The sequence below is a fragment of the Delphinus delphis genome, chromosome 21 (genome assembly GCF_949987515.2).
Source record: "Delphinus delphis chromosome 21, mDelDel1.2, whole genome shotgun sequence".
Taxonomy (NCBI): domain Eukaryota; kingdom Metazoa; phylum Chordata; class Mammalia; order Artiodactyla; family Delphinidae; genus Delphinus; species Delphinus delphis.
Window position 1 is genome coordinate 30702554 of NC_082703.1, and position 144179 is coordinate 30846732.

The 144179-nt window shown below is 39.9% G+C and overlaps 1 protein-coding gene across 1 annotated transcript; it reads left to right on the forward strand.

Annotated features, from left to right (window-relative positions):
- Window positions 1–53036: 53036 nt before the first annotated feature.
- NEIL3 (nei like DNA glycosylase 3) lies at window positions 53037–92194 on the forward strand. Its single transcript, XM_060001130.1, has 10 exons — window positions 53037–53192; window positions 62125–62252; window positions 69525–69659; window positions 69971–70184; window positions 71961–72035; window positions 73601–73767; window positions 83143–83312; window positions 84751–85168; window positions 90448–90622; window positions 92012–92194. The coding sequence occupies exons 1-10, from the start codon at window positions 53037–53039 to the stop codon at window positions 92192–92194; spliced, it is 1821 nt and encodes a 606-aa protein (XP_059857113.1).
- Window positions 92195–144179: the final 51985 nt, after the last annotated feature.

Consider the following 144179-nt stretch of genomic DNA (forward strand, 5'->3'; position numbering starts at 1 on the left):
CATGAAGGTCATAGGTCTTCATTTTATTTCACTGGACACTCCAGTGCCTAGCACAGTTTCTGTTTAGTAGTAAATAGATGCTTAATAAAATCTCATTAAGCGAATAAGCCTTCTCACGAAGAATTCTATATCAGTTGATGACGACAGGCATAATCAGTCATAATAATGGTTATTATCATTAAAGTAGAAAGTGGGGAAATGTTGAGGACGAGGTATTTAGTTCATGATAATACTTCTTCCTTTCATCTTTGATAAGTGACAGCAAAGAGGTCATTTAGCCCATAGGAATAATGACGTAGAAATGCTATACACTCCATTCTATCCTACAAGTTAAGCCAAAGATACATGAACTTTCCTGTAGAATGAATCTTGTAGTAAAAGTATCATCTCATAGTCTTTAAAATACATTCTCAACAAACATGATGTCTAAAGACACAGCCTGGTTTAGTGGAAAGCATACCTGACAGGGAACCGCAGACCTCACTTGTAGCTCTGGTTCTGGTTAATTTGCTGTGTTTTCTAAGAGAAGTTAGTTAACTTCCTTAACATTCAGTGTCATTACAAGTGAAGGGATTGGATTTGATTATTTCTAAGGTCTCTTTGAGGTCTAAATTTCTATTCTAGTCTAATGAGATTTAAATTTTTAAAGGTTTTACTTCTTACTCCCTTTATTTTTAAATGTAAAAATCACCATGCAGCACTTTTCGTTGCCTAAAAAAAGTTTCTTTGTCAGCATTTCAGGATGCTTAGACATAAACCTTTATATGCTCTAACACCAAAAAATGCTAATTTTTCAGTCATCTTAATGTTTTTAGACTCCATAGAGTCTGTCATATTATTAATTTTTTTAGTGGGACTAGTAATAAATAATATAAACTAAGTCTTTAAAGTTGGTATGTATTTTGCCTTTTTTCACTTAAATTGGACATTACAATATTTTATGACAGAGTATCATAACAAATGAAAATATGAATGCAGATATGTAATAGCTACTAGCACCTTGTATTTATAAGATCACTTTAAACTTATGTTGAGAATGATGTCTATTTACTTTACTATTTGGATATTTTCAAATCAGGATTAAAATACTACCACCATTAATATATGGTACAATTAAGCACTTCTTATCAGATTTATAGAATAACATACCATAAAAATTTCTCAATACAAAAAAAGAATATTTCTAATCCTTAATCAATATACAGTTATTATGGGCAATATTTAGTGTAGTCATAGTATACAAGAACGTTGAAATTAACTTTTCAAAAGCCAGGACAGAGTATGAAATGTCACAGAAAACTAGTTAAAGTTAATAATCCTGATTTAACTCACTTAGTCTATTTTTCCCCTTCTGTCAAATAAAGGGCTTAGATTAGATGATTTGAGATAGAATATTTTGTGACTCTGTGAGGAAAGGAGGGTAAGTACTGAATGATAATGGGATTTAAGGTAGACCTGGAAATGTATAGGATTGTCATAGCAGAAGAGAGACAGGACTCCCAGGCAGAGAGTACAGCTTAGATATGTCTTGACTCATCTTTTGTTTAAACGATGGAGATAAAACGATAATTAAAACTCTACCTGCATAGTCAGATATTTCAGCTACTAGTCAAATGTAGCTCTTAAAACATAATTTTAAATTAATTTAAATTAAAAATTCATTTCCTCAGTCACACTAAACACATTTCAGGTTCTCAGCAGCCATATGTGACTACCCCACTGGACAGTTCAGACATTTCTATCATAACAGAAATTTCTACTGGTCAGCAATGCATCTAGATAACAATAACCAAATGGAAACAGGGAAATCCAGTGTCTATTTGACTATAATATGGTCTGTATCTTGCTTAAGAGAAGGTAGAAATAACTTTAGACTTTATTTTAAACTATATAATTAATATGTTTGCTGACAAAAATAAGATCTCCATGCATGCAGAGAAAAAGAAGGGAGTGTAGAAAATTATCAACCCCAAAGAAGTCACAGAAGGAGAAAAATTACAGCGGAAAAGATAGATTTCTTAAGATTGGATTCAGCTATGAGAAACACACACACACACAGACACACACACACAGATATAGATTTAAATATGGAAGACGTTTATTTTGTGCTCACATTAATCACATAAGTGTCCAGAGATAAGAAGTCCAGAGCTGCTCTGGTCACACAGTTCAATGCTGTCCTGAAAGACTATTCAAGTCACCATTCAGCCATTTCTGGGATGTGGTCCTGGTCTACATGGTCTAAGGAAGCATGAAGAAGAAGAAGAAGAAGAAGGAGAAGAAGGAGAAGGAGAAGGAGAAGGAGAGGAAGAAAGAACATCCTCCACTGTCTCCTAATAAAGACTCTGGAAGGCTGTATGCTTTATATCCCATTGGCCAAAATGTAGTTACATACTCACACTTAACTCCAGGGTGGCTGGAACATGTAATATTTATTGCAGTCAGCCATGTGCCCAGCTAAGAGGTCTGTTCATTCAGAAGAAAGGGAGAATGCATATTGTGGAACACTGCCAAAGATAAAAACACAAAATAAAATATTTTTATAGCTGTGACATATCAGTGATTATAATAAATATTAACAGATTAAACTTTTATACAAAAAGATAAAAATTGTGACTACTATCTAATCCATCTATAAACTTCTTGCTAGAAATATATATGAAACAAAAACATACAGAAAGGAAGAAAATAAAAGAATTGGAAAAGTATACTATGCTAATAATAATTAATTTCTAGTAATATTAAAATTAGATGAAATAATATTAAAGGCAAAAGGCATTAATAGGGATAAAAGGAACACAGAATCTCCATGAAATAGAAAAACTATGAGCTTGTATGCACCTAACCACACAGCTTCAAAATACATAAAGCAAAACCAGAAAGAATTATTAGCAGAAACTAATAATTCCACAATCGTAGTGGGGAATTTTAATACAAGTATAACAGAAACCGATTAAACCAAATAATCAAAGATTTAATGTTCAACAGTACATGTTTGTTCTAGTACGTATATAGAAATCCTGCATACAAATAATATAAAATATGTACATTTTGGTTAAACTTCTATCTTCAAATGATTTTAAACTTACAGAAATATTGCAGAAATAGCACAAATAACACAGTTTCATACACCCGCTTCCAACTTGCTTTTATATTAACATCTTACATAAACGTAATTATTAAACTAAGAAATTATCATTAGTACAACACAATTAAAGACTTTATTTGGTCCTCTCCAATCTGTGACAGTTTCTCAGTCTTTCCTTGTCTTTCACCAGCATCACACTTTTGGAGACTATGGGTCAGTTATTTTGTGTCTCTCAATTTGGATTTGTCTGATGTTTTCTCATGATCAGATAGAGTTTATGCATTTGGGGCAAGAATACCACAATTATGCTGTGCGCTTTTCAGTACATCTTGGCAGGGAGCACATAATGCCCATATGTCTTATTATTGGACATGTCACTTGCTTAAGCTGGTGTCTGCCGTGATTTTTCACTCTGAAGTTATAATTTTCCCCCTTTTAATCAAATATCTTAAGGGAGACTTCTTGAGACGAGGCAAATATCCTGTTTCTCTTCTAATTTTTGCCTAGGAATTTGAGCATGCACTGGCAACCCTTGCCTGAAATAATGATTCCCTGGTGTTCTAATGGCAATCCACTGTTTCCCTCTCTCATATATTTATTCATTGGAATTTTTATGTAAGAGAGCCATTCTTTCTTCCCACCTTTTTACTTATTTGTTCATATTAGTATGGACTCATAGATGTTTAAATTCTATAGGTTCCTTATTTATTTTGTTCCTGCAATCGCTGCACCTTTGGGCATCAGGACCTCCTTAAGTTGGCTCCTTTGCCCTTGCGATCTGCCCCATTGCTTTTTGAGAACTTCCTTATTTTTTTAAAATTAATTTATTTATTTATGGCTGTGTTGGGTCTTCGTTTCTGTGCGAGGGCTTTCTCTAGTTGTGGCAAGCGGGGGCCACTCTTCATCGCCGTACGCGGGCCTCTCACTATCGCGGCCTCTCCTGTTGCAGAGCACAGGCTCCAGACGCGCAGGCTCAGTAATTGTGGCTCACGGGCCTAGCTGCTCTGCGGCATGTGGGAGCTTCCTAGACCAGGGCTCAAACCCGTGTCCCCTGCATTGGCAGGCAGATTCTCAACCACTGCGCCACCAGGGAAGCCCGAGAACTTCCTTACTTTTTTTTTTTTTTTTTTTAACATCTTTATTGGGCTTCCTTACTTTTTGACATCAATGCTCCAGGCTCATCTCTTATTTTCCCTACTTCAGCCCTGGAATGTACCACTTCTCCAAGGAACCTTGAAAATGGTTAAAGCTTGTTCTCAAAATCATTTTTTTAAATTTCATAATGCAGGAAATATTATTTCTCCATAATTTCAGCTGTTGAGTTGTTTGTGCAGCCACTACACAGAACAGCTGCACCATTAAATGGGCATTCGTTTTCAATTATAGTTTCTTAAGGAGAAAAATGCCTTAAAGTTAGTTAAACAGCTAAAATTTAGAGTTCTTAGTTTCCTTCATTTAAATTTTTGAGTACTGTACACTGAACAATTGCACAAAGATTAGATTTATTATGTAATCTCCAACATTCTGCCTCGTATTGCTTAAATTGTGTAAACATTTGTTGGTTCAAAAAGTATTGAATATTCTCTCTTAAGTAGCTGACATACTCTTTGTTAATATGCTAATTTCATTCTCAAAGTCTAACTTAATCCTCAAATTTATTGTCCTACATATTTAACCATTTGAAAGTTTGTAGTGGTTTTCTTCATGGTATTAATATTTATAGTCATTATTAGTTACTACAGCATTGTGCTTTTGCAATAATAAATAGACACTTTTGTTTCAAAATAGCCTTTCATCACGAAAACAACATAAAGAGAATTTTCTTTCTGAGTACCATCTAGATTATTTATATATATTTGTAAATGAATATTCAGATACAGAAAACCCAAATAACATGTTTTATTTGTATTGCTGATGTTGTAACCATATTTAAATATGAAAGAAACCTTTGAGGTCACAGAATTATTGATCATACTCAAGTTCAGGGATGCCAGAAATTATATGGAAGTTGGCTTGCAGCTCTTCAGTCTATTAAGAACCAAGGTTGAAGTTCCACTAAATAGCTGGTTTTGGCCAAGTATCAAAGCCAAACAAAATCTCCATGCAACTCTAATAACTAGGAATAAATCTAACATAAATTATAATAACATGTTGAATAATATTAATAAGGACTTGCATAAATGGAAATAAATCATGCTCATGGTTGAAAAGCCATGATATTATAAAAATATAATTCTCTCCAAATGAATTATTAATTTCAACTCAATTCCAAGCAAAATTCCACTGGGTTTTTTTATAGAACTTGACAATCTTATCCCAAATTCACATAGGAGAACAATGAGACAAAAATAAGTTTAAAAAAAAAATAGGGGGTCTCCAAGGGATCTCCAAGGACATCTTGAGGAAGAGGAGAGATTTCCTAATTTGAACAACGATGCCACATGAGTTTGCATGGCTCAGTGGGTCTTGTCCTAACAAATGACAAGCCTTGGTATAAAGGTATAAATTAGACATATGCAATAGAATTCAGAGGACAAAAACAGACCTGTGAATATTTAGAAAATTGATACACAATAGAAAGGGCATTAGAAATAAATGAGAAGTTTGTTTTTCAATAAATGTTACAGTGAGAACAGATTTTATTATACATAATAAAAATAAAATAAGAGATATACTTTACAATCCATTCTAAGTGAATGAAAATCTACTCTGTAAAATTTTTGAAAGAAAACATAGTAGATATCTTTATATCTACAAGGTAGAGAAAGGCTTCTTAAACATAATTCAAAAGCCTCAAAACATAAAAGAGAAAGTTGATCAATTTAAATACATTAAATTTTTAACTCTTCAACTAGAAACCGTAAACAAGTGAAAAGATGGGTTGCCAATTGGGAGATGCTATTTGCAATTCATGTAATTGACTAAGAATTAGGTATAAGAACATACAAAGAGCTCTTACTAGTTAATAAGAAAATAGGCCAACAACAAAAACGTGAGAAAGAAAATGAATAGTTAATCCAATGACAAGCCAATGTCCGATAAAGGTATGGAAATATACTCAAGCTCATTTCTAAGTAGGGAAATGAAAAAAAATAGCAAAATATTATTTCCTATCCATCAGATTGACAACATTGAAAGTGCTTGATGATATTAACCATTGGTAAGGTTGTGGAAAAATAGGGAACTTGTATACACTGCCAAAAGCGTAAAGTGTATACTCATTCCCTGGAGGGCAATACGGCACCATCCTGGTAAAGTTGTAGATACACACATTTGAACATTTAAGTAGGTACTCTTCTAGAGAAATCCTAGTGTGTGTGGCAAGCAGACATATGGTGTGACATGCATGTTTATGACAGTGAAAGATAGGGCACAGGCCTAACTGCTCATTGAATAAATTGTGATGCACTCCATCAAGAGCAGAATGTACAGGACCTAAAAATGAATCATTCAGGGATGTATGTATTAACACGGTGAAAACTCAAAAACAGAATACTGAAAAATAATGGCAAGTTAAATAATGATATTCACAGTCTCAGACTATTTGTATAAAGACTGAAAATATACAAAACATGACATAGTGTGGATGTATAGATCCTTGTGCAGTAATAGTATAAATGCATACACGAAACTGACAAACATTCTAGTGAACAAGATATGAATGGAGGGCAGAGAGACAGTCTGGGAAAGGTAGCCAAGTACTGCAATTCTTTCTGTGATCTTTCATTTCTTTAAAAAATCTGTATTTTTTAAATACAGATTGAATGTATCAAATTGTTAAAGATTTGATAAAGCTTCGTGGTGTTCGCTTGGTGTGATGATTGTAGTGTTTCCATACTTTTCTGTATGCTTAAAAAAATTTGCTGATAAAAATGGAGGTTTTACCATGTACATTGAATAAGGAATGATAATAGAGCCAAAAGTAACATAATTATCATAGTAAACACAGATACAGGACAAAACACATAAGTCAAAAAAATAAAATAAAAGAGTAAAATAAAATAAAATTTAAAAGTTACAGCAAGCACTGCGCAACTTTCCTCCTCTGTATCTGTAAAGTGCCCCCTTTGAGTAATAAGGAAGTTTGCGTGGGAGTGAGCGCAGCTGCCTTATAAATCAATCAGCAGAAGAGCAGTTAAAGACGGTCATTTGCACTGTGTGCTCAGGAGATACATTTCCTGTCAAAAATAAAAGCTTCTTGTCCAAAACAAAATAACATGGCCATAATGTGACTAAGGGCTGAATGAATCAAACAGCAAGGATCAGAAAGAGATTCCTCTGAACTTTATGAATTACCAAAATTATGTATGATGATGTAAAGTTATGTTTAGGTAGGAGACATAGACTTTATCTTTTAAGAGTAAAAATTTAAAGTTAAAATTGAGTTACCCTATGAAGAGCATGATACTTTAAATCATCTTTTGACACTTAAATAACTGATCACCATGATTTTAATTTAACAAAGTCATTTATTTCACGGGGAACTGATGATTTCCCCTAGATTTCCAATTGCACTTTCAACCACGTAAGTTCTGACATTAGCTAGCGCCAACATTCCACCTATTTATAAAATTCCCCGTACCCTGTTGCCATTTAGCACAGTGAATACCCATTTTTAAACAAAATGGTGATACATTATGACAGCCAAAGGGCAGAGCTTTTTACCTGGACAGAGATTCATCATTTTTTAATGTAGCACAGCTTGGTGTTTGCACTGTCATCAAGCACTCTGAAAGGTGCTTGGAGAGACGGATGACCTAAACATTACTGAAACTTAATAATACCGTCAGCAACTGCAGGTTGATATCGCACCCAACGGAAATAGTACCTTCATTCTCGTCCACGCTCATTGTTGGCCAAGTTATATTAATATTTTGACCAGATAAAATGTTAGAGGAAACTGAAATCTTTTTCTATAATAGTAATTATATGATATTTTGATATGGTTTTAGCGAGTGCCATGCAAACGTAATTCCGTTGCACATATACCCGGAAGTGGGGCTGCTGGGTCATATGGTACTCCTATTTTTAATTTTATGAGGAACCGCAATACTGTTTTCCATAGCAGCTGCACTACTTAACCTTCCCACCAAAAGTGTGCAAGCGTTCCAATCTCTCCACGTCCTCAAATTGAAATCGGGATCTCAAAGCGATATCTGCCTCTCCATGTTTTTGTTTTTGTTTTGTTTTTGCGGTACGCAGGCCTCTCACCGTTGTGGCCTCTCCCGTTGCGGAGCACAGGCTCCGGACGCGCAGGCTCAGCGGCCGTGGCTCACGGGCCCAGCCGCTCCGCGGCATGTGGGATCTTCCCGGAGCGGGGCACGAACCCGCGTCCCCTGCATCGGCAGGCGGACTCTCAACCACTGCGCCACCAGGGAAGCCGTGCATCTCCATGTTTATTGCAGCATTATTCACGATAGCCAAGATATGGAAACAACCTAAATATCCATCAACAGATGAATGGATGAAGAAAATACGTATATACATAGAATGGAATATTATTTAGTCTTCAGAAAGCAGGAAAGCCTGCCACGTGCAACGTGTATGAGCCCAGCGCGCATGATGCTAAGTGAAATAAGCCAGTCGCAGAAGGACAAAGACTGCATGACTCCAGTTGTATAAAAGGATCTAAAGTAGTCGAGCTCCAGGGAAGCAGAGAGTAGAAGGGTGGTTACCAGGAGCCGGGGGAGAGGGGAAACGGGGAGTTACTGTTCTACAGGTACAAAGTTTCATTTATACAAAATCAATAAATCCTAGAGATCTGCTGTACAACATAGTGCCTATAGGTGACAACACCATACTGTGCTCTTAAAATTTTCTTAAGAGGGTATGTTTCATGTTAAGTGTTCTTAACAGAATTTCAAAAATTAATCACTTGCAAATCAACTGTAAACATTATGCAACAAAATATAAATGGGTTTATCAAGACAGCCTTTTACTGACTACATGACACATGGGAAGCACCGAATGGAGACTAGAAAGAAAATAACATCATCCTGTTCACAAATGTATTTAATGTCAAAACATATCCCCAAAGAGCCCATCCTACATTTTATGTATGCCACCTGCAATATACATCTATGAGATAAATGTATCAAAGAAGATGATTTTTTTGGCTTCTTTTTTTCCAGAAAATGCTTTACTTCCTATTATTGATTTGAGAGTTTGATGAAAGTATATTTTGCCTGAAAGTGCCTCTACTTGGACCAAAGAAGATTTTTCTATGTATATAATTTACCCAACTTCAATAATTTCACTGAGAAGTATCAGAAATTATGGCATGATCTCTGTGAACAAAGGGTTACAAGGTAAAGATACAGCTTCTGTAATATTCCAAAAGTAGCTAAGTTGTCAATTTTAACACCACAGTTGATTCACACTCATTTCATAGCTTACTATTTATATCCTTTTTAGAGCTCTTTGCATGTATATAAAATTCAAGAATACAATTCAATAAATTACAAATCAGGGAGTGAATTTATAATTTAAATTCTGTTGTGAGCATTATCAACAAAGGCAGGCCATTAAAAAGGCTGTTTCTTCGCCAGTGAATTAATGCTAGAAGGACAAGTAGTGTAAACTATTCTGCCGACAGGCCAATAATGAAAACATAGTTAATGCGGTAAAGCTTGCCAACTACTGATGAGACTCAGGAGAAATTCCTTAACAGATGTTTCCCTGAGCAAATATATACTCTGCCTACTCTGATTATGATGGTCTTGAGAATTCGTGCTTTGATTCAACGTTCAGCTACTCTTCAGCAGGCTCATAAAAATATGATTCTTACAAAGAGGATATTCTACAACATTTTCCTTCCCCAAGAACCAACATATGACATATTTATTGTACTCAGTCCCATATGGTGAAGCACTTTTCATAGCACTATAATTAAGGTGTGTCCGCATTTTATTATGAACAAGAGGAGGCAAAGCCTTTTGGGGTTTTTTTGGGGTTTTTTTTTTTCATTTTATAAGCTTCCTTTCGCTGAGTGCCCACTGACTGCAGTAATCTGCTCTGACCTCCCATCTGCCTCCTGCTAAGAATTTCTGATGTCTTGCTCCTGGCTGAATGATTTGTGTACAAACAGTTGAAAAGAGCTTGTTTTTGAAAACCAGGAGATTATTCCTGACGGACAGTTCCACCTTTCAGCTTCATGTCTAATCATTATAATATTCTGAAGACTTCTTTCTGGAATGAGCGTTAGCAGGAGATAGTTGGTGGTTTGTAAGAGCAGTAAAACAAAGTACACAGAGGGTAGTGACAGTTATTGAGTCACATTATGATGCCTGACGTTGGCACCTCTGTGGTTTTACTAATATCTATTTGTGTGTATTGAAGCCCTAATTATTTTAATTATTTCTTGCTAAAAATCTTCCACTTTCTAGATTTTTAATTGGGTGAGAAATACTAAAATATATACTTAGTAGTTGTGTGACATTGGGCAATTGATTTCATTGGAGCTAAACCTCAAACTCCCTGAGCATTGGGAGGATAGTAAGAGCACCTACTTCCTCAGACAGTGTGAGGATCAGATTGGATCATCCACTCCAGAGGCTGAACACCGGCCCACGACAATGATCCACGTCATCTCCGTCCTTACATAGAGTGGCTCCGTCCTGGTCACGACAATGATCCACGTCATCTCCGTCCTTACCTAGAGTGGCTCCATCCTAGTCACGACAATGATCCACGTCATCTCCGTCCTTACCTAGAGTGGCTCCGTCCTGGTCACGACAATGATACACGTCGTCTCCGTCCTTACCTAGAGTGGCTCCGTCCTAGTCGTTACTACAGGTTCCTCACTCTGCACTTGCCTGAAATAAACCTCAGGTATCTCACTTTCTACCCAAAGCCAATCTTTTTAAACATTCTAAACTTTCTTAAAAATGCAAATGCAAGCAACAAATTAACCAAATCAATGGCTGCCGTAAGATTAATAATTATCCTCTAGGTTCCGTGAAGAAAGTCCATGTCTGTTTTATTACCATAGTCCCTATGTGCAGAGGTATGTGCTTCGTAAAATATTCGTCTTTAGAGCTTTTTAAAGTTGTGATCTTATGTCTAGTTACATAAGTACTTAAGTGAAAATAATTCATTTTTGAGGCTGTGGATTCAGTTCCTGCTGTGGTTGGAAAGTGAAATAGACAGCCTTGCTCTGGCATTATTTTATTATCACATGAATGTAGTATTAGAACCAATATTAACTGACACTTTCAACAAGAGGCTTTAAGCTAAAACCAGAAGACATGCCATGGTGTTATCAAAGTGCACTAAGCAAGCTGCCCTGACACAGTGATTGGCAGGGAACCAAAAACCCACAGGAATCCTGGGCAAAGAAGGGTCCAATACACCTCTTTACACCCCCTTGCCATGGCCTGAAAATGTTAATTGCTATTTCATGTCTCTTGTTGATAAACCACAGTTGTCCCCTGCACCCCTAATTTACATTTGCAGAATTTCCAGTACTTCAGGAGCATCTCTTCTCCAACCCGATTTAAAAGAGTAATTGCGGGCTTCCCTGGTGGCGCAGTGGTTGAGAGTCCGCCTGCCGATGCAGGGGACACGGGTTCATGCCCCGGTCCGGGAAGATCCCACATGCCGCGGAGCGGCTGGGCCCGTGAGCCGTGGCCGCTGAGCCTGCGCGTCTGGAGCCTGTGCTCCGCAACGGGAGAGGCCACAACAGTGAGAGGCCCACGTACCGTAAACAAAACAAAACAACAAAAAAAACAAAAACAAAAAAAAACTAGGGCTTCCCTGGTGGCGCTGTGGTTGAGAGTCTGCCTGCCGGTGCAGGGGACACGGGTTCGTGCCCCAGTCCAGGAAGATCCCGCATGCCACGGAACGGCTAGGCGCGTGAGCCATGGCCGCTGAGCCTGCGCGTCCGGAGCCTGTGCTCCGCAACGGGAGAGGCCACAACAGTGAGAGGCCCGCATACCGCAAAAACAAAAAACAAAAAAACTAGTTACTACATTGTTGGACTTCCCTGGTGGCACAGTGGTTGAGAATCTGCCTGCTAATGCAAGGAACACGGGTCCGAGCCCTGGTTTGGGAAGATCCCACATGCCGCGGAGCAACTAGGTCCATGAGCCACAACTACTGAGCCCGCGCGTCTGGAGCCTGTGCTCCGCAACAAGAGAGGCCGCGATAGTGAGAGTCCCGCGCACCGCGATGAAGAGTGGCCGCCGCTCGCCGCAACTAGAGAAAGCCCTCGCACAGAAACGAAGACCAAACACAGCCAAAAATAAATAAATAAATGTAAAAAAAAGAAAAAAAAAGAATTGCATCTGTGCGTAATTAAAAAGAATAGGGATCTGGCTAATAATATTTCCCACTTATCTTTTGAGTATTCTGTATTTTTAGGTCATCTGAAAATATGAAGGAACAATCTCCTGTACAATGGTGAGAGCCCAATGATAATGCGGCTGTATCAAAAATTTATCAGCAGTAAATTAACCACCAGGACAGCCTCTGACGGTAACAACAGGATCATGAGCGCACATTCTGGGCTGTAATTCATAGGCTTCTTTTCGTTTGCATTCTCAAAGTTGACAGGTGGCAGATTCAATAATATATCCTTTTTTAAAAACTGGCCTTAATGCTTTATAATCACAAGCAAAATATTTCCACATGTCCTGATAGGCAAATCTTGTGAAGCATTTCCCTGTTATCAAGAGGTAATTCACCTGCGCCACCTTCCCTTACCAGCTGTGACGTTCTCAGCGGTTAGAATCATTAACCGGCTGCGTTACGCCGTTTCTCGTGCTGTCTGTCCTGTCACCTTCCAGCTCTCCGCGTTCTTTCCTTGCCTGTAGAGCCTCCTCAGAAATGCCCATCAGCATCACGGGTTCCTTGTTTTCCTCCTGCGGCCTGACGGGCTGCGACTTTGCCGTCGTCCTCCAGGGGGCGCTGCGGGACCGTGAGCCCGCTCTGCTTATTAAGAGCGGAGTTTCTGCCAATCTCCTACCAGCTCAGGTAGAGAACTACTCTTTGTTAGAGCAATAGCTCCTGCTTTTAACCAGTGCTATAGGCCACGGTTTTTGCTTCTGATTCCAAAAGACAACTTGTGTGTATGAATGAGATACAAACATCCAGCACCCTAAAGGTAGCTATGGTGTTTTTCTAAGTGGTGGTTTTGCAAAAAACATGCACTGTCTGTACAAACCTGTTAGTCTTACCAGTTCCTTATGCAGGCCAGAATAGGCATTCTTTTTACTGAATTCTACTAAAATGCTGGCATATTTTTGCCTTTTAACTTATTATATTTAAACTATGAGTTAAATAGTAAACCTGAGTTTGTTTATTATAATATTATATATTATAGAATTATGTATTGATAATAGTTTATTATATCATTATAATTACATTATAATTGTATATTGCTACATCAGTATTCTTTATAGCAAATATTGTCCAAATATTTTAATACACTAATGTTAACATGCACCTAACCTACAACAAGAACTGTTTAGCCACATTGTAACTTTTATCAACAACACCGTGACGCACTTAATATTTGTCACATATCTTCTATTTCACAGTAACATGTACATATCTTCTAAATTTGCTTTTTATACATATCACATTTATTTATGTTAAAACCCATCTTCATTCAGAAACAGTTTTAAAGATGGTTCCTGTGTTTAAAAGCATCTTTTACATGGTGTCTGTGCTACAAGTGAACTAGCTGAAATCATGAAGAAAACATCTGTTAAAAGGGATAAATACTCTGTCAAAAATGTGCTATTAATCATTACGACAGGGCTCCCCTGGTGGCGCAGTGGTTAAGAATCTGCCTGCCAGTGCAGGGGACACGGGTTCGAGCCCCGGTCTGGGAAGATCCCACATGCTGCAGACCAACTAAGCCCGTGCGCCACAACTACTGAGCCTGTGCTCTGGAGCCCGCGAGCCACAACTACTGAGCCCACGAGCCACAACTACTGAGCCCGCGTGCCACAACTACTGAAGCCCGCACACCTAGAGCCCATGCTCCTCAACAAGAGAAGCCACCGCAATGAGATGCCCATGCACCACAACGAAGAGTAGCCCCCACTTGCTGCAACTAGAGAAAGCCCGCACACAACAACGAAGAACCAACACAGCCAAAAATTTTTTTAAATAATTAGTTTAAAAAAATCATCACGACATTTATTGCTATAAAAGTATAAAAAGCAGACTGATATTTGTAAAACATAAATAGGATCATGTCACATCCCTGCTAAAATCTTAGAGTGACTTCCAATTGGAATAAAAATGGTTAAACAGTCGCCAAAGCCCGACATGATCTCCTTCCCCCTCCCTGCCCTGCTCGCAGCTCCTAAGGTCACATCACCCTTCTCTCAGCTACCTCTTCTGTTTCCTTATAGTGGTATTTTTGTATGTGTCATCTTCCATATCTGTAGTTGGGGTCAGAATATTGATTTTTGTGATATAATTTAAAATACTTATTTTCAGTAAATTAAAAAATACCATATGAAATAATGTTTAAAACTTTGCACCATATATCTGTTAACATTATCTCTTCCAAAGATCAATCTACATTGTTCAGAGAGATTTGGAGAATGGAATGAATCTTCTAGACACTCAATCAGAAGTGAAGATGTGTTTTTTTCCCTGTGACACCATTGGTATTTGATTGCTACAAAGCAGTCAGAGGGCTTTGCCTTGGAAAGGTATTCTTAAGGGTCAACTACTCCTACACAAAAGGCCAGATAATAACTGAAACTTGACTCTAATATATACCCACCTTACTTTATTATATAAAGGAGATTCTTTTCACAACAGAGCTTGAAGAATAAATATTCTTAGGCAAGAATTACAAAGGTTAATGTGTTAACTAGTAAATGTTTGCAAGCATAAGTTAAAATTTAAAATGCAACAAAATAATTTGCCACAAAATGAAAACCTTCAAATAAGATATTAGAAAGACACTTTTTAAAGTTTCTTCTCTTAGTCTTTTTTCCCTTTCAATAAATTCTTTTTCAAATAATAAGTCATTGCTTTGAAGAAATAAACAAGTATAAATAAAACAAACACAATAAAAGTTAGTTTATGTCTGTGCACCTCTGCATCAGATAGCTTCACAAGCCAACTGAGCTTTCTCCTGTGGTTTCCGTGTGGTCGATACTTTTCATGCTGTGTATGTGCATTTATCTTTCAGTTGAATCTTCCATAATAAAATGAATCCCCCAGAGCTTCAAAGCCAATTAGCCTACAGTTGTGTTTTTCCTTTTTTGCCCATGAATTTCTACTTCAGTTAAAAATGCAGTTACTGATAAAAGCAACAACATAAAAGACATGTTTACATCCGACCTATATCAACAGATATATCAAGTTAGCCAATCTGTTAGTTAACAGTCAAGAGGATGTCGTATGGTCAGCACACTCAGATTAGCCCAGCTACCTCTGTGAGGAGATAAGACTCTTCCTTACTGAGTGCTGGACTGGATCTTCTATACCATGTTGTTGAAAGATCGGCTGGGTCTTGCTGTGCCTGAAGTGCAAATATATTCATTGTAATTTGTATTAATTAATTAATTGCAAATATATTAATTGCAATTTATATTAATTGCAATATATTAATTGCAATGAATGTAATTATTGCTTGATTAACTTTAACATACCAAGGCTTTGTTAGAAAAGAAAAATGCATTACCATTAAGTATAAAACGAAACATCGAAATCCCTTTAGCCATGAGCTGGGTGCCATTTACTTTTATGATTTAAGAATCAAACAAAAGAGGAAAAGAGGTGTCATGCACTTAAGTCCGGGGGAGTTGGAATCATCTGCTTTATGAACTTCGTGAGTATGGTTTATACGTACACACTATGAGCATTGAATCAAGTATTTGCTGCTCACAAGTCTCATTAAAAATAGGTAAATGGGTTTTGACTGTGAGTCCAAGTGTGGCGGTTCTCGATGGTGGGCCGTGCTAAGTACTGTGGTTGGCTTGTTCAGCCTAGATCTCTACCCTGTCTCTGACTGAGATTTGGGAAAACTGAAAATGACATTTATCCATGGCAACTAGGCTTCCGGATGCAAATTAGTTTCCTCAGACTGAATGCACTCGAGTGAGATTTGTAAAGTGAAAATGAGTTCGAAAGCATCTCTTGTCCCTTTTGACGTTTTCCTAACAAACAAGGTCATGGAAATCTGAAGATTTTCTGCCTTCTTAACTGTCCTTTTTCCTGCTGCTTTTGTTTCGATAGGAGTCGCGTCAGAGGCAGTATGGCGTTAGCTTTGTGAGATCGGATCCCTGGTCCCTGCACCGCGGCCACTCTCAGTTCCAGTGGTTGTCCCAGTGGAATTGGTCCCTTGGGGATCTCTGCCCTTGATTGTGGAAGTCATTTCTGGTGCCTCAACTACAATCTGTCCTTCCAGTCTTCCTTAACGTAAGCCTATCATTCTCTGCATTTCATCTTTTCCTCCTTAAGATGTTTGGAGCGGATCCTGTTTTTACACTGTGCTGGAAGCAGGAGGAGGGACACGCTCTCTGAGTTTTCAATTCTCAGCCCAAGACATGGTTAGAAACTTAAGGAACATTTATCATCATCTCTTGCAGCCTCGAAACTGACATAGCCAGAAATCAGACAGTCAGTTCCTCTAATTTGCTAAATCACAACATAAATTGAATGCAAAGCCTTGCCATGGTTTGTATGTCAAAGCTTGAGCGTTTATTAAGAGAAAGTGGAGTCCTGACTGAGGACATTTTGGTGGATTCAAATGGACTTGACCCCTCTGTATCCCCAGAGACCAGTGAAAATACCTCGGCCAACAGTTCTTCCCTCTCTGATGAAACAAGCCTAGACTCATGTGGAGACCCTGTGATCCCTTCACCTCTCAAATGGATGACAATTCCTTTTCCTCAACTCTGCCTCTACTGCACCCTGTAGCTATGACCGAGAGTGAGGTCCCAGCTTGTCCCAACAAGACAAATACAGTCTGACATAGGAAAAGGTACATCACGTATCAAGATGGATCTATGACTCTGCTAATATATATTGGCAGAAAGCTGAGGACTATGTGTAAGAATGGTTCCAAGAGGGCTAGACAAAGGAAAAAGAAATATAACTATTGATCAGGCCAAATATAGCAATATGGGTGTACCTACCAGGGATTATATGCTCACTGTGCTAACATAAACTTCCCAATATGGTATTAAATGTTGGCTTGGTTGGTCAACTGGGATATGGACTCAGTGGGTGGCCTGCACTAAATGAAGGTGAGATGCCTAAAATTTTTAGGATAGGGGCTTCCCTGGTGGCACAGTGGTTGAGAGTCCGCCTGCCGATGCAGGGGACACGGGTTCGTGCCCCGGTCCGAGAAGATCCCACATGCCGCGGAGCGGCTGGGCCCGTGAGCCATGGCTGCTGAGCCTGTGCGTCCGGAGCCTGTGCTCCGCAGCAGGAGAGGCCACAACAGTGAGAGGCCCCTGTACTGCAGGAAAAAAAAAAAAAAATTTAGGATGATATGGAAGAAGGAATTTTAAAACTTAGAAAGATAAGAATGGAATGGATTTATTTGATGTGCTCCTAAATCATTCAATCTATTATGCAAGAATTTCTCTTGAGGGGACTTCAGCATTAGATATCTAGCATTTAGAATAAATTGGTTATAAACCACTGGGGTAAAAAAAATGGGAAACTATGAGTCCACACTAAAATATATTAAATATATATATATATTCACCTTCATATATATGTTTACTTGTATATTTTGGTATAGACTTATACAGAAAATATATATGGTTATATATATGTATATAAGATATGTACTTATACAGAGAAGAAAGAAAGAGATAGAGAAAGAAAGAAAGGAAAGAGGAGAGGGGCTCTTGCTTTAGAAGAATGCCAAATGTTGATTGGTAAGTGTGAAGGGAATTGTGGAATTACAGTAATATAGTAAATATTGGTACAGGCAAGGATCATCAATTGATGCTAAAATCAGGGGGACAAATTTTGATAAGGAGCAAAATGTTTGTATGATCTTAAATTGTCCCTCTAGATTGTTTAGTCACTACAAGGCAAGGTGAAGAAATCAGACACGTTCACAGGGTGATAAAGATGTAGATTGACATGCCTCTTGATTTGATACCCTGAGAAGGACATCAAATCACGGTGTCTTTTATGTAGTGTTCTGCCTAGGAATACATAATCTAAATTTAATCATGAGGAAACATCAAACAAACTCAAAACGAGGAGCATTCTCTTCTGTTTTTTGAAAGGTAGGGGAGGATTGTATTCTGCACAAACGTTAATAATAGTAATAAATAGTAAAAATAGTGATAAAAGAAAAAGAAAGGCTTTAGAAGTGTTCCAAATTAAATGAGTCTCAAAAAAACATGACAACTGAGTGCAATACCTAACCCTAGACTACATTTTATACTGGAGGCCAAGCAAATTCAACAGAACATTATTGGGTCAATGGACCAAGTTGGAAAATGGATGATAGATAAACAAAAGTATGAAATTTATGTTAAATTTACTGAAGATGATAACTGCACGGTTGTTACATGAGAATATATCTTTTTGCTTAGAAAATAAGTTTTTAGTGGCAAAAGACCCAGAGGTATGCAACTTACTCCCAAATGTTGAGCGGGAGAGTCCATTGATAAAGCAAATGGAGCAAACTATTAAAAATAAGTGAACCAGGGTCAAGGGCATTTGTTGTTCTTCATATAGGCTTATTTTTGCACCTTTGCTGTAAGTTTGAAATTATTTCCAAATAAAAATTTTTAATATATATTTTTACTAAAAGAAAAAACCATACAGCACCTTGGAAGACGTCCGCAGTAGACCTTATGTAAGGTGGAAATGCAGTGGTTGATATAGGCTCACTGATTTCCATGAGAAGGATTGGATCCCAGAGAGGAAAAGACTAAGCGGCAGCAATGAACTGCTAGAAACAACGTGCTCACGATTACAAAGGTAGGCAGCAGGGACAGAAAGATACCAGAATCATTTGCCCCATAAGGGTCTTTAGTAGCTTCTGACTTACCGTGGTATCTCTTGGACTAAAATGGTTGGGCAGATGACTTAGAGTCCAGCTTGGTCTGAGTCAACTTACAAATCTTGGGTGTTGTAAGCAAAAGCCTGTCTTTGACACCTGAAAAGAGTAGAAGGCCACCTCATCTAATTCCTAGGTGTAAATCACTTCTCAAGACAAACAGTGAGATTAAATAAAGAGTACAACAGATTCCCTTAAGGAAGGACCTGTGCATAGGGCCACTTACCAAGGGACTGGCATGGGAAATTCCCAGGCCTTTCAGGTCTCAGCTTGGACTAATTACTGAACTTGGATAAATACATGGGTTTTTAAGGATCCCAGTATGCTGCACCTCTATCTTCCCTGCCTGAGTTCAGAATCATTTGAGATTTAGACAAAGGAAATTTAACTATATTTTTAATACTAATGAATATATTGGAAAATCTTGTCAGATATGGTCAAGTAGCTTAGGTAATACACCAGTCACCCCAGTTCCCCAACCATGGACCTATCCAGACCCTTATGTTGGAACACAATGCAACCTCCACTCTCGCACATATGTTATGACACAAGTTGCCTAATTAACAGCCTCATTGGAGGCTATTACTTCAGTTGTCAAAGCTTGAGACTAAACTGAATGGACTATTTTGTGACCTGCTTGGCCATTTGACCCTTTATCTACAAGCCACTGAGTGGATAAATTGTAAGGACGTGGCATCTTAATCATTTGAATGGTTCATGAGTTAAAAAAAACAAACAAACAAGGTATAGAATTGCTATTAAGGCAACAAATAAGCAACACTTACCTATGGAAGGTTTCAAATTCTCTTTCATTTTCAGACTAGGGAATACATAAGGAGCTACGAAACATGTCAAAGATATAAAGGGATTACTGATAATGCAAATTTTTTTCAACCTAACAGCTGTGCAGAAAAATTTTCTTAATAATGATTGCATTTAATTACATAAAGAGCAGTAAAGTCTCTTTCATTTTATCTCAATAATGAAGCTTTGATTCTGAAGATAATCCTAGCTTTTCTCTGTCAAGGCCAGCATGTGAGCAACAGTGAATTCAATTCCATCTTAACTATCCTGAGAGGATAAAACAAGAATAATTTTTCACATACGTTATAAAGATGAAAACTATTACCATAGGGCATATGTTCTTTAATATGCTTTAAAATATACATATAGATAGACAGATGTCCAGAAAGAAAAAGAATTAGCCCCTGAGTCATTTCTAGAGTTAACTCTAACACCATTCAGCAAAAATTAAATAATATGAGCGTCTTTAAAAAAATATAAAAACAGTAGTTTGTTACGTTTTCTAGTACCCTTGCCTATTTGTGTGAGATTTAGCAGTGGTTCTGATGGCTTGCATCTTCTCTCACGCTTTGTTTCTGGGAAGATCACTAGTTTTATGAAAATAATTAGGGAACCCACCTCTGCCACATAAACTAGAATCTTGAGGTTAATTAAAATGGAATGACATTGAACATATGTGGACCACAAGGAAAACCTGATGGGCAGGTACACAGAATTCTGTCATCTACTGAGAATACAAGTGAAAAAAGATAGCATGGCAAATTAACTGGGGACCTTCATGTTTACACTTTTTATTACAATCTCCCACTGACACTGACAATCTGACACATTACACCGATAGACTTTATAGTTGTATACTACACTGATTTTACATACTGTGTTCACACATTTCCAAAATATTTCTACATATTCCTAATGAGGGATGAACATTTTTCCTATGTGTTTTTAAAAGAGAAATGGATGGAGAAATTTTTAAATAGGCTCCCTGATTTCAGTGAAAATGTCAGATGTTGGTCAGCCTAATAAATTGGCCACCTCTGACAAAAATTCTGTTTCAAAAATTAATCATTTCCAAAAGTCATTCAAAAGATGGTGGCAATACCATCATCAAAAAATCAGTTCAGGGTTTCCCTGGTGGTGCAGTGGTTAAGAATCCGCCTGCCAATGCAGGGGACACGTGTTCGATCCCTGGTCCAGGAAGATCCCACACGCTGCAGAGCCACTAAGCCCATGGGCCACAACTACTGAGCCCATGTACCACAATTACTGAAGCCCATGTGCCTAGAGCCCATGCTCCGCAATGAGAGAAGCCACTGCAATGAGAAGCCCGCGCACTGCAATGAAGAGTAGCCCCTGCTCACAGCAACTAGAGAAAGCCGGCACACAGCAATGAAGACCCTCCTTTATCAAAGATAAGGTGACCATATGTGCATGGGTTTATCTCTGCTCTTTCTATCCTGTTCCATTGACCTATATTTCTGTTTTAGTGCCAGTACCATCCTGTCTTGATTACTGTAGCTTTGTAGTATAGTCTGAAGTCCAGGAACCTTATTCCTCCAGCTCCATTTTTCTTTCTCAAGATTATTTTGGCTATTCAGGGTCTTTTGTGTTTCCATGCAAAATGTGCAATTTTTTGTTCTAGTTCTGTGAAAAATGCCATTGGTAGTTTGATAGGGATTTCATTGAATCTGTAGATTGCTTTGGATAGTAGAGTCATTTCCACAATGTTGATTCTTCCAATCCAAGAACATAATATATCTCTCCATCTGTTTGTATCATCTTTAATTTCTTTCATCACTGTCTTATAGTTTTCTGCAACAGGTCTTTTGTCTCCTTAGGTAGGTTTATTCCTAGGTATTTTATTCTTTTTGTTGCAGTGGTAAATGGGAGTGTTGCCTTAATTTTTCTTTCAGACTTTTCATCATTAGTGTATAGGAATGCAAGAGATTTCTGTGCATTAATTTTGTATCCTGCTACTCTACCAAATTCACTGATTAGCTCTAATAGTTTTCTGGTAGCATCTTTAGGATTTCCTATGTTTAGTATCATGTCATCTGCAAACAGTGACAGCTTTACTTCTTCTTTTCTGATTTGGATTCCTTTTATTTTTCTTTCTTCTCAGATTGCTGTGGCTAAAACTTCCAAAACTATGTTGAATAATAGTGGTGAGGGTGGGCAACCTTGTCTTGTTCCTGATCTTAGAGGAAATGCTTTCAGTTATTCACCATTGAGAACGATGTTGGCTGTGGGTTTGTCATATATGGGCTTTACTATGTTGAGGTAGGTTCACTCTGTGCCCACTTTCTGGAGAGTTTTTATCATAAATCGGTGTTGAATTTTGTCAAAATCTTTTTCTGCATCTATTGAGATGATCATATGGTTTTTATCCTTCATTTTGTTAATATGGTGTATCACATTGATCAATTTGTGTATATTGAAGAATCTTTGCATTCCTGGGATAAACCCCACTTGATCATGTTGTATGATCCTTTTATGTTAATGTGCTGTTGGATTCTGTTTGCTAGTATTTGATGGGGATTTTTGCATCTATGTTCTTCAGTGATCTTGGCCTGTAGTTTTCTTTTTTTGTGACATCTTTGGTTTTGGTATCAGGGTGATGGTGGCCTCGTAGAATGAGTTTGGGAGTGTTCCTCCCTCTGCTATATTTTGGAAGAGTTTGAGAAGGATGGATGTTAGCTCGTCTCTAAATATTTGATAGAATTCACCTGTGAAGCCATCTGGTCCTGGGCTTTTGTTTGTTGGAAGATTTTTAATCACAATTTCAATTTCAGTGCTTGTGATTGGTCTGTTTATGTTTTCTATTTCTTCCTGGTTCAGTCTCAGAAGGTTGTGCATTTCTAAGAAGTTGTCCATTTCTTCCAGGTTGTCCATTTTATTGGCATAGAGTTGCTTGTAGTAATCTCTCACGATCCTTTGTATTTCTGCAGTGTCAATTGTTACTTCTCCTATTTCATTTCTAATTCTGTTGATTTGAGTGTTCTCCCTTTTTTTCTTGATGAGTCTGGCTAATGTTTTACCAATTTGGTTTATCTTCTCAAAGAACCAGCTTTTAGTTTTATTGATCTTTGCTATCATTTCCCTCATTTCTTTCTCATTTATTTCTGATCTGATCTTTCTGATTTCTTTCCTTCTGCTAACTTTGGGGCTTTTTGTTGTTCTTTCTCTAATTGCTTTAGGTGTAAGTTTAGATTGTTTATTTGAGATTTTTGATGTTTCTTGAGGTATTGTTGTATTGCTATAAACTTCCGTCTTAGAACTGTTTTTGCTGCATCCCATAGGTTTTGGGCTACTGTGTTTTCATTGTCATTTGTTTCTAGGTAATTTTTGATTTCCTCTTTGATTTCTTCAGTGATCTCTTGGTTATTAAGTAGTGTATTGTTTAGCCTCCATGTGTTTGTATTTTTTGCAGTTTTTTTCCTGTAATTGATATCTAGTCTCATAGTGTTGTGGTTGGAAGAGATACTTGATACAATTTCAATTTTCTTAAATTTACCAAGGCTTGATTTGTAACACAAAATATGGTCCATCCTGGAGAATGTTCCATGAGCACTTGAGAAGAACGTGTATTCTGTTGTTTTTGGATGGAATGTCCTATAAATATCAATTAAGTCCATCTTGTTTAATGTGTCATTTATAGCTTGTGTCTCCTTATTTTCATTTCTGATGATCTGTCCATTGGTGAAAGTGGGGTGTTAACGTCCCCTACTATGATTGTGTTACTGTCAGTTTCCCCTTTTATGGCTGTTAGCATTTGCCTTATGTATTGAGGTGCTCTATGTTGGGTGCATAAATATTTACAATTGTTATACCTTCTTCTTGGATTGATCCCTTGATCATTATGTAGTGTCCTTCTTTGGCTCTTGTAGCTGTCTTTATTTTAAAGTCTATTTTGTCCGATATGAGAATTGCTACTCCAGCTTTCTTTTGATTTCCATTTGCACAGAATATCTTTTTCTATCCCCTCATTTTAAGTCTGTATGTGTCCCTAGGTCTGAAATGGGTCTCTTGTAGAGAGCATATGTATGGGTCTTGTTTTTGTATCCATTCAGCCAGTCTATGTGTTTTGGTTGGAGCATTTAATCCATGCACTTTTAAGGTAATTATCGATATGTATGTTCCTATTACCATTTTCTTAATTGTTTTGGGTTTGTTATTGTAGGTCTTTCCCTCCTCTTGTGTTTGCTGCCTAGAGAAGTTCCTTTAGCATTTGTTGTAAAGCTGGTTCAGTGGTGCTGAATTCTCTTAGCTTTTGCTTATCTGTAAAGGTTTTAATTTCTCCTTCGAATCTGAATGAGATCCTTGCTGGGTAGAGTAATCTTGGCTGTAGGTTTTTCCCTTTCATCACTTTAAATATGTCCCACCACTTCCTTCTGGCTTGCAGTTTCTGCTGAAAGATCAGCTGTTAACCTTATGGGGATTCCCTTATGTGTTATTTGTTGCTTTTCCCTTGCTACTTTCAATATTTTTTCTTTGTATTTAATTTTTAATAGTTTGATTAATATGTGTCTCAGTGTGTTTCTCTTTGAGGTTATTCTGTATGGTACTCTCTGTGCTTCCTGGACTTGATTATTTCCTTTCCCATGTTAAGGAATTTTTTGGATATAATCTCTTCAAATATTTTCTCAGACCCCTTCTTTTTCTCTTCTGCTTCTGGGACCCCTATAATTCAAATGTTGGTGCATTTAGTGTTATCCCAGAGTTTTATGAGATTCTCTTCAATTCTTTTCATTCTTTTTTCTTTATTCTGCTCCTTGGCATTTTTATCCACCATTTTTTCTTCCAGCTCACTTATCCGTTCTTCTGCCTCAGTTATTCTGTTATTGATTCCTTCTAGAGTATTTTTAATTTCAGTAATTGTGTTGTTCATCACTGTTTGCTTTCTCTTTAGTTCTTCTAGATCCTTGTTACATGTTTCTTGTATTTTCTCCATTCTATTTCTGAGGTATTGGATCATCTTTACTATCATTACTCTGAATTCTTTTTCAGGTAGGTTGACTATTTCGTCTTCATTTATTTGGTCTTGTAAGTTTTTACCTTGCTCCTTCGTCTGTAACAAATTTTTTTGTCATTTCAATTTTTTTTTTTTTTGGTGATGGGTTGTGCTGTATTCCTGTCTTACTGGTTGTTTGGCTTGAGGCGCCCAGCACTGGAGTTTGCAGGCAGTTGGATAGAGCTGGGTCTTGGTGCCGAGATGAGGACCTCCTAGACGCCTCACTCTCTGATTGATATTCCCTGGGATCTGAGGTTCTCTGTTAGTCCAGTGGTTTGGACTTGGAGCTCCCACCACAGGAGCTTGGGCCCGACCTCTGGCCTGGGAACCAAGAGCCCGCAAGCTTCGTGGCACTGTAGAAAAAAAAAAAGGAAGAAAGAAAAAAAAGGCGTGCAATATCAATAAAAAACAAAATAAAATTAGAAAGATAAAAATATATTAGGAAAAATAAAACTGTAATTGAAACAACTGCAACAAGGTAAATAAAACCACAAGAGAAAAAAGAAAAAAAAAGGGGCGGGGGGAACAAGCCAAAAGGAGCGATCACTAACAGAGTATAAAGAATAAAATAAAATTAGAAAAATAAACGATTTATTCAGAAAAATAAAAATATAAAAGAATCAACAACAATGAATCAACAAGGTAAAATAGAACCCCAATCTAAAAGAGGAAAAAAGAAAAAAAAAGTCAAAACGTCTTGGCTATGGGGGCGGAGTTTAGGCAGGGGTGGAGTTTAAGCAGGGTTGGGGTTTAGGGTGGGGCGGGACCTGGGGGGGTGACGTTTGAACGAGGGGCGGGGCCTAGGCGGGGCAATGTTCAAGCGTGGGGCGGGGCCACTGCTTAGGACCTGCTCGAAGGGGAGCAGCAGCAAGTGGAAGGAGGGCCTCTGGAGTGTGGAGTTCCGAAGTTTGGAGGTGGGGCCCTGGGTGAGGGTGTGTGGGTGGGGTTTAGGCCCAGCGCATTGTAGGGGGTCTCCGAGGGGGTCTCCGAGTGTAGAGGCGGGACCCTGGGTGGGGTGTAGGGGCGGGGCTTGGGCTCTGCAGGGCAGGAGGGAGGCTCCGAGGGCAGAAGATTAGGCCAGAGAGCCCAACAGGCTTCCACGTGCCTAAGTGGACAGGGAAAGCACTGGCCCCGTTCCCTTCCGTTCCTCTGTGCCCCCACCCCCACCCCCAGGGTCTCCCCTAACTGTGGGTGGGTCCCACTGGGTGTAGGAACTCCTCCCCTTCCCCAGCCAACCCCCAGTGGTGCCGGTCCCAGAGGTCAGGCCTTTACTTCTGCTCCCCCTTCCCTCCCTCCCACTCCTTCAGGACCCACGCAGCTGGAAGGGGCCTGGTGGGCAGAGGATCAGGCCGGGGGTCTCAATAGGCTCCTGGGGGCCCAAGTGGGCAGGGGAAACCTGGCCACGCTCCCTTTTGATCCTCCGCCCTCCCAATGGTCCCCCAATTTCCCCCTTCGAGCGTGGGATCCCTTCCCCTCCCCCAGCCGCCCCTCAGGGCGCCAGTCCCTTCCCGCCTCCACTTCTCCTCCCCCCTCACTCCACCCACGCCCCACGCCCTACCCGGTCGCTGGGGGTTCCTCCCGTCCCCTTAGGTGTCCGCGGTCCGCGAGCGGGGCCTGGTAGGTGCCCTAGTTGTGCGGAGCCGCAAATTCCGCGTCCTCCTGGTCCGCCATCTTGACTCCTAGCATTGCGTTTTTATTCATTCTGGAAACAAGCTTTGAGGGAGGAACTTGGGGTTCTTAATGAAATTCAGAAGCCTGAACTTTAGAGCATGGATTTGTAACGTCTCTATTGAGAGGTCAAAGGTGTTTTCCTCAATTCCTAGTCTGGTATGTTCTGAACAATCTCTAGTTGGGTGTAATCCATGCATTCCATGTTCCTGCAGAACATGAACACACATACACCACACACACACTTACTTCTTAATCAGATAGGAAAATTAAATTGATTTCATGGTCGAATTCACTCTGCTCTCCAAGTGGCTGCTTCTTATACAAGTTTAAGCCCAAATGGTTATGTCCAAGATAATGCAGTACCAGGTTATATTAATCCCTGTCTATAATCCCTCTTATACTATCATTTCACTCACGATTCTAAGTCATCTGAGAGAGCTCCTCATTCCAAGCAAACTTTTAATAATTCACTCTAGCTCATTAATAGAACAGATTTACAACCTGAACGAATCGGATATTTTGGCAGCAAGTATGAGAACACGCAATTAATGGCCTAAACTGAAAAGCTGTGCTGTTTTACCAAATAACAAGGAAACTGGAGGTGGGTGGTGCTGAGGTCAAGGAGCCCAACAGTGACACAGTGTGAGGCCAGCATCACTGTGAATCATTTGATCTTTCATTCATGGTTAAAAGATGACAGCTAAGGATCCGAAACACATCGGCGCATAACTGTGTCCCAAGAAAGACAGAACAAAGTGGGAGCAAACGTGTATTTCTTTCTCTCTGTTTGCTTCCAAAACAAGAGTAAGATCCTTCCCAGATGTCTCCCTGAACATTTCCCCTTCTGTTTCATCTTCCAGGACTGAGTCACACGTCTACCCCAGACAAATCCCTGGGAGAGACGACTGGGATTGGCCAGACTGGCTTTGACCTACTGCATTTCATCCCGAGAGGTGAGTACACAACAGGAGTTCTGTTAATAAGAGAGGAGGATGACTTTGAATAGGCAATACTAGGGTCTCCCACCCCGGATAACCTTACTCCGCAAATAGGTCTGAGTTCTGGCTAAAGTATGTCTAAAAAATAGGTGTATATTTAAGAATAAAGATTTTAAACGCGGCAAATGTTCTTCTGTGAAGGGCCAGGTGGTAAATATTTTAGACTTTGTGTGCCATGTAGCCGGTGTCACATATTCTTCCTTGCTATTTTGAAAACCCTTTAAAAATATAAAAACCTTCTTAGCTTGCAGGACATGTCAAAACAGGCCATGGGCCAGATTGGACCCTAGTGTGCTGACCCCTGGGGCAACACATGGTGTGTATAGTTTAATGATCTTCCAGTCAACAAAGCTTTATTGAATGTGTAACATAATCAGTCATCCGACTAAGTGTTGAGGATACAGCCGTGATGATATAGAAAACTCATAATCTGGTAGGATGCTCACAGTGAACAAACCCCAAATTTAAGCCCATCCTTCATTTTCCCAAAATGATTATCCTGAAAAGATTTTTTTTGCAACTTTAGAGTATAATTTTACAGATAAAAGTAGTCACAACGTTACTTATAAACTTTTAATTAAACTGGGAAAATCATATCGTTTCTAAGGGATTACACATATTTGAACCACGTTATGTCTTACCTACAAGGAATATAGGAGAGGTGTAGAGCTGATGCAGGGTCACAGAACAGGACACCCCAAAGTCCCCACTTTGGTGTATTGATTACTGGGAGCTGTAGGCACTTGGAAAACAGCAACGCAGGGAGACGCTTTCCCTGAACCCCCTTATCTGCCTGTAGACAGATCCCCCAAAAGGAACCAATTATCATAAACCCCTGCCTGGGAGTTTCATCAACCAGGGAAGATGGACTCTTGTCACAGGAGAGGAAACTAGAAGTGGTCACCACGCCTAGACACACTTTGTCGCAAACTAGCACACTTCCCATCTGCTCTTCTAAGGGCCCATTCATCTTCCTGAAAATGATTTCCTGTCCCCTCAGAGGGCACAGTTCCCCTCCCTTTTCCCTGTTAAGATGGTATTTAAGCCTGAGTTCTAAGCCACTCGGGGAGTCACTCATTTTTCCCTGGGCATCTCCCATGTATACACTGAGGTCTGCATGTTAATCAAATTCCTTTGTGTTTTATTCTGGTTAATCTGTCTTTTATTACAGGGGTTTCAGCTAAGAACTCAGAAGGGTAAAGGAAAATTATTTTCCTTCCCTACATAGCCAAAACTGTATATAAATGTCCTAAAATATTGATGCCATTGCTGGTCCTGGTGCCAAATGCTTATTAATTTCTTGTCTAAAAATAAGTAAATACACATACATATACTAAGGCCTAATAGCACAAATTTAGAAAGCAGAGAGTCAGTAATTTTAATCATAGTGTTGTCAAAAGAAAAAAATTCGTATGCCGAACATAATAAAACCCAAGAATGGCCACTGTAAGGAAATTTAATCCAATTCTTAATGTGAGAGATTAACACCTTATTACTGAGGTCTCAGTATTTTTAAGGGGATTTCTTAAAAACACTGTGGAAAACAGACATTCTCAAGGAAAAAAGAAAACATTTAATCTGAATCAATTTGACTGGGTCAGAGTTGGAAGAGTATTTTAGCCTGATCTGAAAAGTCTTTACCAGCAGCCCTGGGAGTACCTGTTTGTATTTAAGCCGGTGTGTCCTCAATCCCTTGAGGCCCTCAGGGTATACTTGGGTTGCTTGTTCTTTTCCTTTGTCATGTTGACTAAGGAAGCACACCAAGCAGCCCTTTTAAGCAAAACAAAACCAAACAGCAAAAAATAATCACCCAGGCATTTCCGAAAAAGAGTAAAACTGTTCTTTGGAAAAGTGAAATTGCATTCGGGAACCACACGTTCTGTCTTTAACCGTAGTCAACAGAATTGTTGCTGTCTTAGAAATGGTTTATTTGCGATCAGTGAGCTTGCTTTCGACAGAGGCCTCTGGAGAAAGTTTCCATCACCAATATTTTCTTTCCTTGGACCTGGGAAATTAGAGCCTGCAGATGCCATACTTGCCTAAGTGACACAAAAATGTTCCTAACCTCAGGGAACTTCTGGACAGCTTTGGGAAGCAGCATCCCACAGAGCTCCTGGGGAGTGCCCCGGAATGTTTATGGGGACCCTAATGCTCCGCAGACGCCCATTAAAAGTTTGTGGCAAAGTTTCGCAACCGGCCTTCCTGGTGCTCTCGTGCTGAGGAAGTTTAAGGCTGTTTTATGATTCCAAACACCATAAAAGTGCTAGAGACGAAAGTTTGAAGTGTTCATAACACAATCTACTGAAAAATAACGTGACTTGGTAGGTCTGGTTTAAAAACTTGTACAGCTTTAATGATTTGCCAAGAAAAGCAGCCTGGAGTCACTGAAAAGATAATGGCTCCCAAGTCAGAAGGTCAGGTTTAAGGCTCAGTGCTATCACGTATCATCTCTGTGACCGTGATCTAGTCCTCAGTTACCCTGCCTTTTCCATTCTTCCCTCATCTGTCTAATGGGAATGTCATGAGTGTCAAACATGACGATGCTTTCATTCGTTCTCTCGTTCGGAGAATGTTTATTTGAGTCGGGGATTATGTGTCAGGCTCTAAGCTAGTGGCTGGGAACACACAGGACGACAGCTGCAGTCCTGCCTTATGGCGGGAGAAGATCTTGGAACATGGTAAAGCGATCTGCACAAGTTGGTGACTCTCCTAAGAAGAACGTTGCAATGTGTTGGAGGAGGATAGCAATGACCAATCCCTTTCCTGGTAATCAATAACAAAAAGCATTACTCAACACTGGGCTGATTAAAAGAAAAACACGTATACACACCAGATTAGAGTTTTCTTTCATTGTAAGAGGTCCCTCAGATAAAGCACATTTCTGGGAAGTGAGAGAGCAATTACCTTGGTTCCTCCTGCCAGTCAGATGGGTCCTTTCAGTTTTGGCTGCTGACTACATCAGTGTAAAGCCCCAGGTAAGACACTGGTCTTATGGGCAGTGATTTTTGAATGTGGTTTAAAGAGCCCAATGCTGAATTTCAAGGATGCATCGAGTTAGGATGCTGATGGGATATATTAAAAAAAAAAAACAACTCAAGGAAACAGTTTAACAAAACTTAGTATTCCTAAACCAAATATGTTTTTTTACATATTTCTATCAAACAATAAAAGGACACTGTTTATCTCCTAAAGCCATGTAGAGCTGAGATATTTTTAAGTCCTGATTTAAATCTTTTTTATTGAAGTATAGTTGATTTATAATGTTGTGTTAATTTCTGCTGTACAGCAAAGTGAGTCAGTTATACACATATATACATTCTTTTTTATATTCTTTTCCATTATGGTTTATCCCAGGATATTGAATATATGTAGTTCCCTGTGCTCTACAGTAGGACTTTGTTGTTTATCCATTCTATATGTGATAATTTGCATCTACTAACCCCAAACTCCCACTCCATCCTGCCCCCACCCACCCTTGGCAACCACAAGTCTGTTCTCTATGTCAGTCTGTTTCTGTTTCATAGGTAGGTTCGTCTGTGCTATATTTTAGATTCCACATGTAAGTGATATCATATGGGATTTTGTCTTTCTCTTTCTGACTGACTTCACTTAGCATGATAATTTCTAGTTGCATCCATGTTGCTGCAAATGGCATTATTTCATTCCTTTTTATGGCTGAGTAGTATTCCATTGTATACAAGTACCACATCTTCTTCATCCATTCATCTGTTGATGGGCACTTAGGTTGTTTCCATGTCTTGGCTATTGTGAATAGTGCTGCTGTGACCATAGGGGTGCATGTGTCTTTTTGAATTATAGTTTTGTCCAGCTATGTGCCCAGGAGTAGGATTGCTGGATCTTATGGTAGCTCTATTTTTAGTTTTCTGAGGAACCTCCGTACTGTTCTCCATATTGGCTGCACCAACTTACATTCCCACCAGCAGTGCAGGAGGGTTCCGTTTTCTCCACACCCTCTCCAGCATTTGTTGTTTGTAGACTTTTTGATGACGGCCATTCTGACCCGTGTGGGGTGATACCTCGTAGCTTTGATTTGCATTTCTCTACCTAATTTAAATCTTATAGGTTATTTTTCAAAATATAAATAATACAGAATCTATTATCAAAAGTAAACCTTATGCTTTGAAAAGTATCATAAATTTCGGAATTGAGTTTGATCTTAAAGATAACTTTCAAATGAGGAAATAAAAGAAAGAACAGAGAAGTGAGCTTTTTTGCTTAAGTCCCCATAGCTTTTTAATGGCAAACGTGGGACCTGAACATGAATGCATGTTAATCTATGTGTTCTTTCTGTAAAAGGTTACTTTTAGTTTATAAATAAATAATATAATATAAAAAAGAATATGAAAATAGTGAATGCATGAAATAAATTCCTGAAGAACACTCACTGTCTTTAGTCCTCGAGGAATAATAATAAAATACTATTTCAGTTGTGTAATGATCTTCATTCATCCATTACTTAATTCAGTACTTTCTTCTGAATGACTACTCAGTAGTCATCTCTGTTCACACAAAAATAAATAAGACCTGCTGTTTCAGGATCACCCACTGTGGAAGGAGGGTAGGCACATAGTCAGGTCACGTAAAAGGTCATATATAAGGACTTTAACACCTTTAAAGGCAGCTTCAAGGTCTGAGGAAGGGCAAAACCCATGAAGCGTGCTGTCTGCCGGCAGGTACTCTGGAGGAGGAAGAAGTGGGATTAGCTGGGGTGCGACTGCCGGGAACTGGTGAGGGTGGATGAGCTGAGCGAGGATGCTGGGAGAAGCTGAACTGGGTAAACTCCAGGATGGCAGCCTTGACTCCCTGGCCTATACAGTGGTATCAGTGCCTAGCTCGTAAGGTGGTTATAAAGAACAAAACAGAGAGTGTCACGATGGCAGTATTAATAGAGTACTTACCGTAATTCTAACAGTGAAGTCCCTCAACAAGAACGCAGATAGCAGGTGACTGGTGATGGGCAGGTGTCCTCCACAGCAGGCTCCCCAAGTTCGTTGCATTAGCTTCACTTCCAGAAGAGCAACTCCCGTCCTTGTCCCCGCGCCCCTGCCGCCCCTCCCAGTCTTATTTCACGTGGTTGAATTATTTGATCCATTTATAGCATTATGGTGGTTTTCCTATTTTACTACTAAAGACTATTTACTAATTGTATACAGTGTTTCAGGCACTCCCTTCATTTAATCCTTACAAATCTAGGAAGGGGGCAAACTCTTATCCTGTCTTAGAGGGTTTAGAGAGGTTAAATAATTTGCCCAAAGGCACAAGGCTCAGTATGTATTGGGAGTCCAACTTCAGAGGCCCTACAGTCTAAGTCAGAGGTTGGCAAACAAAGGCCCACAGGCCAGATCCTGCCCGCTGCCTGTATTTGTTCAGCCCACAAGCTGAGAATGGCTTTTCTACTTTTAAGTGGTTGGAAGTACCACCCTCAACTACTATTATGAAACACTGGGTGGTTGGAAATTAGCTTTTAGTGCCGACTGGATAACATTTCTTAATGAATTTGACGTAAAAGTACAAGGTAAAAGAGTGCTTATATGCAAAACTTATTCTGCAGTAAAGTCATTTCTACGATGACTAATGCTGTTTGAAACATGATAAAGCTTCCTTATATACGTCATGTTCTATTAAAAGTTAAAACAAAAAAACAAGATCTCTATTTCCACACAAATTTGCAGAAGTAGATATAGCTTCCAAGTTCAAATTATGTAGTTCTAGCAGCATTTTTCAGACCTTAATCCAAATACAAGGAAAAAAGTCCATATTTAAAAATCCAATTAATGGTGCAATGAAGGAGCTTTCATGTAGTCTTCCTTTGGAAATTACTAATATGTAATATAATGGCACGCTAAAATCAAACATCAAGAGAAATATATAATAGCATTCTATATGCCTTCCAATCGATAAATATGCTCAACTAAAATCATATGTTCCGGGACTTCCCTGGTGGTGCAGTGGTTAAGAATCCTCCTGCCAGTGCAGGGGACACGGGTTCGAGCCCTGGTCGGGGAAGATCCCATATGCCGCATAGTAACTAAGCCTGTGCGCCACAACTACTGAGCCTGCGCTCTAGAGCCCGCAAGCCACAACTACTGAGCCCACGTGCCGCAACTACTGAAGCCCGCATGCCTAGAGCCCGTGCTCTGCAACAAGAGGCCACCGCAGTGAGAAGCCCGCGCACCGCAACGAAGACCAGCCCCTGCTCACCGTAACTTGAGAAAGCCCGTGTGCAGCAACGAAGACCCAGTGCAGCCAAAAATTTTTAAAAATTAAAAAATCATACATTCCTCTACTGACATGTGTTTGGTGATACCTGTAAGTGTGAAAAGATACTTTTGAAGATGAAATACTTAAGATCTCATTTTGGATCAGCATTAACAGATAAATCTGCAGTTGATTCTGACTGTAGTGAAAACTAAGTTTGAACCTCAATTAAGCAAAATGCCATGCCCTCAGAAGAGAATTCCGTTCTTCTCATTAGTAGGCCTGTATTTTTAAAAGCGAGCTTAAGTGTCATCATTATATTTTGAAGGTCATCCATAAAATCTTTGTGCAAATTTGTCTTCTCTTCTGCCATATAAATTCCTGCACAGTGTCTTCAGTGTTGCCTCATAGCGGGCAAAGCCTAAAGTATTTACCCTCTGACCCTTTGTAGCAAAATCTTACTGACCCCTATTCTAATTCCAGCAAACGCTGTCTTCACATCATTCCCCTTTCAGAGCTGTCGGCTAGCTACCTGTCCCTAGACGGGAATTCCCACTCCTAGCTCACTTGCTTCCGGAAGCTTCAGATCAGAATTGCAGGGGGTACAGAGCTGTTTATGAACTTTCTGTCTCTTCTTAAAAACGCTTCACCCTGCTGACCAACCCCCTCCAGCCCCGCCCCCGACTCGGCCTTACAGATGCCAGCAGGTTGACACGGCCACTCACTGCTGGGTGTCCCCCCGGCCAAGGCCTTTCCTTGGACTCCAGAGTTTCCATTCTCCTTTCCTGGCTCTGTCACAAATCTTGTTTTTGAGTGCTTAGCGGTCCTCCAGTCTTCACCAGTCTGTGGAGGCCGAGTTTGGGGTCCCCGGGGAGTGAGGGTCTTGGCCCCCCTAACTATTCTGCTCTCCAAAGGAAGCCCTCCGGCTGGGTGAGTGAACAAATATCGGACTATATTTTATTCAAAGCCTAAGAAACAACTATTCATGAGCAAGGGAGCCGTGAACAACCAGCTCCCAAGGTCTGAGGCGGGGAGGCCTTGGATGGAGGCGTTGTGTAAGGCAAAGAGTATGAAAAGGGTCCACAAAGCACGCTGCAACACCTGTGGGTGAGGTGAGCCGCTGGGACGCAGCGATGGGCCCCCAGGAGAGTGGAGGGCCCTGAGGGTGTCTCTCAGAGCAACTCCTGCCATGTGTCCGCTCAGGCTAGCTTCAGAGAGTCCTTACCCCTCTGGTCACCTGGTGTCATGACTGGGGGCGCAGCAGGAAGAAAACTGTGGGAGAGGGGAGGGCCAGTAATATGCTGATGAAAGAAACTTACCCTGAGTGCCAAAATAAACTAATCTTCCTAGACTTATTTTTTAAGGGAAATATTTATGCACAGATGGATGTCCAATTGGTAGCCCTTCACAAGGCCACTATTTGACATGTAAAATCCTCGTCTATAGAGAGACTTTTTTTTTACAAGTTACTAAAAGGGGGCTTAAAGAATCAAAATGTAAGAGGAGTAGGAAATTTAATTGTCACTGAGTGCTTATGTAGTACAATGAAAAGAAGTGACTAGAGCTTCTTATTAATGGAGAAATAGTACAAAAATAGATAAGCTTAAATGACGCAAGAAAATGACAGAAAATAAAAAACTCAACTTTTCTATTGTCAAGGCGAGGATTTCCAAACTTTTAAAACTAATATAGATTGATTGTCTCCACTTAACTCCACTTGACTGTCTCCACTCCTGAACTATTTTCTCTGCAGCCTTCCGTTAGTGTATGCGTCGCATACATGCCAGCTGATAAATAACAGCATGGGATATAGTGCAGTTTCCGACTACATGCGCTCTGCATTTCCCACGATCAGAATCAGCTGTAAATGGAGCAGGTCTGCCTTACCCCAGAATATCTTAAGTGCTCAGACTTACACACTTAAAGCCAACCTAAGCCCCTCCTGTGTCCTCTCTTGACTCCACCGTTTTGCTCACCAGGCTGGGTCCCTAGTGCTACTGTCTTCTGAGCCCAGCTAAGGCTGCCACACCTGGACCCTTGTCTGCCCCAGCGTTTTGATGTGGGCAGGTCGAATGTCAGGCTGCCTTGTTCAGTATCTACTCGGCCATTTACTGTGGGTAATTCTAATGCTTGCTGGTTTTCTTTCAAATGGGTTAAAAACTGTATCATGATTCTGTGAGGTAAAATATGCCAAGAACCTGATGTTTAATTTTCATGTATTTTGTAGACAGCTGTTGCCGTTTCACTATTCCTTTACATTTGGTCCCAGGGTTCTTTGTGTTCTTTTCTTGGTTCTTATGCAAGCCTTCTTTCCTCAATTGGTCTATTTATTTCAAAACTATATTTAGATCTGCTATTATATTTTGTTTTAGTCTCTATCAGAATATATTATATAGCTAATCATTTTTTTTTCTAACCATGTAATCGTAGGGAAGTACACGGGCCAGAATATTACATTATTAAATAATCGTGCTTGTCAGAGGCAATGCCTGAATATCAAGACAGTATGAGGCTAATGAAAAATGCTTTGAAAAGCTACAAACATGGTGTATCTCATGTTATCAGATGGTAGATAGGGGTTAAAGGCCAGAGAGTGTGGCATAAGAAACAGGAGAGATTAATGCTACAACTTTGGGCTTTAGTCTCTAATATAAACACTTTTCATTACTGAGAACGATTACAGGAAAGAGCAGCCTCTTTACAGCAAAATCTGTAGAGAAGGAAACGTGCAAAAAAAGATCTTCAAGATTCCTTTTTAAAGTTATAATACAGTTTAAAATCATTACAGATGGAATTATTAGAAATAAGGAAAATCATGACACCTATGAAATAGAAGGCACAGTCAGGTTCAATAGCAATCATAATCGCAGACCTGCAGGTTCTTACTGAATCGTTAAGTGGGCGGAGCCTCAAGCTCTAACAAGTAGAGACTCTGAGAAAATACGAATGCTGCAGAAAAGCCATCTGCAATTGTAAAATACAGAGGGTAGAGGGAGGATTCTAAAACACACTCAGGAAACAAATGTGCAGTTAGTACCACTCAGAAATGATGCAGAAGGGGATTGAGGCAGACGTGAATGAGGATGAAAATTACGAAAGCACTGGAACAAAAGCAAGAAAGCACGAATCAACTATAGCATCGCTAGGAACTGCTACTCAATGAAAGAAGGGTTAAGAGCAAGGATAAACTATTAGGAAAACTCTATTAGGAAAACTATCACTACGATGGAGGACTCATAAAGTCAGTAAGCAGAATAAAAATGTAAATATGTACGGAGGAAATAAAGCAAAATAAACAAGGATAGAGTGTAATTTTAGTTCTGCTATGTTAAATGTACATAGTACATAATACACCTTGAAGAAAATAATATGCCTCATTCCTGAATTCCGTTAGACTTCTTAAGTCCCTTCACTTACTTTGTGAAAGCACCTGTTCTTCCTCATATGGGGTAACCACTGATGTCAATAAGAGGTGAGGGTCCTTCAGTTTAGGTTAAACCCAATTCACTAATGAGGGTTGGGTTTTGTGACCTCTTGGTGAAATATTATGACACTTCTTAAAGGACAGTGTACTGTAGCTGAAAGATAATTAAATTAGGACCCAGGTTCAAGTTCAGCTTTGATCTTTTACCAGCTAATGTGACTTTGGACAACTCATCTAAACTCTTCTAACAGCTGCTTCGTCTACAAAATGTGTGTACTGATTACACCTTCAGAGAGATAATTCGAGAATGAAATATAAAGCATTTATCTTTATTTGAAAAAAATTTTTATTGGTGTATAGTTGATTTACAATGTTGTGTTAGTTTCAGGTGTACAGCAAAGTGATTCAGTTATACGTATACATATATCCACTCTTTTTTAGATTCTTTTCCCATATAGGCCATTACACAGTATTGAGTAGAGTTCCCTGTGCTCTACAGCAGGTCCTTATTAGTTATCTGTTTTATACCTAGTAGTGTGTAAGACTGTCCCCAGGACTGATAAATATTAGCTCTTTTTCCTCCAAATCCCTAAGGTTCTGGCCAACCCTGAAGTCAGCGATGCCATTGCTGAGCTCCGTAAATCAAGAAAATAGTACCTGCTAATAGGCTTGTTGAGAAAATCCATTAATGATGAAGAAACTTAGCTAAAAAGTGGTAGTGTCACTGTCTCATCGCATTCCTTCCGGGAATGTCCACAGTATGAAAAGCTTTAACTTTCGGTAGCTGACAGCAGCGGACAGTATTCCTTGCAGTCTGAGCTGAGCTCAGTGTGAGCACAACATCTGAGGATTCGGAAGCAGACACAGGACAGTAAACACTTTGCACCGTGCAGTGCCCTGCCCCCCGTGGGCACTCAAAAATATAACCCACGGCGATTATGACAATGGTGAGCAATCAGTGTCTAGAGCCATTAGTAAACAGCCGCCGGGCACTCAGGCAGGGAAGGCTGCTGCCTCTGTGGCCTCCACCAAGTCTGGCTCCACACGCCCGCCGGTTACAGGGCAGTGATTTAAGAAGTGTGGGGCTTCGCAAAGACAGGAAATGGCCTGTTTTGTGACCCAAATAAAATGCTGACAGTTCGTCAGGAAACCATTTTTTGCCCCAAACCCTTATCTACATTTTTTCCCCCTTAAAGGTTCTATCTTTGGGCTACTAAATTCTCCCGGGGTGGGGTGGTGTGTGTGTGTGTGAATGTTATTTGTATCAGAAAGCTATCACTTAAGGATATAGCCTCAACGTTGCTTTAACTCTGAGGTAACACCACGAAAATCTCTATTTTTCAAATAAGGTATGGATCAGGAGACAGAAGGAGAAAGGCTAAACAAAGGAATAAATAAATGGAATGAAAAGAATGGAGAAATGCCTCTTCGTTTTTTTCTAACTTTTCTACAGTAGGCATATGGCAGAAACTGCTTGTCGCTTACTATGATCTAGTCTCCCCTTCCTCTTTGCTAACAGAACTCCAGTTTTGTTGGAGATGATCATCAAGATTTCCAGCTTACTATGTAAATATCTTCACTTCCCCCAAGTAACTTTGCAGATAGGGAAAGCTATGTTATCTAGTTATAGCCAGTAAGGTATAGGCAGACATGTTTGGGGAAAGGATCCCTTCTCAAGACAAGAGAAAGCCTTATGGGAAAGGCTTCTGGATCTTTCCCTTTCTTCCTGCCTGAGATCAGAATGTGATGGCTGGAGGGGCAGCAGCCATTATGCAAACATGAGTGCGAAGGCCACATTGCTGAGGAAGGCAGAATAGGAAACAGGAGTTTGAAGCCTTGATGATCTTGCAGGGCTTCAGCTACAGCAACCTTGGACTCCCTATCTACACAGTGTCTTGTATGTGAGAAAAAGAAGCCCTTTCTGTGTTTAAGCCACTGTTTTTCAGATTTTTTTCTAGCTCAAAGCCAAACATGATGTTCTGTAGAACATGTGTTATTGGTGGAATTGTTTTTAAATACATAACTTTTATATGGACTGGGAAACCAAAAAATTGGTGTGGGTCTTTTTCCCATGGTCTAGAATCAAACAGGCAGTGTCTCTGAGGTATGTGTGTGTTTATCAATGTGTACACATGCACACACATTTGTATATTTTATATATACACACACACATATATACCCACATACATATGTAAATATAGTTATGTACCCATATATCTGGATGTTTGCTAGGTACTTGCATACACCTAGAAACACCTAGAAACACCTAGGTATATCGACTTGATTTGTTCTCACCATCAAGAGATATTTTTTAATTGGATAAGAAAAGAATACAATACTATGAGAAGTACAAATCTGAAATCTTAGATATAAGTGTCAGGAAGTTATAGGTCCCCAGGTAATGTATGAGTCATAGGGTTAGGGGGGTTGATACTTTCAGGCCAAAAGTTGACCAAAGGAGTTAGTTCCTCATGTCTTTAACTTCATGCTCTTAATTCCATTATATAAAATAAGTTAAGCCTCTGTTTTCCAAACCTCTTTAGTTCATGGACATGGACACTTAAAATCATAGAGTTGGAAGGGACTTGAGAGATCACCTGGTCCAAATCCTCTGATTTTATGGATAATGAAGCTGAGATCCCAAAACACAGGTGATTTGTCTTGTGCTGGGAATGTATCAGTAGCTGAGCTAACACCCAAACCCTTTTTCCTGACTTTCATTCAGGCTCCACGTCAGCAGACACACAGTCAGTGTGTTTTCCAGACTCAGGACCCCTCTCCTGTAATGCAGGTCCCTGCGTGTGTCAGCATCTATTTGGGTCCTTTGTGTCACTTCCATGGGACTTGAGAACAAGGGCAGCAGCTACAAGCACGATGGCACTCATGTGGCTTTGGTGCCTGTGAGTAACAAAGTCCTTTGTCTCCCACCCAAGAGTCTCAAGTCTTCTGAATCTATGAAACAGGAATAGGCTAATTTATTAACCTGTAGGTCAGATAAGATCAGTTGCCAGGCTGGATAGAAGCCTCATAGAAAAAGTTGGGGATTAACTCCTTTTCTATTTTATGTGAAATTATCTGCAGGATTTGCATTATTTCCTTTTTTTAAGTTTGATAGAATTCACCAGTAAAGCCATTTGAGACTCACGTTCTACGTGTGGTTAAGATTCTTTTTTTTTTTTTTAAATTTTTACTGGAGTATAGCTGCTTTACAATGTTGTGTTAGTTTCTACTGTACAGCAAAGTGAATCAGCTATATGTATACATATATCCCCTCTTTTTTGGATTTCCTTCCCATTTAGGTCACCACAGAGCACTGAGTAGAGTTCCCTTTGATTCAACTCCATTATTATGGGGCTACTCAGATTTTCTATTTTGTTAGCTTTGGTAACTTGCTTTTAAAGGAATTTGTCCACCTCATCTAAATTGTCATATGTGTTGGTATATGGTTGTTCAAAATATTCCCTTATTATTCCTTTAATATCTATAATATATGGAAAAAACCAAACTCTCATTTATTTCTGAAAGAAATAGTTTTGGTTTTCTTTTTAACTTTCTTGTCTTTATCAAAAGAAATATTTTATTAACGTTTTCAGAGGACTTACTTTTGGTTTTGTGAATTTCCTCCATTGTTTGCTTTATATTACTTGATCTCCACTCTTATGTTTATTATTTTTGTCCTTTTATATATTTGGGTTCAAATTGCTTGTCTTTTTCTAGATTCTTAAGGTGGAAATTTAGAGTGATCTTAAGTCTTTTTTCTTTCCTAATTTAAGAATTTCCCTTTAAGCACTGCTTTAGCAACATCCCACAGCATCCTGTAACATTTCATAGGCTATATTTTCATTATAGTTTTTCTCAAATCAAGTTTTCATTTTCTTTGTGATTTTTTCCCCTTGACTTCTTTGATATTTAGAAGGGAGTTCTTTAATTTCCAAACGTCTAGGCTTATCTAGATGTGTTATTGATTTCTAATTTGAGTCTGTTACTGTCAGTTAACATGCTTTAAAAATCAAGCCTTTTAAGTTTATTGAATGTGTTTCTTTCCCAGCACAGAGTTTCTCTTGGAGATTTTACTGTATGCACTTGACAAGGGATGTTAAAAATCTCCATTAGGTTTATCCTATTAATTCTACCAGTGTTTGCTTTGGGCTTTTTGTTATCCACACGGTTTATCCCTGAAGTTTCAGGTCTCAGCGCCGCCCCACATGAAGAATGACGCCAGACTTGCTTTTCTTTCCTTTTTTTTTTTAACATCTTTATTGGGGTATAATTGCTTTACAGTGGTGTGTTAGTTTCTGCTTTATAACAAAGTGAATCAGTTATACATATACATATGTTCCCATATCTCTTCCCTCTTGCGTCTCCCTCCCTCCCACCCTCCGTATCCCACCCCTCCAGGCGGTCCCAAAGCACGGAGCTGATATCCCTGTGCTATGCGGCTGCTTCCCACTAGCTTTCTACCTAACGTTTGTTAGTGTATATATGTCCATGCCTCTCTCTCGCTTTGTCACAGCTCACCTTTCCCCCTCCCCATATCCTCAAGTCCGTTCTCCAGTAGGTCTGTGTCTTTATTGCTGTCTTACCCCTAGGTTCTTCATGACATTTTTTTTCTTAGATTCCACATATATGTGTTAGCATATGGTATTTGTCTTTCTCTTTCTGACTTACTTCACTCTGTATGACTCTTGCTTTTGACTTTGCATCCGGGCTGGCAGCCTGACGCACCTGGGCAGCCTCTCCACGTGGACGGGTCGTGGGCGGTCATCATAGCTGTCGTTTGCGAGCCTGTGGAGCCATGGGCTCTGGAGCAGCAAGCTCTCGGAGTGTCGTTTTTCCCCGAGAACTTCAGCTCTGTGCACCAGGGCTGTGTTGAACAAAATCTACTTACACTCAAGCAAAATAAGGACAGGAGGGCACGGTGTACAAAACAGCAGTGGGAACGTCACGGCAGTGCCGGCTCAGAACGGGCACCTGGTCAATATGCCGCACAGGGGCTCAGCATGCTGTTGCCTACCCGGGAGCCACGCTCCCCTTTGTTTTTACTAAAAGAACCCTTGTTTTCAGCTTTTATTGGCAATGCAGCCAAAAAACAAACAAAGAAACCAAAACAAACCGACCCTACCGTTTCTCAGACTCTATTACAGCAAAGGCTGACGGTATGGCATGGCTTCGTCGGTGAGATTAGCTGGAACCTAACCAGGAATTCCTGTGTAGTTTTGCTTTCCTGACACAGGTGCCAGCCTTCCTCTTCATAGCTTTCTTATTCTTCCTGCTTGGAGTACAGAAGGGGGGTCAGAGGTATCTCGCAACCGTGAAGTAACCGTGCGAGTGAAGGAACGGAAAGACAAAATAAATCCAGGATGTTGATGCTATTACAAGGCTGCTACACCACCTGGCCTGCCTATGTCCAGGCTTACTGTATAAGAACAAGAAACCCCTATTTGGTTAAGCTGCCGTAATTGTGTTTGTGTTACATGCAGCTGAACTTTAAAAAGTTAAAGTATTAAGAGACTGATGACGCTATCAGAAGCCAAATTCAAACTTCTGCCTGAGTTGTACTTTCACAACTTTCTACTCTTCTAGAACAATTTCTTTAAAAAATAAACTTCAAACCTTTCTACGTTATCATGCAAAGAACTCAGTGCAGACTTTCACCCATTTGGCATCATTTTGGTAATCAGAAGTCCTCCAAGCAGTGGTTTTCTCTTTGAAATGTCACTCCTTTTTCTAAAATAAAACACTAAGTCCAGGCTATACAGAGGAAGATTGTTGACTGCCCTTCTGTAAAACAATTCGACTTCCTGCACAGTTTGAAAGACATTACAAGGTGAAGTTTGTACAAAATTATTTTCTTATCTGGTATCTCTGCAAATGTGTTTCTGTAACTGCCTTGGCCTTTTCACTCTGAGGTGACGTCAGGCTTAACCCTTTTCTCTTGGGGAGTTTTGAATTCCCAAAGTGCAGTGCGAATCCCTTCCGCATTAGCACTGAACCTCAGAAGCGAATTCCCACATGCGTGTGCTGGGGAATTAATCAACCCGTTCACAATCAAGCTTTCACATGAATATCTACTGATGTAAACTTCCACATCTGAGACAGAGAGCAGTTCCAGTCAGCATTTAGGATATGGCCCTGGACGCCCTGCTTGAGAGTTAGCAGAGGAAGAGAATGCATTGTTTCTCAGCTCTGCTAACTTAAATCTGAATATTTTGTGAAGGTGAGTGTGCTTATCCCTGAAAGATTATGAAACTTCTACTTGTGTGTGCACAGGGACACACACACACACACACACACACACACACACTCGCATTTTCCAGTTGCTTCACGAATGAAAATAGTGGAACAGAAAAAAAACTAGGAGTCAATATATAGCAAGTAAGCAAAAAGTACAGAATTTGAAATATCTAATAGCTTTGGGTCTGATAAACTTTTCAAGTCTTGAGAGATTAATAATGGAAAATAGAGCCTGTTGTGAATTAATCACTAGTCCAAATGGGGTCCAAGCCAATAATAATTAGATCAGAAATGCCAAAGAATCCTTCTTGAGGTTTAACAGATAAACTTTGAGCCCTGTCTGCATAATAAGAACGATGTCAAAATATTGTTCTTGTTTTTTTAATGGGTTTCAAGACATCTACAAATTACTTAAGACTAAGTTTTTCTGTTGACTTGGGTAGCTGATTAAAATTATATATGCTAAATTATATATGCTATCACTTTGGCAAGAAGCGATCTTATATTTGTCTGCTGAACTGGGCCCTTCTGTTCTGCTAGGAATATAAATCTATTTTACTATATTATGCCCATTGTGTTCTCAATAAGACATCAAATACAATAGATTGGACTCAACCATCTCTTGAGATTTTTGTTTGTTCTGTTACAAAGGTAGAGATGGATACACATATAGCTGATGGGTTATCTCCCAGGTAGATAAATGTGATTGAGAAGGCTAGAGCATGGCCAACTGTCTCAAACAAGCTCACTGTATTTATATCTGACCTTTAGTTAATGATGTAACCTGCTTCTATATGGTCTGTCAAGCTCAGGATTGAGGATTGTTCCTTAAACTGTGCACACCTTTGGTTGCTTCATGCTAGCGAGGTCCATCTGTTGCTGTCATTTCACAGCTATCACAGCTACCTAACTTCACATCAGGCCCCAGTGCAATCCAGCCAAACTTGGAATGTCCACAAAGTATAGATAGCGTGGCTTAATGACAGAATGCAGGCATTTCTGTTTTAAACTCCAGGTCTTTTCTCAGACTCAAGACAATTTCCTGTGCTCTTCTTCTTTGTAGTGGCTCAGTCTCTGCTTGTCTTGTTTGCTGTCACCTCCCTCTCTGTTTTGCTTCCACTTCTCCAAATGCCTTGCCGTTCCTAAAAGAGCACACAGCCTGCTAAGGTCTTAAGAGTTTTCCAGTAACTCATTACATGAAACTGGCAGTCATTTGAAATAACAACAATGAATCTGCAATTAGGAAGATTGCAAACCTCTTGCAGTCTTCATCCTTGGTCTGAAATGACCAAGTCCCTGCCTAAGACCTGAAAGCTGTTAAGATTTCTGCGCTCAGCTTTTACTCCTTTAAGAAGGGCACCTCACTAAACCCTTCCCCACATTCTGACCCAATCAAGGCAAATAATAGTTGCCTTTTTTTTGCCTCAAGTGGCAATCCGCATCTTAAAATTATATTTCAAGTGTACAACATGATGATTTTTTCTTTCTTTTTTTTAGTTGGAGTATAATTGATTTACAGTGTTGTGTTAGTTTCAGGTGTACAGCAAAGTGACTCAGTTATATATATATATATATATATTCTTTTTCAGATTCTTTTCTCTCATAGTTATTACAAAATACTGAGTATAATTTCCTGTGCAATGCCACATTTTTGAAGAAGGATATCCTTGATGTAACTTCTCACTAGAACAAATGTGGTTCCCGCACCAGAAATCTAATGTTTATAGTAATTACCTTCTGCGACCTGATTCCTTTCCGTCTTTCAGTTTGCTCAATAAAACTTAGTTTATGTTGACGTAGTTATTTTAATTCTTTTCATTAGTAATCTGATAGGAAACACCCTGCAAAAATGGTTGGCAACCAAATGACAGTGCCATGAAGGAAATGTACGAAAGCGCTAATGTTCTTAATCTTTTCCAAAATTGCCAAATACTACATATTTCAAAATTCTACTATGAAGCTTTAAAGTTCACTTATCTTATGATGCATTGCACAACATATTTAACTGACTAAATAAGATATCTCTAGAAAATGCCATAGTACAGTTTTGGTATCCTTTTTCTTCTTAGGTAACTAAGTACCTCGGAGTTAGTTGAAATAAGGTCCTTTAGAGGTTAAGTGAAACTTTAAAAGGCAGATAATTTTATCATATAAAAGCTTCTCCAGAAAAAAATAAAAACTGCACAAGTCACTTTATGAGCTTAATATCTTGATATTAAAACTATATAAGGACAATACAAACGAAAAAGGAAAATAGTCTACTTCTAAACACAGATAAGAAAATACTAAATAAAATATTAGCCAAGTAAACATTGTTTGTTAAGAACAATACAGTGAATTTGTAGGAATTATCTCAGGAATGGTACAATGGCTTACCGATCAAAACTTTATCAATGTAATTCATCATGACAGTGGACTAAAAAAAAAACATTTATCACCTCAGTAGATACAGAAAAAGCATTTCATAAATTTTACACTTATTTAATGAGAAAACAAAAGAAACTAAGAAAACTGGGAGCAAATATGACGTCTTTAACTTAATAAAAGTCTTCATTGAAAAGACTCAGCTAGATAGTGTTTATTGAAGAAATTTTGAACTCAACAAAGCAAGGATATATTTTATCACCACTGCTATTCAGTATAGTACTGAAGGCTCTAACCAACACAATGAGACGAGGAAAATAATTAGCAATGATAAGAATTGGAAAGGAAGACATAAAACTGTCATTTGTAAATGATAAGATTATGTAGAAAACCCAACAGAATGAACAAATTAGTGTATCTAATAAAAGTTAAGTGAAATTGCCAGATACAAGATAAACTTTAAAGATTAATAGCGTTTTTCGACACCACTGGTCGCAAAATATTGGTTCCTCTAAAAGTTGATAAATAAACTTTAAAAAATGTATAATTCTTATCTTCAAAAAGCAAACTGACTCATTTTATGAGCCCAGTATGATCCCAGTGTTTATTTATAACCTGCAATTATGTACTTTACAAACAACATAGTGTAGAGATTGACAGCAAGATTGCCTTGGGTTCAAATCTTGATTCAGTCATTTACACCTGTGTGAACTTAGACAAGTTACATAACCACTCTCTGCCTCATTTTTCTTGCCTATAAAATGAGAAGAAAAAAATTACCACTTAGGATATTGTGAGGATTAAGTGAATTAATACTTGGAAAGCATTTGAATAGCACAAAGTTGGTGTCTCATAAAAATTAGCTATTATTATAATAATAATTATTATTATAGAACTAATGTATTAATACATTAGGTACTATTTGCCTAAAAATTAAAATGTTAAAATAAAATAAAAAATAAGTATTTATAGAAGTGCTAATATTTTCTTCTCTTCCTCAATTGGGTGTACTGGAGTCCAGCACCTTACATAGTAAAAAGCAACTAAAAATATAAGAGAAGATAATATGCCACCAAAATATCAACCCAAACTATGAAATCCTAGGAATTAGACCAACGAAGAAAACACAACGTCTTCACAGAGACATTTATAAGATTTCTAAAGTTAATCGAATGAGACCTTAATAAAAGAAGGCATGTTAACATTGTAAAGCTATTAACAGTTTCCCATTTATCTATAAACTAAATGTATATATATAATCAGTATCTCAGAATTTGCAAGAGAACATGAAACTGATTTTAAATATAATGAAGTTTACACATTCATACAAAAGCTAATAGAATTTTGAGAAGGAAGACTAAAAGTGGAAACTCATGAAATATTCAGACACATTATAATATCACAGGACTAAAAATAGTGTTGAATTGGTACCCGAACAGATAGATCAATGAAACAGAATAGGAAGACCAAACAGACTTATGTACAAAGGATAACTGCATGTAACAATGATGGCATCATAGATAAAGGGCCTAAATGTAAACATAAATGTTTTAGTCAAATTTCCCGAGGGTAAGCTGCACAACGAACCATGCCAAGGTCTCAGTGGCTTCCAACAATAGTCATTTTATTTCTCCCTCACAAGTTTATGATCAGATAAAAGAACTTGCATTCAGTCAGCCAAAGGTAGTCCAGTGGCCTGTCCTGACAATGGTGTGGTGAAGTCTATTCCTTTATAGGGACACGTGGTAGGAATGGGTTAATAATAGTGATATGAAGAAGTGAGTGGTAATTAGGAGTAATAATCTATCATAATAAAACTATAAACAAAGTTAATAGAAAAATGTAGGAAGGTATTTTTATGACATTAAAATACCTTGGACTAGAGAGGGGAAGCACAAATCGTAACGTAAAATACTGATAAATTCGAATAAGTCAAAAGTAAAACTCTCAAGTTTTACAGAAAGTTAGCTGATGTATGATGGACTGGGAAAGGAAGTTAGCATTATACAGACATTATTTCCTGGACTATAATAAGAACTCGCACATACCAAAAAAAGAACAAAAAAAAAACTATAGGTTTCAGGAGAGTAGAATTTTTTTTCCTGCCTCAATCACTGTTGTGTCTCCAGTGCTCAGATAAGTGCCTGGCAATGTTGACACCTGCTTACTGTTTATTCTGCATCAAGATTCACTTCCCATCTGTCCTGTTCTCCGAGACAGATACACTAATTTCCTATTGCTGCTCTAAGTAGTTCACGTTTAGCAGCTTACAATAACACAAATTTATTCTCTAACTTTTCTGAAGGGCAAAAGTCCCACAGCAGTCTTACGGGCCTGGAGTCAAGGTGTCAACAGGGCTGCTCCTTTTGGAGGTCGCCTGCGTTCCTTGTTCCCTCCTCCGTCTTCAAAAGCATCATCCATCTCCTTCACTGACTGGGTCTGTCCTCACATTACCTTTTCTGTCTTTGACCCTCGTGCCGCCTGTTATCAGACCCTTGTGATTACACTGGGTGCATTCAGAGAATTCAGGATCATCTCCTCATTTCACAATCCTTAATTCAATCACATCTGTCAAATCCCTTTTGCCCTTTAAGGAAACGTGTTCACAAATTCCACGGATTAGGTCATGAACACGTTAGGGTTGGGGGGAGCCTTATTCAGCCTGCCGCACCGGGCTTTCTCAGCCTTGGTACTGGTAACGCTTTCTCGACTGGGTAATTAACGATCTGCTGTGGTGGCTTGCCCTGCGCGCTGTTAGATATTTAGTAGCATCCCTGCCCTCGACCCATGAGATGCCGGTAGTACCTCTCCCCCTAGTTGTGACCAAATGTCACCGGTTGAGACCCACTGCTTCACACCATACTGGGGATCATTTAATAAAGCAAAGCTAAGCATGTCCATCTCCTGCATAGAATTCTCTATTTGTTCCTCTATTACTTTCAACAGAAGACCCATACTTCTTAGCATACCATTCAGGTTTTCCATCATCTGGCTTTGCTGACTTCTCTCGGCCCCATCTGCCTTCACTCCCTATCCTCTTGTCCTCCAGATACTCTTGTGGTCCCCCCAAATATGAGGTTCTCTCACACCTCCTGGCGTTGTAAAATAGGTTTCCCCCTATCTGCCTAAAAATCCCCTTCTCCTATCCTTTATGCAACAAACTTTTATTTATGTCTCCTCAAAATTTAGCAGAGATGTCGGAAAACCAAGGTCTCCTCCCTGTGTCTGCCGGGAGCACCCTGAGGTTACCTGTCAGCACGCTGGTGTTTATTTCCTCTTCTCGCTGCACTAGTTGGTGAGCTGTTTAGATCTCTGACTTATATCTGTATCCATGGATCCAGCACTCTTCCTGCAACAAATTAGGTGCCCAATAATCGCATTGCTTTTTGAATGAATGAATAAATGGCGGATTTCATGCCTCAACTTGAATACGCTCTCCAGTGCCTGAGACCGATGAAGAATATTGCTCCAAGATATTGACAAAAAATAACCTGCTTTTCTATTTCAAAATAGAAAATGAATTAATTCTCCTGTCCTCTCTCATGGAGAGAACCCCTCACAAAGAGATTATCTGGGCTCTTTTATGAGTGTTTAATAACTATTTAGTTATTATTTTCCCCCAAATTAAGTTCATGCTCAGAAACTACCTTTGCTTACTAAATATGCTTAAATTAAGAAATAAATTAGAAAAATCCCTTCCATGGAGAATCTGGCAAAACCAAAGCACCCAGTCCTAGATTTCACTGTGAAAAGGCTAGGTATGTCAGGGCGGTTTCGTGAGTTACCCAGAAGCCCATGGTTGATTCTGCAATTTAGATTTTGGCTTTGCAAGCAGAAAACTGTCACCTGGCGCTTCCAGCCTTCGCAATGGAACAAAATGCACTGCTTTGCAAAGTCCCAGCATTTGGTATATGCTTCAAACAATGAAAGCGTCAAAAATGGTTTCTGCTGCTGTGCATTTTATTCTTCTTGTAATCTAACGTTAGAAGTTTCTCTTAATGGGTACAAACTGGAGACTCTTTAGTAAATACCACTGAAAACACCTGCACGTAATGTTCACTAATGACTGTTTCCTCTATTCAGAGCTAAAATTAAGAGGGTGTTCAGAGAGGATGGATGTTATCTCTCTACCTGTTAAATATATTCAAGTTATTTATGTAAAACACAGAAATTAACGAAATTTCCCCCGTGCTACATTTTTATCATTCCAACTAAAAATCTGCACACAGACCTTGTAAGGAGAAGGGTAAAAACAAAGTTTCATTATCCAGAATATGTTAAAACTTAATATGCTGAAGGAAGGTTTTGAGATTGCCTTTAGTCCCCATATAAGGCTGACTAAAAGGTGCTTTTCCTCTAAACCACCATTTCATAAGTCGTTCCTAAAAATATTTGATTGAGGGCTAGTGTCATGTAAGTGATGTTGGTGAAAGCATTTGGCTAAGACCTTGGCTTGCCTGGTTGAATCCCACCTCTGTGACCTTGAGCATGTTACCTAACCTCTCCGTGACCCTCTCCGTTCCTTCATTTGTAAAGTGTACCCGGAAGGTTTCTTAGAGGGTATGCATTCAATTAGGACTTAAAAATTGGGAGAATTTCAGTAAACTGGGATGAAGACAAGGATACAAAAACGTGAGAGTAACAGCATGAGCAAAGAAACAAAGTACAGAGCATATTCTGGGCAGAGCAAATCGAATTTATCTTAATTCCTTGAATTTGTAGTGTGTGTTTTCAAAGTGCTTTCATATATGTTATGCTATTTGGGAATTAAAACAAAAAACAAATCATGTGGAGGTTTATAAGAAATGTATATTTTATTTTACATAAGAAAAAAATGTGTTTTAGAGAAAATGAATGACTTTTATAAAGTCATCAAGTAATAAATAATGCTTAAGAAGAAATCGAGTCTATGCCAGGGAAGGTTTGCTTGCGATGGTGAGATGACTGTTTATAAACACTGCAGATGCAGAGTGCATGCGATTTCATCCTTAATTGCATGTAAGGAAGGATAAAAAAGAGAAGTATCCAAAGACTCAGAGTCTCGTCACAGATAAACAAAATCTGGCTTGGCCTTGCAGGGGCACATCAATGACGTCTCTCAGTGTCTTCAGTGTTACTCCCCAGCTCTTACTCAGCTCTCTGGAGAATGGTAAACCTAATTCAAGTTAAAAGATTTTATTTGATCCAAATGTGCCCCAGTACACAACAGCTAAAGAGAATAAGTTCATGATGAATCAATCAGATGAATGAAGATTGTGATGGCATTAAAATATGTTCACAAGGTATTTGGTACTCCTCCCTTCCAGGGATAAAGCTTAATTCCCCTCCTTTACCCGTTGTGGGCTGTACCGAATGACTGGATTCTAATGAACTGAAGGAGTGAAGGTGTGGGCATGCCACTTCAGAGACTAGGTAGTAAAGGCCATTACAGTACAGCTTCCTCCTTGCCTTCCGGCTTGGATCACACACGGTGGGGATATCACCTGCCATGTCAGGAAAACAGCCAAGCAACCCTATGGAGAGACCCATAAAATGAGAAACCAAAGCCTTCTGCCAACAGCTATGCAAGAGAGCCATCTCAGAAGTGGATCTCCCAGCTACAATCAAACCTTTAGATGACTGCAGCCCTGGCCAATGTCTTGGCTGTAATTGCTTGACAAGCACTGAGCCAGCACCACTGAGCCAGACCCCTGCCAACTTTTTGACCTGCAGAAACTTTGAAATAACAAATGGGACAATTTGTTAGGTAGCAAAAAATAATGAATAAAAAGGTAAACGTGAATAAGGTGTATGAGAATTGTTTTCCATCAAAGGGCAGAGATTATGACTGAATCTGGGTTGTAGGGAATAGGATTCTTCCTTGATTATTTAGTAACTTGACCTAAAGAGTAAACAACAATTAAACAAGAAGGGCTTCCCTGGTGGCGCAGTGGTTAAGAATCCGTCTGCCCATGCAGAGGAAACAGGTTCGGGCCCTGGTCCGGGAAGATCCCACATGCCTTGGAGCAACTAAGCCCGTGGGCCACAACTACTGAGGCTGCGCTCTAGAGCCCGCGAGCCACAACTGCTGAATCCCATGTGCCTAGAGTCCTTGCTCTGCAACAAGAAAGCCACCGCAGTGAGAAACCTGAACACCTCACTGCCAACTAGAGAAAGCCCACATGCAGCAATGAAGACCCAACACAGCCAAAAATAAATTTATTAAAGAAAACAAAAATTAAGCAAGGAAGTACAAAATTCTGAACCTGATCCAGCTAACTTTTGACCACTAATCTCTCCCTACAGAAAGACTTATTACTTTTCAAATTTTTGAATTCAAGTCTTTAGTAATATATTCTAATTCAAGTCTCTACTACATATATTTTTCTGGTTTAACGACAGCAGTGGTATGCTTATTAAATCACTTATAAATTGACACTGTGTTCTAATGTGCTGTGTTTTAATTTTCAAAAATGATTCGATTTTTTCATTTTTTTAAAAAAATTGTATGGAGTCCTTATCTTTATGTATTTACATACACACATCCTTGTGTAAATTTGAAAAGCTATGCATTGCCCTCTGATTTATATAGAGCCCTGACTTTTACAAAGCAATTTCAAATAGCGTTCATCCCAAAATAGAATTGTTGCATGAATTTGGGTAGGGTCTCGCTATATTTTAATATACACACTAAAATATATTTGGCATATAAGGCCCCGTTTTCTAAGACATGCTAAACCTATAAGAGAAAAAGCAAAAGCTGCTTGCTCTAAACCCTCCCCTGACTCCCTCTGCGTCCACCCACGTCCAAAGAGGGCAAGCAAAGTCCTGCCAGGCAACCTTGGATTTTAGGACAGAATAAGAGGATAAGGTACAAAATATGGGTGTACAGAGCAGCTCAGAGACAAAGGCAAAACCTCAAAGCAAAGAACAAGTTGGAGCTTCTGAGGTTCCAACTGCCTCCGCTTTTACGACTCAGCCCCGGTGGGTGGCAGATGGGCTACGCCAGCGCTCACGTTTCGTTCTCTGCAATCCCCGTCCGGGCCCGGGGCGCTGAGCCACTGCGCCTGCGCCCGGGAGCCCTGCCCGCGGACGGGGGCGGGGCTTCCGGGGCGGGGCCGGGCGCGCGGGAGATTTGAATCTCCTCGGGGCCGAGGTACGCGCTCGCGCAGACGTGAGGTTGCGCGGCAGTTTTCTCAGCAGGGCCGTGCAGCATAGTGGGGCACAGGGCGGCCCGGGAGATGGTGGAAGGACCGGGCTGTACTCTCAATGGAGAGAAGATTCGGGCGCGAGTGCGCCCGGGCCAGGCAGTGACGGACATGCGGGGCCGAGCGCTGCAGAGCCCGGGGGGGCCCGGCTCGCCGCCCTCGGCCTCTGGGGCTGCGGGCTCCTCACAGGTAAGCCGCTCCTATATCTTGCGAGGGGACCAGCAAGGCGAAGTGGAATAAAAACCCCATCGGGTTTCCAGGGTCCAAAGAGTCATCTCTTTGCTCTGGCTCAGGCTCCCTGGGGCCCCGCGTTCCCGAAAGCTGACCTTGACTTCACCGGAGGGAGAAGGCCGGCTATTGCGCCTGCGCAGTTGAGAGCTGCTGGGCCGCTGGGCTGCTGGGCTAAGGCTGCCGTGGAGAGGCCCGGGCGGGGAGTGATGGAAGGTGTTTTATTCCAGGTCGCTTAACTTCTTTACAGCCCAGCGAAAGGTGGTTCCTTCTGTGTAGAGCTGCATTTTCTGCTGTTAATGTTATCAGATCTCCGCAACCCCTGACGTGTTTTTTCTTCACATTTTTAAGACAATAAACTTTGTAGGATAAAATTCTAGCTTCTCGCTTGCCTAATATTCTGCAATTGAAAATGTATCACAACTAATATATAATTCTGAAATTTCACATAGAAGATTTAGCACCAACCTTCCCACTCAATATTGCCGTCTAATGAAGGGGCAGTGAAACCCATTTTGGTTCCCTTAAGTGGATTTTTTGCTTTTTAAAGGAAATTGTAGCACAGCTTCTTGCCACTCAGGCATGCATTCCAGATGGTGTGGTATTCATTTGGTAAGAATTTAGAACTAAATTAGAATTTAGAATTTAGAACTAAGAATATTCTGATTAAGCCATCGTGCCTTAAAAGCCTTTTAGATGTACGGACGATTGTATTTCATGGATGCAGGCAGTATTGTGCCGTACTTCAATTTCTCCTGCAAAGCTTCATCGTAGCCTTTGGTCCTGGAAGAAAAAGTTGCCTGCTATGAAATTAGCATCTGCTTACAACTCGAAAGAAATGAGGTTCTAAGTCTGAGAAAATAAATTTTCAAACTTGGAAGAGTTAGTTTTGCATCTCCTTCCATTTGCCAGTGTATTTTATTTATTTTTGACTTTATATGTCACTTAGTACTCTGCACCTATTCTTTTATTGTAGCGTTTCTCTCAAAATCATTTCAGGGTACCACAGAGATGGATCTTGAGTGGTCTCTTAAGAATATTAATGTTTAGAAAAATCACTCATTCGACAAAATTTTGAATACTCAAGGAACCAGGGAGGAACAAAAACGAACACCATCTTGTGAAGTCTATTCTTTAGTTGGGTAGATACGCAGACATTCATGAAGTAAGAACAGAAAGAAATATAAATTGATAACTTCTCTAAAGAAGAGATACACGGTTCCATAAGAACTTACAGGAAGTTCAGGGAAAGCTTTGCTGAGAAAGTAACAGTTAAGCTGAGGTATGAAGGGTGAGGAGACCTGAACTGAAGGTTGGCAGGCGGAACGCTTCAGGCAGAAGAATAGCAAAGGAAGAGAGCTGCGCATACGTGAGGGATGAAAGAAACCTGGTGTGGCTGGAAAAGAGAGGATGAGACAGAAGGAAGGTGGTTTGAAATAAGACAGGATTGGGATTGGTGAGTCGGAGTCAGACGCTGGGGATTTTTGTAGACCTGGGTAGGGAGTAATGGGGGTCTTTGAAAGGTGATAAGATCCATTGACACTTTGAAAAGATCACTCTACCTTGCAAAGGTAAGAAGAGTGGAGGAAAGGCAGGGTAGATGCCGGTTCCTCAGTTACACGAGGACTGTAGGAATCCCGGGAGGCCTGCCTGGACCTTGGAGGAGGGTGCTGGGGGCAGAGATGAAGAGAAGGGAACAGAGTCGCTATTTCGGAAGTAAAGGCAGTAGGGCTTGGTAACGATGGCATGACATGTTACAGATATCATCACTGACGTCATTCAACAATAATATATTTTGTATTAGGTCTTAAGCTCGCTCCCGAGGATACAAAGATGAGTTAGATAAACTTCCTTCTGTGAGAATCCCACTTAATGTTTTAACTAGACATCACCTCATTGGTATTTAGGCCCAAACAGCATGAACATTCCCTTTAGTTTGTGATTCTCTTTAGTAGCAAGGCATAAAGTGCTTTTGAAGAACTGTTGCATTTCATTTCGTTACAAGAAATAATAACCCAATGATAAAGGATTAACCTGCTTCTACAGAGGAGGAATGTGAAGCTCAGAGTGAGTTTAAATAATTAAGTTGCCCCAGATCACATGACTAGGAAGGGGTGAACCAGGGTTTGACCTCCCTGCTTTCAGACTCCAAAGCCTACACTCCTAACCATAGATCCCCTCAGTTATAAACGGTTCAGTAGGAAAATGGCTGATTCATTGTCAGGAACACCATATTGCTCAGCATATAGTGGTGATTACTTATTAACCAGCGAAGTGAGACCTTAGGTTTTTGTCTGTGTCTGCCACCATTTTTAGTCTTGTTCAGTTTGGTTGATTCTCGTACCTAATTTGATAATCCTAATGGCTACCATTCCCATGTTCACAGTGCAGCCTGATAATATAATACACATGCTTAGTCAGTGTTTGGGCAATTAGTATCACTTGGCAGCGTTACTAAATGAGCTATATACCCCTTAAGTAAACAGCCTTGAACGTAAAGCTGTTATGCTTAATACCTTGACATAAAGAGGTATTAAAAGTTAGAAAAGGTCTTTATGATTGGGATCTCAGGAACCTGGTTCTGTGGGAACTGGCTTTGAAAATCAATATGGAATGAATAATCCCTTTGTGGTTATTGGGAATATTCTAAATATTTTGCCATGGCTTCACTTTCTGGGCCTTTGATCTAAAAAAATAATAATCTTTATCAACATGAAGGGTTCTTTGCATTTTAGAGGGTTGTTCGATCCATAGTAAATTGCATCAGAACATGGTAGGTTGTCACAGATCTCTGGCGTGATCATTACTGTAACAGGTAATGATCCCGTGTTTTCTAGGCCTTTATGCCAGAGTTAAAGCTATTTAAAGGTGTCTGCTACTGGCTTGAAGTCATTAGTTTTCACAAGGCAGCAGTTGAAAAATAACAGCATACAATCTTCTTTATATTGCAGTAAACAGGAAAAATACAAAGGAGGGTTAAAGAAATATTATCTATTTAAAATAAATGATTTAAACTCCAGATAATCATTGTACCAAAAAAAACACCTCCGTAGCTACTGCCATAATGAACCAGTTACTGTGGCATATAGCCTTCCTCTTTGCTGCAGTTTGACAAGTCCATAGAGAACACGTTTTAAGGCACGTCTCCCGGTGACAAGTGATCCTCATTGAGAAGAAGATAGGCTACAGCCATAGAAGGTCCCGGCATTCGCTAGTCCTGCACACGCTGTATCATTTCTCTGAGTTTTGATCCACTGTCTTGTCAGCATAAAATTATGCAACTCTATAAGCACATTGCATAAAACTCTGTTGGAGCTTTGGAACCTTATGGTACAAAGCAACATTGGAATATAAATGAACATGTCTGGTTAATGAGCTGTGAAGAGTCAATCCTCCGATTTTAATTGTTGGGTGGATACAGTATTGTAGTGAAATAGGTATGTAATCTGCATAAGTTTTCGATCTTCTTTCACAAAACAGGATAGGAAACAGTTTACTTGTATTCATTTCATTTGAAACATGATCCTCTGGCTACCTAGTCACTCCTTCAGGTTCGATACATGTAGCTAGCTCTTCCTACCCTTCTTTTTTTTTTTTTTGTGGTACGCGGGCCTCTCACTGTTGTGGCCTCTCCCGTTGAGGAGCACAGGCTCCGGACGCGCAGGCTCAGCGGCCATGGCTCACGGGCCCAGCGGCTCCGCGGCATGTGGGATCTTCCCGGACCGGGGCACGAACCCGTGGCGGACTCTCAACCACTGCGCCACCAGGGAAGCCCTCTTCCTACCCTTCTTGATCTGCCCTTCACTGTGCCTGGAGCAGAGTAGGCCTCATAAACATTTGAATGGATGGAGAAGCGCAAAGTTCTGAATAGTGCCAAAGTAGTTTTGATGAAGGATTTAAAACTAAAAGCAGTTCAGAATCTTTCTTTATGAGTATGTGTTTTGTTATGTATGTTAAATGGAAATTCCTATTACAAGGAAATCATGAAGCCACATAGTAAACGTTTTCCTCCCTCCTTTCCCTTCTTCATAGTGGGGGGAAAGAATCATAGCTCATTTTTATTGCCAGTATGTAAAGGAAGGAGCTAATCCACAGAGATTCGTTTTCCAGCCAAATGAAGCTTATTTGTTTACATCCAAAAAGGGCTTTTAACATTGCATTAGAGTACTTGCTTACCTTCTTCAGTGGATACTGATAATGGTTTCACCTTAATGACTCAGGATCGTTATTACCAGCACTCAGCATTATATAGAGCCGTGGAACAAGGGTCAACAGAGAACAGATAACATACGGATGAGGAAACTCAGGGAGATGACTTTCCATGGCCACTGGAGCTTTCACCAAACAACGAAGTATTGGGGGTGATGTAGAGAAAAGGACATGATTTTGAATTCCAGCTCCTTTGTTACTTCCTCAGCTGGAGGTGCTTATGACTTACATCTTTGCTTATTTGGTCAGGATTAGATTAGAGGACATATAAAACTCTTAGCTTAGTGCCTAGCGATGTAAAGTAAACGTCCTGGTAATTGTTTGTTCCTTTTTCTCCCACAACAGGGCTTTCTCACCAGACCCATTTATCAGAGGCATGACCTATTGCCTTATGAAGGGGTGTAATCTTGTGGTGCCCTCATACTGTGTATAAAGCATTTAGCCTCTGAGTAAGCGCTTATAGCCTCTCCTCTTACAAAATTGTAGAATATATTTTGATGAAAGGACCTAAAGACCTCTATTTGGGGGCTTAGAGACCATTTTAAAACTAGGTTCTTTGGTGGTCTAAATTGGTAGAGAAGTGACTTCTGATTACTGAAAGTGTCGTTGTATTAGGAAGGTAAAGCATGTGGGAGACAAAAAGGAGGACAGACTATGAATGTAAATATGGTATTATTTTCTTCCTTTCTGGGGAAAATATGTAACCGCACTAGAGCTGAAACATTTATCTATGGAAAAGTCTTATTCTGTTCTGAAAAGTTCATCTTCCTTGTTCACCCATGGATAGGCAGGATAAATGGTAATCAGCACAATAAATCATGTGCTGTCTCCGAAGATATATGTTGTTTTGACGATTTCATATTATTAAGCTACTTGAAAATGGGAACGTGAACCCTTCTCAATCATACTTAAAATTGTGGCAAAGGAGATTTTCCTCTCTATTTCAGGAAAAAAAAAAAAAAGAATGAAATGTTCAAATAATATTGTAATAGGATTATAAGGGCCCAAATGAGAAAGCCACGTATATATTGGGCCATTGTGTATAGTTACAGCAGAAATAATAGGCTTGTGGAAATTAATTTTTGAATTTGTCTGGACAGCTGGAGCTTATACAAAGAGGTGATAACCCCAGATTCCACAGCAGGGCAAGTGAATATCTTGTAAATCTTTGGTTTATTGCAGAAGCCTTTCCCAGTTTGTACACAGGCGCTCTCAAAATAAATGGAACAAACCATCACTGGTACACCAGAATTTCCCCTAAATGGAGTTTTTAAAAAACAGTTAAAAATATATGCAAGTGCTTGAGATGGGCGATTATAAGTTGAATTTTTTATTTTGCCCTGAGTATATTATCTAAAGCTGATTATTTTAGAAATGATAGTGTACTGGGAATCAGGGGATTTGGTCAGGTGCTCACGTGATAGACAACTGGATAAAAAGATCTTTTTGTATCACCTCAAAACCCAAATAAGGTATTGGAATAGATGTTTTCAAAGCAGCCATTTAAATGCTAAGTAAGCATCTTAAATAAAAACCGGGACAGGCTGGGACTGGCCGCTGAAAATACATTAATCTCTTCCTAAACCTTCCCATAAAGTTCTTTTTACTTTATGGGAAACTGGTAAATATAGTATTTTACATCCATCTAGCTTTTGGTAGTCATGAGAATTTGGTCCTCCTATATTTAAGCCTCACTCCATTGAAGATAATTAGAAAATAAGAGACTAGGGTGTTAATAATTTTCAAAGGAGATAAAACAGGTGGTAGAGTAGAAGTTTTTGCCAAGAAACCTTGGGAAAGGTAAAGCAAGATGGGGATGATGGGTGGGGAAGACAGCAACCCTGTGTTTTAAAGCCACACTCAGTTTTAAGAGGGGAAGAAGGAGGGATCTGATTAATCCCGCAGATGTTTCCTGAATTCCAGGCATTGTGTGAGGCTCCCAGGGATATTAAACACCAGAGTTACTTTTCCCCAGGAGCTTATGGACAAATAAGGGAGAAACACAAGTCACAGACGGATCATCATTTAGTTTGTTAAGTCCCATCATAGTGGTTGGTGAAAACACTGTGCTGGGTTTGGCACTTTGAAAACCTCAAGATGATTCCTCTTTCCAGTGGGGAAATTCCAGTACCAGAGAGAGGGACACACAATACATGTGAGCAAGGAAGAGGTTATACTAACATGTCATTTTAAACCCAAGCACCTCATCAAGTATTAAATAACGAATTCTGGGACTTCCCTGGTGGTCCAGTGAATTGGCACTAGAGTTCATCCAAGAAAGAGAAGAGGAATCAGAGGCAGATGTTCTGAGGACATGGTGACATGTGTCCATAGTTCCTGATGCTAGAATCTCCCATGGGTTTTTGGGGGGTTTTGTTTGTTTGTTTGTTTTTTGGTTCTTGCAGAACTGCAAGGCTGTCGCTATTAATTACTCCTGTGCATTCGTTCATTGGTCGCTGTAAGTCTGTGATTGATTCCGCAGTTCTTATTTTGCAAAGGACAGATGTAAAGCCAGTTCTCTGAACTTCAGGCAGTTTGGGAAAGTTTGGCATTGGCTGTAGCCATTACAACTGTGAATGGATTTAGTGGAAGAATAGTGTCTGTTCATGCCTTCATCTGCTTGGGCTGCTATAACAAAATACCACAGACTGGGTGGCTTAGACAACAGAAATTAATTTCCTTACAGTTCTGGAGGCTAGAAGTTTAAGACCAGGGTTCCAGCCAGTTGTTTCTGGTGAAGCTCTCTTCCTGGTTTGCTGATACCACTTTCTTTTCACATGGCCTTTCCTCTGAGTATACAGGAGGAAGACAGTGTGTCCTCTGGTGTCTCTTCTTATAAAGATACTAATCCTATTGGATCAGGGTCCCACCCTTATGACCCGATTAAACCTTAATTACCTCTTAAAGGCCCTATTTTCAAATACCGTCACAATGGGGGTAAGAATTTCAACGTAAAGAGTGTTGGAGGGGACACAATTTAGTCCCTAGCAATTTGCAATTTTTTTTTCTTCTTTTTAACATCTCTTATCCCTTTATCCCTTTGAGCTAAATACTACAGTTGTGTCTTTTTTTTTTTAACAAGGACCAATTTAGTCAAATAAAGAATAGAATGAACATATCATCTTAAATATATAGGATGACATGTCTGTAAACCAAAAGTCTGAGAATCACTGAATGGTAACATCCTAACTTAAGTGGAGGGAAAGTTGTGATTTGCTCACAGACAGTATCTAAAACTGTTTTATCGGTTTATCATACCAGTATATATACTGCCCAGCTTAAGAAAAAGAGCATTATCTATGTCATCATTTTCTATGTCATTATGTCATTGTTACTTGGAAGACTAGTCAATTGATTTCTTTTAAAAAAAAATGATAGGTTGGCAGGGCTTCTCAAGGGATATCTAAACTCAGCCCATTCCTTTCCTTCACCCACAGAAGAACTGAGATTTTATGTTTATAATTTCCTTGATCTTCTTGATAATGTTCAGTTCATATGTTGTAATTCTGACACTATGTTGTTTGGTTTTGCTTGCTGATGGGGGAAGGAGTAGTGGGTTTCTTTTTCCTTTATTCTGAACATTGCAGTTGGGGAGGGAGAGAGGAGCAGACCTCAAATCAGATCCCCCTCCTCGGGGGGACCCCAGGCTTTATCTCTGATACCCCGTATCCCACAAGACCATGAAATTGAAGCGCTCATTCCTTATGTCTGGTAAAATGCCTTTCTGATAGAAGCTGGCTTCTTACCTTTGGGGTTCTCTCTCACTTTTTACTTGTTTTTTTTTTGTTTTTAATTTTTTTTATTTTTTTGCGGTACGCGGGCTTCTCACTGTTGTGGCCTCTCCCGTTGCAGAGCGCAGGCTCAGCGGCCATGGCTCACGGGCCCAGCCGCTCCGCGGCATGTGGGATCCCCCCGGACCGGGGCACGAACCCGTGTCCCCCGCATTGGCAGGCGGACTCTCAACCACTGCGCCACCAGGGAAGCCCTTTACTTGGTTTTTGACCTCTTACTCTTCCTTACTGGCTTACAAGTCAAAATGTCTTGTTTCCATATTTTATCCGCCATTTTTAGCTGTTTGTATCTGAATGCTCTTTCGAGGACGTTGGCTGCACGTTGGAAATGAAAGACTCTGTGCCCTAGTTTTTAGCTTTAAAACATTCACATCATTTTTCTGTGCTTTTCATATGCACAGAGCGATATGGTCCTGGAAGAAGTTCATTTTGATTGTGTGTGAATGACTTTTTTTCCACTTAATTTTTATTTGGCCTCTCTCTTTTATTTATTTATTTTTGCGGTACGCGGGCCTCTCACTGTTGTGGCCTCTCCCATTGCGGAGCACAGGCTCCGGACGCGCAGGCTCAGCGGCCATGGCTCACGGGCCCAGCCGCTCCGCGGCATGTGGGATCTTCTCGGACCGGGGCACGAACCCACGTCCTCTGCATCGGCAGGCGGACTCTCAACCACTGCGCCACCAGGGAAGCTCTGGCCTCTCTCTTTTTAAATGACTGCCTAGTAATTTGACAAAATGTATGTAAACAGCTGATTACGTTACTCGACTTGTTGGAGATTATTCTTCTCATTGGATGTACCTGGGCATGAAGTAATATAAAAACCTTAAGAATTAAATTATGATTTTTGTTTCGAGTTTGTGTGTGTTTACATATGTGTATGTATTTTCTCCTAGGCTGCTGCACTGAATAATAATAAAGATTCCAGCCAGAATTTCTTGAGACTGTTTAATGGGCACATTTACAGCGGCGTGGAAACTTTGGGGAAGGAGCTCTTTATGTACTTTGGGCCAAAAGCTTTACGGTAAGGTAAATCTGTACAGTACGTCTTATCTCTCTATGTTTAGAGATGCGTAGAAGGCTTTTCTTGCAGTTTGCTGCATGTCACACTTAAATACATAGAAAGTACTCCATTTTTAAGAGAGCTCTAATACAAGAGGTTGAGATTCTATCATGGAAAGCAATAAGCAGAAGAAGAATAAATTGTGATGTCATCGTTCCTTGGAGGGTTAGTCAATTTATTTCTTTTAAAAAAAGATGACAGTCTGGCAGGGCTTCCCAAGGGATATTAGAGCGTGACAGCTCTGTTTTGCCCCTCCTCAAACTCCCCGGGGTGCTCTTTTCCCTCTAATTTCCACCAAATATTTATTGCATTTAGCGACATTATTCTCTTTATATTTATGACAGCTCCTCATTTGGTTTGAATGTCTCTCTAGATTTTTACATTTTTCTCTCTTCCTTCTTTCTCTGAAGCCTTGTACGGAAAGGGAAACTTATTTATAGATTTCAAAACTTTCCACAGAAGTAACCAGTTCTCTGCTGTCTCACAGTGCTTATGGAAATTCATTGCTAACACATTGGTTGACTTAATGATAAAAATGTCGAAATGTATGTAATCACCTATCTAATTTTTGCAAAACATACAAAAAAAGGCCTGTGGAATAATATGTCTGTCAAATCTGTCTTCTCGGAGTTTAGCCTAATCTGTTGCAAACTGTAAATTTGAATCTTTATTAATGTTTCCTTAAGATATTACACAGTGTTCACCTGCTTAAAAGTTCTGTTACCAGACCTCATGCTTCTAAGTGAAGGTGAATAATGGTTGCAAAGAGATAATATGACTCTGTGATTGTTATTTATTGCATCTCATCTATTGCATGTTTAGAGTACTTCAGACTTTATGTGATTGCTTTTCCTTTGACGTGGTCTCTTCATTGTCAGCAGCTGCTGTCCCTGGACAGCGTTGTCCCTTCATGGTTTTTCTCAGCCTGGAATTGATAACATCAGCACCCGCCTCCCGGTTCAGGCAGCAGTGATCTACTGCAGGCTACATTATTGTGGTAATAGGTTGATTGATGTGATTGAAAATTCTTTGCTCCAAACAGAGTAGGACACAATGGGATCCATGTAAGATAGTTGAAAACATTGATATGTCCTTGATTCTCTGTTGTGAGGTGCAGATTTATTTCTATAGCACGAGAGGGAGGTTTTTACCAAGTGTTCTCCACCAGACTGATAAGGGGGGAATCATTTCTCAGTGCAGAGCTGTCAGCAAGTGTTCCATGAAGTTCTAAACAAGGGCAGCTGTTTCCTCAAACTAAGTAACTAGTACCATCCCTGGCGAGTATGTGTCTCAGTACATGGATGGAGACCAGTGTGATTCCTATGGCCTTGACTGCTATGTGATGTAACAGTTGAAGGTCATTGGCAGATCAGCTGTTTGAATATGAAGTTAACAACCTAAAATCACCTGTATTCCCTTTCACAATTTAACGTAAGTTAGGAAAATGCTCTCCTAACCTGTGCTTCTTGGGAGGATGGATGACAGTGTCAGAGAAATGGGGTCCTGTGTAAGGCTGCAGGTCTGTGAGCGTGAGATAGAAATGTAGTCTTCATTTCTGACCTCTGTTTCCTCCCCACCAGGCTGGTCTGCTCTTTAGAAAGCTGATAGTAGGAAACATGCTTAATGGTCACAGTTTTCCCTCAATAGGCAGCTTCTCACAACTCAAATTGCCCATGGATTTAGTACATCTTATAGGCCAGGCCATGAATCTTCCTGGGATTCGTTTGTTAATGAAAGTAGAATACAGGCCTAGCCCTCTGGAAGAGGATCTGCCATGTAAAATCCACACTTCAGAAAGATACAAATTAGACAGTGACTGTTTCTGTTGCTAAAAGATGTATCAGAGTGCTCAGAATAGTGCCAGAAAACAATAAAAATGATTTGGTATACGTTTATTTTAGGAGCGCAGATGTGGTGTTAGGCGTGATTAATACCTATACTCTTTCTGAACACTTTACAGAAGCTCTTCATCTGTCAACAAAAAAAGAGTCATGTTTAATTTTTTGTTAAATATGTATCAAATACTCATTAGAGCAAACTGAGAAACAATGAACAAACAAGAATAAATTTATACCTTCACAATCCCACTACCAAATAGAATCTCTATTAACCATGAGTGCATGTGTTGCCGGTACTATGTGTGCATGTATTTGTAACTCTGTTCATTTATATATATATATATATATATTTTTTTTTTTTTTAAATGAATATCTTTTCTAAAACACTTTGGTGTTTCCAACTTATGGTTTATGTGACTCCCATTGTTTGCAATTACATGCATACTCAGAGACCAGAAACTGTATCTGAAATATTTTGGAGGCTTTGCCATTTTAGTGAAGCATTATACATAATCAATTTTGTAATTTATTGGAGCTTGAGTGATATGATCCTCTAAAGAGAAATGCAAGAGATAATGTGACAGTTCTATCTGGTTTGCTGAAAGGTCTTTAAGGAATCCATGATACATATGCTACTTATAAGAGGGTTTTAGAGCTTAAACATAGTTTTGTAATCTGTCACATAACATGTTAGGAAAAGTTGGAGTGTGATAAGGACTCCAAATGAAATTTTATACTTGAGAGTAGTGAATACCTACTGTTTGTCCAACATGCGCACTTATCTTTTGGGGACAGCATTTCCTCTGGAAACTGATCATCTGGTCACAATAACCAAAGAATTCAAGTTGAATTTAGCATAATCTTACTTAACTTTCTCTCCCACGTAGTCGGTTGGGTCAGCCCAAGTTCTTCTGTGAACTTTCTCAGCTGGAGCCGGTTGGGTCAGCCCAAGTTCTTCTGTGAACTTTCTCAGCTGGAGCCGAGGCAGATTAGGCTCTCGGTGATGGAGGAAAGCTGGGGCTGTGAGGCCTTAAGACTTGTAGGTGGCCGTTGGCTTGTCCAGAAAGACAAAGTGATGGAAAATACAGCCAGCCTCCATAAAGCAGAGAGAATCCCAGAGGCATTTTAGCCCCCAATTCCCTCTGTTGCTAAGATCCAGCCACATTCTTGCCTTTCCTGCAGTGTGATTCTTCAGCCTTCCTGACTCCATAAGCGACCAAATATCCCTTAATGCCTAAGCTTTTTGAGTTGGGTCTCTGTCACTTGCAATGTAAGAAAACTGACCATTAAAGTAATCTACAGGTGGAAAAATACATATTTTAAATTTCTTAAATAGTAGCTTTTATCTTGTATTTCAATTACCATAATGCTTTCATGCGTAACTGGAGAAAATATGGAAATCTTTACCGCAGTCATTTACGTTCCCTTCTGCACCTGACAGCCTACAGGGTCGCTAGTTCTGCCGCTTTCCTTTTCTTGCTTCTTTTCACAGTACACATCATTTTATTGCAGTTTTTCCCATATTTTAAAGTAATATATAAGCCAATTGTAAAACCTTAAGATAGTTCCAAAATATCTAAAGGAAAAAGTAAATACCACCCATAATTACTACTGTTAAAAAGAAAACACTCAACAGTTTTTGTAAATATCATAGATAAAATATAAATTGTATATATAGTTTATATTACATATGCATGAATTATATGATATTGCATGTTATGATTTTTATATAAATAGGAATTTTAATTTATATTTTTCCCTTTTACATAACATGCGTATTGCATTGGTCAACGTCAAAATGTACATTATTATTTTTAACGTGCACAAAGTGTTCTACTCTATGGATGTATCATCATTTTTTTTAGTCAGCTACCTACTGACTACCTACCCTGCATATTCCTGTCCTAAGGGAGTCTCTCCACACTCAGGTCCCCCAGCCCTCCGGTGGCGGACTGCTGTTGCCTGTTACTCAGTGAGAGGTTCGTGATGGGGAAACAGAGGTTCTTGTTTCTTCCAGACCAGCTTTAATTTTGGGCAGGCCCTGAGCATGTGGGCCTCAGGGCTGCAGTTTTCTCAGAGCTGCTGCCCCTCTCCTCCCTAAGGCAGCCGTGCTTCCTTCGCTGTGTGGGTGGCCTTAGGTCAGAGAGTTACCTCGCTCTCTCCCATGGGACTGGTGCCTGGAGTATCACTGCAGGAGTCTGCACCAAGGTTGATTCCCTGCCTCATGCCTAGAGGCAGATGGCTTTTGCTTGGGCTCGTTCTGAACAGCAGTGCACTTGGCCTGGGCCTGGAGGCAGAAGGGTTTCCTTCCCTCCCCAGTGGCAGACTGCTTGCTTATCCTTGTTACCTGGCACGAGACTTCCTCTGCCTGCAGGTAGTTTCCTGTTACTCCTGTTACTACTCAGCTTTTTGTTTGTACCTCTCTATTGGCTAGAGCATCTTAAAACTTTCTAAGACCTCTGCTTCATGTAAGAGGCATGTTCAAGAAGCAAGGAGACAGGGTTTCATGCAGGCAGGTCCCACGTCACCAAGGGTGGCTCTTTCAGGTCCCCTGCCATGACTCACATCTTACTTGTGGGCAGCTAACTTGTGGATGCCTGTGGGAAAGAGCTTACAAGTGAGGGCACACTCTCCTTGTGTCTGGGGCTCCAGAGATTCTAAACCGTCATACTAGCCACACTATTTAAAAGTTTGTTGAAAATATTAGCTGTTTTCTTCTTATCCATTTCTACAGTAGCCGTCTCTTTCTCCCGTACTCTTTCCCAGATGGAATAACTTGTGTGTCTGTTTTTCCACAGAGGGGATTGTCACTCTTTGGAATTTATTTCACCTGGCTGCCTGCTCAAGAAAATTTAGGATTTTGTAAATACTGTGATTTTTCTCTCCTTCTTAGGGTAGGATCCATATTCACTTTTAGCTTCTATATCCTAAGTAGAAGCAGAACTCCCTTTTTCCTTTTCAACATGGTTAAGACCATATCTTTCTTTTTATAACCTCTTTCTTTGAATTCCCAGCATAAGTTTTACAATCTTTATATTCAACTGTTTTACACGCTAGTATCCATATGACGATTTTGACCACTTGATAATCTTCATAAGCAGTTGCCTCATCTGCATGTGTAGTTGTCATTAATCTGAACCTGTGACAATACTGTCGTTGTTGCTGTTTATGTTTGGCTAAGGAGGTTCAGATTATTCTGCTAGTGATAACAGGAAGAATGTGGCTGGTGGTTAAAATAGTATTGGGTTTTATTTATTGATTTGTTTTAGGCAGTTATTTCTAACTAGAGGAATTTTCTTACTATCACTTCAATTTTCAGTTTGAACATAATTTTTATATTAGAATTTTGGTTGCAAGCGACAGAAGCCCAACTTAAACAAGCTTAGTAATTGTTTATTATAAGAATATGGGTGTCTGTTGATACCGGAAGATAATGCAGTCAGGCTTCAGGTAGAACTGGAAGCGAAGACTAAACGCTATGAGGACTCTGCATTTCCTGATTCTGTTCCCCGCTGAAATCTCCTGTCGTCTGTGTCTCTGCAGACAGGCCTCTCTTGGCTTTTCTGGTGCCCATGTCAGGACACATTACCCTAGTCAGCTCCCATGATAGATCTCCCAATCCTAACAAGAAACTGATCTCTCTGTGTCCCAGATAGATTCCTCAGGAAAATGCTGATGAATCCAGCTTGACCCAGGTTTCCATTCCTGAATCAGCTGTGTAAAAGGCATGGGATCAGAGGAAAGGACAGAGGCCACTCCCGGCTGGGCCTAAAGCCCGCGGTGGGCAGGCCGTCATGTTATGCAGAGTGAATGGTCTCAGGTAGCCAGTTGGATTGGGAGTGGGTGGAGCTTGAGAGGATCAAGAGATAGAAATATGACAGTACAGGTATTTACTGTGCCTTGAAAATTTTCATGGTACTGATATGTTTTTCTTAGTTTAAGATAAAGGGTACTTAATAATAAACACAAAATTCATTGGTTTATTGGGGCTCAGTCATCATACATAACATTTTTCTATTTCATAAAAATTCATAAAAATAAAACTTATTATAAAAATAGTTATTTTTATGCACATTTCCCTCTGAATAGATTTATAAGACCAAAAAAGGCATACTTCTTTGATTTGGGGTTCTTACTGGGGCTACTCCTGCATTTGAACTGGGTCTTAACCTTTGAGATTTTATATGTAGATGCAGTTTCATTATGGAAAGGGATTTAGAATCCACTTTAGGAGCCACGCAGCTGAAAAGATTTTAGGTATGATGGCTTCTGGGCATGACAGTTGTACACCTTTCACTGGCGTTGAACCTCCGTAGGCTAAGTTTTGGAGTACTTACAGGCACGCATGTTTCCTGTCAAGAACTGTGGGGCATGTAAAATGCACTTATGATTGACAGTAGGGCGCACAGCGTTTAAAACCCACATCTTTAAAGTTAGACTGGTTAACCTTGTACAATACTGTAACATGGTGCTTTGGAATTAGAAGCACAGAGCAGTAACGTTTGCTGCCCAAAGAGCCATATTTATTAACTCAACAAAGCTATAAGGAGAAGGGTTTGAAAGGCAGAAAACTATTTCATCTTGAGAGTCATTTCTGATCTTCATCATCAGAAGTCTTGTAAAACCACTTTCTTTTTTTCTTTTTTTTAAAACTGGACATACTAATCAATCCTGTAAAAACTGAAAGGCTATGAATTTTTCATCACTGCACTGTGGCTTTCAAGTTAACCGTAAATATTTACAGGTCCCCTCTTCCCAATACATACAAAGGTAGAAGGAAACTAAAAGAATTGAAGACAATAGCATTTTGACTTGTTCTCTTTTCTTTTAATATGAAAGATTTTGCAAAAATTTGTTTCACTGTGTTATCCCAAAGCAGGGGGGTAGAAAAGAGTAAGTGTCTTAAACTATAGATCTCATTTTGGAATAGGTAAACATTTCCAATATACTGTAGCTAGAAGTAAGGAATGTGAATGTTGGTGGCTTTGTAGAATTCATAAAAACACCAACTATAGGCAATTTAAATTTAGCCTTATCTCACCCCAAGCCTTTGAATCAGAGAAAAAGCTGAGAGACAGTAGACTGTGGTGTGAATAAAAGGTACCTCATCTGACAAGAAAAGAGAACAGGGGTGTGTTTTCTTGGGCTTACTATCAGGGCCTTATTATTTCTCTAGGAACTTATTTTCTTTGTGAGTTGAAAAAATGATTGCCATATCTAGTTTTATAAGGATACAAAGCCATTAACAAAAATACGACATTAGCTATCACTTTGTGCCCTTGAAGTGTCTATTGTGACTAACATTTGTTTGCTTATATTCCAAAAAGTGAAGGAACAAAAATTTCATGCATGATATACTTACTGCCGCTCAAAGATGGGTTTGCTTTTGTTCTAGGATTCATTTTGGAATGAAAGGCTTCCTCGTGATTAATCCAGTTAAGTCTAAAAATAAAAATGGACTTCCTCCTGTTTTTGAAGTACAGCTCACCAAAGATCTGATTTGTTTCTTTGACTCATCAGTAGAAATCAGGTAAAAGATTGAATTAAAAATTGCTTCAGCTGCAAAACTGCAAAGTTGGCCCTGCAGTTGGGTTTGGGAATGTCACATATGAAAATAAATAAATAAACAAAAATTTTAAAAGTAGTTTATAACTGATAAAACGTCATTTTTAAAGATTCTTCAAATAGCATGTTTTGTTAGGGTCGTCATTGTTTGGCTATGTAACTCTTATAAGCTGGTTAACATAAAGTGTTTATGTTTATATCAAAGATCATTTTAAGTGACACTTTGTGAATTGTAACCAGGCACATGGTTAATGTGTTTTCTATTCCTTTCTATAGAAACTCAGCAGAAAGCCAACAGAGAATAAGAACGATGGAAGAATTAGATGTATGTTCACCTAACTTTAGTTTCCCAAGAGCAGAAAGTGAAGTGAAAAAGCAGAGAGGACGGATGCTATGTGACGTGTTAATGGATCAGAAGGTGTTACCCGGCGTGGGAAACATCATCAAAAATGAAGCTCTCTTTGACAGTGGTCTCCATCCCGCTGTTAAAGTAGGTGTTAAGTAGTTTTTAAATGATTTCTGTCTTTTTAAACACTGTGAAGGGACCAACGTGAAACACTTAAATCGGCATGGCAGCAACACATTCTCCCCAGACAGACTTCCGGGGTCTTCGCTCACGCCAGCTTCTCCGTGAGGCCAACCCTGGCCTCTCTTTTAAAAATTGCTGTGTGCATCCCTGCCACCCACTTCTTCCTCCCAGGCTTCCATAACTTGCTTGCTTTTTATTTTTCTCCACACCACTGATCACCTGATACTTACTTGTTATATACATTGTTTAGGATCTGACTTCTGCTAGAACACAGTCCCTTAGGAGGAAGATGTCTGTTTGGTTCGTTGATGTATCCAAGTATCTAGAATACAGTGTCTGGCATTTGGAAGGCATTAAAGAAATATTTGTTGAATGTATGAAAGAGCGAAGCTCACAACTTTCTTTTACTATCTGGCATATTAAATTCACACTCTACACACACTCATATATTCCTGTTTGTACCTGTTCATGACATTAGAAAATGCTGTTTTGGTGGAATGGTAAGAATGGAAGTCAGGTAGCAGAGAATAAGGAATAAGTGATTGGTGAGGAAATGGAAACAAAACTTAGAGTGATTGTTAAAATAGCTTAGATTGGAACAAAGGGAAAATATTAGACTGCTAGATGGAGAAGTTGGGACAAGAACTGGATTTTTAGGGATTTTTTTTCTTGTTCTTCAACTGGAGTGACATGAACTTATTTATATGTTGGGGAGAAAAAACAAACTGGCCGAGAGGGAGAGGTTAAAATTGTAAAAAAAAGGAACGGTGATTAATAGGACCAAGTTGTAAGAAGGTCAGAGCGGTTAGAACTCAAAACTCCTGTACCTGTTTGTCCCTTCTTTCTGGTCTTTTTTTTTTTTTCCTTCCTTTTTTCTCCTGCAAGACTTTTCAAGGTGGCTGATAGGCAATGCTGGGACTTTGAAGATGTCCAGTACAGAATAGGTATTCAATAAATATTTGAATTTAGAATTAAAGTTTATAAGATGGTATTTTTCTTTTTTGAATTTTTCTAAAATTGAGGTATAGTTAATTGGCAGTGTTGTGTTAGTTTCAACGGTACAGCAGAGTGATTCAGTTATATACATATATGTATTCTTTTTCCGAATCTTTTCCATTATATGTTATTAAAAGATACTGAGGGGACTTCCCTGGCGGTCCAGTGGTTAAGACTTTGCCTTCCAATGCAGGGGGTGCGGGTTCGATCCCTGGTCAGGGAGCTAAGATCCCACATGCCTCGTGGCCAAAAAAAACAAAACATCAAACAGAAGCAATATTGTAAAAAATTCAATGAAGACTATAAAAATGGTCCACAACAAAAAAATATAAATCTTAAAAAAAAATAAAGATACTGAGTATAGTTCCCCATGCTATACAGTTAGGTCCTTGTTGTTTATCTATTTTCTATGTAGTCGTGTGTATCCATTAATCCCAAAGTCCTAATTTATCTCCCACCCCACCCCCGGCTAGCCCCTTTGGTAACCATAAGTTGTTTTCTATGTCTGTGGGTCTATTTCTGTTTTGTAAATAAGTTCGAGAATGGATGGTATTTTTTATCTGTAGTACCATCACTTAAAAATATACACTGTTAATAACACTGAATAGATATATGAGTTTTAGAAGAGATGCATATATTTCAAATCTATTTCAAGTTCTCTTAGGTAGAACTGGCAAGTGGTATTGTTTTTCTACAATAATGAACAAATTATGAAACTCTCCTGAGTTTTTCTATTTTAAGGTTTGTCAGTTAACAGATGAACAGACACATCACCTTGTGAAAATGATACGTGATTTCAGCCTTCTTTTTTACAGGGTAAGAGCAAAAAATTTTCAACTATGTAAAATGTCAGTTATTTCCCTTTGCACCAGAAATGTCAAGGCTGTATGTAGCCATCTAGTGGTAAGAGCATAGAGGTGCAATAGGGGAGAGTGACATGTTATGGGCATAATTAACACCTTGAAATTAGGTCACAGGTCGGTCCAAACTTGTCTAACTCTAATTATATTAAATTATCTTTACACTAAGTTGGGGGACAGCTATGTTAGCATTTTACTTACTTAGACTCTTGTTCTAATTTTGGATATATAAAAGTAACATATAGGTAGCCTAGAGAGAGATTCAGTACTTTGGGATAAATATAGACTTCAGTTCAGTCAGATTTTGCCACTTACCTATCAGTGTGGTTAATGTTATTTAGGTAACTTAATTTAGATTTAGTTTCTTTATCTGTAAAACGGGATAATAATACTTCTCTATCTACCACAGAGACTGTTTTGAGAATAAGTCCTCACTAAACTGTAAATTTTGTAAGTTGTATATATACATATATATGCATATATAGAGTTAAGTAAACACATTTTGCCTTTAAACGAAGTATCATAAATATGTCTTTTTTTCTCTACAGTCCATTTCCTGTATTCAAAATGTTTGTTTTTACTACTGTTAGAAAGTCAGGTATTGTAGGCTTCTTCTTTAATTGGCCTGAAGTGTTAATGAGCCTCTTGCTTTACATACCTGTCCTGAGTATCGATGGCTATTTTAGTATTACATATGCTCACTTATTCTTCTAGGGAAAGATGATTACAGATACCTACCCATTTTCTGCTCAGATTAAGATGGGCATTTCAGTACTTTGCTTAAATTAATATGAGTTGTTCCTGTAATTTTCAGCTTCTAATATGATCCACCATATTTCTGGGCTTTTAAATTTTCACACTGCTGATGTAAATCCCTAACATTCTCTTTGTAGGAGCTTTAACTGTATGTGAGTAGAATAAAACTGTGACAGAGAGTATCAGAACTTATGCCAAAACAGAACATGTTCGCTGCTAAGATGGCATTTAAATTTTTCTTTTTCAGTGAGTCTGTAAGATTAAAAACAAAAAAACTGTCCCTTTTCAGGTCAACAAAGAAGATGATCTTGTTAAATGTTTCTCCCTAGGAATAAATTTTTTGACTGTTGAAACAAAGTGAGCAGCTTCGGTGTTCTAAAAATAATCAGATTTAAAGCTAATCTAGTCTTTTTCTTATAACCACATAATTATGTTTAATTATAAAAACCTTAAAGGCATGAAAGACATTTTAAATTATAGAACTTTTATATCCCATTTAGATAGGAGGGTAAAGCCATGCAAAGAACAATTTTGAATACTAATAAGTTATACAATAATGACTTAATTATTTCACACAAATCTTATTTGACAAATGTTGCTGAATCTTGTCGATATCTTTTTCTCAAATGAAAGAAAAGATTATGAGGACATATGTATAAACATATGTACATTTTTAACAAATTATTTTTAGAAATGACTTTCAAGAATATACCTTTCAATACTATTTTGTAGATAACATTGTAATGTTTGTTTGTTTGTTTTTAGTGCCACAAAGCAGGATCTGCTGTCTCTAACCACTATAAGGTTTACAAGCGTCCTAATTGTGGTCAGTGCTGCTGCAAAATAACTGTGTGTCGCTTAGGGGAGAATAAGAGAATGACATATTTCTGTCCTCAGTGTCAGAAGGAAAATGCTCAACATGTCGACATATGGTGAGAAATCTAATTTAAAGTTTACTGTTTGCCCTAATTCTCTAATAAAAACGCTATTAATAAGAGAACATAGTTGAATAGCTATCAGGCTATTAAGAACAGAACATAACTCACAAGTATTTGAACACTTGGAAGGAAATAGTAAATAATATCATCCAAAAACCAGAATGAGCTGAAGATGACTTACGAGCCTCTTCTGAATTCAGTAGAAAATCTCTAACTTTGTTGTTAATATCCAGGCTTTGACTTTCATCTCATTTGTAAAGTGATTACCAGGAGGTGTAGTTTTGTCAATAATTGGGAAAATGCAAGTATTTTCCAAAGTTCTTGCTTTTGAAATAATATTATAAAACATTAGCAAGCTCTCTTTACAAAACTGCAGTCTTCTTGGTGAAATAACCGACTACTTACTAAACACATGTGTGGTGATTCAGCCAGTGGCTGAGTAAGTCTGTTCCCACTCTGCATTCCAGAGCTGGGAAAGTAACCACAGGATGGGCTCAGGGACCCACTGTGGGATGAACTTGAACTAAAATCCCATTGATCACCTGACCTCCACAAGCCCCTACTCTGACTGGCAGAGCACAGTGGCGCTTTTGGGTCTCCTGGAATTAGTGTCAGTTCAGAACTAGTGTCCAGAAGTCCTCAAAGCTTTGACAGTTTCCTTTTCCACAGTGTACTTACCCTGGTAAGAGGCCGTAGGTCTCTTTGGGGAAGGCTGGCTGAAATATTAACAGTATAAAGGAGCTGAACTATATGTGATTACAAGCCAAAATAATCAGTACAGACATGAAGCACATAAAGTGCTACAAAAGTTTGGGGGATGTTAGAAGTTTATAGGTATACAAAAGGTTGGGAAAATCTCATGGAAAAAGTGTAACTTGAAGTTTATTTTAAAGAGATAGGGGGACGGGGTCAAGACGGCGTACTATGAGGATGCGGAATTTCTGTCTCCTCACAGCTAGGGCACCTACCAGGCACTGGTGGGAGACCACAGACACCTAAGGGGACGGGAGGAATCCCCAGCGACCGGTTGTTTCAATTATACTTTTATTTCTCTTAATGTATTTTTTATCATTCTAATTTTATTTTGTTTTTTATTCTTTGATATTGTACTGCTCCTTTTTTTCTTTCTTTCTTTTTTTTTAACCACACCATGAAGCTTGTGAGATGTTGGTTCTCAGGCCAGAGGTCGGGACCAAGCTGCTGTGGTGGAAGCTCTGAGTCCAAACCACTGGACTAACAGAGAACCTCAGACCCCAGGGAATATTAATCGGAGTACGGCCTCCCGGAGGTCCTCATCTCAGCACCAAGACCTGGATCTGTCCAACTGCCTGCAAACTCCAATGCTGGACGTCTCAGGCCAAACAACCAGTAAGACAGGAATACAGCACCACCTATCAAAAAGAGGAAACAAACCAAAAAAAAAGATGAAACCATGGAAAAATATGTTACAGATGAAGGAGCAAGGTAAAAACCTACAAGACCAAATAAGTGAAGACGAAATAGGCAACCTATCTGAAAAAGAGTTCAGAGTAATGCTAGTAAAGATGATCCGAAATCTGGGAAACAAATTGGAGAAATTACAAGAAACAGTTACCGAGGATCTAGAAGAAATAAAGAGCAAACAAACAGTGATGAACAACACACTTACTGAAATCAAAATACTCTAGAAGGAACCAATAGCAGAATAACTGAGGCAGAAGAACAGATAAATGAGCTGGAAGATAAAACGGTGGAAATAACTGCCAGAAAGCAGAAAAGAAAACATAATGAAAAGAATTCAGGACAGTCTCAGAGACCTCTGGGACAACACTAAACGCACCAATGTTCAAATTATAGCGGTCCCAGAAGAAGAAGAGAAAAAAAGGGGCTGAGAAAATATTTGAAGAGATTACAGTCGAAAACTTCCCTAACATGGGAAAGGAAATAGTCAATCAAGTCCAGGAAACACAGAGAGTACCATACAGGATAAACGCAAAGAGAAACACACCAAGACACATATTAATGAAACTATCAAAAATTAAATACGAAGAAAAAATATTGAAAGCAGCAAGGGAAAAGCAGCAAATAACATACAAACTATTAGAGCTAATCAATGAATTTGGTAGAGTAGCAGGATACAAAATTAATGCACAGAAATCTCTTGCATTCCTATACACTAATGATGAAAAATCTGAAAGAGAAATTAAGGAAACACTCCCATTTACCACTGCAACAAAAAGAATAAAATACCTAGGAATAAACCTACCTAAGGAGACAAAAGACCTGTATGCAGAAATCTATAAGACACTGACAAAAGAAATTAAAGATGATACAAACAGATGGAGAGATATATTATGTTCTTAGACTGGAAGAATCAGCATTGTGAAAATTACTATACTACCCAAAGCAATCTACTGATTCAATGCACCCCCTGTCAAACTACCAGTGGCATTTTTCACAGAACTAGAACAAAAAATTTCACAATTTGCATGGAAACACGAAAGACCCCAAATGGCCAAAGCAATCTTGAGAAAGAAAAACAGAGATGGAGGAATCAGGCTTCCTGACTTCAGACTATACTACAAAGCTACAGTAATCAAGACAGTATGGTACTGGCACAAAAACAGAAATATAGATCAATGGAACAGGATAGAAAGCCCAGAGGTAAACCCATGCACATATCGTCACCTTATGTTTGATAAAGGAGGCAAGAATATACAATGGAGAAAAGACAGCCTCTTCAATAAGTGGTGCTGGGAAAACTGGACAGCTACATGTAAAAGAATGAAATTAGAACACTCCCTAACACCATACACAAAAATAAACTCAAAATGGATTAAAGACCTAAATGTAAGGCCAGACACTATAAAACTCTTAGAGGAAAACATAGGTAGGACAGTCTATGACATCACAGCAAGATCCTTTTTGACCCACCTCCTAGAGAAATGGAAATAAAAATAAACAAATGGGACCCAATGAAACTTAAAAGCTTTTGCACATCAAAGGAAATCATAAACAAGATGAAAAGGCAACCCTCAGAATGAGAGAAAATATGTGCAAACGAAGTAGCAAAGGATTAATCTCCAAAATATACAAGCAGCTCATGCAGCTCCATATCAAAAAAAAACAAACAACCCAATCCAAAAATGGGCAGAAGACCTACATAGACATTTCTCCAAAGAAGATATACAGATTGCCAACAAATACATGAAAAGATGCTCAGCATCGCTAATCATTAGATGCAAATCAAAACTACAGTGAGGTATCACCTCACACCAGTCAGAATGGCCATCATCAAAACATCTACAAACCATAAATGCTGGAGACAGTGTGGAGAAAAGGAAGCCCTCTTGCACTGTTGGTGGGAATGTAAATTCACACAGCCACTATGGAGAACAGTATGGAGGTTCCTTAACTAAAAGTAGAACTATCATATGACCCAGCAATCCCACTACTGGGCATATACCCTGAGAAAATCATAATCAAGAAGAGTCATGGGCTTTCCTGGTGGCGCAGTGGTTGAGTCTGCCTGCCGATGCAGGGGACACGGATTCGTGCCCCAGTCCGGGAAGATCCCACATGCCGTGGAGCGGCTGGGCCCGTCAGCCGTGGCTGCTGAGCCTGCCCGTCCGGAGCCTGTGCTCCGCAACGGGAGAGGCCACAACAGTGAGAGGCCCGCATACCACAAAAAAAAAAAAAAAAAAGAGTCATGTACCACAAAGTTCATTGCAGCTCTATTTACAATAGCCAGGACATGGAAGTAACCTAAATGTCCATCAACAGATGAATGGATAAAGAAGATGTGGCACATATATACAATGGAATATTACTTGGCCATAAAAAGAAATGAAATGGAGTTATTTGTAGTGAGGTGGATGGACCTAGAGTCTGTCATACAGGGTGAAGTAAGTCAGAAAGAGAAAAACAAATACTGTATGCTAACACATATATATGGAATCTAAAAAAAAAAAATGCTTCTGATGAACCTAGGGTCAGGACAGGAATAAAGATGTAGACGTAGAGAATGGACTTGACATGGGGATGGGGAAGGGTAAGCTGGGACTAAGTGAGAGAGTAACATTGACATATACAGCACCAAATGTAAAATGGATGGCTAGTCGGAAGCAGCCGCATAGCACGGGGAGATCAGCTCGGTGCTTTGTGACCACGTAGAAGGGTGGGATAGGGAGGGTGGGAGGGAGATGCCAGAGGGAGGGGATATGGGGATATATGTATGCGTATAGCTGATTCACTTTGTTATACAGCAGAAACTAACACAAGTTTGTAAAGCAATTATAGTCTAATAAAGATGTTAAAAAAAAAAGAATTTTGGCTAAATAAATGAGCAAATAGACATTATTTACTTGGAAAGAAGGAGCATTGCCACAAACCTTGAATCATTGATGATAACAGTGGCAGAGCCGAACGAAGTCTCCAAGCTTGTTAAATAGCAAAAGTTAGTTTTACAGGTAGGATGGGATCAACTAGTAGGAATCAGTAGTAGTTCTGGAGATGGCTAATGTCTTACCTGAATCAGGAGATGAAGGACTTTTTAATTGATTATAGCATAATTAGGATGGGAACTGAAGAAACAGACGTGAAACTTGTGTAGTGTAATGGGCGAGAGACGGTTTCCAGTCCTGAGGTCAAGACACTGGAAATGGAGAGAAAAATAGGTACTTAAAAAAATTTTAATGCCAGCAAGTATTGTGAGAGGTTTGCTATGGAGGACTAGATAGTCCACATAGGGTGGGAAGTGGGTGGGAGATGATGGCTTGAGTGTTACTACCCGTGTTCTTAGTTGAAGTATTAAAGCAAGATCAGTTCACTGAAAAAGTATATAGCAAAGAGCAAAGGAGGAGGGAGGCGCCATCTTGTCTGTGGAGAGCTCAGGGCCCTGGGATGGAGATGACATGGTCCAGACCCCCATTATGTCTTCATAAATATATTTGCAGCTGTCTTTCTTTTTTTCTCCTTGTTCCTGTGTTTCATTTTGTTCATCACCTTTCATTGTTGATTACTTTAAACCACACCATATCCCCTTTTTCTCAGCTTCCTCATCCCATTTTACTATCATAGAGATCTGAAATATGTTTAAATAATGTTATATTACACAGATTTATGGGTTTCTTATTTTTAATGTCATAGGTGTACACTTATTTGATCAAAAGTGTATAACACTGGATCTGGAAGATAGAGTACATTCAATATATATTTGTCTACTGAATAAGTAATTAATGTTCCATATGTATTTGTTTTCTGTGAATTGATAGCTTTTGAATTTTTAAAAAATTCTTCCAGATTATCAAGTAAACATGTTATTTATCATAAAAATAAGATCATTGTCAATTCCAAAGGGTTTTTGAAACTAGGATTCAGAGCCTCAAGGGTTCCCTGAAAGAGACTTGGGAGTTACTACGAGTTAGGGAGGCCGTGCTGTACTGGAAATGTCCTGGGCCCTGCATTCCCTCCTCCCTCCTGACCTAGTTCTGTTCTGTCTAGGCATCCAGCTCAAGACTCATTGCAAAATAAGTGTATACAAAATAAGACATTTGAAAACCAGTACTATTGGCCCCAATCTTAGAGATTTCTGTAATTAAGTATATTCAATTCATTTTCTGGATAAGCATTTGAGCACTTTTTATATTGACTAAATTTTTTCACTTTAAAGTCATTTCAAATAAAATTGAAATATGAGAAGCCCAGTAGTAATGATCTAAATTCTTGTGTTCCTTCAGTCACTAAAAGTTTACTTCACCTTTTCCCGAAGTCCTCCCCAGATTTTCCAGTTTTCATTGATCACACCACACTTTGAATACCTATACCAGTTATTGTTGGCTCTCCTTTATATTACTAGCTAGCATAATTTACATGTGTGAGTATTGTTTCCTTAAGGGGAAACTGCATTTTTCTTTGTTTTTTACTAGAGTCTTTATAATTTCTGTTTCACTTTTTCATTTCTGTACTGTTTACTTTCTTTCTTAGGGTCTGCTATATGCCAGGTACTGGGAAAACAAAGAGAACAGCGAATACAGTCACTCGAAGTGCTCAGGGTCTAACGTGGGGAGTCAATAGATCATGAGAAGCCCGTGATGGAAATGCTGCAAAAGGGCACATTTGTGCTAACGGCAGCGGAGCTATAGTATGGATGAGGAAACCTTGAAATCCACCTGGGAAGAACAAAGAAATCTCTCTGAGGAGGTGAAGTTTGAGCTTAGCGTGGGAAGAAATAGGAACTCATCACAGACAAGAGGCCGGAAAGGGATTTCCTGGGAGAGAAAACAGCCCCTGACAAGGTGCATGGGGAAACGCCCTGTGCACTCAGGGAGCTGCAGGAGACGAGGGTGTTTTGTTCCTATACGAAGACGTATTTACGTCTCTAGAAGCCATCTGGCTTGGAAATGTGTTGAGAGTTGGTTGCTAGTTAATGAGAATTTAGTGTTGTTTGCAAACCAGTTCTTAAGGCCGAGCTGACCTGGCAGAGATTTTTCAGGGGGATGGAGCAATTATAGGGCATTTGGGAGACGTGAAGAAAATCTGTGGTGGGTTAATCTTGACAGGATAGCCCTGTTTGGGGAAGAGTTTGACTACATAGTTCTCATGTTTAAAAACATAGTTTACAAAGGACTCAAATTTTGACTACAGTGAAAGATACCCAATGCAAATTATCTTAAATTAAAATGGGAGTTTATGGGTCATGGAGCCAAAATACATGTTGGGGTAATTTCATAGCATCAGTGGAAAAACTATAAAAACCCACGTCTCAGGGACTGGAACTCCCAAAGGTGACCTTGCCTGGGCTGCCCACAGATGGAACAAGTGGAAAGAATACAGGCAGGTCTAAGCTGCTTCCTGCTTCACCCTCTCATTTCAAGTCTCATGATAGCAGATTCTCTCTGGTTTCAGCAGGAGAAACACATTCTGGGGGGCTTCCAGGAAGTACTGTGGCTCCCTGACTAAGGGATCAGAGTAGACTGTGGCAATTGACTCAGCTGAAGTAGAATTTGGACAGATTGCTGGGCTTTACCCCGAGTGTGCGATTCACAGGTCTGGGGAGAGGCCTGGACTCTATGACTACCGAGTTCCCACGTGGTGCTGGCGCTGTGAGCCCAAGGACCTTTCTCTGAGAACCACCAGCCTTTGGGTCTCTCTCCCTCAGCTGTCTCTGCCCTGCGCCTCTACCAGGCTGTCTGTGGGTCAGTGGTGGGTGGCGCCTGTGTTGAGTGCACTCGCAGCCCAGGTCATGACGTCCCCTAAGAGGAATGGAGCAGAATCGCTTGTCCTGGAAGTATAGACAGTGCACCTGCTCCCTGTGCCAGGCCGGCACACCGTCCCCGGGCACCGAGCAGGTATGAGCTGGTGCTGGCAGCACGTGGGCCTTGCCCAGAGAGAGCCCCAGGACTGACACCAGCGACAGTGTCCTCAGCGCCCGTGCAGCTGGAGTGACTGCCCCCACTCTGCCCCCTGCCACTCCGATCCACAGAGGACAGACAGCACAGCAAGCCGTGGAGGCTTCGTGAGCTTCTAGTAGATTTGCCTCTGCAGCAGAGCCTGCAGGACTTGCTGGTGGACCAGTTATGAGGGTAAGAAGGGTTAAGGACGGCTCACAGGTTTCTGGCCTGATCAGCTGAGTGATGGTGATGCCATTTGCTGAGATGTGACAAACTAGCAGAGTTGCGGATGGGGGCAGGAGGTCCTGACTTATTTGTACTAGTTTCCCATGGCTGCCATAACAAGTTGCCACTAACCTGACAGCTTAAAGCAACAGAAATTTCTTCTCTCACGGTTCTGGATGCCAGAAGCCCAGCATCGGTTTCATCGGGCCAAAGTCAAGCTGTGGGCCGGTCTGTGCTCCTGGAGGCTCTAGGGGAGAATCCATTCCGTGCCTTTTCAAGCTTCCGGTGGCTGGCAGTGTTCATTTGTGGCTACACGACTCCTCACGTCTCTACCTGTGTGGTCACGTTACCTTCTCCCCTTCTGTGTGTATCATATCTCCCTCTGCCTCTCTCTCATAAGGATACTTGTGTTTGCATTCAGAGATCACCCTGATAATCCAGAATCATCTCGCCATGTCAAGATCCTTAATTACATCTGCAAAGATCCTCTTCATAAAGTAACAGTTACAGGTTCCTGCTTTTGTGACCTACTGTCTTTAGGAAGCCATCATTCAGCCCACTACAGACGGGTTAAGGTTGGAATTCCTGTTACACGTCCAACTGGAGATTGGAAAGAATTTATTAGTAGGCGATTAAGAAACGGAGCAGTAAGGAGAGAATGCTTCCAGAGCTTCTTTATGTAACAATAAATATCCCCTCATGGTTAATGGAATTTATAGGATAGAAGATGAAAATGGTTAAAAGTTGGAGCACATTGAAAATCTGAAGGTTATTTAAATTGTGTTTACTTAATTATGAATAAATGTATGATGCTGCCTCAGAGTAAGTTAGTAGAGGGCAGGGATTAGGTGAAGTAAATTCTGTAGAAGGTCTGGTGTTCCATAGGAATAAGAAGTATTTTTAAAGATTTATTTTATTAAAGTATAGTTGATCTACAGGGATAAATATTGAATGGCATTAAAAGTCAACGTAAGTAAAGATAAAAATAACCATAATGAGATGTGTCTTACTTTCAGATTTTCTTATGCTATTTATGATTTTACCAGACAAGTCTGAATTTTAAACCTGTTATAATTATGCGTAGGAGCAAAATGTTACAAAAGACAAGGCTACCTTTGAAAGTCAAAGAACTCATGTTCTGAAATGTAAGGTACAAAGCCTTTACTGAAAGAACTTTTTTTCAGTATTAATGTTTGGAATCATGAAAGGAATCCATGACACTGCATTGGCTGCTAAACCGCGTGAGGTGCTCTGTAGCCCCAGAGCCATGTGCTAAAGAGCAGGACTGTATCAGAGCTTTAGAAAGGCATTTCCTGTAACAGTACGGAGTCATTTAGGAATCCCATCGTTACAGATTATAGATCAGTTGATTTAGTGCCCAGCAGATATTGAGAAATTCCAGTGGCACACGAAGTAAATGTAAAACTTTTCCCACCTTACATTCAGTGCTCTAATTTCTACATGACTCATTTCCTCCCTAATTTGAATAAAGATATTTTAGTTTTTAGTTAGTTTAAAACACACACACACACACACACACACACACACACACAACTCTTTGACTCTAAAACTTTTGTTATTTCTGTCTTTAAAAGCAATCAGCAGGGCCCAAGTAAAAACATTTTATTCCGAGAGAGAGAGAACTTATAAGCAATAGTAAACATGTAGCATTTGGGTATTAATGGTTCTGTAATTGTTTCTAAGATATCCAGAATGTATAAGAACAAGACAATAACGAAAGTGTTAAGGATTAACTTTAGAAGTTCTCTTGTAGCAGGCTGCCAGCTAGAAATACTACAGTCAGTTGGCCATCCAGCAGAGGGGGTCATCTTATGGACTCTGTGGCCCGGAAGTCTGAAGAGCAGTGGACATGTGAGGTCTGTACGCTAATAAATAAGCCGTCTTCTGAAGCATGTGATGCTTGCCTGACTTCAAGGCCTACGGGTAAGACTGAATTTTGATTCTGAGTGCCTTCCATTTCAAAGAGGGTTAATTATACAAAGTCAGGTACATGTCTTGTTCCGTCTTGATATTTCATAACGAAGTAAAATGCTCTCTTTCTGAAAGGTTTAAAGGAATTGCCAGCCTTTGCATGTAAACGATGCTGACATTCTGTTGAGCACTTTTTTTTTAACGGGGGGGAAACACGCTTGTGCTAAAAGAGTATGTGCCGTTGTATCTCAAAAAACTGAGATGATCACATCTGTTCTCTACTGTTTCTAATGAATTATTCAATAAAGCTTTGTTTTATGCAGATTTCAGCAACTTTTGAGTTTGTTATTCAGTCCAAGTGTTTCATAAATTGAAAGGGAGGATTTCTGTAAGAATATCATTGCAGGTGGAATAGGAAAATGCTGAGTTTTTCCTCTTCTTTAGCCTCCTACCCCTTGTTATTAAAATCTTTACTCAGACAATTGTACTGATTTCATTGAAATCCTTCAGAATAACTCATCGTAGCTCACAATTTCGTGCGTGCAGAGGATGTAGAAGCTCAGAGGAAACCTGTGATTAAGAGCCATCTCCCTGATGCAGCTTCTTCTGTGTTCTCAAAGTGTTCTTTCTTTCTTCAATTAGGGGAGAAAGTTCATTCTTCTGGACCCCCCATCGTGTGAGCTGTCATGTTGTGTTGTGTTCGCTGGGCCAGAAATGCAGGCATCACCCCATATACACCTTTGCTAGTAGCAGAAGGGACTGTGTCTCCTATTTCTGTCCCTCCCTCTGCAGTATCGTTCAACAGAGAGCCCTCAGAAAACCCCAGTCTTAGGTTTCCACATTTATTCTGACATTCTGAAATGCCTTTACACATCTTAATTATTTTCTTGTTATTTTTTTCTGAATATGAAAGGCAGATAACTGCACTTTAGAATAAATTACAGATTCCAAGATCCTAAGATGCTTTTTTGAAACATATTTAATAAATGTAAGTCTTTGTAATTCATCTTTACTTAATTTTAATAGGCCTTTCACTTTGTCTTGTCATTCACAGAAACATTCCTGATAATCTAGATATAGGCTCTAACTGCTGATCGAAAGCTTTGTGGGGTGTCACCTCTTATTTACACTGCTTTAATATTTGGTCTAATAGCAACAAAATTGATAGCTCAGTAACCTTTAAATGCTTAAACATAACATAAAGCATAACAAGTAGAAATCTTTATTAAACCCATCTCTGAGTCCCTGGAAATTTTGCACTTCATATGGTACTTTATTTCCTAATCTAAAGGTGGTTAACTCTGAATTGCTCAAGCTAACTTTGTATTATTAGTTCTATACATGAGGTCACTGTAATAAATGAACTAAATGTTTTAATCAAATGAAAAGATGTTTCAAACAGTCAGTGTATTTATAGGAATAATGCAGAATTACTGGTCTCTCCTTCCAGATTCGGTACCCAAGAATGAAGAGAATCCTATCGCCTTTAACAGTTTAGTGAAATACCCTTGTAATAGCTTTGGAAAACCAAGGACGGAAGTGAAGATCAACAGGAAAACTGCATTTGGAACTACAACCCTTGTTTTGACGGATTTCAGCAATAAATCCAGTGCTTTGGAAAGAGAAGAAAGCCAAAACCAGACACTAGATGGGGAATTTCCAAACCCTCCTACTAACGTTTGCTTTAGTGATACAGTGCACCCCTCCAAGGAGAGAACAAACTATAGAACTCAACCATCTAACAAAGTAAACATATCATCTATGGTCTGCTCTCCCTCTAAATTATTTAGTCCAGCATATAAAAGATTAAAAACAACCCACTGCTCATCACGGGATCTCAAAAGTGGCAACCCTGGATTTTCTAACAGGTATGATGCTTCTAACCTTGCTCTTTAAGGTATTTGCGTAAGTTTTAAGAATGCAGAAAGATCATCCATTGCTGAGGAAGCTAAATTGATCTTGGAAATGTCAGTCAAAACCTGAAAGACTATTACAGTAATTTGCCTCCCTTGCCTCCTCTAGCTTATAATATTAGAGAAGGGAAGGGAATGAAAAACAGAATTTCCTCCATCTGTAGAAAATTGTGTTTTGCTTTTTTCTGGCTGTAACCATATACATGCTTAATACAGAGTGTTTGGAAAATATTGGAAAGTATAAAGAATAATGATTAAATCCCCCATAATCTTACCGGTTAGCAGTCTCCACTGTTAGCAGTTTTGTTTAAGCTTTTCTTCCGATGAAAGATAGTTCTTCTAGAAGGGAAACTGTCATTCATAACACTTAGTAAATGTCTTCTGTTCTAAAGCGAGGGATCTGAGATATTTTTAGTGACATTTCTGCCAAAGAAAGTGACTGTATTTCAAACAGCCAGGGGGCAGGGAGTGTGGTATTTGTTTCAACCAAAAAGGCTCAAAGAGCGTGAGTACTACTTTTGAACCTGAAATTAAAAAGTTGTAATTCCAGTTAATGAACCCTACCAGATCAGATATGTTTTATGAGACTACCAGCTACATGTTCAGGAGAAGACCCCCCAGTTGCTGTCACCAGAGACAGAGACATTTTAATAAACAATGTCATCCTTGTGCCTTAATGATTATTGGCAGATCCTGGAAATGTTCTTCCCCACCCTTGTTTAATTTCTTTATCTGGGGCTCCTCTCACACCTGATATTATACCTCCTCAGGGAGAGAGATCTCTCCACAATTTTCTTTTCCTTCAGAAAGCGGACACTGTATATCCAGCACCTTTAAATGAAGGGAAGAGTATTTTTTTTTTTTTTTTTTGTGGTACGCGGGCCTCTCACTGTTGTGGCCTCTCCCGTTGCGGACCACAGGCTCCGGACGCGCAGGCTCAGAGGCCACGGCTCACGGGCCCAGCCGCTCCGAGGCATGTGGTATCTTCCCAGACCGGGGCACGAACCCGCGTCCCCTGCATCGGCAGGCGGACTCTCAACCACTGCGCCATCAGGGAAGCCCAGGGAAGAGTATTTTAAACAGAGTGAAGGTGAGTTTTCTTCCCCTGTGCCTTTTCTTGCCAGTGGGGGCTGAGGAGAGGAAGAGTTGCTGTGGATGGGATCTAAAGTAATCTCAGGGGCGTTCTGATCTCCAGCTTTTCATCTGATGAGCTATGTCTTTGCTGATGGAAAGATTCTTTGGGCAGTGAGTTGAAGGACCACCATTGCACAAACCTAGACCAACCTCTGGGAATCCTTTAATAACAGAATTCTGAGATGTTTTTTGGTCAATAGGTGCTTTAATCTCGAGTTTCTTGTACTGACTCTAATTTTACCATCAGTTAATCTTGATCGTTTATCCTTGGCTGATTTTTTGTTGTTGTTGTTGTTCATAATCATGTATAATAACTGGTTTGACTTTTGTCCATAATACTCAAAAAATATAGACATTTGAGTTAGGCTATGGCGGGCAAACTTTTAACTGACTTGATCAGTACGCCACCTTTTCACTGAACACTAATTAATGTGTCATGACGGAAGTTCATGAAGGAGCTAGTTAAGAGTGTCTGAGTTGGGAGGCTATGCTGTAGGAAAATCATCTTTGAACAGTCTTTTCTGTTGTGTAGCCTAAGTGGAAAGAAGCAGATGTGATCATTTAAAAATATTGTGGCTTTTGTTGTACTCAAATGAAGTATCTTGGCATATTTTTATTTCCTTAGTGCTTTGTAGAAAATCTCAGACAATTTAACTAATGAATTATGGATTTAAAAAAACATTAATGTAACCTTAAGTTTTAAAGATTTCTTCATAAGCCATTAGTAATAGGGTCATATGATTAATCACAGCACACAGCTTTACTTAGAAACACTGCAGCGTGCGTATGTGTTGAATATAAGAACCCCAGGAATGAGACTCCAAAATCAATCAACATCAACTAGCAGAATAAATGTCAAGTGATGAAATACATTCACCCAGCAGCCCTTCTGCACCCAGCTACTTTACAAGGAATAAATTGCAAATTACTGTCATTTATTTCATTTTTCTCCTTGTCTGGCAGCTACAGTGTTCATCTTGTGGACAAGATGCCGAGCAGAAGCTCACAACATAATAGGATTAAAGCAGGTGGTCCACTCAGAGAATTTATAGCCAGTTCATTGTTTCTTTAATAATTGTATGGTAATTAATTTGCCTTTTGTTCTCTTAATTACTGCTCTCATCACCACGTGATACATGCCATGTTGATGGGGCATATTTTCAGATTGGTCTTTAGATAGACTTGAATTTTATCCAGCTACTGGATTATAAATTAGATCGTTGAACCAATTTTTAAGCAGTTAAGAATGACTGTTAGACAGTTTTTAAGTCTTTGATCCAACTATTGTAAACGCAGAACAAAACACAGTGATAACCACTTCAAAGAAGCATAACGTGTTTTGGGTTGAAGCTTTTCCTGAGCTGATGCAAAGGCTCACGTAGATGAGTGAAATGAGTGAAATGAAAATCACTAACGTTTTCTCGGGTCTGCCGCCATCAGGGTTGCCAGATTCTACCTCTAATCACCAGTGAAGCATTCACCTCTCGTTCATGCTTCTGGTTCACCTTTTGGTGTTTTCAGTCCCCAAGGATGTCAGAACCACCTGGGACCATCCAGGATGAGTCATTTAACCTCTGTTTGTTTGTTACGATCCTTGAAATACTGCTGAGCTACAAAATCTACATTCAGTGAGCCTGATCAGTTCAGTGTTTTTATTATAATGAATCACCCTATCTGTAAAATAAGTTAAGCCATGATAAATTGATCACTGAAAAAATACCCATTTTAAAAATTACAAACCTGTGCTTGGTAATGTCTTCCTTCTTGATAATAGTTTTTATCTGATCTCTGTTCAGTGTTACTTGAACAATGCTTATTGAACATGTTCAGTGTTTATTTATTAATAAGTATTTATTAAGAACCTATTATACATTAAGCACTACTCTTGGTTCTAATGACGACCTCTACCTCAGCAAACTACAGCCAGAAGGGCCAAAGTCAGCCCTCCCCCTGTTTTTATAAATAAAGTTTTATTGGGACACATCCCATTCCCATTGGTTTACATATTCCCTCTGGCTGCTTTTCATGCTAAAACAGCAGATTTGAGTATTTTGCAACAGAGACCATAAGGCCCACAAGCCTAAACGTATGTCCCTTCTGCAAAAGATTTTCCAACCCTGATCTATTATATTGACCGTTTATAATCCAGTATTAGTATTCAAAATGATGGTCCTAGTTATCAAAATAAGTTAAGCTATCCCATATGCTAAGTTTACTCAAGAAAATGCTCTGCTACATTTTCAAAAGTTTTTAAAGTAATGATTGAAACAAAGAGGAACCAAGATGTCCTCAATTAATCAGAACATTTAATTACCCTGGGTAATGTTTGCTATCATAAAATTAAGATTCCCTGTACATCTTTAGAGCTGATGTGTTCACAGATGGCATCAGTGTCTTGGTTACATTAACTCAGTGCTTCAGTACTTAATGTGTGTATGAATCACCTGGGAGTCCTGTTAACATGCAGATTCTGATTCTGCCAGCGATCTGGAGTAGGGGAGGATAATTCTGTACTTGTAAGGAGCTGCCAGGTGATGCTGATGCTTCTGGTCAGATGGACCCCACTCGAAGGGCCGGGATAAGATAGCATGTGGCTATTTTCTCCTTTAACTTTATACCAAGGAAGAAACAGAATTGAAGACAGAAATGAGGAAGCTATAGGAAACACTGGGATCTTTCCTTTCTACCTTAATCCTGACTTCCACCGTGCTCCTCTCCAGGAAAGCTTTACTAGTAGGAAAATCTAAACATCTCCCTGGATTTGCGAAACTCTGGAGATTTCTAGGTTGAAGCAAGTGGGTTTGAAAATGTTTAACTAATTGTTACCTCAGACAGCCTTCCAATATATAAAACTGTTCGCATGTGTGTACTTTTTTTTTTTTATGAAAGCACCAGTTTCTTTCTTTCCTTTAAGATTCTTAACCTTCTGTGTTCCTCCTCTAAGTTTTTTTTAAGCACTGTTTATGACCCACTTGCTTCAATTTTGAAATCACTCAACTTCTCTACAACCACCCAGATGTTCAGCTTCTCTTGAAGTTAACATTTTAATATTGCCCCTTTTGGGGAGAGGGGCTGTTGAAGTGAAGGGGGTTTGGAAAAGAGAAGTCTGTTGCCCCTCACCCTCCCTATTTCTGGTTAGCATCCCCCATGACGCTAAAATATAAGCCACTATTCCCTACCCTGAAAATGCTACCAACAAAATAGCTGCTGGAGAAATATTTAATGATAACAGTGTCCTTAGCAGTGCCCACAGCTGCTTTCATCTTGCACACGCCTGCTGCCCAAGCAGCTTCAGGAGCTTCAGGAAGTTTGAGTCCATCCCTTTAAAGACATATATTTAAGCATCTATTTTATAAACGAGTGTAAACCAATTTCACCACAAATAAAAGATCCCTTGTATGTCAATTCTATGTCAATAAAACTGGAAAAAATATCTCACACTCTGAACATTTTGATTAGATATGACACCTCAAGGCATCATTATAGGAACAAGTATGGGAAGAATGTGGTTTAGGAAGCAAGGAAAAGGGAACCAACCTCTGATTGAGAATCTGCCTGCCAATGCAGGAGACACGGGTTCGAGCCCTGGTCTGGGAAGATCCCACATGCCGCGGAGCAACTGGGCCCGTGAGCCACAACTACTGAGCCTGCACATCTGGAGCCTGTGCTACACAACAAGAGAGGCCGTGATAGTGAGAGGCCTGCGCACCGCGATGAAGAGTGGCCCCCGCTTGCCGTAACTAGAGAAAGCCCTCGCACAGAAACAAAAACCCAACACAGCCAAAAATAAATTAATTAATTTTAAAAAAACTATTAAAAAAAAAAGATGTAGGAGTGTATGTATTGGGTTGGCCAAAAAGATCGTTCAGTTAGTGAATACATTGTTCAATAAAATTCTTGGTGAAAATGAAAGGTGTCTTTTATTTTTACTTAAAAGCGAACGAACGTTTTGGCCAACCCAGTAATTGCGGGAAGTTGACGGTGGTCGCTTTCTGGTACTGTCTCTTTGTACAGGCAGGATTCCGATGCGGGGTGAGGTGGTGTGAATGACCCCTTTTAGCACGATCATGCTGCAGTTATTGTGTAACTTGTCATTACAGGGAGCGTCAGAGTAACACGCCAGGTGGTCCTCGTTCATTAAATGCCTGCAGTCCCCGCTGCAGTAAACATGACCGCCCCTGCGTTCTCCAAGTGGTGAGGAAGGATGGAGAAAACAAGGGCAGGCACTTTTATGCTTGTCCTCTACCGAGAGAAGCACAATGTGGATTTTTTGAAGTACGTGTACGACCTATCAAGCTTAATGATAGTGTCCTTGAATACTTCAGTTATTAAAATGTAACAAATAGCAGTCCGTTTCTGGTTTTACCTTTAAATTTAAAAGCCCTGCTGACTGACGTTTAGTCTAAAACCTGAATGTTGAATAACTGAAAATTCAAAGAGGTTCATCCCCAAAAGAAAAATTAATCAAATGACAGCTATTCCATTATTAGAGTATATCATACTTGTAACCCCCTTGGCTTACAAAGAGAGAGGTATTGAGTCACCAGGTGACTGATAATCCAAGATAGATATTTGCTCTTCCTGACTTCAGTGTGACATCCAAACCTTTGTTTTATGCACTGGATAGAAGAACCCAGGGAAATAACTTACATGCCCTGGATTTACAGTAAACGGAGCAAATCCTACCACACAGGCTTAACCAAAACAAGTGACGGCACAATAACAGTTTAGACGTAGGTGATTCCCCAACCTTTCGATCTATGAGTTTGCCACTGCAAATGAGTGTGAGATACAAGACAGGAATCTGGGCGCTTTTGGTCAGGCTTTCTGCCTTCCACAGAACGAGAGCCTCTCACTTCTGACTGTGATCCTAAGGTTTAAAGATACATATTTTTCCCAGCTGCTTCATCTGGTGCCTAACTAGAAAAAGAAAGTATGGATCTGTTTCGGCACTGGAGCAAAGTTTTCTGGTTGGGCTTGCTGAGAGAGAAATGATCTGTCTTCAGTGTGATACCTTCCTAAGGAATTCCCCAGGGAAAATTTGATCATGATCTTAGAGCATAACCCCTGCCCGAGATGTGGCTCCGTCCTACTCAACTTCCTGATCTCCTCCCCTCAAAGCTTGTATAGATGTAATGGAGAAAATATTATTAGCAATATTAACAATATCATAGCCTTCTGGGTAGCTCTCTTGAGGCCAAAATTAATAAGGATAAGAATAATACAATGGAATTTGCGTGACTTAGTCCTGGTAATTCTGTATTGGATGCTTTCTTTTCCTAGGAGACTAAGGAAGGTTAATATTAAAATCATAACAAATCTTTGACCTTAATAGCTTAAACAGCTATATCAGGAACACTGGTGATTTGCTTTACAGAGAGATTTTCAATAAAGTGAAGGAACTTCTGTAAATATGCCTTTGGACAGAGGGAAACTCAGAATTATGACAATTTTCTGTGTGATTCAAGCGAATTTGTTAGAGATGCTTCTTATAGGATATAAGGTTTTTTAGGGGCAACGACTAATGACTTACGTGTATCTTACAATGTCAAATTAATAGGAACAGCAGTGAAGACAGTACAGTACTAATCAAATGCGTCGAGGCTGAGCCTGTCTGTCATTCTACCTTCCATCTAAACTTCACAATCTGTTTTTCCCCCCCAGTGGGCAGATTTGTCCTTCCCATTCTGCAACCATGGCAAACGCTCCATCATGAGAACAGTGTTGAAGATTGGACCTAATAATGGAAAGAATTTTTTTGTGTGCCCTCTTGGGAAGGAAAAACAGTGCAGTTTTTTCCAATGGGCAGAAAATGGGCCAGGAATAAACATTATTCCAGGATGCTGAAGTTATTGCAGTATTTGAGAACTCTTCCTTTTATTTGTGTGCCATCTTTTCATTCAGTGTTTTTTTTTGCCTTGATGAATGCTATATGTGTTTTATCAAATATACAATATATTCCATTTAGAATGTATATTTAATGCATTTAGTTATGACAATAAAGTATTCTTAGTATGCTCTTAGTCTCTTGTATCTTCTTTGGGGAAGCAGTGATTTTTTTTTAGGAGTAGAGTATGCAGTACAATAAAATAATAAGGTATTCTGTCTGAACTGAATAATTTCTCAGGTATCACCACTATTCATAACATATGATTAAAGGAACTTCTTGTTTTCTTAAATGAAATGTAAGAAATGGGATCTTCGTTATAGAAAATCATATTTTCTTCTTTTTTTCTATTCAACAAACATCAAGTTCCTCTAGGGCTTCCCTGGTGGCACAGTGGTTAAGAATCTGCCTGCCAATGCAGGGGACACAGGTTCGAGCCCTGGTCCAGGAAGATCTCACATGCCACAGAGCAACTAAGCCCATGTGCCACAACTACTGAGCCTGCTCTCTAGAGCCCACGAGCCACAACTACTGAGCTCACGCACCACAACTACCGAAGCCTGCACACCTAGAGCCTGTGCTCCGCAACAAGAGAAGCCACCGCAATGAGAAGCCCGCGCACCGCAATGAAGAATAGCCCCCGCTCGCCGCAACTAGAGAAAGCCCACGCGCAGCAACAAAGACCCAACGCAGCCAAAAATAATAAATTAAATAAACAAACAAATAAATAAAAACATCAAGTTCCTCTAGATGCTAGAGATATGCCAAACACTTGTATAACTTCAAATGCATTTTTGTGAAAAGCTGTGGGGATTCAGAATATAAAAGTAACATTTAAGAAAAGAAGTCATCTCTATATCTTTGAAAGAGAAGTTGGTTTAAACGTTTTTGATCTTGATTTTAATACCTATTAATTAATTTTTAAAAGTAAGTTCATTTCAAAAGCTTAATGTGATATTATTTTTTTATTTCTAGTTTTAACTCCTCTCCTTTTTTAAAAAATTTAGTTCAGGTATTATTATTTCCCCAAAGAAAAGAAAAACATTAATCAATGCATTTCTGCATGTTGGTGGAAAATTCCACTCAGAGCTGGTTCAATCTATTTAAAAAAAAAAAAAAAGGACAGCATGGAAGATGGCTGGAACCCTTCCCCCTTCTAAAACTAAATGACTCATGCAGAGCTCTAGAAGTTAACAGCATACGAAATTACCAGCAGGGACAGAGCATATTTCATCGTCCTGTGTTTGAACTCTACACTGAAGAGACACAATTAGAACCAACCTAAGATCAGTGATCTTCACCTAAATTGCTCAACAGGGTAATAACTACAGAGCAAACCAGGAATGAGACTGGACCATTGATGGTCTTAGTGACATGATGTGAAGTACACATAGTGTGTATTCAGAAGACAACTACAAATTAATTGTACAACAAGGGAAAAGGCCTACTGCAAATCAAGCTTCCATAAATTCCAGTCTCCAAAAATTAGCAAATTAATTACAAAGAAATATAGGCAAGTGAAACACAATAGATTTCAATATAAGTTTAGAGACTTATCTACTAAGAAACAAAGAAAATTTTACTGACAAACATCAAAGAATCAGATGGATAGACAAAGCAGGATCTTGACTGGAAAGAATGAATGTTTAAAAAATGTCATTCTTCCAAACATAATTTTGAGTTTTAAGGAAACTTCCCATCAAAATCTTAAGGAGGTTTCTGCTTCCATCGTGGAGTAAGCTCCAACTGAACCCAGCTTCAGATTCTGGACAAAAAAACAATAATGGAGAGTGAACAAAAGCAGGCAGATTCTGGAGGTGTGTAAAATGTGGAAGAATTACCTGGAGGCAATTTCCCAGGTTTTTTATCCTGAGGGCAGCACAAAGTCGGTTTCAACCCAGAGTCTTTCTGGGCTGAAGAGCCAGCAGACAGTCTGGCCAACCACAGCCACCAGGAAGAGGGAAATCTCAGAAGAGATTCCAAGATGGGGGGCCCAAGTTCTGCATCTAAACTGCCCATGACCTTGAATGACCCCTGGACCACACACACTGGCGTGGGGCAGACAACACAGAGCAGCTAAAAGAACTGGATAGATAAAAGAACTGAACCAAGAGAATTTGCACTTTGAACCCACTTGCCCTAAAACAAAAGGATCAACGTTCCTCTAGACAGGATCATATTCCTGTCCAGAGGAATATACCAAATCCAGAGTCTCCACCACATCATACTCACATGTTCAGGGTTCCCTCGGGAATTATGCAACATAAGAAGATCCCGAGTAATGTGACCCAGCTTCAGAGAAAAGACTAACACCCAAGACCAGCTCCAAGATGACCACGATGTTGGAATCTACCAAGGATCTTAAAGCAGCCATTATAACCATGCTCACGGAAGTAAATGCTAAATGGAGATGATACCAAATGGAAATTCAAATCTTCAAGAAGCAATACAGAAACTCTTAAATGGCAAATATCTAAATAAATATAAAATATTATTTTTGCCTCTTAGTTTCATTATAATACATGGGACTGTACAAAGCAAAAAAAAGTTATAACATAGTCTTGTGAGATTTATAATGCATGTAGATGTGAGAACTGTAGCATAAAGAGGTCAAAGGAGCTATACAATTGCAAGTTTTCTACATTTTGTGTGAAGTGGTTCTATATTAACTCTAATTGTAAAAAGTTGAGTGTCTATATGTGATATCTATTACCAGACTTGGGAAGTTTTCAACCACTATTTCTTTGAGTACTTTTTTAGTTCCACACGCTTCCTCCTCTCTGAGATTCCAGTGATACAAATATTAGATCATTAGATCATTATTATCCCACAGATTTCTGGGCTCTATTTATTTTTCCCTGTCTATTTTTCCCACTCTCATTCAAACTGAGTACATTTTATTGATCTGTCTTCAGGTTCACTGACTCTGTTGTTTGTCATCGTCACTCTACTACTGAGATCATCCAGCTGATTTTTTATTTCAATAATTGTATTTTTCATACAACTTCCACCTGGTCCTTTTTTAATAATTTCTATTTCTTTAGTGAGATTTTCCATTTTTTTCCATGGGTTTCAAGATAATTTATAATTGGTTCCAGAAGCACTTTTATGATGTCGGCTTTAAAATCCTTATCGGATAATTCTCATATCTGATTTATCTCAGTATCTTCATCAGTTGAGTGTCTTTTCTCCTTCAGATGTGTTTTTTTCAGTTTGGGGCAGGACAGGTGATATTTTGATTGTATCCGGGATGTTTGTTATTATGTTAGGAGGCTCTAGGTCCTATGTAAATATTATATTTTAGCATGCAGTCATCCAGATTAGCTAAGTGTGTAGGCTCTGACTTACATTGTGGGCTTTATTTCCAGTGACAGCTTCGTTTTCAGAGCCTTTGCAATCCAGTTCGGGTCTGCTTTTTTCTGGTTTTGCTGTGGGTCCTCATCAAGCCCTCTGGTACTGTCCCTGGGCTGCCTGGTTCTTCTAGGATATCTTCTGCAGAGGGGTGTGGGCAGAAGCCACTGTGCCTGTGTCTCCTTATGCCACCGGGCGGAGGCAACTGGTATTGTTATCTTCCGCATCAACCACATTGGTTCCCACAGAAGCAGAACCAGGACCAGGCTGGCAGCCTTCAGAGCTGCATCTGTTCATCATTGTCTGAACCTTTGGAAGCTGCTGTGTGGTCTGCTGGTATTCATCTCTCTGGAGTTTGTCTGCCTATTTCTTGGTACTTCAAACCATATCATATGAATATAAAGGCTTTTCATGATTGAGGGAAAACAATGAGAGGGGGTAAAAATGAGGAAGGTGATTTTAAGAGCCACTGTTTCTGAGCCCTTATTTGGTGACAGCTGCTGTCAGTTTCCCTAGATTCTTTCATTTAATCCTCTTGACTGCCCTGTGACATCTATTACTGTTATTTCTCATTTTATACTTTAAGAAAGCTGACTTGCTGTACGTTAAGTCAGAGATATGTGTCACGCAGGCTGTGGTTTGAATGACGTTTGCATGCTCTGAATAAGCTTCTCCCCTCTCCATGTATTAAAGAAAATTGGCTGTACCCAGAATTGTATGTTGTTGATATGTACAGATATCTAACATACACAAACGAAAATAATTGTCGGATGATAATAAGATCGTGGTTATTCTTTTTTCTCTAAAATTTGTCATGTTAAAATTTCTATAAATTTATTTGAAATCTCCATTACTTTCCATTGCTTTTATTTACTTAATTTCTATTAAAATTCTTTCTAAAAATCCGTTATTTTCATGTACTTTCTAAAGGTACCTGCCATCGCATATTCTAGACCACCATTATTAGCAAGTTGGGGTGTGGGATGAAGGAACAAATGTTCCAATGAGTTTCCAAAAAATTTAACCTCCTTTTTCTTGGTATATCTTTCCAGCACTTATATCTCTTCTGGAGCTTATGCTAGTGTTTGCCTTGTGTTGTATTACTTGTCCTGTCTGCGTTTCCTGATGTTCACCTAAGGGGTTGTATGTAACCCGTCTTTGTTCTTCACAGACTCTTACCCAAGATTGTGCCTTGTACACAGTAGAAACTTGGTAAACATTTGATGAATCTAATAGATGAAGGTTTAATATCATGTCAGTCTTTTGAACATTGTTAACCTTGTTACCACTATTCAAACATGAAGTCACTTAAATGTCATTGAAAAGAGTGTCACTGGTTTATTATAAAAGAGAAAGAAATTCCTTGGTGTCTAAAAGCTGTTAAATCTTTCTGGTAATTTAAATGAAAGTCTTCACGGACAGGCCCAAACTACTCAGATCAAAGGGTATGCATTCACTGGAAAGGAAAGAAAGCATAACTCTGCCTTAGTGCTACCCTGTGTCTCATAACATATAGAGATGAAAAAAAATGTGAGTACCCCTTGCAACGCCCATGAGTTTGAACCTCTTCATTTTGTAGGAAACCAAGTCAACTGGTTTAAATCACTTCTTAGTGTTTAATTCAAGTAATCTCTATTGAGCACCTACTATGTGAAAAATTCAATGATACATTTTTTTTTGTTTGTTTGTTTTTGTTTTTGTTTTTTTGCGGTACACGGGCCTCTCACTGTTGTGGCCTCTCCCGTTGCGGAGCACAGGCTCTGGACGCGCAGGCCAAGCGGCCATGGCTCACGGGCCCAGCCACTCCGTGGCATGTGGAATCTTCCCGGACCAGGGCACGAACCCGTGTCCCCTGCATTGGCAGGCGGACTCTCAACCACTGCGCCACCAGGGAAGCCCAATGATATGTATTTTTAAAGTAGATCTTGCCAATGCCTAAATGAGAGAGAGATAATAAGGGATAGCAGCTCTATACGCAGAGTGTGGAAGGAGAGCCCACACCTGATTCAGGAGCTGGAGGGACCTCAGGAGAGACAGCAGCTGGAATTTCACCTTGGTGAAGATTTGCATATGTGCAAGGGCATTTCAGGCTGTAGGTGCAGCATCAGCAAAGAAGCTCAGAGCACGGGGACTGTGTGGCGAATAGCAAAGAGTACTGTTTGGCTAGATCATAGGGAATATGAAGGAAAATACAGGGGGAAAATCTGTAAAGGAAGAATTCATTCCATTTCGCTGCTACCAATGGAGTTCCTAGGATGGGCCAGTTCTTTGTTCCCAAGATATAAAAGTAAAAAGTCACTCTTTCCCCTTAGGGAGCCCATGGCAGAGAAGCAAGCCAGTGCACACCACCGGGACCTGTGCTGGGTTAATGATGCAACCCGTGGGCCTTCTGAACAAATGAAAAAAGGAATTATTCTGCCAATGCTGTGCAAGATGGTATGTATAGTGTTTAATTACTTAGATTCTAGAAAACCATTGAGTTCTGGAGTCAGACCGCTAGTTCAAAGCCTGCCCCACCCCTGACCCTGACCTTGACCCTGTGACCTTGAACATGATATATTATTAGGTTTGGGATACTGTGTGCTGAGTCTTAGGTACCTCACCTGTTACGTGGCGATGATACCATCTCCAACGCTGTTTTGAGGATAAAGTGCTGTATCTGTTTAAAGGGCTGAGCACAATCCCTGGCCGTCAAAACACAAGAGTTCATTTTTTTATCATTGTTCCTACTCCTCCTTGTACCCTTACAGCAGTTATCGTGGGAGGTTTCAGGGAGGAAGTAGCACTGGTAGTGGCCTTAAAAAAGGGTGTGGATTTCACCAGACAGAGAAGGACTGGGGATGGAAGGGAGCAGTGTGAGGAAAGCGTGGGGACGGGAGGAAGTGTGGTCGTGTTTGGGGAACAGAGAGCCTGGAACTTCATAAGGAAGGTAGTAGGAAGAAGATGGTGGACTCAGTTTTAAGTTTCCAGTGACACATCAGAGACTTAGGAACACAAAACATGAAGGAACTATGAAAAGCCTTCCTTCATGAAGAACTGAGAGAGCAATAGGTTCATAGGAATCCAGGCATCCATTCTTCTAGATAGAAATCATATATCCCAACAGCGAGTATAAATCTTTATCAACTACAGTCACTCGCATCCCCTTCTCTCCCTATTTCTTTGACTGCAGAAGAGATTCTGGCTTTGAGCACATGGAAGCACTGCATATAGTGTTTCTGGGAAAGCAGGTCATGGGGTTGCACAGTTTCACCCAGAGTGATGGGCCCCAGCAGTGCATAGAGTCCCATTCACTGAAATCTATTTTTAAAGGGGTGAATCCAGTGCTTGACAAGGCAGAGCAAGGCCCCCAAACACATGGAGAGTGGATGAACTCTACTGTTCTTGGAAGTTGCAGAATAAAGGCCAAGGGTTTTGGGCTTGAAATACTTTCTATTTATTATTCAAATCCTGTTTGCTTCTCTAATAAAAGAATAGTGAAGGAGTGGAAAACACAGGAAATTAAAAGAGATGAAGAAATGAAAAAGTGATGGTAGGAAAAAAGAGATCTTACGAACAGAAAGGGAAAGACAGAGAAATGCCTAAAGCATCTATCGGACACTATGCCTCCATTTTTAGCCATCAGAAACACAAATATATGGATAGTCAACGAAAGAACAGCCTTGTAAATTTTTAAAAGTAAGCACTAGCTTTTGGACTAAATGCTATCATAAAATGCAAAACTGCAAAGCAAATGAGCAGTCTCATTACAACAATTCCCCACCTACTGTCTGTGTGCACATCTCTGTATCACTCCCAATCGCTCACCTTGGCATCTTGGTTTACATATTAATAAATATTCATCTGCTTTTAATATGCATATATCTTTCTCATTATATTATTATACTCAGAGTGTTTAGCTCCATTTAAAAAGAATTTATTTTGCCGTCAATGGCAGAAAACAATTTAGGAAACTGAACAGAGCAGAAAAAATGTTAAATCTAACTATCTGAGTTGGTTATGGACTCATTAGTTTAATAACTCGTTTTCTCCAAACTTGAATAATTTGAATGCATTAGGAATGACCCGCACTAAAAAAAAAGAAAAGTGTGTTCTTAAAATGGTAAACACTAGATCTAGGATCTGAGTTTGTAGTTATTACTTATTTAAATAACCAAGCAAATTCCATTGAGATATGGTCTCACTTTCAGGAATGGTCTATTAGCAGGCAGCAGTGAGCACAACAATTGACCATATCAGCGCATTAAAACCTAATGTGTAAAGTCCGCACAGCAGCAAACACACATCCTACCACGGCCTATTAAGTAAGCAGAAGTGATTGCAGATAATTAGCTCGTGAACAGCTGCATAAACTCAAGTATCTCATTTTTTAACAGACATGGAGACCTCAAGTGGAAGGGAGGTCTATCAGCTATGTCTTGAACTGGGCGGGAGTGTCACCATGAAATAAAATCAAGGACGGTTCTAAGGCTGGATGGCAGATGGCCACTTTCAATTTTCTTCTGATAATACTCTTAATGTTCATGTGGATATAATTCTATAAATGAGAAAAATGGAAGCAAGGATACTACCGATGACCAAAAGGCTCCTGTAAAATTGGAAATTGAAATAGGATAAGACAGAAATCAATTTGTAAAGTTCTCTTAATGAGTGCTTATTATTCCCATATATCCCTTCTGAATGAGATTATATTCAGACATGTATCTGAATGATGATATATACAGTAAATATATAGTTGCATTTGAATTAATAAATGTACTTGATAAGTATTTTCTTAAATTAAAAAATGCAAAAAACAGTTTCATTTTTTTCTATCCCTTTTTAACTAAAGGCAATATGCTGGATAGACCATGATAACAATCTAGAAATCTGAGGGGCTGATAGGAAAAAGAATTATGTGTGTTCCATACAAGTCCAGAGAAATATGAGATTATACATTTAATAACAAGACAAAATTCCAAAATTTTTCAGAGTTCTTAAAATGGAAATGAGTATACTGTAAGGTGCTTAGGTCCTGCCAGGAACGTCATCAACTAAATTCAGTGCCTGACTTCCTGCAAGGCTGGATGTGCTTAGAAGGACCTCAGGTTCTATCAAAGGTTTTCTTCCCCATTGTAATCTCAGACACTAGAGGAGAAGGTACAGTAAAATCCCATCTCTAGGGGAGATAGTACAGCAATAAATGAATGTATTATCGTCAATGGTGCTAAACTTCGGGGTGGTACTTTCCGAATACTTGCATTAAAGGTTTGATATCCCGTGAAATTACATTTACACATGTTCACCTGCTTATTGTTTTTTGACAGAAGTTTTCATTTTATTTATAGGCCTACTAAGGAGAAAATGGATGAGTAGATGGATAGACGGATACATAGGTAAATAAAAGATAATAAACATACAACTAAGAACCATGAATTTCACTCACAGCGAATTAGTTCTATCATATGTACTTTATATTTGTTTTCTCTCGAGTTATCCTCATTTATAAAAGCATTCATTCAACAGGTGTTATTTCTGTGCCTGTTGCTGGGCGAGGCTGAAGTGAGCGTTCAAAGCGGCAACCGCAGTCACAGTTCAGTGTGACAGATACGGGGTTGGAAGAGAAAATAGGGGAGAGAACTCCCATGACAACCTGAAAGACACCAGGAGGCAAGGCTGGGGATGAGGAGTGTGCCAGGTGGCATGCAGGAGGCGGCTGTAGGCAGAGAGAAAGGTTTGTAAAAGACGCTTCGGCCTGGAAAGAGGCTCTTGATGACGCCTCTGATCGATGGCTAGAGCTAACCAAGTAACTCTGGCGCTGGTCCTTTTTCCCGTGTTGTTCACTCATTGCAAGTTGTTGATTGTTCTCATACAGATTTCCAAGAATGGTTACTGTAACTACTGTCTGTCCCCTAGGGCCAGTGCTGGGAAACGTGCTGATAAAAATGTGAACCTGCAACATCAGCATCGCCTTAGGGCTTGGTAAATGCTCCAGGCTGGAGGCCCAGGCAGGCCCGCCTTAACAAGCTCTCCAGGTAACCTCTACAGGCTCAAGTTTGTGCACCACTGTTCTGGAGCAGAGTATCTGCATGTGTTTTAGAAAACATTTAATCTAATATACTAGAATAAACACGTGACAATTTTTTTTAAGTGTGCTCTAACAGGTAAATTAATCTGAAGTGAAATGGGGATGTGAGGTTGGAAAAAAAAAGTGAATACACTGGGAGTCAGGCTGCCTAGTTTCTAACTCCAGCCCTGCCTCTAAATGGTAAGAATAATTGCCGCTAAATAATGTCTCACTCCGCCAAGATACTGAACTTCTCGTGGACCTCGGGGTCTTCAGCCATTAAACGAAGAGGTTATACTGGAAGATTTCTAAAATCCCTTTCCAAGTCTAAAATACTGTGGTTCTGAAGGGGTTTTAACATTAAGTATTTGCATAATTAAATAATTTATGCATGCCAGTCTCTTTGCAGGTGATCTTCAGTTGTTTTCTCCTCTTGTGTCTTTTGAAAGCAGTCCAGCCCCTCACTCTCTGCCGTGTTTCCCGTCCATCATTTTTAAACCTTTTCTTTCTACCTTCCCGCTATGGGGTCAGTGATTGGTTCCCTACATAGTTATTTAAAATGGGATCCCCTCACTTTGATACATATTAAAACTCCCGTGAAGTCTCCTTGATTAAAACTCCCCAATAGACTTTTAGAAGAAAACAAAACAAACAGTCTTTATCTTGGAGTGTGAAATATTCTGTCTTGAATGTCAAGTGAACAGTTCACAGGGGATGGGAACTAAGAAGAAAACAATGTTTCACTAAAGTTAAGATTTCAGAAGCTAGAGACCTAGAGAAAAAACTGAACCCTTCCCTTTGTACACAGTCCATTAGAATTTCCCTTCCTTCCTCCCTCCCTCCCTTCCTCCCTCCCTCTCTCCCTTCCTTCCTTCCTCCCTCCCTTCCTCCCTCCCTCCCTCCCTTCCTCCCTTCCTTCCTTCCTTCCTCCCTCCCTCCCTCCCTCCCTTCCTCCCTCCCTTCCTTCCTTCCTTCCTCCCTTCCTTCCTCCCTCCCTTCCTTCCTTCCTTCCATCCTTCCATCTTCTCTTGTACTGATTTCCTTTCTGTTGAGCTACCTTGGCACCAAATCTTGCATATGGGAAACTGTAAACTTCTAAAAGGCGGGGTTTGGTAAACCCCCTATAACATTTTGCATCACACTGTAAACAAATAATTTCTCAATACAAGTTTAAGGGATACAGACTTAAAGAATCGGTGCTGAATGCCTTGTAATCTTAGCCCCGGTAAGACTGGTTCTCTTGACAGTCCTTGGAGCATCTCCCCAAGATATTTTCTCTGTGTTTTTGCAACGAGGGACAGTTTTTCGAGTCACGTATTTGCTGCTTCATCTGCTGCGGCTCCCTTTCTGTTGTGATCTCTGACCGCGGAGCTGACACATGCGGGCTCTCTCTCCTCTCTCTTACACAGCGCAGCATGTTGGTGCCCCATGTTTTATGTGCCGGCACCCCACTCCTAACATGTTCCTGGGTAACGCGGCTTCTGCTCGAGCGCCCTTGAGACCCACTTAGAGCATGTGCTTGGTTGATCTAAAACTTTCCAGTAACCCTTCTCTGCCTCGAATAGGAAATTACAGGAGAATGCTCTATTTCAGCATCACTTTGCAGTCATTCCACCTTTATGTCTTCCGGTCTTGCATCCCCAAATTGACCTTGTCCGCTGTAGCTGATTGTCCAGCGCTCTACAAAGGGGCTGCGTGCGTCCAGAACACGTCTCCAGAACTCTTCATTTTGTTTCGGGAGCGAGCATAGGTAATTCTGATTCCGGGTCAACTCCAGGGGTGTAAAATCTTCAAAGCTGTTGTCTGGTCTAAATATATTGGAAGGCGTTCACTTCTGAAGAGTACCTCATCTCCGGAATGTGGGTCACTCTGTAAGCCTCTCTTGGAGCCTCTCTTAAAGGAATATTAGCAATGGTCTTCTAGATAGTCTCTCTCTGGATAATTGTTTTGTCACAGGTCATTTCTGAGCTACTTACTGTCACCACTATATGCACAGCATTAATCTAATTTTACTCCCTCAACTTGTGTGTATTCTCATCTTGCTCCGTCCCTTTCCCCTTTGTAATATAGACAAGCGTAAATCAACCAACGGGATCCTCATAAAAGCTTTCTCTAAACCTCAGATCAGTTCAGGGCCCTCTGTGGGTTTTTTGTTTTTTTCTGTTCAAGTAAATCCTGTGTATTTTCTTCCTGGAAATAATCACAATTGTAACAAAATAATGTACTGGATAATTGTTTAATGTCTGTCTTCCTCCACGTAACCCTCCACGCAGGCACGGGTCTTCTCTTATTCAACATGGGATTCCCAGCTCCTAGGCCATCGGCTTCAATTTGGTAGGCGTTCCATAGCGGCTGTTGAATTAACATTATCCTCTTACTTTATTAGTTTTACTGACTGCTCTTTGGCTGTTAGTTTAATTCTAAGAACGCAATCCTTTGGCCACCAAACTGATAGAGAAGTCAGCTTGGCTGATAAGCTCGCTCTCCCCATAGGCAAATCTACATGTGAATTAAGCCTTTGAAATACAAATTGCTATGGAAACAGCCCCGGGTTCAGTTTTGGAAGTGGAGGCTGAGGCTGCCCTTCTCCTGGTGGAGGGAGCTGGTCACAGACAAATCCTGGCTTCCTGGGCTCTCCAGCCCCCAGCATCTGCTAGTACCATCGTTCTTCAGGTGGGTTACGGTACAATTGATTGTGATTAGAGCACTTAATCTATTCACTCTAACAGATTAGCTTCCTGCTTGATTGTGTTACAGCTTCATCCATTTACTTTGTTTCGATTGTTGCTGGAAATATACGGATACAATCAAGTTTCTGCCATTGTCAAATTCCTCAGGGTGTTTCTAAATTTCTCCACATAATCTTTCTGACTATTCCTTAAGGTATGTCATTTCCACAGATAACTGATCTCATCCATTACCTTTTTGAATCTTCCTGATTTTATTCTTGGAGGACAACTTTATCTCAAACTCCCCGGCAGGGGGTGGGGTGGGGGAGGGGCTCTCCTGTCCTCCCCTGGACTAACCACACGTGGCAGATAACTGGGGAGGGGGGGGCGGGAGGCTTGTGGAGACCACCAACCACTCTCCTCTTGCTCCCTTGCCTACTGCCTGCCCCTAAGTTATTACTCTCTTCACCTGAAGGAGTGGCCACGGCACACGCATCTTAGAGGGCAATAAATGTTTAGCACACCCTTGGCTACCTCACTAACAGATTTCACGACATCTGCATTTTGAACCTGTGTGTCCAAGTCATACAGCAGTAGAGCACCATGGAATAAGCAAAACATGCTTTCGAGGAGCTAAAGTGCAGCTCCCCAAGTCTAGGCACTAAATTTCCACAACTTATTTTCGGGGTGAACTCCTGCCATCGTAAAAATGAGGATCAGATTCTCAGCCTGTTTACTCTTTGTGCATTATTTTCATTATAAATGTCTATTATTCCAGACTTCGGGAGACCAAAGCAGAAATAAGAGTTAGGGAGAGAGGTTGCTTCTTGGTACCCACACTGATAAAAGCAAGAAGACACAGAGAAATGCAGGAAACCACAAAAAGCAGAGATCAAGAATTCAAAATGTTAAGGGGGCTTACTGTCTCATTCAGTTGTAAAGTCAACCCTTTATTACAGCCTCGAATAGGAATCTAGGTTCATAATGATGACACTGAGGAATCAATTCGGTAAACACGTAATGGCAGATGCCCTATATGCAGCGTAACGTTTTATATTCAGTTCCCATCCACTTTCTAGCACAGACTATAGGAATTCAACTGCTATATGTTGAATAATACTGTGAGAGTAAACTTCACAGAAACACAATGGAGATTACGTACATTGTATTGCGATTTTTTTTTTTATGGGACCATTTCAAGAGTAGAGTATAAGAAAGTTTAAAAGATATCAAGAATAAACCAAGTGAGCTGGTAACAGAGTTTTTTTAAAAAAAAAAAAGGATGAAAAAGCCTTGAGGTATAATCTTTAATGATTATAGGAAAAGGTCGAGAATGTAGAGCTTTGAAAAATGCAGAGCTAACGGTGTAGCAGCAGAATCCTAGATCTTCTGAAACTCACAGATTAAAGATTTAAGAGGGCTGTAAATGAGGTAGAGGTAGTATTTGATATAGAAAATGATTAAGATATGAATAAGAATCTCAGCATAGGCAAGGCTCTGGTAAGGGCATGTATTAGAAATGTTCAAGGGTGCATGACAGGTGAAAAGGCAGAGGGGAAGATGGTAGGTTCAGGTCAAGGATAACTTAACTACCTGGGGCCTTGGGAGCAACATAAAAGGAGAAATTTTGGAGGAAGAAGAGCACAGCCAAACTGCTGTCTAGTATAACAAGAAAGTAGACTGCATTCTTTAAAGAATGAAGAATGAATAGACATAAAAGTTCAGGAAGATAACAGAGGCAAACTAAAGAATAAAAGATGTAGATAGGTTAGGTCTGAGACAAGTATAATTGTGATTTTTTTTTTTTAAGATTTCCCCTGAGCTTTATTGAGGTATAATTGACAAATAAAAATTTTACATATTTGAGGTATACAATATGGTATTTGATATAATATACATATACAAATAGATTTTATTATGATCACTCCACAGATGAGAAAACAAGTTCAAGAATAATGTGTATATAAAGAATGTGGAAATGGGGCATTTCCAAAGTGAGTTATTTGAGCACCATGGCTGAGAACTACTTGGATGACTCTCTTACATCTAAGGTTATGATATGAGTACTGGGTAGCTGGAGATTAGGAGAGATTTGGGGAGACCAGTATAATTGTTAAATACTGTCATCAGAATTGTACTGGGAGACCCAAATTCAGGCTTAATTGCCCTCATGAAGGAAGTATTTAATGAGTTAAGACTGAGGAAGTGTTTCGAAAATTATAGAAAAATGCACCAAAAAAGAGAGTTGTGCATTGAAAAGAGGGGCATTCGTAAGATGGCCAAGCAGCATCTTGTTACTGGTGGCTCATCACAACATTAAAAGTGTCGGTGACTCCGCTTTTAGTAAGTACGCTCCCTTTGCTCTTCTAATTAAAATGTGTTCACGACAGGGCATGATACTTAAGAACTTTGACAACATTTTGAGAATACGCTGCATTCACTCTGGCCTTACCAACTAGAATTATTTTTCCAGATGTTTTCGTTAATTATAAAAATGGAAATTATTGCACTTGGTGCTTTACAATAAATATTCAAGCGACCGGAGCTATAAAATATAACCTGGCCATTTAAGTGATTTATGACAACAGCGCAATGCTTGAGACATTTCTATTAACTGAAACCTTGAACTATCTCAAGTAAAATATTGAAAGGAATGAAGATGTTTTGGACTAAAGAAAACCAAAGCACTTATCGTTGAGAAGGATAGATTCTTCTCCTTCCCTTCTCCACACAAATATCATCAAAATGTTACCGAACTCAGGTTTGGCTACTGGCCACTCAAAAGCCAATAATTCGAGAAGCAAGTGTCAGTAGAAAGGAAAGGTGCTTTAATCAGAGAAGCCGGCAACCTGAGGAGAAGGTGGTGGATTCATGTCCCGAGACCAACTCCAAAGTCTTAATTGATGATCAGAAAATCTCTTATAAGGAATAAGTTGGAAAAGAAACCTTTATTTTGATCAGGTCATTTCATAAAATTTTATTATGTCACAATAATGCTATTAATTCAGGTATTCAAGACCACTGGTAATAAATTCATTAAGCGTCCTGCTATGTTACAAAGTTAAAGTGTTGGTAGCTTTTTGGGTCCATGATAGTGCCTTCAGCGTCGCCTTTCTCAGAAAAATATTTGATGGACAATATTGACCTCTTGGAACTCGATATATTTCCAATATCTGAGGCCAGTTTGAAATTATTTTCCCCCAAATGGGGTTACAGAATGAAGAAGTCCATGTCAGTTAGCAAATTTCTTGAAAGCTGACTTTGTATATCTGTCCCTCAGGAACTGGAGTGAATGTCCTTTTCCTAGAGGCCATAAAGGCAGCCTCCACACATCCAATGCCAGGTGACAATGATGCATGAATATGACTAGCACAGAAGGGTCGGAAGCAAAGCTATAAATGAGAAGTCAGGGAGATGTTGCCTTCGTTCTGAGAGGAGAACATTCTGAGAAGGAGAACTCTTCAGCTGTGCCTGAGAATGTGAGTACTCCCGCTGAATGAAGACGTGTTTAGTCAAGGAGAGAGGGCTGTGTGTGTGTGTGTGTTTCCTACTCAGCTCTTTTATTTTTCAAGAGTAGTCTCTGATAACTTACTTTGGCATTCTCTCCAGAAGAGCGCAGTTTCAGTGTCAATATCAAGCTGGTTGCTTTTTGCTCTGCTGTGAATAGCAGCCCTGACCAATCTATTTCAAAGGACAACACTCCAGGCGTAACACACAATGCAAGTGTAACATGGCAATTTGATTTTCAAGGAGCACTTCATAGGAAGCAGGGTTAAACAAGCAGCAAGCCAGTCAGCTCTTTAAAATGTATCAAACCCAGTGAAGAATCCCAGAGTAAAGGAACACGCTCAGCCTTCTGCAAAACCGATCGTATCCCAAAGGTCGAAACTTGTCTTATTCTCGGTAATCTTGAGCTCACCTCCCGAAGTCTTTGCCCTTCCTGGAGCCTGGTTTGGTGCTCTGAGACCCCAGGCTGAGGGGCCTCAAACTCCGCTCAAGAGCTCCATGGCCAGTTTCTCTTTGCCGCTCCCAGAGATGTCTAACCCGTGAACATACATCATATAACACATTCAAGACCGACACAATAAATAGAACTGAATGGATGTATTCAGAGAGCCTCATACAGAGAGTAAAATCCTAAAAATGAGACAGGCTATCTTAAATTATCACAAAGAATTTGGGGGCAGGAAGAACCTCACCAGAGCAAAGCAGGACTTAATTTCTGATGCTCTTCCTCCAGGCCTCCCAACCCCTTAAACAACCATGGGGTGTATGTATCAGTAGCAGTCACCCCAAGACAAACTCTTAGAGTGAATTCTGACTCCTTGCCTTAAAAATCAGAATAATTTCTTCTAGAGCAGTCAGAATGTTTGCATCTTCCTTTCCACAGATCCGAATCAAAGCTCGGGTTCAGGTCTCAGTCTTCTCGTGCCTGAATCGCTGTCATTTTCTCTACCATGAAAGCCATCTCTCTGGTCTGTCACTTTCCCTTGACAATGTCACATGGTTCCTCAACACTCTCCTGGCTTCTCTGGGATTTTAGTATCGGTCAGAGCAGTCGTCTGACCGGGCTTTGTTACCTGCCTCTGGTTTAGGGCAGCAGTTCTCAAATATTTTGTTCTCAGGACCACTTACACACGGTTAAAAATTTCTGAGAACCACGATATAGGTGCGTGTTACATCTATCTATATTCACCGTATTAAAACTTAAAATGGAGACATTATAAACATCTATTTATTAAGTAAAAAATAATAAACCCATTACATGTTAACATAAAATATTTTGTGAAAAATAACTAGATTTTTCAAAACAAACACACATTTAGTGAGAAGAGTGATGTATCACTTTACATTTTTGCAAAGCTCTTTAATGGCTGGCTTAGAGAAAGAGTGCTGGATTCTTGTTTCTCTCTCTGAATTCCATGTTGCAATGTGTTCTTTTAATTGAAGTTCCAGAAGAAACTGTGGCCTCACACAGCTGTGTCCTTGGAAAAGGGAGGGGAAGAGTATTTTAATTGTCTCATCAGCTAACTTGGGATTTTCTTCTTTGATACAACACCAAATCTTGACAAGTGATAATTTCTTAAATGCTATGTGCAACATAGAAATTGATACCATATCAGTGAACTTCTTTTACTCTATCACATTGAAATCCATTGGCTTATCTTGTACTTGAAAGCATCTTTTACCCATGTGTGCTATTGCAAGATCATGCATTGGTCATCTGGAAAATATTGAGTAACTGATTTATGCAGCTCTTACAAATAGTTATGATTTCATTATACAATACCAAAAAGTAATATTTATTATTATAACTACCGATCTCATAAGAAAAGTCAGGTACTTGTGAGATGTTGTTAAATCTCACTGTTGTGAAGGTAAGTATTCCAAAATGTAATTTTCACGTAAAAATTCAAATTTTATCACTGATGACACCTACTGATGGTTGTTTTCCTTTGATGTACCAGGCTTGCTTTATTCATTTTCAATATAATGTCTGCCAAATACCCAAATCTGTGTAACTATAGCTTACCTATTAATCATTTGTTCAAATAAAACATCTTTTACAAAAACAGTGGCTAATTTTAGCTTACAATTCAAACAATCACAATGTTTTCCTCATGACAACATCATACTTCACTACAGAGCTGGCATACTTTATGTGTAATCCCCATTTTGTCACACAGAACGTTAAAAAAACGTTTTCAAGGGTTGACATTTAATATAAATTAATACTATTTTCTGCCTCAGCAGGACATTCTTAAGAGAAACTGGCTTTTTTTTTTAACCTCAAGCTTGTGATTGTGAAAAATAGGTTGACAGCTAGCATAGTTTGGTGCCACTGTCTTGATTCATACTAGTATGGCAGCCGTTTTATCCATCGTTGCTTTTACACCATCATTGCTTTTACACCATCATTGCTTTTACACCATCATTGCCAGTGTCAACACAGTGGAAAAGGCAAATGATGCCTGAATATTATTATGAAAAGTGTTATGACTTCATGGACCACGTGGGAATGTCTCAGGAACCCTCAGGGCCCATGCACCACACCTGAAGTGCTGGCCTAATACAGGGCATGCCCAACGCTGGCTGCATATTAAAAGAAGGGAAAGCTTTTAAAAATACCTATGCCCAGGTCCAAAGTCAGACCAATTAAGTCAGAACCATTGAGAGTGGGGCTCAGGCATCATTATGTTTTAAAAGCTTCCCAGGTGTTTTTACTGTCAGCAGAGTTGAGAAACTTCAGTCTGGTCTCAGTGGTATTTGAACCTGTTTTCAAGTCTATGTTTCTTCTTTTCTCCTTTATTATTCTGACTTTTCCCGCATTCTTTGATGTGCCAAGAACACTTACCAATCACTCTTCCAACTCATTCAAATCTTATATTCTTTAAAAAAACCTTTTCAGACTTTAAGTAAAGAAGGTGATAAAAATAAAACATTAATGAACTCATCACCTAGCTTGTGCAATTAATTGGTGATTTTTTTTTTTTACTGTATTTCATTGCTTTTTTTTAAAAGACAAATATCAAAATAAAAAGCTTACCTCCACTTTTTTCTTTAAAAAAAAAGTCAGGGGACTAGTTTAGAGTAAGTATCGATTTAACTCATTCTCTTGTAATTACTCCCATGACAGGGAATGATGGTCAAAAGGCTGTTCTCTCAGAATAAAAGTTTCTGAATCACAAAGAAGGGTACATTCCCCTCTCTGTACTATACCCAGAGAAGCACAAGGACGATTGTAAAACACGTCTAACAATGGATACATTTTTAAATGTTTTCTTCTTCGTTCATCACAGCACTTTATCTTGAAGCCGTTTGGTTTAGTGAGAGTGTATTCTATTCTTTCCTTTGGGTTTTCAGATGATTATTGATTACTACATGAACTTGTTCTTGGGAAAGAATCCACAGTTTTGTTTTGTTTTGTTTTGTATTTTCTAATAAGCAAATAAAGAAAATCGTGTTGCAATTTATTAAATTCCTTCATATACATAACACTTTACTCGATTTTGAATTTCACTGGATAGACTACTCTGGCATCAGTGGATGAAGAGTTGAGCTTGTTGATATAAATTACATGATAGCTCTCTATAAGTGACAGAATTTCCTGATAAATATTAGGTCATAAATCAAAGGTTAACAGGATTATAAAAATAAATTTTCTGCTTATGACATCTTCTCCTATGCAAAAATATAAAACCCTTTTAAAGATAACATCGTTTTTTATGCTAACCCTCCCACATCTGAGCACACTATTTTCTCCTTCCTTAAAAAAATAAAAAAGGCCAAGAGAGTCTCAGATGACCAGTGACACCAAGGGAGCGAATGGCAAAAATCCATGAATCCAGCTTGTGGGCCACAGGACACTAGCCCTCTAGCATGGTTGATAAAATTATTTACAAAATGTCATTTGAACACTTTATTAGATGGGAATCGGAGGGAAAAAATTATTTTTCTCCCTTCATATGGACTGTAGCTCTGAACGGTTATCAAATTGTCTGATATAACACTAAAGAGTGACTGATACTCAGAGTCTGAAAGAGAAGGAGAGAATTCCTCCAGGTCAGAAGAAGAGGATAATGCTTTTTTTAAGAGTCTATCAAGAGATTGATGAAGAGGAATTTCAGGCAGGCACAGGAAATGGCTAGAAATAAACGCCTCAAGCTTTGCTGGTCTTCCACCATCGCATTTCAGAGCTGGCACAGAGAAGAGCTTCACGGCCTGATTGACCGCGAAGCAGTTAATGTTCCCATTAAAACTTGCTAAATTAACTCTGTATGCTTGTGGACGAATAGCAAAAGATCAGGCCTGAGGTTTCACTGGCTTAACAATATTCAATTTTCTTTTATTATCATTATTTTCACTCTCTTTTAAATTATCATTGTTTCAAATAAATTATTTAAACTATCAGTACATCAAATTCCTATGAAATGGGAAAGTAACATTAAACAAATCCAATCATGATGCTCCCTTCATGGGCCACATTTACCTTGAATTGAGGTCCTCTCTTTTCCTGCTGGACCACTGAGATGGGACTTCAAAGCAGTGTGCATGTGAGCTCCCTTCGCTTTTATCTGTGACAGCGCTAGTACCATTTGGGGACTATCTTGGGGGAAAAAAGTTACATCTGCATACAATTTTGTATCTTGTCTTTTCTTCCTTGCAGAGGGCTACCTAATGGATTCATTAACTTGTCAGATTATTTGGTTACTGTCTGTTTCAATCATTTCTACTAATTTTTCATCTCCACTTTTCCTGTTAACTGAGAAATTTTGATGTTTAGTTTGTTTGGCTTTCCTTACACTACGTATTTATTTGAAATATCCCGGCTTATTTCCATTTTTACAATCCCTTTTTCCCCTCCCTTCCCCTTCCTTTCCTGCTCCCTGGTTCTCATCGTTATTTCAAAATTATTGGGAAGGTTCATAGATCTCTAACTATTTTTCAATATTTACCATGTCCTAGGCATGGAGATATATAGATATAGACATAGATATAGATATCTTTTTCATTTTCACAATCATACTCTGAGGTAGGAATTATCATTTCCCCCAGTTTGCAGATATCAACCTCAAGCTTAGAAAGAACAGGTGAATTGACCAAGATATTAGGTGGCGGAGTCATAGGTGGAATGAGATTCTTAACTGCTCTGCCTATGATTCTGTCTCTAACCATAGCCACAGAGTATCCTTTAAAAAAGGAAGTTATTAACTAATATAGATGATGTTAACCTCGAAAGAATTAAAATGTATTCCAAATTACAGAAGCTTCCCTTCATGATTCTTTACAGGACTATTTGTAGATTTATCCAAAGCCATCTTGAAGGCATTCATGTTTTTTATACTTAGCATCTCACAGAGTAGAATTTTCAGAAGTTTATTATTCATCCAATTAAGCTGCTTTTCCTTTTAGACCTTTAAAAGTTCTCCACTCATCACTCCTTTGAGCTTCATGGCATTTTTCTGAATTGCTGCCTTATCTGTGTTCACTCCCTTCCTTTCTTCTTATATTATTGGCATCTGTCATATCTCGTCTAAGCTTTGACTTTTCAGAGTCGTAATTCAGTCAGTCTGTTACTACACTGTTGTCTCTACTTCTTCTTGATGTCTCTAATTGCCCTCCTTCGGATCCTTTTCCCACTGGCTGTATTCTGCTGAAAGTACAGATCAAACAGATGTCACAAATTATTACTGATATGAAAGCTTTGCTTGGGAACTACTGTGAAGGATGGGTTGAAAAAGGGAGACGCATCTAAAAGTCACAAAGCTCTTGCAGTAATTAAGAGGTGATGAGGCCTTGCTGGGGGGGACGGGGATGGGTTATAAGAAAAGGAACTCAAGTTAATGAAAGGAATTTTGGTTAAGACACAGCTCTTGGCATTTGCCCACTAAACGGCCTTGGGCAAACACTGTAGGTCTTTGGGCCTTAATTCTTTTACTTCCAGGAAGAGAGCTGTAATGTCTACCTTACCCATTGTTTTGAGCATTAGAGGAAATATATTCATACAGATTTATAGGAAGTACTCCAGAAGTTGTACTTATTACAATCTTGATTTGGGACAATTAGGTTAAAAAGGGAGATATAGGGAATGAAGGAGAAAAAGAATGAAAAAGAACTCCAAGATGTTCATCCTGAGAGACTGGGATAATATTAGTACACCTTGAATTATTTCTGGCTTTCAAGATTTCTAGTTTGTTCCTAATCTGCCACAATATATGGGATTTTGGTTCTCATTTGTAAAAATAACCATCTTTGAAAAGATATATTTTTGATAATACTGGCTTATTATTTGCCAGGTAACTGTGCTATCTGTGAGTTTCTGTGTGTAAGAAGTTGGGAAAGAGGGGCAGTAACTGGTGGGAGAAAAAGAGTCAGAGTTAGGCAAAGGGGTAGGAGGAAGAAAGATGGGAGGTGGTTCTTTCTGATGCATAGCTTACACTTTTCCTGGGTTTGCTCCGGAGTGTTTTTAAACAGTGTACAGATTTCCTGCTCATTATTGATTCTGCCTTACAGTACCTGTATTTTATCATGGTTTGTTTCCTAAAGCTGAGTAACCAAGTGATAGATTTTTTTCAAGTGTTTGCTCTCCAAGAAGACGTTGATTCCTATTATATCGTGGCTTAATTCACAAATGCTGCCAGCGAGGACTTCTATTTACTGCTCAGATTCAAGGCTGTAGCCATTTATCCTTCCCTAAATTATTCTTGCCCAATGGAGAAATTTCACCAATAGAGTAGTAGGGTAGTCTTACATTACAAACAATCACTGTGTTTTAAAATTTGCATTTCTCCCTGTTAGTACTCATACTCCTAGCTTAGAATGATTTATCCTTGTCAACTTTCTGTCATATGTTCCGCTGCCATTTAAACAAAATAGTAGGTGGCCTAACACCAAGTACATACTTTCCACAGTAAGATTTCAATGCCGTGATGCCTTCTGCTCCCGCCCCCCCACCCCCCGCAATGCTATTCCTCCTCCCGTCTCTTGGTAGCCTTCCTAGTGATTTTGTAATCTGCATGCTCTCTATCCTCTTTCATCTTCCAAGCATCTGACATTCAAATTTTAGGCAGGCTTTCCTTTCACTTGCTAATGTGTTTTCATTAGGGCTTTTAACACAGGTGTTGAAGAATTTACACAGCCCAGTAGGGCTTTTCTATTTCCTCCCACAGTTCAATTGGCCAATGTAATAAACAATTTAGTCCTTCCTATTTTCCTTAAATACTCTATAAAATACTCTATAAAATGCCTTCATTACTCTCAACTGAGCCTTGGAAGCTAAAAATCTTACATCTCACATCTTTTTTATTTATTTATTTATTTTATTTTATTATTATTTTTTTTAACATCTTTATTGGGGTATAATTGCTTTACAATGGTGTGTTAGTTTCTGCTTTATAACAAAGTGAATCAGTCATACATAAACATATGTTCCCATATGTCTTCCCTCTTGCGTCTCCCTCCCTCCCACCCTCCCTATCCCACCCCTCCAGGCTGTCACAAAGCACCGAGCCAATATCCCTGTGCCATGCGGCTGCTTCCCTCTAGCTATCTACCTTACTACGTTTGTTAGCGTGTATATGCCCATGACTCTCTCTCGCCCTGTCACAGCTCACCCTTCCCCCTCCCCATAACCTCAAGTCCGTTCTCTAAGAGGTCTGCGTCTTTATTCCTGCTTTACCCCTAGGTTCTTCATGACATTTTTTTTTCTTAAATTCCATATATATGTGTTAGCATACGGTATTTGTCTTTTTCTTTCCGACTTACTTCACTCTGTATGACAGACTCTAGGTCTATCCACCTCATTACAAATAGCTCAATTTCGTTTCTTTTTATGGCTGAGTAATATTCCATTGTATATATGTGCCACATCTTCTTTATCCATTCATCCGATGATGGGCACTTAGGTTGTTTCCATCTCCGGGCTATTGTAAATAGAGCTGCAATGAACATTTTGGTACATGACTCTTTTTGAATTTTGGTTTTCTCAGGGTATATGCCCAGTAGTGGGATTGCTGGGTCATATGGTAGTTCTATTTGTAGTTTTTTAAGGAACCTCCATACTGTTCTCCATAGTGGCTGAACACATCTTTTTTAAAAGTTGGCTTTCTGGAATTTTTTTTTAAATTTATTTATTTATTTTTGGCTGTGTTGTCCCTTTGTTGCAGTGCGCGGGCTTTCTCTAGTTGCTGTGAGCCGGGCTACTCTTCCTTGCGGTGCTTGGGCTTTTCATTGCAGTGGCTTCCCTTGTTGCGGAGCACGGGCTCTAGGCGCACGGGCTTCAGTAGTTGTGGCTCATGGGCTCTAGAGCGCAGGCTCAGTAGTTGTGGCACACAGGCTTAGTTGCTCTGCGGCATGTGGGATCTTCCCGGACCAGGGCTCGAACCCGTGTCCCCTGCATTGGCAGGCGGATTCTTAACCACTGCACCACCAGGGAAGCCCTGGAATTTTTAATTCAAGAATTATTTCCCTGTATTTAATTGATTTTATCGGAGCTAATTTGAACCTTGTTTCAGGCAAAGTTCATCTTTCCTTAATTAGTACAGCAAGCACATATTTTTCCTGAATATGCTTGCCATTCATGCATTAAAACTTTTGGTTGCATTTATTTGGGTTGCATTTATTAAATGTTGTCTTAAGAAATACCATTCAGAAGTCTTGGATTTGATTCTTCAGTCTATTAACCAGAATGGACCATCAGCCTCTCCAGTGGCAGGGCACCTTCTTTGTGCCACTGAAATTCCTTCATTCAAATGCCTGCTGTTCCCCGTGTCTCCTCTGTGGTTGTCTGATACATTAGTATCTGGTAGGGAAATCACACCCTTCAGATTTTACAATTATTGTAATTTTAATCATTTGTGATTCCACAATTCGTTCTACTACATAACTTTATTTCAAAGTTCCCTTCCTTAACTAACACTGAAGCAATAACTAGAAGGTAAGCTATGTCAAAAATACCTGTGTTCTTCCTTGTCATCTGGAGGTCACCCTCACTATCCTATTTCCCCTGCAACCCTGAGAGATGATTGCATGTGCTTCCGATTCTCTCAATCAATCTCAGATTAAAAAAATAAAAAAAGCCTATCATGTCATTCTGAGATAAATATGTAAAACTCTGTAATGAAAAACTATTCAGGTATTCCTAAGTTTAAGACCATAGACCATAATCAACATAAAGCTTGATTTTTATAACTGAACTATTTTTGCTGCTATCAGAGCAAAAGTACCTTTGATGAGCATTCATGATTGTTGAAAATGGGGAAAGCAGAGACGGAAGCAGCAGCAGAAGACCTCCGAGAGACAAAGGTGCACCGAAACTACACCCACAGGAGCTGCCTGCAGGGATTTGCTTAAGTACAGGTAGGTGGGCTTGAGGATGTGCTTTTCAGTTTGTTTCTCCTTTCCTCTCCAGCCACTCCTCTGATCTACTTGGACAATTTGTTCTGAAAGGTCTGAATTGGATGTAGAGGAATATTAAAATTCATCAGATATCTGAACTAATCATCTTTGCATTTTCACTGTATAGATACATCCTGGGAGTAATTACTCATCTCTCACAATATACAGAATATTTTATTTTAATGAAACAATTAGAAATCAATGTAAAGAATTATTTAATATGAACACAGACCGTTACCAGAATGCTGTAGGAATTCAGAAAAAGAAGACATTGCTCTGAGTTGGAATTTTGCAAATAATTTTTACACACCAGTTAGGATGCTAGTGAGACACAAAGAAATGTGACTTTAGTAAGGTAGTTGTTCTAGGCATGGGAAAACCACTCAAGCAAAGGCACAGAGATGGGGTCTCCACGGCACATATTCAGAGGGCTGGAAGGAAGCCCACTTGATTTGATGGAGGCCATAATTCGAGGACAGGAAGAAATTATATAGTGGAAGGCAGATTGACGTAAGATCTTGAATATGAAACGACGTGAGATGAGACCCAGTCATTCAAGGAACTAGATCTAACCCTACAGAAGAGTACTGAAGAGTTTTAGTAGAGATGAGTTTTATAAAGTATAGTCTATGAGCAATATACTGTACAGAGTGAGATGGGAAAAGAATGAGAGCATTTGCAATAATTTGGTCATGAGGTTGATGGTAAAGGTCTAGGCTAGAGTGGCTATTCTGGTAATAAAAATAAAGAGATGTGAAGCACAGTGCAAGAGAAAAAGTCGACTGTACTTGGTGTCTGCAGGGGAGCCAAGAAGTTTGGGAAAAGAGAATGCTAAGGAAATAAGAGTTCCCAATATATTGTTTAATACATTTTTTTCCTTCATTCTCATTATAAATTCTATAGTTGGGATAAAAATGAAATGAAAAAAAATACACTAGATCCTCCTGGAGAACTGAATGTGATTAAAGGGTCAACAGTTTTTAGACATGGATCTGTTTTGATACTGTAACTCAAGATCTAACTGGTAAAACTTGATCAATGATCCTATTTACTTATAAACTGAGTAGAATTTTTTGTGATTTGTATGTTAAAGACAAAACACAATGAACTTTAACAAGCGGGATTTCAAAATGTCATTAGTGTTAGTTCATTAGTTCTATTAAATGTTTTTTTACTTCAACGAGAAACAAAAGCAGTATTCTATTTTGCCTTTGCTGCATTAGTTTAGGACAGAGTCCTAGTTTTCTAATTTTTTTCCTCTAATGTTAAAACACAGGATCTGATTCCTTTTTGCACAACATTTGCTGTGATTGACTTTCTAACAAGGACCTCTGTGACTCTACTGCTCCTGGAATGAGGAGGTGTTTCAGATAGAGCCTTGGCTTGAGGAGGAATTATCTTGTTGCACAAAAGATTGGATTTCCTCAGAAAAAAAATTTTTTTTCTCTAAAATACTTTCCTGTTACTCAGTATCAGATACTTACCTCACTGGGCAAGAGGGGTTAATAGCCACCTGCTTGCTGTCTTATTATTTCCTGTCCATTTAAATATAGGCTGGAAACATATCCCTAGATCCATTGGTACCATCTTAACCAGCAGTAAGGAGGACATTACAAATGTTACTTCTATTCTGATTCTCCCCAAATCATGCACGAGTGCAGAGCTGCTTTAAAAACTGCTGTTTCTTTCTATTTATTCTTCTAAGCTTAATTGAACAAAGTGTACATTTAGGTATTGAAAATATTACGTATAAACACATTCTACATAGAGAGATTTCAAAACTTACGGATCTGCTTCACAACCTTCGAACTCCAGGAACTATCTTATTTGGATGATGATAATATCAATAGTTAGCACTTACCATGTACCGGGGACCATTCTAAATATTTTTAACATGTTAACTCCTTTAATCCTCACAGTAACCCAATTTTATTATCCCCATTTTCCAGATGAGGAAACTGAAGCTTGTAGAAGTTAAATAACTTTCCCAAACAAAGTGGCAGAAGCAAGATTTTAAAGACTGGCCTTTGTTTTCAAGAATCCTGAGCCCCTGGAGAAATTTATACCAGGGCAGGAGACCAGCGCCTCTGAGCACGAAGATAGAGATACCCGACTGTAATCGCAGAGTCCGCAACCTTGTCAAAGGCGCTGAATGGCTCCGAAGCATGGAAGCTGACCCTCGGGGACCATGTGGGGCTGGAACATGAACGTGTTTGAGGCATCCAGAATCGGTGGAGCATCCCCGTGTGGTCAGTTCTGGGTGAGTCTCCACACACCCAAGGAACTTTGAGGACCTTGGAACAGAAGGACACCCATAGTTATTGAAATGGAATTCGCCACCAGACTGTCAGAGTGGGGCTCAGAGACTAATTTTGTCTTCAAGTAAACAACACTACTTAAGACACAGGGGTTTGTGGATTCAGACATATCCTCATTTGAGTAGAAACAACTTTAGAGCCACATACAATCCGCTTTTCCACCACCTGCTTGTAAAAGGTCACCAAAATTATCAAGTGGAGCAAAAATCACATAGTTATTTAGGAAGCAGTGCATGTCTTACACCTTCCCAGCTCTTCCACATCATCATTTTCCTCAAAAGCTAGACTTTGAGGAATCAATCAGATTTATTTTTAAGTTGAAAATACCATATATTAACAACATTAAAAAGCAACAGAATATCTCCCAAGGGTACTAACTACCACAACGATAACTATATTTTCATATTATCTTTCACTTGCATGATTTCACATATTTGCCGTCACATCTTGTTGACGGTTCCATTTCTTTCTCAAAGCCCATGAATGTTAATGCAGCAAATTATCTTCTAAACTTGAGAATAACAGAAAAGATATGATTTGCATGTTCTTCAATTCTTAGACTGATGCTCCCCTCCCCCCCTTTTTTTTAAACCACTACATGTTTTCTTTCCTGAAATACCTTGGGTTTTCCAGATAACCTGGGCTTTTGAAATAGCTCAGACCTATTCTGGCCAAATAACAAACCCAGCAGACTCCCCTTCCCCATTGTCATGGTGGCTCCTCCTCTGTTAGTAATTTGATGGAAAGAGTACTGGGGGAATCAGGCCCCAGTTCTAGTCCTCTCTCCATCTACCTTTAGGAGTTTGTGTGCAAATTAACCAACCTTATATAGTTAGCATTAAAATGTGACTGCAAATGGTGGTTCTGTCTACCTTCCAAAGTTGTTGTGAGGATCATATTACCAAAATCTGATCAAAAACGTTTCAAAACTTTGACACAGAACATAGATGTAAACTGTTGCATAGGATAAAATTATTATCTTAAATGTAATTGCAATGGCTTTTCCCACCTATCATTTCTAAGCATTCAACTGAGTTGAAGAAATAATTGATACATGGAGTGGCCTGTCGTGTGTGGGTACCATTGTCTGAAAGATGTTGAACCAGCTACAGAGCATCCTGAGATAGGCAATATTATCATTCACTGCATAGCACCATTAGTTAGAGGGAATGCTTTAAATCCAACTAGGTGAGCTACTTTCTTTCTACTCGGTTTTAGAAAAAGGTACTGAACTGTCATCAAGAAAAAACTGATAACGATTATATAAACTTCACAGATGTTTACTCCATTATCCTTTTTGTCATTTATGCAGAGGTCATGTTTCCCTCACAAAAAAGCCCTGAGCTGACCACAGAGCAATAGGAGTTACTAAGTGCAAAAGCTTTGTGATCTGTTTTCTTCTTCTTTTTGAAATTATCACTTTCTTCTGTAGTTAGTCTTTGTAGACCTGACTGATTTTAGAATGTCCTCCTCTTAATCAAAATTAAGAACATAAAACATTGAACGTAAAAGCAAATTAAGCAGGTCTCTTACCTTAAAATTAGTTGATAAAAATCACCTAGAATTTATCTTACCTCTAAAGGAATGAATTGGATTAGTGGGTTTTTTTGTTTTTATTAGAAAATTTATCATAAACGTATGTGAGAGATATTTAGCTCAAATTAAATCAGAGGGTTGTACGTCAACTATATTTCAATAAAAATTAAAAAAAATTTCTCTTTAATGAAATCAGAGGGGAAAAGTGACCTTAGAGACAGTAGTGGTTAAAAATAAAAGGCCACAAATTATTTAACACTCCTGACATTGGAAAGAGCTTGCGACTGCTTTAACGAGTAGAGTATAGTAGAGGAGGCGCTGTGATTTCCCGAGCCACATCATGAAAGGTTGCGCCTTCTGCCTCATTCTTTTTCCAGGTGCTCTTTTTGAGGGAAGTCAGATCATGGAAGAGGTCCTGCTACACTGAGACAACACACATTGGAGAGGCATCTTTGGGAGCATCCAGAGACAGAGCCCCAGCTCCATTCCCAGCCAACAGCCAGTCTCCAGCGCAGCTACGTGAGTCACCCCTCTGGGACATCTCGGCCAGCTGGGCCCCCAGAGGACTGCCGCCCTGGCTGACCTCCAGACCATGACTGCATCAGAGGCCCAGGTGAGATAAGCCTAGCCCAGCCCTGCCCAGACCCCTGACACACAAAGTCATGACAAAATAAAATGAAACGCCTCTAAGTTCGGGGATCATTTTTTACACCATAAGATTTACTAGAATGGTAGCCTTAAAATTAATTTATGTGACTCTTAGGTAGTTGGTAAGGCTAATGTACAATTTTCAAACAACCAAAGTTCCTACTCCTGGTTTTATCATCCAGTAACCCTGTGAGATAGCCAAAGTGTCATTTTAATGCCTTGGTCCCTTTGTCTATAAAATGGGAATATTTCCTTAGAGTTATTTTAAAGTTTAAGTGAGAATACATGTAAAAATCTTTTCAGAAGGGAGCATGTGTAAAGCATGATCTTCATACTAAACTTAGCTAATAAGTAAAAATTATAATGCAAATGTCTTATAATAGAAATGCGATATTAGTTTTTCTTACAGATCAAATTTTCAGAGATATTTAAGATATTTTTCTTATTTTCCATAATAATGTTTATTGTTGGATTGAGGGAGTGAAAGAATACAAATTCAATCAAAGTACATAAAAGCATATGCCTATTTAGAGGTTCATTTTCTTCTCCCTTCTTGTTGTGATATTACTCTCCATGATGTATTATGGGTTTTAGGGGTCATTTGTATTCATCATAAAAATCTCCTTTGGTATTATTAGAGCTCACTGTGGGATGCTTAGGACTGTCTGAAAGTCATTCATCATTCAGAATTTATGATAAAACCACTGTTAGGCAGCTCCTAGACACTCTGTCATATTTACACTTCTGGAAAACAACATAGTGAAAGAACATTTAGGAAGTGACCTTGATGCTTTCATATTGGGATAAATATCATCAATGCTAGAACTTTTTAACATCAGTTCTATCAAGAATCAACTGCTAAGATATCTGAAAAGCTACATTCCCACATTTTATTTCTGACTATTTCCCTCTGAGTGTAAATGAGCTGTTTCTAGCAAGCATGGTCCTTGATGTGACATTGGAGTGTACCTTCAAATCATTGACAATTACTAAGGTCTTTCAAGAGATGAAGGCTGCAATCTTCAGATTGTATTTCTGGGAATTATATACATACATACATATATATATATATATATATATATATATATATATATATATATATATATATATATATTTAGCCAGAATACCTTTTCTGTAGAAGGAGAAAAGTTGCTGTGCAAAGAAACTGAGCTGTCTCCTTGAATAAGCCTCATGGGTCTGAAAGTCTGCTTCGAAAGGGTGCCCAACTCACGGTGAGGCCAAAAAACCCTAAATATCGGAGTTTGGAGCAAAGAAAAGTTTATAGCAGGGCCAAGCAAGGAGAATGGGTGGCTCGTGGACCCCCAGAAAAGCTCAAACTCCCCAAAGTGTTTCAGCAAAGCATTTTTAAAGGCCAGGTGAAGGAAGGGCATCCCAGGGTGTGTGATCACCTCATGTGCAATTCTCTGATTGGTTGATGTTGAGGTCATAAGGTGGTTAACATTATCAATCCTAAGGCGCCAGAAGGTCTAGGGGCTATGCGCTCACGACCATCAGGTAGTTAATTTCTTCCATTTGGTTGTGGTTTCTAGCATCTGAAAAACTCAAGAAATATGCATGAGATACTATTATCTGGGTACTTCTGGGTACTTCAGAGAGGAGTGACAGCAGATATGGGGGAGGGTTCTGTCCCAGAAAGGCCCCGTAGGGCCACAGAGTCCTGCTGGTTACAAGGGAAGTTGTGCTTCTCTGTCTCGATAGGTATCTACCATTTCCTGGAGTCATAGATTACACAGGAAGTAGAGGAGACGCCCTGATTTCTCATCATCCCAGTGATACTACCTCTCTTACCTATGCGAGGGTGGTGAACTGTGCAGTTTATCTACAGTGCTCGTGTGCATGCCTTCTCTTTCTGAAAGCAGTAAAGAAAAAAAAATCACCCTTTGTGTAGAATATTTAAGACAATGCCAACCCTCGTTTTGGAAGACTAGAAATTATCTTATTAAGTGTTACTGTTTTCCAGTACCAAAGCCAGTTCTTCAATGCAAAGTACAAAGTGTGAAACTTTCTTGTAAAAAAAAAAAAAATCCTCCATGATTCTAATGAAGAACAAAAGCAAAAATTACACAAAATTCAGAGTCCCCCCCAAATTTGGATGCTTATTTTTTTTCCAGGCTTATTTCTCCTTATTCTCTCCCGATGGCCCTACTCCCACTGTAACCAGTCTCTCATTGGCAAACATGCTCTTAGACTTTACACAAACTATTCCCACTGCTAGGAATGCACTTCCCTGTTATTCCAACGGTTGAAAAAGCCCTGCCCTTCCCCAAGCGCTCCACTGAATTCTAATTTCTAAAACTTCCCATATGTTCTCCAGCCAGAATCATCTGCCCCTCAGACATACCTTCAGGGGAATCTGTTTATACTTCTATCAGTGGTCTATTGTGAACTGTATTTTATCATTCATTATATACCATGTTTGAAATTAAAGATGCTTAACACGTTGGTTGTCAAGAATTGTGAAGGGTCTAAGACTTTATCTGAATACAAGTCAACAAGTGTGCCTAACAGATTTATGAATGCTGGAAGGAGACATGAAACTCCCAGGTCAGAAACAAAGGACTTCACTACCCACAGATACAGCAGTGGCCAGAGTATCTGTATTTGCACCATTTCTCTTAATCCTCAATCCCGCCAGGTGCCATGAAGAAGGCAGGTATTGCCTGCATAGGTAGTAAATTGCATAATGGAAAGGAACCCAAATCCTTTATAATGAGCAGTAAGCCTGCCTGACCTTTGCCCAGAGGAAGACGTTACCTTTATGACGCTGGACAGTACTCAGACCTGCCTTTGCTGCAGAGAGAGCTGTCTGCCGTCTTCCAAGTCTGTTCACTGCGCGCACATCCTTGAAAAGACAGCCCGAAGCCAAGCCAGGCAGCACCCCTGCTCTTAAGACATAAAGAGATGTCATTACAGGGAAAATTGCCAATATGTAAATAGTCACGAGCAGAAATAGAGCATTTTGGTTATCACGTAAGATGTAGCTCGGCTACTTGAAAGCAGGTACAAAATAACACAGATAGTTTTGAATCACAGGCAAAAAAAATACTTGTTCCTGCCAAGACAAACGTTTAGTATAATCTTTTTCTAAAGAAAACTTTCTACATAGCCCAAACATGTTTTTTTTTTTCAAATTAACCTTGAGAATGCCAACATTGAAAGGAGCCGTAATTAATACTGGAAGATCAGAAGGGAAGATGATTATCTTAACAGGAGACATATGCCTGAGTATGAGAGGGAACTGGATGGATTTTATTTTTAAAAAGTCAAAGAATGAGTAGGGCATATACTGCATTATATTTAATGCAACATTTACATGGAAGTTGCCAGAACTGTCAGAAATGCTTTTAGTAGGATGTCATTTTGCAACTCTGTATGTATTAGAGATGACCAGGATAATTATGGGCCAATTTTGGTAACTAATATTCACTGCAAAATATCCAACCCCATATCTTCCATGCCTGGCTCCACCCAACATTCAGACCTTGCTTCAAAGTTACCACCTCAGGGAAGACCTGTGATCAGCCAACCTAGATCTGCACCCAGACCCTACCAGTCAGTCTGAGAGGATCTCATTGTTGGGTTTGTTTATTGGTAACTCCTCCCTCCCCAATCCTCCCCTACACCCTTGCCTACATGAGATTCACTGGGGAGGATCCTTGTCTGTTTCTTCATAGCTCTATCTCCTGGACATAGAATAGTGTCTGAGATAGAAAAATCAAGAAATAACCAAAGGATGAGTGGATCCATTGTTTTACTCTCTCAGGGCTCCAACTGGGTGCTGTACTGTTCATATCTCTCTCCATCCATAGGTTTCTTGGTAGTTGTCAACTGTTCTCAGCAGTGTGCTGGCAAAGTTCGTTTTCTCGAAACTCGTAGATCACAGGTAAAATTATGGCTTGGCTAAAGAGGAAGAAGGCCCTCTCATCCTTCTACTCAAAGTTACTCTGGTTTCCTCTTTCTCATTATATTGCTTCTCTTTATTTGTTCCTTGGTTTTCATTTTTTTCCTGAGTATAGCGTCATTCCTGGCCACTCTTGGATATCTTAGCAGTTCACCCAGTTCATAAACCATCTTCCTTTCAGCCTCCTCTCCTGCTAATTGCTCAGCTTCCAGCAACCTCTGTGTGATGTTTGCATGCAGCCATGTACCACAAATGTACACACATATGTTGTGTGTATTTTGGTCTGATAAATCCACAGAAAGAATGATAAGGGCATAGAGTGAATGCAGGAATATGGAGTCTCACTTTTTCAAAGCAAATATTAATTTTATAAGGGCAATTTCAGAAAATAAATCAAATTTTTCTATTTCATGTTTGGGTTGGGTCCTGTAAAACGTGAGTTGTATCAAATTTCAGATTATTTGAGCCACACCAAGTTTTGGATTAGTCAATCTTTCTGAACCAGGGCAGGATTCTAGTAAATGTTCCCAGGAAATATATCAACTCATCAACTCCAAAAGAATACATGTATCTTTTTGTTTCTGGTATTATTTCTAATACAAATCATATTCCCATTCATCCACCTGCCTCCACCCTTCCTAAATTCTTGCTCTTTTCACATATTCTGCAGAAGTAGATTTCCCGGAGGATAAATCAGGTAGCAAGCAAATGCTATTAGCACAGGAGTTGACCTAGGATGGAGCCAGGCATTTTCAAGTTGGATGGGTGATTCATCTCCCTGTAGATTACCGTCTGTTTCCCTCTGTGTCCCTAGGGTTTTCCTAATTCATCTTGCAGATCAAACCTGGTTACTCAGAGCCTGAGGTGTGCTGTGAAGGACAGAAAAGGGTGTATTTAAGGGGAGATGTCAGCTACCACATACAGAAAAAGTTACTTAGCATTGGCAAGTCTTTCTTCATTGCTGGGCAAGCTTTCCTTCTTCTCCCTATTTATCTGTGTTATTTTTCTTTCAGGTATGTTTCTAATGCTAACAGAAATACCATTGGTTTCCTTCTCATCCAGTTTCATATCCCAGTTTCTGTTCGTTAAATCTAAGGCAATAAACTTACATCCGGTCTCTTCTTGGCTCCGGTAAAGGCCCTGCTGGTTGCTCATTAGTTTGCAGAGACTGGTCTGCAAATAGGGAGACTTCTTGAGAATGATTAGGGGACTTTTCTTTACCTGGCAATGCTTAAGTGCTGAGTTGAAGGAAGTTGAGGTCCGGAGGTAATTGTTACAGATCACGTAAATACCAAGAGGAAGGCAAGACACGAACTCTCAACTGAGAAGGTTGCATTTGTACTGAAATGCCAGTAATTGACTAAACGAGAGTTAGGACCTAAGTCTATTTATCTTTGCAGGGATTCTTCTGTCAATAAAGGGAAAAATATATTCAATACGGTGCTGAAAATGATTCAGAAGTTTTAATTTTTTTTTTTTTTTTGCGGTACGCGGGCCTCTCACTGTTGTGGCCTCTCCCGTTGCGGAGCACAAGCTCTGGACGCGCAGGCTCAGCGGCCATGGCTCACGGGCCCAGCCGCTCCGCGGCATGTGGGATCTTCCCGGACCAGGCCATGAACCTGTGTCTCCTGCATCAGCGGGCGGACTCTCAACTACTGCACCACCAGGGAAGCCCAAGCATTTTATGTTTTAACTGTGATTCAAATTCTCTCAATGTGGTAAAAAGATAAAGGTGATTTATCAGGAAACCTTGTACACTTAAAAAATAATAATAAGCTATTATGAAACAAATACTGAATTAAAAGAAAACTAAACTCAACTTCACCAGATGGCCAGAAACTGCAGGCAGTTCTCTGTAATCAAAAGGCTTTGAAAGTGTCACAGGTACTTAAGCCTTCATTCACCAATTCACAACACAAAACCTGTAAACATGAAGACGTACATTGTCACAAGATATTATCACGTCATTGTCTCAAATCTCTCTCCATGTGGCAGTGAGAACCTGGTCTTTCTGAGATGTGATCTACTGTATGACAATAAGAAAAAACAGAGAAGGATTCAAGTGCCCTGAAGAACACCTTCCAATAACTCTCAGTGTGGAATGAAAGCAAGTAGAATATTACACTGACTTTCTCAATTTATGTCTCTTTTAAAAACAAAAGTTGGCATTTGCATGGTAATCTTTCAGCCAATTCGGCAGAAAAAAAAAATCCAATTCAAATATTTCAAAAGAATTCTACCTGTCCTTAAAAAAAACATTTCTTGGAGACCCATCAATGACAAGAAATATCTTTCAAGGCCTCCCTCAAACACTGTCACATTTACCAGGTGACATTTTCTTCTACTTCACATAACTCATCTGACACAGTAGCGTATCAGCAGTATACTACAGGGAAGATCATTGGAATCAAGGAAGCTGATCCACCTTTCTGCTTCAGCTGTCAGAGGGGAGAAAAAAATGAAGTCACAGCAAATACTTTTAAAACCACAACAGTGGAATGTCAATTTCCTGACTCAGCAGCCCAAACAAAAATGGCAAACCTGTTCACAAAGCCGTAAGAGCCTGCCACATCTGGTGTTCAGTGGCATAATGTGCTTTCATAGCTAACTTGAATGGAACTCGTAGGAAAGAAAGATGTGACAGACCTCTTGCCCCAATCTGCAAGTAAGACACTGCATGCTCGCCTACTGTCCAATAAATTCAGCTGAGTTAAGGCATAAATCTAGTACTTTGGTCTAAAAGAGCAAAAGTTGCAGGAAAGTGATTTCAACTGTAAGGAGGGACAGTGATTTCCAAATAAATCTAGTAGAAAGCAATGTCACTTGGCCACAAAGTTAATCAGGGAGCAAAATGGACCCAGGCAAAATCTTAACACCGTGATATTCACACACCCCCATCTTCCTTATGCCGTGAAGCAAATATTCCTACATATTAGAACAAAACAAGCATGCTGATTACAGAAATTTCCCTGCATGGAAGACAGAAAACATCTGACTTGATGAATATATTGTTCCTATTTATGTCATATCAAAAAAGTGAATCTTTGAAGGTATAATTATTTTTCCAAGGACAAGCCCCACAAGATATTTTGACTTCCTCTGTTTGTCTGTCTGTCTCTGGACAGTAAGTCCTTGACTTAAGAACATCTACCCACCTTACCAATATGCTGGATATGCGGTTCCAAAAGTTGAAGGGTGTTCTCTCATGGGAGAGAAAATTTCTAAATGTCCACGGGGCTAGCAGCCATCATATGAAGAAATGCCCTTCTTGGGACTTCCCTGGTGGTCCAGTGGTAAAGAATCCGCCTTACAATGCAGGGGACGCGAGTTCTATCCCTGGTCAGGGAACTAAGATGCCACATGCCGCCGGGCAACTAAGCTCGTGCGCCATCACTACTGAGCTCGCGTGCCTCAACGAGAGAGCCCGCATGCTGCAAACTACAGAGCCCACGCGCTCTGGAGCCCATGTGCCACAACTAGAGAGAAAACCCGCATGCCACAACTAGAGAAGCCTGCGTGCTGCAACTGAAGATCCCGCATGCCTCAACCAAGACCCGATGCAGACAAAAATAAAATAAATAATAAAAATAAATCTTTAAAAAAAGACAGAAATGCCCTTCTTGAAAGGTGGCAGAAAGCAGCAGTGGGCACTTTCGCTCCATCCCACCTTTGCTGCTTCTGACCTGGCCGAGTAAGGAGGGATGTAGTTAGATCCTAAAATTGGTTCATCAAAATCCAGAAGTTAAATTTTTTTTAATGTTCAAAATTCCCTTATTTTGTTTTCTACTTTGATACTAAAGCACTTAAAGGGAAAGAATCTAGGAAAAAGATTTTCACAGGAAAATTTGCAATTTAATATTTTGTAGACTGGGTTTAGGATCCTACCTACTGTCAAGATGACACCCTGTTATCACACTTGTGCAAAACACCCAAACATGGCTTATTGCAGACTCAGTCACAGCCTGCCGCGTCTTACTACTTAATTGTCACGTACTAATATCAACAGAGACCATTTTTTGTCACTAATAAATGTTGTTATTGTGGAAGTTTTCATGTAATTAATTCTACCTCTAACTTCAAGCTTAAGAGAACAAGATCTGTGTGCCTACAGGTACCACCACGAGTAGCTAAGAAGCCTACCTTCCCTACCCTTCAAACTTTAAACCACCCTCATCGGCCACCTTAGCTACTGTAGCATCCTATACTTTTACAAAATTCCCTTATGACCAATTCCAACATTGTTCCATGGAAGAGTTTTATTACTTCCTTCCTTCTTTCTTTTATATGAAAATATCTATTGATTTCCTACTCAGGTTAAATTAAAGCATTACGCGTGAAACTGGGGAGAGAATACTTAACGCAGAAATAGTTCTGCCTTATCATTAAGGAAGGACAGTTATAGGCAATAACAATTTCATGTGATAAATGTTATGATGGGGGTGGTGAGCCCTTAAGAGGGACACTAAAATAGTGAGGGAAAGCACCCTGTAAGAAGTGATGACTTTACAGTAGAAGGAGGAGAGGCAGAGGAGTTATCCTGGTGAAGAAGGGGGTCTGGTTGGAGACAGCGTGTGAGGAGTGGGGACTTGTGAAAAATAGGCTTGGTGGTGTCAGAAGTGACCATATCATAACACATTTGTTTGTTTGTTTTTTTAATGAATTTATTTATTTATGGCCACGTTGGGTCTTTGTTGCTGTGTGCAGGCTTTTCTCTAGTTGCGGCGAGCGGGGGCTTCTCTTCGTTGCGGCGCACAGGCTTCTCATTGTGGTGGCTTCTGTTGTTGCAGAGCACGGCCTCTAGGCGCATGGGCTTCAGTAGTTGCAGCACGCAGGCTCAGTAGTTGTGGCTCGCAGGCTCTAGAGCACAGGCTCAGTAGTTGTGGCGCACGGGCTTAGTTGCTCCGTGGCATGTGGGATATTCCCGGACCAGGGCTCGAACCCGTGTCCCCTGCATTGGCAGGCGGATTCTTAATCACTGAGCCACCAGGGAAGCCCCTTATAACATGTTTTTAAACCATGTTAAAGATTAGCCCTCTATGCTAGCACCAGTGTAATTACCTGAGAATTACATGTGTCATCACATTTGAGTTATCAGAAGATTGCTGGGGAGTTTAGAGAATGGATCAGAGAAGAGCCATGAACTGAGGCTAGAAGATCAGTTAGGTGCCTGGTTGGAATAGTCGCCATGAGAGAAAGTGGTGGCCAAGCTGAGGAGCTGCTGGTGAGGATGGCGAGAAATATATGGATTTGAAACATTCAGGAGGTAAATGTGATTGACTCATTGTGTGGTGACAGACAAGAGTGTCGAGGTCTTGAAGGATTGGATGGATGGTGTTGTCAACCCCTGAGATGGGAAACGTGGTAGGAGGAACATGTTTGGTGAGAAAAAGGAGTTCCATTTGTACCTGATGAGTTTGAGATGATTGTAGGGCGTCCCAGTAGAGCTTTCCAGGAGGCACGTCAAGCCATGAGTCCAAGTTGTGGGGGGGGGGGCGTTGGACGAGGGGAGAGAGAGGGAGAGGGAGAGGGAGAGGGTCGGGGGGAGGTGAGATGCCGGGAGAAACAGATTTGGGAGTGATCACATTGTAGCCAAGACTTGGAGCCATGGGAGTGGATGAGACAGCAGGACAGCAGCCTAGGAGGAGCGTGGAAGAAGGTGACAGGACCCAGAACCGAGCTCGGAGGAAGGCAGACATTCAAGGTGGAGAAACAAGAAGAGAAAGCTGAGAAGTGGAGCAACAGCAAACCCAGGCGAGTGTCACCCGTGGAGCATTCTGGGCTCGGCACCTTCTCTCTCCTGCGTTTGAACGGTGCCTCATCTGCGGGTGTGTCAAGAGGAGACAGATACAAAATTCAAGACAATTCAAGGTTAAAGATGGAATGAGAATTCAGATCCTCAACTTTCCACCTCCGCTTCCTGTTCTCTACTCAGCTCTGAGGCCTGGGAGGCTGACCCCTCCCTTGATCTTGGCTGTGTCCTGCCCACAGGAAGCCGCGGCGGGACCTGGGAAGGCAGCAGGAGAGACTCAGGTGTTCCTCAGCTTCCCTCCCCGCCTCGGTGCCTGCCCGTGTGTCCTGCTATGGCTGCCTGGGCAGGTTTAAAGCTCCCAGCAGGGCCCTCCTCCACTGTCGGATCTGAGCCTGGTGTCCTTGGGCTCTGGAAAGCTCCTCCTTCCCCTAGGATACCAGCTTGCTGCCTCTGTCCCTGGCCTCACACTTCTGTAAGTACAGTTGTTCCACTGGGACCGTCTCTCCCTTGCACTCATATGGGACTAAACGCTGTTTTCTCCAGAACTAATCTAGCCTTCAAACAAAAATATAACAAAATCTGTGTCTCTTTAAAAAGTTGTTCGTCAAAATTCTAACTGCTTTCTAGAATTTAGAGCTGTCTCCGTGTACCCAAACTCTCCTCATTTGCCAAGCTTTCAATCCTTCTACCCTAGATTTGAATCCTATCCTCCTTACTTCCCCAGGAATCTCACGCCGTGAATTATTGCTTCTCTACCCTGAATTTCCCCTTTTCCCTTTCTACTAGAGCCTCCTCGTTGGCTTTCAACCTGCTCAGCCACCTTCCATCTGAAGGAAAAGCAGCAACCTCTGACTTGCCTGACTCCCCTCCAGGTATGGCTTCCCTCCCTCTCCTCACAGGCAGCTTCATTAAATTGAAGCCTATTATTCTTACTCTTTCTCTCCCCTCACCGACAGTCATCTTTAACTCGCTCCATCTGGCTTCTGCTCTAAGGACATCCTAGTAACCGTCTTCGTGAAAGTCACCAATGACTTCTGTGACCCTAAATTTAATGGAAGGTATTCATTTCTCAACACTCCATTCTTTCTGAAATACATTCTATCTTCCCTTGGACAGGCGTAAGGGGAAAAACAAATTAAGAGGCTTAATTCTCCCTGTTGAAAATAAGAGATATTTTTCTCCTCCTTTTTCTCAGAGCATTTACTTTAGAAAAATTCTAAGTACTTTCTCCTCTCTTTGAAATGTATATACATTTTCTTGAAGACTTGGTAGAACTTTTGTCAGCTTAATGACCCAGAAATGTTTTTCCCAAGGACCTGGCAACTGTCTCTTTGAAACGTAACATCTAGAGAGATAGCACCTGTGACCCCCAGTCTGTGTGGGAGGGTAGGAGCCTAAGTTTTTGGGCATCTTGCTTCAAGTTGCAAAACCACCTCCAGTCAAAAAAGATATAAGAAGTTTGTTTTCCTCTGGATAAAGCCAATTTGCTAGCGTAAATGGTCACCCCACCCCAGTTACCAGGTAAAGTTGGGGTGAACATGTGTGACCAACGGTGCTGTCAAGTCCTCTTACTTGAGGACTAGTTGTTTATCTCAAGAGCACGTATGTGATGTGTTGTATCTGCCTGGCTACTGTTGGGAAAGTTGGTCTCATGCACAGTCTTAACAAGCTTCCCTCAGCAGCATAGGAGTGGCCTTGGGCTTGGAACACTTTCTTACCAAGAGGTAAGGAGCCCACACAAATCGTACTGGGCTTGTCATCTTGTGTGGGAATATCTTTCTTTGCTTCAGGTTCAGTAAGTGCTCTATGGTCTTCACCTGAAGCGAGTGTGCCATGTGGCACCTGGCCAACTCTGCTGTTATGTCTGTCCTCCACGGGGAGGGGACGGCGTCCTCCACTGCATCAGGACGGGGTGCATGTAGGCGAATTGCCCTGCTTCGGCACCACCAAGAGGCAGCAGGCAGAGCGTTTGCTCTTCTGTTCCTGGCGACCAGCATTGTGACTATCTTCGCCACCTTCCGTGTGGTGGGAATCTCCCCCTGGGATTGGTTAGCTGTGCAGGGCTTCCTGTTCTCCCAGGATTGTTGGCTGTGCACAGAACTGCTCCACAGCTGTGCACAGGGGGAGATCTCTTTCCGTCTTTGCAACCTCTTAGCGGGTTGCCTGAGATGCGAATCATGTTCTGGTTTAATGCTTATTCAACAAGAAAAGGATTTTATTTCTCTGCCACCTTTGTGAAGGTGATTTCTGGGATGCAAGAAGATTTTGTTTTTATTTCCCCAATGTTTGTTATCACCAGCCCTTTTCCTTTTTCATTCTGTATAACGCCATCCTGCTTTCCAGCAATCATTTGTTCCATGCTGCAAAATGATTTTTCAAAACGTGAATCAGATAACATTAAAGCCAAGACCCTTCTCTGTTCCAATGCCACTTGCTTATAATACTTCAGTGACTCTTCAGATAAAAATTTATAAGCAGTAAGACAGTTTACCAAGCCCTGTGATCTCAGGCTGCATCTTGCACCATCGTCTTTGTCTCCAGCTCCTCAAATGTACCGTACACACCAAGGCTGGAAAATTATGTGCTCAGCATGCCCACCCCATGTTACCTAATTAACTCTGACTCACCATTATGATATTAACTTAAGTATCATGTTTCGGGGGGACACTTAGCTGTCGTCAATGCTAGGTCAGATCTTCCTGCTATAGTTATCAGAGCACTATATGTAATTACTGTGATACACCTATTCCAGATTGTGTAGTGGAATTATTTGATTGCTGTCTTTCTTCTCCATTTGACAGTAAGCTCCAAGAGGGCAGGGTCATGATTTGTTTTGACTTACCATTGCATGTCCATGGCCTAGGACAGTGCCTGGTGGAAGGTAGGAGTTCAAAAAGGTTACATTCATCCTGTTCCCTGTGGGAATAAAATATTGCCATTTGTATGCAATAAATGAGAAAAAATTTAGCAAGTTCAATGTTAATTTTTCTTCAGTTAACTTCCTTTAAAATTTTAACTTTAAAGGTATGTGGCTAAGAAATTAACTGCTGTACACCCATTTATGATAAAACCCTCCAGAAAGTAGGCATACAGGGAACTTACCTCAACATAATAAAGGCCATATATGACAAACCCACAGCCAACATCGTTCTCAATGGTGAAAAACTGAAACCATTTCCTCTAAGATCAGAAACAAGACAAGGTTGTCCACTCTCACCACTATTATTCAACACACTTTTGGAAGTTTTAGCCACAGCGGTGAGAGAAGAAAAAGAAATAAAAGGAATACAAATTGGAAAAGAAGAAGTAAAGCTGTCACTGTTTGCAGATGACATGATACTATACATAGAGAATCATAAAGATGCTACCAGAAAACTACTAGAGCTAATCAATGAATTTCATAGAGTAGCAGGATACAAAATTAATGCACAGAAATCTCTTGCATTCCTATACACTAATGATGAAAAATCTGAAAGAGAAGTTAAGGAAACACGCCCATTTACCATTGCAACAAAAAGAATAAAATACCTAGGGATAAACCTACCCAAGGAGACAAAAAACCTGTATGCAGAAAACTATAAGACACTGTTGAAAAAAATTAAAGACGATGCAAACAGATAGAGAGATATACCATGTTCTTGGATTGGAGGAATCAACATTGTGAAAATGACTATACTACCCAAAGCAATCTACAGATTCAATGCAATCCCTATCATACTACCGATGGCATTTTTCACATAACTAGAACAAAAAAATTTCACAGTTTGTATGGAAACACAAAAGACCCTGGATAGCCAAAGCAATCTTGAGAAAGAAAAACGGAGCTGGAGGAATCAGGCTTCCTGACTTCAGACTATACTACAAAGCTACAGTAATCAAGACAGTATGGTACTGGCACAAAAACAGAAATATAGATCAATGGAACAGGATAGAAAACCTAGAGATAAACCCACGCACATATGGTCACCTTATGTTTGATAAAGGAGGCAAGAATATACAAAGGAGAAAAGAAAGCCTTTTCAATAAGTGGTGCTGGGAAAACTGGACAGCTACATGTAAAAGACTGAAATTAGAACACTCCCTAACACCATACACAAAAATAAACTCAAAATGGATTAAAGACCTAAATGTAAGGCCAGACACTATAAAACTCTTAGAGGAAAACATAGGCAGACACTCTATGACATACATCACAGCAAGATCCTTTTTGACCCACCTCCTAGAGAAATGGAAATAAAAACAAAAATAAACAAATGGGACCTAATGGAACTTCAAAGCTTTTGCACAGCAAAGGAAACCATAAACAAGACCAAAAGACAACCCTCAGAATGGGAGAAAATATTTGCAAATGAAGCAACTGACAAAGAATTAATCTCCAAAATTTACAAACAATACATGCAGCTCCATATTAAAAAGACAAACAACCCAATCCAGAAATGGGCAGAAGTCCTAAATAGACATTTCTCCAAAGAAGATATACAGATTGCCAACAAACACGTGAAAGGATGCTCAACATCATTAATCATTAGAGAAATGCAAATCAAAACTACAATGAGGTATCACTTCACACCAGTCAGAATGGCCATCATCAAAAAATCTAGAAACAATAAATGCTGGAGAGGGTGTGGAGAAAAGGGAACCTTCTTGCACTGTTGGTGGGAATGTAAATTGATACAGCCACTATGGAGAACAGTATGGAGGTTCCTTACAGAACTATAAATAGAATTACCATGTGACCCAGCAATCCCACTACTGAGCATATACCCTGAGAAAGCCATACTTCAAAAAGATACATGTACCACAATGTTCATTGCAGCTCTATTTACAATAGCCAGGACATGGAAGCAACCTAAGTGTCCATTGACAGATGAATGGATAAAGAAGATGTGGCACATATATACAGTGGTATATTACTCAGCCATAAAAAGAAACTAAATTGAGTTATTTGTAGTGAGGTGGATGGACCTAGAGTCTGTCATACAGAGTAAAATAAGTCAGAAAGAGAAAAACAAATATTATATCCTAACCCATATATATGGACTCAAAAAAAATGGTTCTGAAGAACCTAGGGGCAGTACAGGAATAAAGACACATGTAGAGAATGGACTTGAGGACACGAGGAGGGTGAAGGGTAAGCTGGGATGAAGTGAGAGAGTGGCATGGACATATATACACTGCCAAATGTAAAATAGATACCTTGTGGGAAGCAGCCGCATAGCACAGGGAGATCAGCTCAGTGCTCTGTGACCACTTAGAGGGGTGGGATAGGGAGGGTGGGAGAGAGACGCAAGAGAGAGGATATATGGGGATATATGTATACGTATAGCTGATTCACTTTGTTATACAGCAGAAACTAACACACCATTGTAAAGCAATTATACTCCAATAAAGATGTTTTAAAAAAAAGATATCAACTTTGTATTAAGATGTGTTTCTTAGGTATTCCATTTGCAAGATCTCGTCTTTTAACTTAGATGACAGTTGCTTATCTATTGCCGTGTAAGAAATCAACACAAAACTTAGTGGTTTAAAACAGAAGTTAGGGCTTCCCTGGTGGCGCAGTGGTTGAGAGTCCGCCTGCCGATGCAGGAGACGCGGGTTCGTGCCCCGGTCCGGGAAGATCCCACATGCCGCGGAGCAGCTGGTCCCGTGAGCCATGGCCGCTGAGCCTGCGCGTCCGGAGCCTGTGCTCCGCAACGGGAGAGGCCACAGCAGTGAGAGGCCCGCGTACCGCAAAAAAAAAAAAAAAGATGACTCATATACATCCTGGCAGAGGGTAAGACATTTTCCATATGTAAAGTGAGTCAGGCCTTGAGAGGAAGGATGATGCTTATCAGTAGAAACGGAGTAACACAGCGTAGGCTTCTTCGTTTCCTCCTAAGGAAGCTCTTATGCTAATACACACGGTCAGGTCTCATACAGCTGTTCACTTTTCATCGGATCATTTGCTTTTTTTCTTCATCCTTTCAGTTCCCTTTCCTTTTCAGTTCGAAACAAGCCTGCAGAGTAAATGCTGAGGCATAATCCTGTGTTAATTTACGGTTCGTGGTGTGGCTTAGTAGAAATGAAACGCTCTGGTCCCATGAAATCCTAATCACTTTCACAGCCAGCAGGTGCCACAGTTAAGGCATTTCCAGTGAAGTGAACAAGAACATTTCATAAAACCAGGGCTGGGGACTGGATGCATTTGAGTCAGGAAGAGGGAAGTACTGAACTACTGATCAAAGCTTAGCCGGGGGAGGCAACTCTGTTTGGCTTTAACTCAGTGGGAAAGGCAGCAACTTCAAATCCATGGTCAGTTCAATTCAATTTAGGAGACTTACCCCATTATTTCTGTATTGCATACCAAGCAGAGAGGTTCTGAGCAGGCTTATGAAAAATCTCCCAGGTGAAAGAGATAATATAAAAATTGTCCCCTGTGCAAGTTCTTTCAACTACCCCTGACCCTTTGAGCCCTTCTCCCAAAGCAGATCAGAATCTCAAAAGAAGGGAAGGGACTCCCAGCAAGGCGTCTGTGTGTGGAGTGGACAGCTCTGGTCCCGTTCCCTGCAGAAAATTTCTCTCTGGTGCAGGATGAGTGGTGGGAAAGCCCTTCCTACTGACTGCTGACCGGGAGTTGCCAAAATGAAAGCAGGTTTTGGGAAAACAGAGCTCTGCATGTGCTGGGATTCATGAATTTCCTGAATATACAAATGCCTGTGAATGGTTTTTCTAAAATCTAAGAACAATGGACATAAGGACATCTTGAAATGCATTGCAAATCCAAAGTAAGGTATATTAAGGCATAAAGACTAATATAGTTTAGTTTTGATTATGAGTTATGCCAATCCAAAGCAACTTCTCAAAGCTGGCAAAAATTTTACGTCTCCTAAAAGCGGAGGGATGTTATACCCAATAGAATGTAAGCCAAAAGTAATAATCAAAAATTTGCTGATGTAGTATTAGGTTTGGAATGCCTTCTATGAAGACCTTGGCAGGAAATGTATCTTCTTAATGATGTTTAATTTATAGTAACAGTAGAATCAGCTTGTTTTCCCAGAGTTCAACTTATAGTATCAGGCAGAATATTGCACATGTTTTCATTTTCAGTTTAATCTTGGCTTTGAATGCTAATACTGTTTTTTTTTTTACATTTTTTTCATATTCTTTTCCATTAAAGTTGATCACAGGATATTGAATATAGTTCCCTATGCTCTACAGTAGGACCCTGTTGTTTATCCATTCTCTATATAATAGTTTGCATCTGCTAATCCCAACCTCCCAGTCCCTCCCTCTCCCTCCCACCACACCCCATCCAGGCAACCACAAGTCTGTTCTCTATGTCTATGAGTCTGTTTCTCTTTTGTAGATACGTTCATTTGTGTCATATTTTAGATTCCACATATAAGTGATATCGTATGGTATTTGTTTTTCTCTTTCTGACTTACTTCACTTAGTATGATAATCTCTAGGTGCATCCGTGTTGCTGCAAGTGGCATTATTTTGTTTGTTTTTATGGCTGAGTAGTGTTCCACTGTGTATATGTACCACGTCTTCTTTATCCATTCATCTGTCAACGGACATTTAGGTTGTTTCCATGTTTTGGCCATTGTGACCATGCTGCTATGAACATAGGGGTGCATGTATCTTTTTAAACTATAGTTTTGTCCAGGTATATTCCCAGGAGTGGGATTGCTGGATCATATGGTAATTCTATTTTTAGTTTTCTGAGGAACCTCCAGACTGTTTTCCACAGTGGCTGCACCAACTTACATGCTCCACAATCTCTCCAGCGTTTGTTATTTGTAGACCTTTTAATGATGGCCATTCTGACCGGTGTGAGGTGGTACCTCACTGTAGTTTTGACTTGCATTTCTCTAATGATTAGTGATCCAGTTTTATTTTTAAATGATTTAAAAAGTGATGTAAAATAACTCAGTTAATTCAGAAGTATGATAACATAGAAAATTTAGAATTAAACATACTGACATTGACTGTAGTACCACTTCTAAGTTTAATACAGTATTTATTTATTTATTTATTTATTTAATTTACTTATTAGGTTTTGTTTTCGTTTTCTGGCCATGCCTTGCGGCATGCGAGATCTTAGTTCCCTCACCCGGGCTCGAACCCCAGGCCCCCTGAAGTGGAAGCACAGAGTCTTAACCACTGGACCGCCAGGGAAGTTCCAAATACAGTATTTAGAAATACGTTTAATTACAAACGTAGTAATAGTCATCTTAGTTATTGGGGCTCTCCAAAGGTGTACACAGAAAAGCCTAGGAGACATTTGTGCATGTTGTGATATGAATAGGGAAAAGATTTGGAAGATGTTTCACAAGTTTCAGGTAAGAAAGGAAGGAAGAAGGTGAGGGAAGATTTTGAACTGGGCCAATACATAGTCAAGCATGAATTTTCTGGGGTAGACAATAACCTAACAGGGAAAAAAAAAGGAAATGGTGTCCATGTGGCAGGTGGATGTCTGTGCGTGTTTATGTTTATTCCTTCACACTGGATAATGAAATTGCTGTCTAGATTTGTAAGATGACAGAAGGAAACCCTTCAGAGGCGTTTGCATTTTGTACCTTCTGTTGGTCTACCATGAAAGGATAGCTACAAGAGTATTTTATAAGCAAAGGCCTACAATCCCCTTCCTTCTTTCCGTTTTGTCGGAATCATAGCACAAACTATTCAGTTTTAAAAAGCAAAGCTGTTCAAGAATACGACTGCTAATGGAGCACTTGAAAGCCGTCCTTGTTTTGACAAGCCAGGTTCAAATAGAATTCGTGGGCAAAGAGCGCAGTTTGTTTTTATCTGCATCCAGACACTTTATCCCAGGCAAAGTTTTGTGCGTGATTTTTTTAGAAAGAAATGCTGTCTAGAGTTTTGACAGTGTTCTCGGCTGATAATCCTTAACCAATTAAAGAGGACCCACCGGAGACCTTGTTCATAAAAGATTTACAGAGAAGTCACAGTGTAGTTGAATTCAAAAGGAAGAGTGTAAAGATAAGTGAGCATTTCTGAATAATAACCTATTCAGTAAAAGACAAAACATATCACCTCAAAATACAATGGAACAGCATTTAAAAAGGTATCTTGGGAGACATTTCAGTCCCCTAACAACTCTTTAGAATAAACAGATTTCTTCAGGGTTACTTTGAAAGACTAAAAACTCTTACTAGGTAAACAGTCGCCCTGTTTTGAGACAACACTCCAGGGGTATGCACATCTTGCCCCCAAGCAACAGCATCACCTTGATAACCTGAAAAACAGAAATGTTAGCTTGATTGTTTCTAGCTGAACTGACACTAGGAGAGGAAGACGCCTGTGTGTTTATTTCTAAGGGATATTGCATATCAAATCCTGGATTAATTCCGTTTGCTGCCACTGATAGCTCTTAGTTCTTAGTATATGATCTGACTTTTGTCAGATTTGATCATTTATGTTTATTTTCTTAAGTTGGGGGCAATGGCAGTAGAAGTGAGGTCTATGACAGGAATTGAGATCCGTAGAATCCCAGAATATTGGTTCTGCAGGAGAGAGCAGGCGAGGGAGGGGTATTAAAAGATACTCATTCCTATTGTATGCCAGGCACTGTGGCACGTGCTTCACAATTTATAAACAGTACATATATTAAGAGACCCAACATGACAGATGTGAGAAAGGTTCTGACAAGTCAAGGAATTTCTCCAATGGCACATAGATAATGTGGTGGCAGAAAAAAACTCCAGTTTAGGGCTACCAGATGCCAGTGTGTGTTCTTTCTGATTCACCAGGCTGGCTCCTCCGGAAGGAGACTTGGCGCCCTCTGGCTCGGTGCTGCTAAATCCCAAAGTCATACGTGTCAGTGAGGGTCTTGTGAAAATGCGGATTCTGCATCAGTAGGTCTGGGGCGGGGCCTGAGAACCTGCATTTTTGGTTAGCTCCGAGATCCTGCTGATGGTGTTGGTTTGGGGACTAAAAGTAGCCAGTTTCCCGTTTACCCTCTTGGGTTCTGTTGTGGAAACCCACGGTTCAGAGATGAAGACCCTAAGAACCCAGGGCTGAGTGTGAGCCAGGGTCCGTACCCAAGGGTGAGTTTGGAAGGAAGCCCCCTCCTGTTCTCCAGCAGCCCCCAAAGGAGACCCACATAAAAACAAACACGCATGTGCTCGCTACGCAAACTCAGTTACAAGAAGGGCCTGAGCCTCCGTTCTCCATTGGATTCCTGTCCCTCCTTCTAAGTGGGGTTCCGGAGTCGCCTCTGCTAGGAACTGCTGTGTCCTGACTCCAGCTGATCCTCTTTCCAGTGTAGCTCAGGTGTAGCCTCTCCAAGTTGCCAACTAAAGAATGTGGCTCACCATCGGGCTCTACGAGGATTGAGTCATTCACCACTGCAGCTGCTGGCCTTTAACACAACTTGAAAGGAGTTCAGGGCGGAGGTCAGGAATGAGGCCCTCTGTGCTCTGGGAAAACTGGTAGATCAGGCCTTCAGAAAGTTAGATATTTTTAGGAGAAATATTTTACAAACCTGGATTCTTCCCATGCTTAGAAAAGCACTAAAGCCATTAACTAAGATACCCATTCCTCGTGACCAGCAGCAACCCTCCACCAAGATGAGTTCTGGGTTGCACGCACCCCCTTTACTAAAATCACATATATACTGGCTCCCCGCTTCGGAGCTGAGAGGCTGTCTCCCGGGCTGTCGGCCTCAGTAAGACAGTGAATAAACACAGCCTTCACATAGTACATTTTTTAGGTTTTTTTTTAAGTCGACAAAGGGTAACGTACAAACAAGTCATGGAAAGAAGCCATTAAGATTCTTCTAATTCTTCTGATCCTTAACAGGGATCAGAAGCGCAAATGTCTGCGGCTGGGCAAGTAGTGGAAAGGTCTCCGCAGGCCTGGCAGGTGCTAACAAACGTGAACATGTGTGTGCATCCCAGGATGGCAGCCCAAACACAGCTCCCAGGGAGGACGAGGAAGGAGGCGGGACTGGGGGGGGGGGGATGCAGAATCTGCAAAGGCCTCAACCAACCTTACGGAGACCTCTGACGCTGGGAGCGCCCTGGCAGAGTTGGTTGGTTTCCAAGCCAAACAATTAGAGATTCGAATTAACTCAGAAAGGCTAGTTAGGCCTAAACTCCGCTACAGCCAGTTAGGATGTCACTGCACAGCCCTGTTTGCATCTTCTTTCAGTGACTGTTTTCTCTGAGAACACTGAGGACCCTCCAGGGGAGGCGTGGGGGTGGGGGTGGGGGGCATCTCCATGCAATTGTAGATGATCAGATAACTATGTGTTTCTGCCCTTCCTGCTTTTTATACCCGTGATATCAGGGACTTCCTTTCCCTCCATTTTATAAGTCTGCCACAGGAACTCTAGTTGACTTGTGTAATTTGGCTTCAGAATGCTCCACTGAACAGGGGATTATCTTGTTGGCAATAGACTGCTAGAGAATCTTATTGAATGATATCAACTAGTGGTTCTTTTCCAATACCAACATCTGGTTGAATGAGGCAACTGGATAAGCTACATCCACTGAAATGTTTTTATGAAATGAACCGAATCTAGGGGAGGAGGTAGGTATTATCATGCTTTTTGCATATTATTTTAACTGTCAAGGGTATCAGATAATTCAAACAAATTGTCTTACAAGATACATATATTTTAAAAATATTACCCTATGTATAATAACCCTTACTAAATGCCCTTAGGATTGATAGCCACAGCTCAAAATACGGGATTTGTCCTCTGTGCCTCAGAATATCAGAATCATGGATTCGGTGAACTTATCCCCCATGTCTGAAATTTTGTGTACAAGTTAAATTTTTAGAAGCCTAGTGTTAGGGACTGAATGTCTGTCTCCCCACTATTTCCAAATTCACCTATTGAAATCCAGTTCCCAATCTGGTGGTATTAGGAGGTAGAACCTCTGGAAGGTGATTAGGGTTAGACGAGGTCATAAAGGTGGAGCCCTTCTAAGAGTGAGACGCCCTTATAAGAGTTGTCTGTCTGCCAGGTGAGGACACAACAAGGGGACAGCCATCTGCAAACCAGGAAGAGGCCCTCACCAGGTACGTGACCTGCCAGCATCCTCATCTTGGTCTTCCGGCCTCCAGAACTGTGAGAAATAGATGTTTGTCATTTAGGCCACCCAGCCTAGGGTTTTTCATTCTAGCAGCCCAAACTAAGACACCTAGTAATTTAAAAAGGACATGGAGTGTTGGACAAAACGTATTTTGTTAAAGCATTTAGGTACTTGAGATTATCATTTACATGTGATCTAGTTTCTTTAGAATTACATCAATATATTTGAGGTTATTGAGCATGATATCTGATCTAGGATTTGAGAACCTTACAGACTGCTCTTGCTGAGGAAGGAAAAAAAATTAAACAGCAGCTTCTTGAAGAACAGAATTAACTGTAGTGGTTACACCCTTGTTTGGATAAACCTGATTGACAGAAGCAGAGACAAGTGACACATTCCTGACACTAACTAGTTATTTGGCCTTCTCTCTAAGTTATGAGTCACCTCTCTCTCAGTCTCAGCTTACTCAGCTACAAAATACAAAGTTAGACTCAGGGATCTCAAATGTGGATTTCACTTATGAAACTCAGATCCTATGAACCATGTTTTATATAAATAAAGTGAGTTTTAACAAGCTTTGATGTATTTTATATATATATATATATATATATATATAAATTTTTAAAAATTCTAGAAGAGAAAGGCTTATCATGGAAGCATCAGTGACCCTCTTATCTCCCATCTCCTCTCCTCATAAGAAATCGCTCAGTGATTTCTCCTGCTGATAAACTCCATATCATTAAGGGGGAGTGATGATTATGC

Coding starts and splice junctions, on each gene's coding strand:
- NEIL3 (XM_060001130.1), top strand. CDS start 53,037: ATGGTGGAAGGACCGGGCTGTACTCTCAATGGAGAGAAGATTCGGGCG. Junction 62,253..69,524: donor TTTGGGCCAAAAGCTTTACG/GTAAGGTAAATC, acceptor CTTTTGTTCTAG/GATTCATTTTGGAATGAAAG. Junction 73,768..83,142: donor GCTCAACATGTCGACATATG/GTGAGAAATCTA, acceptor GTTCTCTTGTAG/CAGGCTGCCAGCTAGAAATA.